Source organism: Haliotis cracherodii, unplaced genomic scaffold (assembly GCF_022045235.1).
Source record: "Haliotis cracherodii isolate W230 unplaced genomic scaffold, xgHalCrac1.p SCAF_12, whole genome shotgun sequence".
NCBI classification, from domain to species: Eukaryota; Metazoa; Mollusca; class Gastropoda; order Lepetellida; family Haliotidae; genus Haliotis; species Haliotis cracherodii.
The window spans coordinates 33,511,494-33,636,252 of NW_027266267.1; the positions used below are offsets into that span (position 1 = coordinate 33,511,494).

The following is a 124,759-nucleotide window of genomic DNA, read 5'->3' on the forward strand; positions in this document are numbered from 1 at the left end:
CATCAAAATGTAGATATGAAATATAGATAATACAATGAATTTAATGAAACTGCACAACACATTGTCAGTGGATGCCCAGCTTTGGCACAGACACAGTATCTTAAGCGACATGATGGAGTGGCTCGATCATGTTATTACCATCTTCGCAATGCTTGTGGTTTTGACACAGAGGTCCATCCACGGTTCGACTATGTAGAGAGCGTCATGGAAAATGATAAATACAAAATTCTTTGGAATAGGCCCGTATACAGCCTCAGACGTATCCAGGCCAACAAACCTGATCTTGTCCTTTTTTATAAATCCATTTATATCATTCATATTATTGAATTTTCTGTCTGATAGGATTCAGGAAAAACATGGCAAATATGCAGACCTCGCTTTCGAAATGTCATGCTTGCATCCCACGTACCAAGTTATCCGACTTACCATTGGTCTCGGTGCCTTAGGGTGGGTGCCTCCAAATCGGTTGACTGACATTGGGAGCCTATACAATACAGCCTTTCTGACAATCTGGGTAATGAAAAAAGGCTGCAGTGCTGGGGAGTCTTCACATTCTCCAAAAAGAGCTGGGTGGGTTTGGCAAGGCAGCGCTTCCTGGGAGAAGTCCTATTCGCTGTCTGGGCTGCGTGTAGAGGGGGAAAGGACCCTGAGCTGATGATGAGCCGAACCAGCCTATCTGTGCCTCTTTGCTGCATTTTTTTATTTTAATCTGTATGCAATAACTGACTATGCCAGGATCACACAAACCCTCTCTGCTGAATTCTTTATTTTAATCTGTAAATATAATAATAATAATAACAATAATACAAATAATAATAATGATCGTCCAAAAACAGAAGCATATGCTGCTGCTGCTACTACTACTACTACTACTACTACTACTACTACTACTACTACTACTACTACTACTGCTGCTGCTGCTGCTGCTGCTGCTACTACTACTACTACTACCATCCGTGGGTATTTCGGGTTCGAATTGGTCCCCAGCAACCTATGTTGGTTGTATCAGGCTACTACACGGGTGGTCAACGCGTAGAACGTTTAATATCATTCACTGGATTGTCTAGTCCAGACTTGATAATTTACAGGCCGTTGTCATATAGCTGGAATATTGCAGCGCAAAGCAACAATAATTACAACAATCAAACAATAGGGATTTCATGTGCCTTGTCGTCATGATCAGAGCCAACTGGAATCGAGAAGACAGACTGTGTAACCTTGATCCTGATGGTATGGTACATTGATCATGGTATCATGGTATCAATAGGGTCTGTGTTGAAAGTGCCTGTGACAGTAGATATGTTCAGTAAGGATATGTGGCAGTAGACATGTCTTGAAAGGGTCACTGACAGCAAAGTGTTGTGAGGATGAGAGACAGTATACATTGTGTTGTAGAGGTCTGGAAGGAAACATGATCTTTTAACGATATATATATTATTATATTGTGTTCCTGTGTTTTTAGGTGAACACTTGACGTGTCTTTGCGTGTGTTTGTGACGGGGCAGAACACTGTATCGCGAACTCATGGTATCATCACTATTTGATAGTGATTCATGAACACATGCTCATGGTACAGATGGAATCGTTCGATCGACTCTTCTCTAAGCAGAAATTCCTTGTGGCTATGGATGGGGTTTCTTGCTTTATATTTTTAGTCTTTGGCCTGGGTCAAAACCCCTACGTAATATAATGTCTCGCCATTATCTTCGCCGCAATGTATATAGGATACGTCGAAAAGATTGCCTATAAATTCCTTGAATAGGTTTAGTGATTTCATTTCATTTGCAGATGGCCTGTTTCGAGCTGTGGAGATCATCGACACATCCGGCGGAGATGACTTTCCTGCTATGAGATCTCTGCGAGTTATGCAGGGAACAATGTTCATCGTAGTGTACGCCCTAGACGACATGCATTCTTTCGGGGAGGCCTTCAAATACTGCAACATGATCAAGACATGCAGGAGTAAGTATCCACATACAGGGTTCGAGCAGGAGTAAACGTCATGGAAACATCATGGCATTTTATACATTATTTTCAAGCTTGGAAATGCTTTGGAAAATGATAAATAACCAAGAAGTCATGAAAATATCATGGAACCTTTCATGGCTAAACATTTGTTTATTAAAGTGTATCTTATGTTCTAATGCGTTCCTAATAGATCAATTTTTTCAAATTCAGTGCCATGACCGTCTTTAGCCAAAAATCCAATATGGCCGTTAAAATACATTTGCGTAGACATCACAAGGCGATTACATTTGATAACTTCACCTTCTCCCCTCCAAATTAGTGTTACTCAATGGTTTGTATTATATCATATATGGAATTTACTTCAATTTGTTGTTGGCATATAATACAAATGGCAGATAATTGCCTTCAATCTGCCTTACCTTTCGTCGTCCTCTCCTCATGGTAGTCTCTGCCAGTGTGGGGGGCACGGGTGGCCCAGTTGTCTAAGGCCCCGCGGTTCGCTGTGCAGAGTTGCGTTCCTTGGGCACGCCAGAAACCCATGATTTTGGGTTCGAATCCCGGTTCGTCCTCATTATGCTTCTAGGTTTGTCAGCACCACACCCGTGCTCATTGGTTTCACCGAAATGGTAAACATCTGAGACCTGCATCACTTCGGGTTTTCCTCCCACATTAAGCTGACACGCCGTGATATAACTGGAATACTGTTAAAAGCGGCGATAAACCCATCTCACTCACTCACTCTGCCAGTGTATTAGAAAAACAGCATGTTAATCATGTCAGTTTCGAAAAGTTTGGATTATATCTTTTTCCCCGCCTGTAACAAACTTTCAAATAATTTGAACGAATCATAGTCTGAACTACTTCTTCTCGAAATTGTCTTTAAAACCCTTTTCATCTCCAACCGTATGTTAAGGTAGTCATCGAACACTGATACCAAAAACTGTTTACTGCCAACACGATGTTTTCATTATCATGCTATCTTTGGGGTATCAACCTGCTTCGTCATCTCTTATTAACAGGTAAACAGTAGCAATTAGACAAGCCATGTATAGTCAGGGATGAATAGCTTTGCTGGTTAGACAGAGTAGGCATGTTGATCAACCCATTTTACTGTTAACAGAGGTGTACAGAATTTAAAAAAAAGACATTGATGTTTTATTGCATCATTTATTTATCTGTGGATACAGTATACCACAGAGAACACGTGTCCCTGGTTCTTCACATGAAGGGTGTATATCTGCCCGAAAAAACACTGTAACAGATAAAATGTTCCATCGACATATAAAATGTCTGCATCACAGAAGTGTTCCAAGTTAGATTTTGTGACGAAAATCAGTATTCGCTTGTCATTCCCTTGTTTGGGATTTGTATAAACTCCTCATATATTCAAAACAAGTGCTCTACACTTGCAGAACTCCACACTCCACTCCAAATCTTGGCTATGCTTTTCCATACTCCAACAATCATTTGCGCATTTAGTTACTTTTACAGTTCTTAATTGAAACAAATGCCATAATCTTATCCCATTACCAAGTGTCCGAAACTATCATTTGCTAATCTCCATTTTGTCGAACCTTTTTTAGTTCACTTACATTTCCTAATTGAAAAAAAACAACCTTTAATTAATCGTATCCTTTTAAAAGTGTTCCAATCTATTATCTGCTAATGTCCGTATTGCCTAACATTTTTTTAGTTCACGTACATTTCCTTATTGGAAAACAACAACCTTTAATTAACCTTATCCCATTACTAAGTATTTGAATAAATACAGAATAAATGCACTTAAATCTTAAGTTGTCCCGACCCAAACACCCGTATGCCCATTGATAGTCTCTCCCAAACATAGTATACGGGCCAGTGATTACACGGAGTACACCGAGCCATGGGTAAACCACTCATGCATGGTTAGAAAACACAGGCATAGTGAAGCTCGAAACATTAGACGACCAGGGTTGTAATCTTTGACGCACGACTATCTGTGCTTGTACAAAAACTGCTGGTGAAGAAAGGTTATTCCATCTTGACGTATTCATAGTCACGTGTAAGTTAAGGTCTTCCAGGCTTTTGGTGTCCCTCGATGGGTTCTTTTAATTGGCCTTTTCAAAGTATACATAATTTGTTGCAGAAACAGTCGGCATTCCTATTCTACTCGCTGCTAATAAATTGGACAACGCCGAAAAAAGAATCATCACATCGGAGATGGCACTAGAAATGGCAAGAAAGTTAAATTGCCCCTATATCGAGGTGAGCGCCAGATGGAACTTGAATGTCAAGGTGATGTTCGAAATGGTCCTGTCCATGAAGCTTGCTGAAGGAAACGAAAGCACAGTTCAGCCAAAGAATGAGGACAAAGTCACACGACTCCTCTTTGATTGCTTCCCAAGTGAGAAGGATTCTCCGGATCCGATTCGAGTGAAGTTTCCCATACGGAGAACAAATTCCTTCCATGGGTTTTCCCAACCAATCGTTGCAGGGGCAAAGGAGTATTGCAAGCGAAAACAAAGTTATGATGTTAGTCTGAAGTGTCAAATGGGTGTTTATATTCACACTATTAATAGTCAGGGAACATATCAAGCACAAGAAAAGTTTTAATGTGGGTTAGCCAGAAGTGTCAAATGGGTGTTTATATTCACACTATCAATAGTCAGGGAACATATCAAGCACAAGAAAAGTTTTAATGTGGGTTAGCCAGAAGTGTGAAATGGATGTTTACATTTAACACTATCAATAGTCAGGGAACATATCAAGCAAGAGAAAAGGTGAAATATTTTGTACCCAGAGATGTTTTATAGGCAGTTAGTTGTTCACGCATGACAGGGGCACGGGCAGGTGTAGAATAGTAACACTCTCATTCTAAGTAGGGGGCGGTCGGGTAGCCTAGTGGTTAAAGCGTTCGCTCGTCACGCCGAAGACCCGGGTTCGATTCCCGACATGGGTACAATGGGTGAAGCCCATTTCTGGTGTCCCAGTTTCTGAAAGTATAAAACACTATTGAGTTTTCTCATTTGTCTTTTTCTGTTACCTAAATTTACTCAATGGCTATGAAATTCAAATAGGATGCATTTTGCAATTGTGAGGAAATATTTTCATTTCAACTTTCACCGGACAATAACGACTTTTTCTATCCACTCTACGTTGCCTATAACAAATATGTAGGCCACGGGGGAAAGATGTTGCCAATGCTATCAACTGTTTATTTATACCATCTATTTTAATGTAACAATGCCGAACATTCATCCACTGATATGGGCTTCCCACTAATAGCGACTACCTTCAAGATAACACGTGTGTGTCATGCCAATAAGTATAATGTGTATCGCTGATGACCCTCAAGTATGTTACTCTTTCACAAATCTGTATAAACGACAACGTATTTTACGTCCAATAGACTTGCTGTGCTGAGTTGCGTTCCTTCTGAACCAAAGATCGCTGGTCGTGATATATATAACATATCCCAATATATTCTATGCAGCGCGGCCTGTGAGGATACGGGGTAAAATAGGTCTTCAACAACCCATGCTTGCCGTAAAAGGCGACTATGGTTGTCGTCAGAGGCGACTAACGGGATCGGGTAGTCAGGTTCGCTGACTTGGTTGATGCATGTCATCATTCCCAATTGCGTGGATCGATGCTCATGATATCAATCACTGGATTATCTAGTCCAGAGAAACAAACAAACAAACAAAGGAAAGTAACGCTGGTTACGCCTCTTGGATCGTCTATCCGTGTTGAGTGCATAAGTATAGTCTTACGCCGCCTTCAGCAACATTTCAGCTACTTCAAGACGGGGACACCAAAAATGGCTTCACACATTGTGGCCATGTGGTGAATCGAAGACTGTCCTTTGGTCACTAGGCTACCCCGCCGCGCCAAAATTGATGAACTGATGAATATTAGAAACTATATCTTGCAATTATTACAATGTATTAAAAATGAACTTACTGTCATATCACATACTGTACATGTTTCAGATATTTACCATGTTATTTGATTGCTCTTATGAAACGATGACTCTGTACCCTCTGGCGGTAGGGTAGCCTAGTGATTAAGATTATAATATAAATGCTAAATGGATAGCTACAGTAAAACAATACTAAATGATGTCGGACTGTCAGAAGTATTCATAAACTTATCTTCATGGCGACTAACGAGATCGGGTGGTCAGGCTCGCTGACTTAATTGATGCATGTCATCGTATTCCAATTGCATGGAACGATGCTCATGATGTCAATCACTGGATAGTCTGGACCCGACTCGATTATTTACAGACCGCCGTCATATAGCTGGAATATTGCTGAGTGCGGCGTAAAACAACCAACCAACCAACCAAATCATGGTTGGTTTTAAAGGTCGAGAGAATTCTTAAAGACCAATTTATTCAACAGTGGCGAGAATGCATCTTATCAAGTTCAAAAGGTTTATATTACCAACAGTTTAAGGAATTACCAAAATTCATTTTTTTTTCAATTACTTCCGAAAACTATTTACTATTAAGTGTTACGTAACTGACCGTTTATCCTTATAGTCAAGTAAGGAGAAAAGAGGTACCTCCGACACAACGTAATGAGAGAAGTATCTCCGTGGCAGTGGTATGAACACAGCCGTGACAGCCAAGTAACACAGACACCCTCAACTCCGTGGGGAAACCATCGCCTGGGTGTGAAGATCACCTATCCAATAAAAAGAGGAAGTGTCTTCTTGTGAACTGGCCTCATCATAAACTCTGAAAATTATGTATAAAGCTAATATGAAAGAGACAGTGGAGCAGCGTTGTTGTTGTTTTGTATATACGTACATCCGTGCCATTATCAATTCATTGTGTGTATTAGTTTTGTTATTATCTGGACATTAGTATTATTATTATGTTAGTATGGTTAGAAATAGATTATTAGTAATAGTATAGTATCATATAGATCGTCGTATTGTTAGTAGTAAGATATTAGTATTAGTAGTAGCTGTTAGTATTGTTAGTAGGACTTACGTATTAGTAGAAATAGGCTAGGATAGGTAAAGCTAGTTTCAGTTAATTTGGAATTAATTTGCATTTAAGTGTTGTTATTAGGGAGGACGTGACTTAAGGGAGGGAATAAAATCTTTAAAAACTTATTTGTGTTGCTTCAGTATGTGACAACGTGCTCAGAAAAAGCACACTTTTATACAACCGTACAAAACGTTCACGCAATGTTACGGGTAAGTGGAAATCAACATAAACGCACCTTGGGTAGGCTGCAATCAGGAATGGCGCAAAACGATGTTATCAGAAATTTTAGTGTTCATCGAAACACAGTAATAAGCACCACACGTCACTTGCCACGGGCCGATCGTCCACGTGTAAAGTCACGTCAACAAGACAACCGTATTCTGTTGTTGCACCTACTGAATCGACACCAAACTGCCACATTAATAGCTCGAACAATTCCTGGGATGAGACTAATTAGTAGCAGAACCGTGAAGGGAAATACAACATCCGACCCGACGGCCAGCGTTACGCCCCGTTTTGCTTCCACGTCACCGCCACGCACGCCTTGCTTTGTGTAGACATCATCTGAGGTTCAGAAGACAAGACTGGGGGCCGCCTCCGTGGTCAAGTGGTAGAGCGTCCGCCCGGAGAGTGGAAAGTCATGCACCCCAAAAGACGTTAAAAGATGGTACTTGTTGTTACCCTGTCTAGCGCCCGGCATTGAGGGGCTAAGAAAAGGACTGGTCGGCTCGGAATCAGTATACTGTGTCTGAGCTGGGCGTTCATGTTAAGCTGCGGCATGGTATCTCAGTGGGCTAGCACTATAAAAATTCGGCATCAGTCCGGTCTAGTACAAGCAGCCACACACACACACACACACACACACACACACACACACACACGTGCATGCACGTCGCTATATAAGTGCAATTATCTTGGAAGCGACGTTAAACCCCATTTCACCTCACCTCGCCTGAAGCAAAGTGCTACGGGTTTTTATATCGCATCGAAAGGCAACATATACTGGCAACTTGTCCTTGCATGATATTGATTCCATATACAACACCTGGTGTCCTACATTTCAGTTCATTCAACAATACTGTTATTGTCATGTGAACTGTGCTTACACAATTAATGGAGACCTCGTTAGGTCGAGAAATGGACTGTAATTCAGTCATGACGGTGGAATATTCTTGATTCTGATTGGTCAATCAGTGGAATCAAACCTTTTCAGCAAACATGTACTTAAACAATTTGACCGATCGAGTCTTGACCAGACAAGCCGGTGATTAATATAATGAGCATCGATACACGCAATTGGGATATGATGACATGCATCAACCAAGTCAGCGAGCCTGACCAACCGATCCTGTTATTCGCCTTTTAGGACAAGCATAGTCACCTTTTACGGCAAGCATGGGTTGCTGAAGACCTAGTCCTACCCGGATCTTCACGGGTCTCCTCGATTAGATGAATGACAAAAGCCGGGGGCACGAGTGGCCCAGTCGTCTAAGGCTCCGCGATTCGCTGTGCAGAGTTGCGTCCCTTGGGCACGCCAGAAACCTATGATTGTGGGTTCGAATCCCGGTTCGCCCCGATTATGTTTCTAGGTTTGTCAGCACCATACCCGTGCTCGTGGGTTTCACCGAAGTGGTAAACGTCTGAGACCTGCATCACTTCGGGCTTTCCTCCCACATTAAGCTGACATGCCGCGATATAACTGGAATACTGTTAAAAGCGGCGTTAAACCCAACTCACTCACTCACAAAGGCGGATCTCTTTTAAGTATCCGGTTCCCGCAGAGCTCAAATGAAGCAGCGCCTGTTTGTTTTGGCGCCTTGAAAAGCGCGTGAAAGACATGAATTTAACACACCTCAGTCAATTAACTGTAGTCTCGTGTGATGTTATGACGACGACCAAGTGAAAGTGTGCTCAGGTCATATGCAGGCCAGTATGAATCGTGTGATGTAACATGCAAGACTCGGAGATGAAGCTTAAGGTGATACATAACTGTGACTGACGTCTGAGTGACTTCATCACTGTGTCTCAGCAACACTTGTCTTTATGTGAAAAACACATCAATACAGGGACACACCAGTGAACAGCGGCGACGTCGCCAGCGTTTTAGTCCGTGAGCTGTAGGGTCTGTCAGTTGGTTTATCAACGGTCTAACAAGACTCTCCAGCGTTTTAGTCTGTGAGCTGAAGGGTCCGTCAGTTGGTTGATCAACGGTCTAACAAGACTCTCCAGTGTTTTAGTCTGTGAGCTGTAGGGTCTGTCAGTTGGTTGATCAACGGTCAAACAAAACTCTCCAGTGTTTTAGTCTGTGAGCTGAAGGGTCTGTCAGTTGGTTGATCAATGGTCTAACAAGACTCTCTAGCGTTTTAGTCTGTGAGCTGTAGGGTCTGTCAGTTGGCTGATCAGCGGTCTAACAAGACTCGCCAGCGTTGTAGTCCGTGAGCTGAAGGGTCTGTCAGTTGGTTGATCAACGGTCAAACAAGACTCTCCAGCGTTGTAGTCCGTGAGCTGTAGGGTCTGTCAGTTGGTTGATCAACGGTCAAGCAAAACTCTCCAGCGTTTTAGTCCGTGAGCTGAAGGGTCTGTCAGTTGGTTGATCAACGGTCAAACAAAACTCGCCAGCGTGTTCAGCAAGGTAAGTGATTGAAATAGGTTTCTTGCGAATCCAAGGGACGCTGCACAGCGCATTGCGGCGCCTTAGACGACTGGGCCACCAATGACCCGCATGACAAAAATAATTGTATCAACAAACAAACGAACAAGTTAGTCATACGTTGGTATTTACGCCACAATCGACACTTTTTCAGTTATATCACGGCCTGTAAGCCCTAAATTAGGTAGTTAAGTTGTTTGACATTAATGGGACCCAGGAGCGCAGTGCTGACAGGCAAAGGATCATAATAAAGACAGATGTGGGTAAGAAACCCACGATCAGCAGATCACGACGGGGCAAAGTGGAACACTTCATCTGAGCGAATTGTTGCGCCTGAGAACACTGTACCACCATACACTAATAGAAACATGTTGTGTGATATTGGTGAGGCCTCCAGGTTAAAGTGTTCGCTCGTCAGGTCGAAGGCACAGGTTCTAATCCTCGCATTGGTTTGCGTCCCTTAGGCACGCCAGAAATCTATGATAATGGGTTCGAATCCCGGTTCGCCCCAATTATGTTTCCAGGTTTGTCAGCACCATACCCGTGCTCGTGGGTTTCACCGAAGTGGTAAATGTCTAAGACCTGCATCACTTCGGGCTTTCCTCCCACATTAAGCTGACACGCCGTGATATAACTGGAATACTGTTAAAAGCGGCGTTAAACCCAACTCACTCACTCCTCACATTGGTGCAATCTGCGATGTCCATTCCTGTATCCTCCACCGTAATATTGCTTGACTGCTTCCCCTTCACTCGCTGACTGTTGTTTGATGGGGAAATTTGTAAGTACTATAATATACATTTGACCTCTTTTCGACACTGGAAAAGAATCGTGTCATAAAACGTCAACGAAATCAAATAAAGATAAGGCTGAAGTGATACACTTCCCATGACGCGTTTACGAGGGAGGGAATCCATTGATTTCTCACGACATTGTCTAAAACGGGCGCGTCCAGCATCTAGGCCATGCATTGTACACTGCTGGGCAAAAGAAAGTATCAATTTGAAAATTGGATTTGACCAAAATCTTGCAAACCTTATCAAAACGTTACTTGGCTGAACTAATGTGACGGTGAGGTCCGAAACACAACGCTGATACCCATATCAAATACATCACCATCGAATAACCTTATCTTGTTTGTAACCTTTTAGGCCACCATCAAACACAGCTGTAAATTTCCGTCAGTTTGTTTAACTAGCAACAGGCACAGTGAGTGAGGGAGTTACTGTTTCTGAACATCGCAGTCTGCAAGATTTCAGCAAATCACAACGGTTTGTAAATAATCAATTGTGAAACATTACAAACCCTTTGCAAGTGACGTGATGTATTAGATGATGTCACAGGGGGAGTCGACTAAAACACCTAATGGTGACAATGCGGGCATGTGGGAAAGATGAAAGTGTTCTTGTAGATCTGCTGATGAAGACGCCATTATTTGCCCAAGGGACGGAACTCTGCACAGCGAATCGCGGCGCCTTAGACGACTAGGCCACCCGTCCCCCCCTGGTTCGCCCCGATTATGTTTCCAGGTTTGTCAGCACCATACCCGTGCTCGTGGGTTTCACCGAAGTGGTAAACGTCTGAGACCTACATTACTTCGGGATTACCTCCCACATTAAGCTGACACGCCGTGATATATCTGTAATACTGTTAAAAACTCACTCTGTCGTGTCGGTACATTGAGACGCGTGGTAAGAATCGGTATCTGGAATTATATTGCTTGTAACAAGCGACATAGTTGGATGACGTCGTTGATTGTGCGACACCAATGACGCAGGATACTGCTCATGATATCAGCCACTGGCTTGTCTGGCCAAGATTTAGTCATTTACAAACGAATATGGCATGACCCTTTAATACAATCTTTATGACAAGTGGCAGATTTATTGGTAGCCTTAGAACTAGCTGTTAAGGTGTCGGTTATAAAATAGAAAGGTACTCGTAAGTGCTGAGGGTGGCTTCAGGGAAGTCTCATGATGCTGGTACCGTGGCTTGTAGTCCTCCTCGGTGGGATATGTGGAATACAGGCTGTGAGTCTGGACAGAACGGGACAGGAATCCTTCCTAAAGTAATGTATTCCGCTGTTATATTCTTTTTTAATGTGAGTTAATGATATGGATTTCCATGGGTGATTCTATTTGTGAGTCTCTGTGACTCTCAGGAATGATTTGTTGGGATTCCTGACATGATACTGGGGTCCTTAGGCGACAGTCCTTGACATGACACTGCGTCCCAAAGTGACAGTCCCTGACCTGATACTGGAGTCTTAAGGTAAAAGTCCCTGGCATGACATTGGGGGTCCTAAGGTGAAACTACCCGCTATAACACTGGGGTCCTAAGGTGAAAGTACCTGGTATGACACCGGGGTCCTAAGGTGAAAGTCCCTGAGATGACACTAGGGTCCTAAGGTGAAAGTCCCTGAGATGGCACTGGGGTCCTAAGGTGACAGTCTCTGCAATGGCATTGGGGGTCCTAAGGTGACAGTCCCTGGCATGACACTGGAGTCCTAAGGTGACAGTCTCTGCCATGACATTTGGGGTCCTATGTTGACAGTCTCTGCCATGACATTGGGGGTCCTATGTTGACAGTCTCTGCCATGACATTGGGGGTCCTAAGGTGACAGTCCCTGGCATGACACTGGAGTCCTAAGGTGACAGTCTCTGCCATGACATTTGGGGTCCTATGTTGACAGTCTCTGCCATGACATTGGGGGTCCTATGTTGACAGTCTCTGCCATGACATTGGGGGTCCTAAGGTGACAGTCCTTGGCATGACACTGGGGTCCTAAGGGGACCGTCCCTGGCATGACACTGACGGTCCTGATGTGACCGTCCCAAAAACACATTAAGTGAGAAGTATTTATGAAATTTTTCGCTCGCTATAGATGGGGCTTTCCATGTTTGAAATGAACGAAACGTATTAATCTTGTGAAGAAAATCTGACAGTAATTGTTTCATACATGCTACTTTGCACATCAATAATTGAATTGGCTTTAATGTATTCTTTGCACCATACGAGACTCTAACCTCAGTATTTAACCGATGATGTTCAGGATAGTGTGTGACAGTGGTGGTTAGAATAGGTCCCCATTACACTTTGTGACAGTGGTGGTAAGAATAGGTCCCCAGGAAACTTTGTGACAGTGGTGGTTGGAATAGATCCCCAGTACACTTTGTGACAGTGGTGGTTAGAATAGGTCCCCAGTACACAATGTGACAGTGGTGGTTAGAATAGGTTCCCCAGTACACTTTTGTGACAGTTGTGGTTAGAATAGGTCCCCAGTACACAATGTGACAGTGGTGGTCAGAATAGGTCCCCAGTACACAATGTGACAGTGGTGGTTAGATTAGGTCCCCAGTACACTTTGTGACAGTGGTGGTTAGATTAGGTCCCCAGTACACTTTGTGACAGTGGTGGTTAGAATAGATCCCCAGTACACAATGTGACAGTGGTGATCAGAATTGGTCCCCAGGACACTTTGTGACAGTGTTGGTTAGAACCCCGGACACAATGTAACATTGGTGGTTAAAATAGGTTCCCAGGACACAATGTGACAGTTGTGGTTAGAATAGGTCCCCAGTACACTTTTGTGACAGTGGTGGTTAGAATAGGTCCCCAGTACACTTTGTGACAGTGGTGGTCAGAATAGGTTCCTTAGTACACTTTGTAACAGTGGTGGTTAGATTAGGTCCCCATTACACTTTGTGACAGTGGTGGTTAGAATAGGTCCCCAGTACACTTTGTGACGGTGGTGGTTAGAATAGGTCCCCAGTACACTTTGTGACAGTGGTGGTTTGAATAGGTCCCCAGTACACTTTGTTATAGTGGTGGTTAGAATAGGTCCCCAGTACACTTTGTGATAGTGGTGGTTAGAATAGGTCCCCAGTACACTTTGTGATAGTGGTGGTTAGAATAGGTCCCCAGTACACTTTGTGACAGTGGTGGTTAGAATAGGCCCCCAGTACACTTTGTGATAGTGGTGGTTAGAATAGGTCCCCAGTACACTTTGTGATAGTGGTGGTTAGAATAGGTCCCCAGTACACTTTGTGATAGTGGTGGTTAGAATAGGTCCCCAGTACACAACGTAACATTGGTGGTCAGAATAGGTTCCTTAGTACACTTTGTAACAGTGGTGGTTAGATTAGGTCCCCAGTACACAATGTGACAGTGGTGGTTAGAATAGGTCCCCAGTACACTTTGTGACAGTGGTGGTTAGAATAGGTCCCCAGTACACTTTGTGACAGCGGTAGTTAGAATAGGTCCCCAGTACACTTTGTGATAGTGGTGGTTAGAATAGGCCCCCAGTACACTTTGTGATAGTGGTGGTTAGAATAGGCCCCCAGTACACTTTGTGATAGTGGTGGTTAGAATAGGTCCCCAGGACACAATATAGCAGTGGTGGTTAGAATAGGTCTCAAGTACATTTTGTGACAGTGGTGGTTAGAATAGGTCCCCAGTACACTTTGTGATAGTGGTGGTTAGAATAGGTCCCCAGTACACTTTGTGATAGTGGTGGTTAGAATAGGTCCCCAGTACACTTTGTGACAGTGGTGGTTAGAATAGGCCCCCAGTACACTTTGTGACAGTGGTGGTTAGAATAGGTCTCCCGTACACTTTGTGATAGTGGTGGTTAGAATAGGTCCCCAGTACACAATGTAACATTGGTGGTCAGAATGGGTTCCTTAGTACACTTTGTAACAGTGGTGGTTAGAATAGGTCCCCAGTACACTTTGTGACAGTGGTGGTTAGAATAGGTCCCCAGTACACTTTGTGACAGTGGTGGTTAGAATACGTCCCCAGTACACTTTGTGACAGTGGTGGTTAGAATAGGTCCCCAGTACACTTTGTGATAGTGGTGGTTAGAATAGGTCCCCAGTACACTTTGTGACAGTGGTGGTTAGAATAGGCCCCCAGTACACTTTGTGACAGTGGTGGTTAGAATAGGTCTCCCGTACACTTTTTGATAGTGGTGGTTAGAATAGGTCCCCAGTACACATTGTAACATTGGTGGTCAGAATAGGTTCCTTAGTACACTTTGTAACAGTGGTGGTTAGATTAGGTCCCCAGTACACTTTGTGACAGTGGTGGTTAGAATAGGTCCCCATTACACTTTGTGACAGTGGTGGTTAAAATAGGTCCCCAGTACACTTTGTGACAGTGGTGGTTAGAATAGGTCCCCAGTACACTTTGTGATAGTGGTGGTTAGAATAGGTCCCCAGTACACTTTGTGACAGTGGTGGTTAGAATAGGTCCCCAGTACACTTTGTGATAGTGGTGGTTAGAATAGGTCCCCAGTACACTTTGTGACAGTGGTGGTTAGAATAGGTCCCCAGTACACTTTGTGATAGTGGTGGTTAGAATAGGTCCCCAGGACACAATATAGCAGTGGTGGTTAGAATAGGTCTCCAGTACATTTTGTGACAGTGGTGGTTAGAATAGGTCTCCCGTACACTTTGTGATAGTGGTGGTTAGAATAGGTCCCCAGTACACAATGTGACAGTGGTGGTCAGAATAGGTCCCCATTGCACTTTGTGACAGTGGTGGTTAGAATAGGTCTCCAGTACACTCTGTGACAGTCGTGGTTAGAATAGCTCACCAGGACACTTTTTGACAGTGGTGGTTGGAATAGATCCCCAGGACACAATGTGACAGTGGTGGTTAGAATAGGTCCCCAGTACACTTTGTGACAGTGGTGGTTAGAATAGGTCCCCAGGACACAATGTGACAGTGTTGGTTAGACTACCAATGATTTGAGCCGTAGAACCCCACTGTCCAGAGTAACCTCCCTTAGTTACCAGGAGTCACTGAAGGGTCGAATCCGCGATAGTTATTCTTGATGTGTTTGTCAGCACCAAGTGAAAAACATCGACGAATGGATGTTGGGTCAATTTAATCTATTCACACATGTGATGTAAATAGCACATTGTTAAAAGGGTGTTGAATTCTCCCACATTCCCAGCCATCGGCTCGTTGACGTCAACATCACAACAGAAGAACAACAGCAATATGTCATCGATATGGCCGACGTCGGAAACATGGGGGTGAGTTCATTCTTACGCCTGTCATTTCTTTTACATGCTTCCATTATCACAATCAGTAAGTATAACCTGTCACAACCAAGTAAACGCGCTATCATGTCACTGGATTGTCTGATCCATACTCACTTTCACTGGATTGTCTGGTCCAGATTCGATTGTTTGCATCCCGCCTTTGTATGGCTGAGTTATTTCTTGGTGCGAGACTGGACAACAGACACATGCTTATTTTATTAAGCAAATTGGGTGAGTGGCGGGTGCTACCGGTAGAGCAGGACATGCTTGCCCTTTTTTCTCGAACACCTGGTGTCATCATTGATTTTAAGTGGTCCATTCGTATTACTTTCATCGCTATTTTGTCTTTTACGCCAAATGGTGTCAATTTTGACAGATAATCAAGGATGTCATTGACGTTTTATATTTATATAGCTAGAATATATTGCTGATTGTGGATGTTTGAGAGACACATATTAATAAGTCAGTTCACTCTGTTCCTGTTGTCACTCTGGGTATACCCGCTGGGTATGAATGTGATCTTATCGCTAATATTAAGTTTTCTTTTTTTTCTTTTATGCGGTGGTAGCATTCACTTCATTGATGGGGACGTTACAGTAAAACCTTTTGAATAAATTGACGTTAAATTCAACTCACTCATTCCGTATTTGTGCAAACGTTTTCAGCTTGACATGTGGCTGGTCCCCACCTTGGCGCGAACAGGGCGCCTGCGGGTTCCGCCTGAAAGTATCGACCTCTTCATGACACTGATGAACACTGCCGGCATCAGCAGCAAGATAAGGCACCACAACATCAAGCAGTCAGTGTCTCCTTTAATAATTCTTCCATCATATGTGAGGCGAGGTGAAAGGGGGTTTCACATCGCGTCAAAGATCATTGCACTTATATAGCGACTTGCATGCACGTGTGCGTGCGTGCGTGCATTGGTGCGTGCGTGCGTGCGTGCGTGCACCTGTACTGGTCCGGACTAATGCAGGTGTTATAGTGCTAGCTCACTGAGATACCATGCTGTTTAACATGAATACCCCACGCAGGCGCAGTATACTGACACCAAGCCGACCAGTCTTTGTTTTAGCCCCTTAATGCAATACACAATCTTTTAACATCTTTTATGTGGTGTGACGCGGTCGGGGATCCATCCCAAGACCTTCGGCTCTCTGGTCAGACGCTCTATCCATTAAACCAGGAAGGAGGCCCTTTCCATCATACATCATCCATCATACATAGCGAGACAATACTACACACCAATGTTTATTGGTGGCTAAAAACTGAAACAAACAAGAGTGAGTGAGTGAGTGAGTTAACGCCGCTTTTGACAGTATTCCAGTTATATCACGTCGTGTCAGCTTAATGTGAGAGTAAAGCCCGAAGTGATGCAGGTCTCAGACGTTTACCACTTCGGTGAAACCCGGGTATGGTGCTGACCAACCTAGAAACATAAACGGGGCGAGCCGGGATTCAAACCCACAATCATAGGTATTCGGCGCGCCCAAGGGACGCAACTCTGCACAGCGAATCGCAGCGCCTTAGACGACTGGACCCCCGGTGCCCCCGAAACAATCAAGAAATGGTTATTCGATGGTCAAGTATGGTTATGTATTTGATACAGGCACTACTGTTGGCAGTGTTCCGGGGAGAGATTCAATTTGGTACCGTGTCGATAACGTTTTTATTGTTTTGGTCAAATCCAATCCTCAAGTGTATATTTTCATATGTTTATGTTGTGTGACCGTTGGGTAGCAAAGTGGTTAAGCGTTAGCACACCACTCCGAAGGCCCGGGTTCGTTCCGCGTCTCTATGCAAAGTGTTCATATACCAGGATTTGTGCACTAAAAGAAGCTTTTTCAATCTCATAAAAAAAATACAAACATAAGAACGCATGATGGTCAAACCGAACCTGAATCTAAACAATACACCTATACACTTTAGATATTTAAACATAGAGAGGAGTTAATGAGGTATGTGTTCCCACAAAATTCTAATACTATAACTGAAAACATGATCACAATTTCATTTGACGTCAATCGAAGATGACTGCATCTTTAAGTGTGATTATTGGGACGACCTCGTAAGGATTCCGGGACAGAATTTGACCCCAGTAACCTTTGCTGCTAGTTTGATACGATTGAATGGATCGCGTGGTCAGGTGACGGTGACCTCTTTGATAGCGTGTCATGATACCCCGACGGCTTGGGTCGTTGCTCAAAATATCAATTCCCTCGTGAAGATCCGGGTTAGAATAGGTCTTCAGCAACCCATGCTTGTTGTAAGAGGCGACTAACTGGATAGGGTGCAGCGTGGTCAGGCTTACTGACTTGGTTGATGAATGTCATCGTATCCCAATTGCCAAGATCGATGCTCATGATGTCACTCACTGGATTGTCTGGTGCAGACTCGATTTGTTTCAATGACGTATGGTATGTTTAAGCTAGGTGCACGGCTTGGTCTGAAAACGAAGCATCAACTCTTATTATCCAATTAGGCGGAGGTGTAGCGATTACTTGTACGCCAACGAACAGGATTCCCCACTCGAGTGCAACATACAAAGCCCTTTCTTAACAACCCCTGTCGTTATTTGCTTAAAGCTCATGTACACTTCCGTGTGTTTACTTAAAGATGCGTGTTCATAATTTATTAACGATTCTCCTGTTTTAGGTTGAATGATGACACTTATTCAATGCCCAGCGAGGATCCGGCATTGTATAAAGATTTCATTGAAGGTGTCGTACGTCACAATGCTTATTACAGACTGGCTAACGTAAGTGTGTCTGGAGTGTGTCGGTGAGTCAGTGTCTTGGGTTTATGGCCGCTGTGACCAATATTTCAGTTATATTACGGCATGTCAGGTTAATGTGGCAGGAAAGCCCGAAGTGTGTGTTTGTGTGTGTGTGTGTGTGTGTGTGTGTGTGTGTGAGAGAGAGAGACAGACAGACAGACAGACAGACAGACAGAGACAGAGACAGAGTCAGAGAGTGTGTGTGTGTGTTGAGTGATAAATATAAAGTACAAACAGAGATGTAGTACAAACAGAGATGGACCATTATGTTACTATGCATTTCAGGGAGAGAGAGAGAGAGGGAGAGAGAGAGACACAGAGAGAGAGAGAGACAGAGAGAGAGAGAGAGCGAGAGAGAGAGAGAGAGAGAGAGAGAGAGAGAGAGAGACAGACAGAGACAGAAAGAGTTTATTGTAATTTCTTTGTACTTTAGCTTGATGCCTACATGAGTAACTTCGCCACCTTCACTGGCGTCACTAAAGGATACCTCGCACGAAGCACCTATGAAGGGAGAGACACGCCCTATATCGAGGTAACTGCACTTATACTAGTATTAGTGTTGCGGTCTGTCCGTGTCATTCTGTAATTGCTGGTTGTATCGAAATCCCATTCCATACGAATTAAGTAAGTCACACTGGTTCATCATTGGTTCAGGAAGCATGGGGGGCGAGTTTCGACCTGAATATGGATATTTGTTTTGTTAATGGACCGACAGACAAACAAATGTATTTCATTAGAAGTTAATGATTTCAACTCGTAACCTTCTATAATTGTATCGATAATGGCATGGTCTTCAACAACCCTGGAATGTGCTATTCAATGTTAGCTCACTGGAACATCAAGTTATTATTCGGCCGTAAGCTGCCATAAAAGTTTACTTCTTAGATATATTTTATCTGCGGTGCATCCTTGCGTATACAGTGTATTATGTTATCAGTTATATTAGGATAAATACACTGGACCCAGTGATATGACATGACGCTAAACTAGACGCATAATGAAAGTACACTGTTCATTCTCGATTGAAACAAGCAGCGATATATCCCCAATATTCGACCCTGACCTTTGCAGGCCGTCTTGAATACAGCCGTAACGTCTTGGAAATGTCTGCCTACTCTTCCTCTGTATTAAAACTAAAAGTTCATTCAGCAACTTTTTACAATTACGTATTTGTTTAAACTGATGAGGATAAACTTTCTGAATGTACCTCGTGCGACAAAACGTTCATTGCAGAGCATCGCTTATGTGTAGACCTCACACCCGAGAGGGAGTCTTAAATGATTAAAATGATGGGTTTTGTATATATACCCCTATCGACTTTCTGATTGGTCAATAATGTTATTTGATTGACAGAAGGCGAAAGGTTAACCATAAGAAACAAATTTGAAATAGATGCATCACAAAGAATTTGGATTGTAGGATAGATTGTGAATGTATATAATACCATGTGTGATTTATTTTCAGTGGTCTAGAAATGCTGAACAATTTCTACGTAATTGATTTTATTTTGAGCTGTTTTGATTTTAAATTACGCAAGCGAAACTGGTCTGCATCGTAAGTTTTGAATGTATTTACGAATTACATGTTTTCTGTCGTTTTCTAGATATGTTTCAGTCTGTATGAGTTGTTGGATTTGAATGTTTTACTGTACATGCAATTAATGAATCTAGTACCTGCTCTCGTCACTATATCTTTCAGACATTGTCGTAAAACTTACTGACTCTCTCCAGATTACAGGTGGATCCAGTAGCAACAAGAAGCGGATCTTCATAGAAGCTGGGATACACGCCCGGGAGTGGGTCTCCCCTGCTTCGGCCATGTATTTCATCGACAGGGTAGGTGCTGCCATGCACAGTGAGTAAGTTGGGGCTTACGCAGCTTTTAGCAATATTCCTGCAATAGCATGGCGGGGGACACCAGAAATGGGCTTCACACATTGCACCCATGTTGGGAATCGAATCCGGGCCTTCGGCGTGACGAGATTCAACCGCCAGGCTATTCCATCGCCCCAATGCACAATGCAATGTGTTGCTTGGCACCGTAACCTTAACATGCTTGTGTAACTTCTTAAGATATTCTACTCCAAATAAAAAAGTGATTGGGTGAAAAACGGGTTTAACGTCGCTTTCAAGATTACCGAAATTATATAGCGGCTGTATGTACTTGTCCGGACTAATGCCGATTTGATAGTGCTAGCCCATTGAGATACCATGCCACAGTTTAACACGAATACCCGACTCAGACACAGTAAACTGACACCGAGCTGACCAGTGTTTCTTTTAGCCCGCAGGGTAACAACACGTGTCATCTTATAACGTCTTTTCGTCGAACACCCGACCTTCCGGTGTCCGAGCAGATGCTTTTAATTATCATTAGACCAAGGAGGCGGTCGATCATAATGAGTGATAAGTTCATACAATGGTCACAAACATAGCCTGCAATGAATGATTTACCCACAATGAATATTTGATCACGAGAAATGAATCGAATAGAAACGTGTCAAACGTGGCAAAATACTGGAGACTTGCTCTGTAACAGGGGTTATTATGACAATAGCGCACAAATGGCAAGCAATAAATAGAGGATTAACCACTGTGTTCGGTTGTTACCGAAAAATCTACACACGAGTGATTAATCTGTCACGATTAGAACGAGGCTTTGCCGAGTTCTAATTGTGACAGATTAATCACGAGTATGTAGATTTTTCAGTAACAACCGAACACAGTGGTTAATCCTTTTTCTCCCATAACAATATGCCATAAAAAGTCGAGCTCGTAGTTGAAGATTTCCCGTGTTTAGTAACCACTCGGGATTCCCCCCAGCCTCGTTTTCGAATATGCTCAGTAAGACAACTGTAACATAAACAGGTAAAAAGGTTCTAGCGAAGACAACTCACACGAAGTTTCCGTGACAGGCAAGCCACTTGTTAGTATTCGTGTTGTTTTTTGTTAACTATTAAAAGCTAATGGGGGTAACGTTTTGAGAATTAGTAATGTGATTTGATATTTGTTAATGGTTTTGGATTTCTCGGCCCATAACTTTATTTGCATTCGTCTCGCCGTGACTATCATTCTCAATGCGCAACACTAAATAGGCCCACCTTTTTAGTGTATGTAAATACGTTATTCGTTTATTTGTTCGCTTGAAACAAATGTTATAAACCCAATTAAGAGGAAATTAAATATTGTCTTATATATTGTGAACTATTGTTAACGAAAAACAAGTGCCCAAAGGAACTGTCAGCAGGATTGATCAGGCAAGATTTTATAATATTACCAACTCAGGCAACTGATCAGCTGATTACATCTTCTCAAATCCTTCAATGGGATGTAAATTTTTTTGGACGAATGTACCTCTTTAAAACTAGTTTTACAGTGAATAATTTAATGTGTAAAATGATGAATATTTCATGTCATCTTTTTTACAATTTGTTTTGTTCCTGAACATTGTGAGCCCATGTGTTTTTATGATATAAAAAAAACCCTTTTCAGTTGACAGTTTTTCTTTTGAACATAATATTTAACATCATGACACCAAATGTTACTAAATGAGTCATCTAATTTCCCCATATTTGTGAATGACAAGAAACGATGTGAATTTGACAAGCACAATAATTTTTTGTGTGTGAACCATAAATACGTATGATAGTATGTAAACAATAAATTATCATTTCAGTAGTTCTACAAATATTTGCATTTTAATACCCTTGTAATTTAACATTGTAATTTTACTGCAACAGTTACCTCCAAACTTTATTCTTTTGTTATTTTATCAGATTAGATTTAAGACTTACTGATAAGGTAGTTTAAAATTAACATGTTCTTAAACATTCTTTTTATCTTCATGAAAACAAGACATAATAATAAATATGTATTTGAGTGACCTGTTCATATATGATTTTTTGGGGGCAAAAAGTATTTAAATTAAAATTAGACATTCCTAATGCATTTCTAAAGAAGTGGTTTTTTTCAGTAATCATGGTAAATAATAAATCTTTGGTTTAAAGAATATACTTGAGACAAACCTAATTCTACATGTCTTAATACTCTGTATTGTCTGTAAATTCTGAAAATAATTGACTGTGATATTGAGTTTCTACCTAAAACTTATAATAAGAAATTAATTTTGCGATTATTTCATCCTATCTAAAATACACAATATATTTTAAGATGCATAAATGTACATCATTGTTGAAAAAAAAAAGAATATTGCTTTTGAAAAAAATACCTAAAAAAGGTTGATTGGTGCCCACCATCTTTATCTTCATCATTTTGTCTGCTCCCTATAATAAATCAAAATAGTTAAGAAAAAATATAAATACATATATTACTTTCTGGAGTTTATTTAGATTTAGGTATGACTTAATATATAATGTTGTTTTTTTCATAATGAGTTTCTTAATTGTCCTGAGATAGTATGTTTAAATAATTGAAGTCTTAATGTTTAAAAAATACCAAATAATTATAGGCCAAAATACATTAATTATATTGATCTTGGTAAACTCCACCTGTTGAAAGGGGAAACAACTGCTGTGGTTGCAAAACATCTTGGTCGTGAGATGTACGGTCCGTCCAGCAAAGATTGATCGTTTCCTGCATTAAAATTGAGTATTGCTCTAGATCCAAATTATCTGAGTGTTTATTTTCTTAAAATATGAAATTTAAGTCTCGATTAATTTAATAGATCTATGAAATATGTTTTTGATCGATCGGCTCTAGATCAAAACTTTGTTGGAACGTGACATTTCTTATGTGGTTGACAGTTGTTGTTTTTTAAAAATACCAAACAATATGGTTTGTTTCACTATTTCATCGGTATTTTTACATGAATTAATTAACTGTTTCATGAGCTTTGTTATTAGCCTTGAAAACGCCCAGTAAAGAATGTACCGGAGTTGCTCCCCTGGTCCCGTAATATCGATGCGGTATCTCGCTTCGGTTACCGTCTTCTCATTCCGCAACTGAATCTGGTACATTGGGAAGCCGAAATTCTGTGATCTCCATATATCATACCCCTTCTTCCCCCACAAACTTTCCTTCGGTCATCAACTTTCGGCAATGGAAACATTGTCACTACGTTAATGTTTTGCCTGCTGGGGATTTCCTGTACTAGACGACCTCGGGTATCCCCGATCCGAAAATAGTGCCGTCAATTATTTTTAGCCAGCCAATCAAAACACGATGACACAACTCTTCACTCTCAGGCAGCCAATCAGATTAGGTGACAAAAAATAAACCACTGCGAATAAACCACTGCTGGCGATGGAAGATCAAGCCCTGTTATGGGAGAATATCAGGGTAACGCTATTTTTCAGGGCATTATCATTTGCAGAAGCCTCTTTCTTCGTCGGGCAGTTAATGGAAGACTTCGGGCTTCTGCAAATGATAATGTCCTGACAGATAGGCTTACCATTATTATAGCTAAAATGTGTTATCAAATAATAAAAAAAACCCATCGGTTTTGAAACATTCACTGCAATCAACACGAATCTCCCAGACCCACCTTCACAAATATGATACGTCATACAACAAACCAGATGACGTCACTATGAACGTGACGTCACCTATCCCTATCCCAATGACGTCTCCTAACAACGGGCGTGATAAGGGCCCGACGTCAAGCAATATGAGGACATTATCAAGTTACAGGCAATCTATCCACAACGGATTGCTAATTACAATTAGGAGATAAACATACTGTGTTTTCAATGTAGAGCTAGGTTACCTGTAGATTTAACCCCGCTAAATTGAATTTGGAACCGAACGCGCTCTACATTGAAAACACAGTATGTTTATCTCCATTCTACCATGACTAAATAAAACGCGAACTCTTTGGTGTTAGAAAATATACTGAGTGAAGCGGCATGGGTTGAGTTCAATGTTTTGAGTGGGTTATCGATCTAAAATTACGGAATCACCGAACAAAATATGGTTCTGTATATACTCAAGCAGTTTGTTTACTCCGTAATACTTCACTCGAACATATGACAGGCATATAAGCACGGCAACTTGGTAAGCTAACATGAGGTGGCCATCCCAAGGCTTTTGTCACCATTATGACGTCATATCGCTCATTGTGACGCAAAATATATGACGTCACAGTCGTATATAGAAAAGCGCCAAAATTTCAAGCCCTCTGTTGTCTCCAAAACGTAAATACATTCCCTTTGTTGATTTCTGTCGTGTTTTTCTGCACGAAATGTATTGCCACACATCCTTTGAATATTGTAGTAACGGCATCTGTGCATTTTGTAACCTGTAATTGTAGATATAGTTATTTAAATATGCCTACCGACAATGACTGAAAATAGTACTATTCTATGAATATTAGCTTCCGCGGTGATGCGGCCGTCAAACCAGCTGTTTCAATCAGAGGGGGTTTATTGTGATTTAATAGCCTCTGATTGACCAATCAGAATCGAGTAAATTCCAAATTCATTGTAGAATGCCTAATGATATAAGGGTAACGCTATTTTTCAGGGCATTATCATTTGTAGAAGCCCGAGGTTTTCCATTAACTGCCCGACGAAAAAGAGCGTTACCGTTATTATAGCTAAAATGGATGGAATTTGTTATCAAATAAAAAGAAACAACAACATCGGTTTTGAAACATTTACTGCAATCAACACAAATGTCACTGACCACATTTTACAAATATGGAAACGTCATAGAACAAACTAGATGACGTCACTATAATACGTGACGTCATTTTCTCTTCCCTATGACGTCACCTAACAACGGGCTTGATAATGGCCCATCGTCAAGCAATATGAGGGCATTATCAACTTACAGTGGCCCGCTCACTTCTGATAACGTGCGGGCGGTTTAATGATAATTTTATCCATTTTAGCTATAATACAGGATATTTACCATCCCAAAACACACACGCGTGATAACCTTTATACATGTGTTCAACTGAAGATGCTGCACAGGCGAGACGTGGATGCAGACGCAAGCTTCCTGTACAACAACTTCGAATGGTACATTGTTCCCGTGACTAACCCAGATGGCTATGAATACAGTCACACGTCCGTGAGTACATAAGAGGGGGTCATTGATGATCGTGTGTGTATCACTTCTAATGACAGGTTTAGTCGCAGACAGTTTATTGCTCATGCAAGGAATTCTTTGTCTACATTATACTATCGAATACCGTTGTCTTGAACTCAGGGAATAGTTCGACTTATCCGGAGATCGACACATCCAACTCGTTATAATACCTGTCTGACCTGACCATCAGACAACAGAAAACACAAAAATGTTGTGTATTTAATGTAAAATAACATAACATAGGAAGTATAAACATTTATACATTTATGTATATACACCTGTGAATCGAGTTCGACTTAATAGGGTAAGTGTTTTTTAACATATTTCTAACTCACTGAGTTGGCGACAGCCGGGGATTCGACACAACCGATATGACATAGTGATAGATATAGTAAGAGCTTGCAGGAACCGGACTGTGAGTTCGAAGTCAGAAGGAATGTGTGAATAGTCGGAAAGAAATGCGAACATTTGTCACTTAGAGTGTAACCTTAGAGTTCTCGATAATTTTGTGCCATTAAACAATATAATCGCGGATCGTGCATGCCCAAGGGAGGAAACTGTGCATGAGGAAATGCAGCGCCTCAGACGACTTGCGAGCCATGCCCCAAGGACAACTATGGGGTATAACAGCCATCTTGGATTGTTCACAGATATATTCTCTTAACGTTGAAACAATTGTCCTTTTTCGTTCATTTGATCATGAGCGAGTCTTGCCAGAAGAAAAGCACGTGCAAATGTGAGAAAGAAAGGCTTGTTGTCAACCATGTGAGCATGTCTGATAATTACCATACCGTTGTTATATAGTTTTACAAATTGACATTTCCAGTGCGTCAGAAACGTATACACCACCATCGTCCTTTAGAGTTATGTAGAGGCACTGAATGAGGAATATTTAAAATATATAAAAAAAGTTTGGGCTTTCAGAAGACAGCTACTGAAAGTCGAAAATCTGAAGTACTTATGGCAAAATGTACTGATGTTACTAAAATTGGAATGGAAGCTGATACTCCAGATAAACTTTCACACGAATAAGTTAAGTTATTCCTGTCGACAGTACCGCTACTGGAGAAAGAACCGGAGCATCATATCCGGGTGTGACAGTAGCCGTGGGGTTGATCTGAACCGGAACTTTGACTCCATGTGGGGAGGTAAGGTTGACATTGATGTGCTCTTTTCACTTGTTGTTTCACTCCGATCCTGATCATGTAATGCAAGTCAAGATTTAAAAAAATAGCCGGTTTGTTACGGCGTAAACTGTAATACTGCGGTAAAATATAATAACACTGCGGTAAAATATAATAACACTGCGTAATATATAATAACACTGCGGTAAAATATAATAACAATGCGGTAAAATGTAATAACACTGCGGTAAAATGTAATAACACTGCAGTGAAATATAATAACTCTGCGGTAAAATGTAATACGTAACTTCATTTATGTTTCCTTGTATAGTAGCAAATAAATCATATTTTATTACAATTTACCGTAGTGTTTATTCAAATTTACCGCAGTTTATGTTATTACAATTTGCTGCAGTTTTTGTTCCAGTTTACCGCAGTGCACTTATTACAATTTACCGCAATATAAATTTTACCGCAGTCTGTTACATTGTACCGCGTTATTACAATTTACGTCGTACCAGGGGTAAATATCCGACACAACTTTAATGACAACTCTCAAAACAGGCGCAATTACCTTATAATTATCGCCAATACGTCACCGTGTCCAGTCACCATGATCCTCCTTCATCCTGTGAATACTGTTAAGACAAAGAGGATTAACTCAGCCTTGCTTCAATCCTGTTTCAGGGTCAGGGTCGAGCGGGTCGTGCTCGTCAGATAGCTTCAGGGGGCCGTCAGTGTTCTCGGAGATAGAGACACAGAATATTCGGGACAAGGTCAAGGACATTCAGAATGAGCGTGGACCAATCAACGCCTACCTCTCCATTCACTCCTTCTCGCAGCTCATCCTCACGCCATACGGATTCGCCAAGAACACGTACCCACCTAATAACGACCACATAGTGAGAACGGCATTGCTTTTCTTCTTCTTTATTATTTATAGACCTAAACCAGGTAAAGGCAATCAACCCTAACATGTCAGATCTACATACAGGAACAACATTCACGTGTAGACTAAAGCGACAAAACCATTTGCATAATTATAAGAAACCTCTGCCTGCTGAGTCCATTGTACGATTCCGATTACAGCATAAGCTTGTGTTATGAAACTCAAATAGTGATTATACCAAATTTCTTAAAATGGGAGCGTATCCCGCCCCATGAGTGGGATTCGTCACACACACATGCAATGGAAAGTCAATTGTTCATCTGAGAAAACACAGGTGCGTCACATTTTCAAGTGTCCTAAAGATATCTACAATAACATTGTTTGACAGATTTACAAGGGCCCTGGATGTAACAACCTTGATCAAACAACCATTTAGCAAGAGTAGCTTGATGCTCTTTGAGATCATCGTTGAAAGTGCATGCTCAATTGTAGATTTAGAGTAGATACGAAGGCAGGGGCTGCAAGAAATGAAAGCTTCTTGAGCGGATAGCATGTTGCCATCAACATGTTTATGCATAATAGATCTTAACACTCAACAGAGACGGTATCACTGGTCTATTCTATTTCTGGCTCAGTTGGGTAAATCAGTGGAAGGGAATTGGCTAGTTGACCGCTGTTGTTTCTTTTCATTTTGCTTATGCGAGCAGAACGTTTACGCATGCAGTGTATGATGATTCGGAGCTTATTTGACATGACTGAAGATTGACTCATTGACATCAAAACGAAACCGTATCACAGATACTTGTGATTATTGTGAGATATCTTATCTGCAGTAGCTACTTGACAGGCAGATAACGTTGATGACGTTGTTAGGTATGCCTTTTTGCGAGTGCTTGCTTGACAGAAAGAACACATGTACAGCAAGTAGCCTAGGGTGCAAACGTCAACAAACAACGTCGCATTTCTATCTTCTATCATTTACTTCCATAGACCGTCCCGACAAAACTGTTATGCACAACGTTCTGTTAAAAGCGGCGTTAAACCCAACTCACTCACACGCACTCACTCACTACTTCCTACTGTTCATGTTTGCTTTCTACATCAGGTAGAGACATCAAATTTGGCCAAGGATGCTATATTTGCTTCTGATGGAAGAACCTATCGGGTTGGATCCTCGGCTGATATTTTAAGTGAGTAAAAATGGTTATTTATTCAAACTCTGAACGACAGTATCTATTGTGCTTTTGTCATAAAAAATGGAACTCTGTGATATGCCAGTACATTCCCCATACACCCCTTGTGTATATGCGTCAATCAATTTTCCGTTACCCTTGATATGCTCACCTTATTTCATACTGTCATTTGCCTCCCTTGGGCACGCCAGTAACTAGTGATTGTGGATTCGAATACCGGTTCGCAGCGAATATGCTTCTAGGTTTGTAGACACCATTGGTTTCACCGAAGTGGTAAACGCGTCACTTCGGGCTTTCCTATCACGCCATAATATAACTAGAATAATTTAAAAAAGCGGCATTAAACAACTCACTCACTCTCACACATACTGTAGGGATTAAAGCGTTCGCTCGTCACGCCGAAGACTCGGGTTCGATTCCCGACATGGGTACAATGTGTGAAGCCCATTTCTGGTGGCCCCCGCCGTGATATTGCTGGAATATTGCTAACAGCGGCGTAAAACCATACTCACTCACATACCGTAGACATGCCCCCTGTGGTAGTGTTAAGAGCGTCTCTTCTGGTTACGGAAGGTTGGTGGTTCGATCCCCGGCCGAATCATATCAAAATATGTTAAACGATGGTACATGTTGTTACCCTGTCTGGTGTTCGGCATTAAGGGGATAAAACAAGGACTGGTCGGCTCGGAGTCAGTACAGTGAGTGGAGTAGACTTGTTAAACTGCGGCATGGCATCTCGGTGGGCTACAACTATATAACCGGCTTTAGAACAAACACCCACACCCACACGTGCATCCACGTCGCTGTATCCATGTAAGTGAAATGATGTTGTAGACGGCGTTAAACCCAATTTGAACCACACCTGCATTCTGGTAAAATTGTCCATAGTATTCCAATAATACACTGATACCCTTCTACCTAATATATATCTTAAACACAAATGCTTTTTTCGTAATACTTGTTTCCAAAATTGCTTTCTTACAGTACCATAATTTGTTTGTTTGTTTGTTGTTTAACGCCGCACTCGGCAATATTCCAGCTATATGACGGCGGTTTGTAAATAATCGAGTCTGGACCAGACAATCCAGTGATTGACAACATGAACATCAATCCAAGCAATTGGGATCGATGACATGCATGGGTTGTTGAAGAACTATTCTACCCCGGATCTTCACGGGCCACACGGTACAATAGAACCCCGTTAATCCGGACAGTAGATCCTCGTGTAAATTACTCAGTCATGTAACGTATATTTGTAAGCGTTCTAAGCAGACCGGATAAACGGGTCTGTACTCACTACCCAGGTCTCACAGTATACTGCATGTTATTATCTCCTTCAGGCGTCATACATGGTGGGTCACGTGACTGGGCACGACAGACAGAGGATATCCCCTACGCTATCACCTTTGAACTCCGACCTAGCAGTGGTGGCCTTGAGGGGTTCGTCCTCCCCGCAGCTCAGATCGCACCTTGCAGTAAAGAAATCTGGGACGCCATCTACGCCATTGCTGGCAATCTTTAGACGCTGGTGGCTTCACGGATCACAGACTTATCTCATTCAAATCAAATCTTAGTGCTCACAACCGCCAAACAAAAATCAGGGGGCGTCCCATGACAGGTCACTCAGAACCACCTTTCGCGAACTTTCACCGACCAATGACCATCTCGAAGTCGACATTAGCCAATCAGAAAGCAGCTTTCTCGAGCTTAACGGCTCTAGTTTAAAACTGGCGACTTCAATTCCATTACGCTTTGAAAATTAGTTCTCGATTCAAAATTTGCAAACTGAACAAACTAAGATTCTGTAATCTCTGAGAAGTGGCTAAGATTGTGTGGCAATACGGGCTTTCCGTTTGAAATGTTTATCCATTGAAGCGAGAGATAGACTTGTATTCGGAGTCAGTCGCTCAGCTCCATTCTTGACCAACTCGTGTCGTTCCGTGACAAGCCGAATAGCGACTCGTGCCCCTCTCACGGCGATTTTTGCGACTGGGTTCCGTCTTAGCGCAAACGGGCTAACCATAAACAATTGCCTACTCGTTGCGTAATGGTTCAAATATATTTCCCCATATATTATAATATATATTTCAGATTCAATTCAAAGCACATCGAGACATGCGAAATTATACAGAACACATTTAGCTGTGTCTTAGGTATATTTCTTGATGCAAGACATATGTTAAATCAAAAATTATTTCTGAGGGATTGTTGAATTTGAAATCATACGCGCATTATGATTGGTTTGTTGTATTTTCGCACATAACATTCATCGACAGGGGGAGCGAGTCTTCCTGCAGGTTAAGGAAAGGGGCGAGTGGTGACGAATGATTCAGGCCGTACCTGTCCTTCGGAATGCTCCATGTTTACCTTTCAAGGTAGCATGAAAGGACATTGGACTTGTGATGGGATGTCCTTATTTAAATAAGATTAATCAGAGACTGAGATCTTTCAAATGTAAATAAACATCTATTGATGACTTAGCCTGTTTATTGTAGAAATGCAGGCCTGTTTGATCAATGTTAATATGAGTCGTCGAGGATGAAATAAATGAGTTGGAAAATACAATTGTGGTTTGCCAGTACATACACACTATCTGGAACAGATCTACATGTATGTGCCAGTATACAATGGTGACGGGGCGGTAGCATAGCTTACTGGTTAAAGTGTGCACTCGTCACGCCGAAGGCCTGAGTTAGACTCCCCATATGGGTACAATGTGTGAAGCTCATTTCTACTGTCCCCCGCCATGACAATGACAGTATCAAGATACGTAAGAATTGACTTCAAAATCTTTTGGGGTTTATATCTCCATAAAATAATAATGTCAAATATTACTAAATGTGACAACACAGAAACCATGTTAACATCCATACGGAATAAGGGGCGGTCGGGTAGCCTGGTGGTTAAAGCGTTCGCTCGTCACGCCGAAGACCCGGGTTCGATTCCCGACATGGGTACAATGTGTGAAGCCCATTTCTGGTGTCCCCCGCCGTGATATTGCTGGAATATTGCTAAAAGCGGCGTAAAACCATACTCACTCACTCACCCATACGGAATAAGAGGGTGAGTCCTACATGTTTTAGGTTTATGGCAGCCAATCAAATTCCATGTAATCACTTACAATATATTTATTAAGAATTGGTTATTAAACCTTGGAATTAGCGATGAACCACTTGCTAGCCTCCATTTACGCCCAGCAAATGCTGGTGGGGACCATTTCTACCCCGAACTTCCCACGGGGACAACACCACAGTAACCATAATGCTATTTTAGTAGGGATGCAGACTGGTTCATGAAAACAATGAATGAAAATGAGAACAGCTGCATCGACGCCACATGGATGACACGAATCTGGCATAAACAAATTTCAAGATGTCATCCCAGATTCTGATAAGCTCTGTCTGCAGATCCAGAAGCGTTGCAGGCGGATTTGGTTGGCGTCCAAGTCGACGGTCCATTTCGTCCCAGACTTGCTCATGTCCGGTGAATTATTTTTCCCGACCAGGGAAGATCGACCTGTTGGAGGAACTGCTGAACAATGCGTGCTGTGTCTTGTCCTGACGATGGATAATGCCTGGGACGACGATTATGGATGAGTAACAGTATTACAGTTATATCGCAGCGTGTCAGCTTAATGTGGGAGGAAAGCCCGAAGTGAAGCAGGTCTCAGATATTTACCACTTCGGTGATCGCCACGAGCACGGGTATGGTGCAAACCTAGAAACATAATCGGGGCGAACCGGGATTCGAACCCACCATCATAGGTTTCTGGCGTGCCAAAGGGACGCAACTCTGCACAGCGACTTCCATGAGTGACTCTTCGTGACAGTACATCCGTATCAGTTACAGTGTATGCATGATTTTTTATTTTTAAATTTAAGCTCCACGCCAAAATGACTAAGAATCCTATTGTAATTGTTCAATATCTCCTTATTATTATCATTTTCCTTATATTTATTCCGCAATTATTTGTGTAAATTGTAAGCCAAGAGTTTTTCTTCATTCTGTCCAAAATGCACTTGTTTGTAAACATAGGAGGACAAGTGCATATAACAAAATCCAGACTCATAGGTCGCGGGACGAAGGGCAGATAATTCATAATAATTTCTACTTTGAAGTTTACACTGTTTCTTTCATGCTGATTGGCTGAAGGGGTAGTCACGTGATCTGATATTTGGAGTTCACACACCTGTGAACGGACAAAAAAAGTTCACACGATGTGAACAATTTTTTGTGAAATTGATCGTGTGAACTTTTGCCGGAACTACTTTCCGGTGTTTCCCCGTATTCTCGATCGCTGTTTACGATCAACTCGTTTTTCTATTTTCTTTTTTAATACCTGCATTTATCAGCAATATAATTAATTTAGTATTTTAGCCTGGTCTTGTAACATTTCATATGACATATAAATAAATAAATGCTTTGGTTCTGGTGATTGATGTCGTCTGTATATGGCTGCTACATGAAACAAAATGGATTGTCCTTACGGTGATTTGGATATGGAATGGCTATCTTTCAATACTAATAACGCAAGTGAAGAAAATTAATTCTGTAAAATTACTGAGGTGAACGAAATTGATTTATTGAGTGATACTGACTTTGATGCCTTGTTTTCGGAAACGACAGGAATCTAGCACCAATGAAAACAATGTCGTATACCCTGCTCAGATGGGGCCGCTGACACAGAGCAAACGCGACAGCTCCTGATCAATCCCAAACTAAAACCCGATTTACCATCGTATCGGGGAAATAATCTAAGATTTTTGAGAAACCATAAAACATAAAAGGTAAGGAAAGAAACTTAAATTACAAAAAGAACAACTCAAGACTTGCCTACCTGTTTTATCGATTGGTCATCGGAGACGAGAAAATATCCGTAGACGGAATTAGAAATCTGCTATTCCGGTTTCTGAGTTGGCCGACCTTCTCCGTGCATACTACGCCGAGAAGCGGCGGCACATGAGGAGTGACGGGGCACAGAAATGAAGCTGGCCTCAGGTCATACAGTGGGTCCATCTCAGGTGACAAGAAACACCAGCTAAGCAAAGTAGTACAGCACACGCGACAAACCACACAACTCCAAATATAACACACCCTGACGCTGAAAATTAACACAAAACACACAAGTTTCAGAGCACTCGGTTCAATCCCCACCAGTCCATTCCGCATCGTCCGAATTGGTTTGCTATTATCCAAACACATGCAACACAATCATAGATCGGTGATATTCCGAATTTGCTAGTGCCATGGGAGTGTTCACGCGTCGGGGTGTTTTACCATAACTGCTCCATAAACGTCATTTTCAACAGCAGTAATTTTTAAGTATAAATTTCATCCTCATGCTCCCGTTCGACTCGAAATGCACCTCTTTACAAACTTACGTGACGTCATATATAAATCCGCGCGTGAAGGTTGACCTCGCCTCGGTGCATCGAGGTCATGTTTATATTTTTGTTCACCTCCCTGTAACCTATTTTTAAGATTTGATTTATCCCAAATATTGTTTGTAAATTTGTCCAGAGAATGAAATTATGGTGACATATTTCTAGATTATGTTGTATTTATTCAAAGAACTATTTCTCTTTGCGTAACTGAGTATGAGTGGGGAAACGTATGTGACCGAGAGCCGGCAAATACCGACAAAATAACATTGTTGCAATGTTTCTTCGGCGAAACCAGAGGACTTCAAAGGCAAAAATTGTTACGATATTATTCGGCGAGACCAGTTAACTACAAAGTATGAAATTATAAGAATTGAACGTCAGTTTGGATGGGTTCATTGAAGTGTGAAAGATTGAAAATCGCTGGTTAAACTTTCGTGTGAACCACACAGTTTAACCATCGCTTTTCAATCGTTCACACTTCAATGAACCCATCCAAACTGACGTTCAAATCTTAAATAAATTTTGAACCAAACAGTTAACCCTATTGTTCTTCCACAGCTCATCCAATATTTGTCAAACTTGTAGTAATCAAGTTCGGACATAGATCGAGTCGCTTTGCTTTGGAAACGAATTGTTACTAAATACAGCTGAAGAACGATGAAGCTGACCTTGAAGATGAAGGAGTCTTTTTTATCAGATGTGGGAATACATATTCACAGCAGCGAGGAAAATTAAAATAAGAAAACATTTGATATATCGTCGGAACGAAATCAGAGTGGGATCCTGGAAACAAAGAAATATACGGACAGCCTAATTGATGTAACTGTTAATCCTTCAGCTAGCGTATATATATATATATATATATATATATATATATATATATATATATATATATATATATATATATAATTCTCAGTATTCAGTCTTGCTTGGCAACGGTATGTCGTTCTATATATATACTTGTACATGTGTAACCATGTTCACTATTCTCACTATCTAGTCTTGGTTGGCAACGGTATGTCGTTCTATACCGATACGTAGATATTACGGTATAACAAAGAAGTTTTTGACAACTTCTAATAAATTCTATCACACAAATTATATTCCTTGTGTACGTGATCATATACAAGTTGATAGTTTCTACTTGGAATACATCGCTAAACTAATAAACCGCCGTGCATGTCAGCCCTACAATGCTATATTCAACACGTCACCACCGTCTGAAGTAAAGTGTAAGTACGTCGAACTTTATTTCTTTATTTATTTCAATATTTTAACAAGAAATAATAACTGACTATCTTCTTCTATCTGTTAAATGCCACAAACGACACAGACGTTGTAAACACTCAACCGACCCAATCACAACACCTGTGAGGAAACTGCCTCGCATCGCAGTGTATTGTTTACGCCTTACGTAGAGATTTTGTAATACGTCATTCAGGGCTGGTATCAGACGTCGCTCGGCCCCTACTGGGTTTAACAAAACCGGACAGGTCGATTGACAAACAGTACACAACACTCGAGCTACGATGGAGTCAACAGCCTCGCTGGCGGTTGTGTTGCTGTGCGTGTTTGTCGGAGGCAGTGCCAGCGCAAGTCAACCTAATATCATTCTCATAGTTGCTGATGACTTAGGTAAGCACACGTTCTGAGGAAATGTACATTAACTTATGACATACAGGCGCTAAAGCAAACAAAGCCATCGCTTTAGAGATCTGAGGGGCGGTCCAGTCACGTGAATATAAATACGTATTCTCGTTCCGGGCCAGTTAAGAAACGTTGACGGCCAGATTGAGTATTTTCAATGATTGTGTCTTTTGACGGATGCGTGACGCTGATTGAGAGCGCAAGGGAAATATGTTTGAGAATTATTAATATCATAGATGTGTGACGCTAATGCCACATGTGGACGATTTTGTACATACCCGCGTCCACTGTGATGACCAATAATATGTCAATGCTTTAGAGAATGAATTCTTACTTTTACCAGTAGCGATTTAGTCACATATACGCTGTCCTCCCATGGCTATCCTATAGTGGGAGCAGGCATAGCGTGAAGCACAACGTACCTTTACATGGCCGAGTGTATGACCTGTATTGTGGGACCAGCTGTTATCTCAGTTTATTAATAAGTGGCGACATGTTCTTCACAATACGGCGATATCACATCGCTTCCTCATCCTCATCTTCATTAGATAAGGAAAATGCTTAACTTAACAGAAAAAGCCTATTAATGCGACAGACAAACTATAGTAATAAAATGAACGATGGATTTCCTTGGGACTGCATCATAAGCTGTTATCATTTGGGGGTTTGTTATCTTGCTTTTGAATAGGAAGTCTGCGTCTTGTGATTCACAGTATCATTATTGGGTATGCTATCGAGCTGTTAGAGAAGTCTGCTTCTTATGATTCACAGTATCATTATTGAGTATGCTCTCGAGCTGTTAGAAAAGTCTGCTTCTTGTGAATGACGGTATCATTCCCCGTCGAACAACAGCCTAAACAAACTGTAGAAGTCGCCATGTATGTACTGGTGTTTCCCTGCAGGATGGAACGACGTGGGCTTCCACAACCCCAGCATGATCACTCCCAACATCGACGCCCTGGCAGACAGCGGGGTCATCTTCAACCACTCCTATGTCCAGCCTGTGTGCAGCCCGTGAGTATCGGCACGCCCTATTGTGTCCATTATATTCTGTCTATATCCACTTGTATAGAAAAATCATTAACTGTTTCTTGTAAGGATGTTTGACATTCGCGGGGACTACGTAGACTTGAGCACGTGGTTCGACGCATCCGCGAAGATGCGGGTAAGAGACCATGTAAGAGGCGACTACTAGGATCGGGTGGTCAGGCTCGCTGACTTGGTGTATGCATGTCATCGAATCTCAGTTACGTAGATCGATGCTCATGATATCAATCACTGGATTATGTACAGACCGCCGTCATATAGCTGGAATATTGCTGAGTGCGGCGTTAAACAACAAACAAACAAACAAAACGTAGGTCGATAGTTACCACATGTTAGTCTCGTGTTTCTCGTGTTTCTCGTGTGACAATGGGCAACAGATACTACGGCCATCTGACTGCCTGATCTACATACTCGATTATTTACAGACCACCGTCATATAGCTGGAATATTGCTGAGTGCGGCGTTAAACAACAAACAAAGACACAAACAAACAAATACTACCACAATGTCTGTCAAGGGTAGGGTTCACTCAAGTTTCAAGCACGGAGCAGGGATCATTTGACCTCCATGAGTTATATATAGCCTCATTTCATAAGCTTACTCAAAATAGACACACATCGCTATAATAAAGCAGAGCGGCTGTATGTATTCACGGAGACAGGGGACGCACGTGGTGTATGCAAACCCGTAAAGTACTGAGATGTTAAGCCTGAAGATGTTACTACCTTCTGTTTCATTCGTCTAATTATCTTTTTTATGCAGCTCGAGAACCGCTTTTATGACAGGAATTTACCCTTTCAAGGCCGGAACACAGGTAAGGACCACTAATTACAGATAAAGATTGGTGATTACAGGTAGGTACTGATATGAGGTAAATACTCGGATTAAAGGTAGGTGCTGATGGTTTTCAAAAGTTACTGCTGAAATCATAAATCATAAGCACTGCTAAGTGCAGGTAAATGAGTGACAGTAACAGCTGATTACAGGTAAGAACTGTTCGTAATTAGGTAAAATGTCGGGGCCGAATTTTTTCTCCGCGATAACAATAAGCAAGACGACTGAAACGACTTAGAAATGTATTGTGTTACTAATCGTGGGCATAAGAGTTGCCTAGTGTTGAAAGCGTTGACTCGTTACGTCGGGGACCCGTGTCCGCATCCCTTACTCATGGGTACAATGTATGAAGCCAAAATATAGTGCCCCCAAACCCCTCCCCTCACCCCACCCACCCTCCATCCCCAATAACCCTATGAATGGAATATTGCCAACAGCAGCATTTAATTCGCTCCATCACTCTTTGGGGACGTGTTGTTATTAAAATATATAAACGACACATTTGATTTATTTCAGCATTATGTGATTGAGGGATCTCAGCCAGTGTGCGTCCCCCTCAACTTCACCTTCCTGCCCCAGTACCTGAAGCACCTTGGATATTCCACCCACGCTATTGGGAAGTACGTAACGATTGGTCTAGTTTGCAATGTCCGGTATTTCATTGGAAACTCCGCAGTCAGGCTCATGGACATGTAACCATAGAAACGGATGTTTTCAAGCATAGACTCATCACCAACATTATAGTTCTCTAATTCCGCTGCCGGCCAAACGCAAAGCTGTAACACCAAAAACCTTCGAAGAGCTGCGACTATCTTTAATCTATACTTTAACAATTATACGAATGTCGAAGACCTACAACTATTGTAACTCTATACTTTAACAGGCATACAAATATCGAAGACCTACAACTATTGTAACTCTATACTCTAACAGTCATACAAATATCGAAGACCTACAACTATTGTAACTCTATACTTTAACAGTCATACGAATGTCGAAGACCTACAACTATTGTAACTCTATACTCTAACAGTCATACAAATATCGAAGACCTACAACTATTGTAACTCTATACTTTAACAGTCATACGAATGTCGAAGACCTACAACTATTGTAACTCTATACTCTAACAGTCATACGAATGTGGAAGACCTACACTATTGTAACTCCATACTTTCACAGTCATACGAATGTCGAAGACCTGCAGCTATTGTAACTCTATAATCTAACAGTCAACATGAATGTCGAAGATTGTTGAAGACTAACAAGTATAGATACTCTAAACTTTACAGACATACAAATATCGTAACTCTATACTTTAACAGATGTACGACTGTGAAATACCTACGAACACTTTGATCGGGACCATCGAAATATGCATTACAGTTAAATATAGTCAACACTGGAAATTAATTGTGTCAATGATAATGCATCAGCTGTTAACCACATCACTTTGACAGCTGCCTGGATATATATAATATGCTGTTTATCAAACATTGCTGTTTTTGCCTGCATGTAGGTGGCACCTTGGTTTCTGCAACTGGAACTGCACGCCGACATACCGAGGGTTCGACTCCTACTTTGGCTACTACCAGGGTTCTGAGGACTACTACACACACAAAACCGGTAGGCGGGTCACCAGACTGCCAAGTCGGTTTGAGAATTTAATAAACCAAGTCCTTAATTGTAAACATGTTGAAAATACGGAGTGACGGATTTATGAAACGTGAGTGCCACTCATGCTTGGGACAATCCCGTGAAGAGAATTGGTCGTCAGGAACCCATGCTTGTCGCAAGAGGCGACTAACATGATCGGGTGGTCAGGCTGCTGACATGGCTGATGCATGTCATTGCATCACAATTGCGTAGAGCCATGCTCATGATATCAATCACTGGAGTGTCTGGTCCAAACATTATTTACAGACCGCCGTCATATAGCTTGAACATTTGCTGAGTGCGGCGATTAACAACAAACAAACAAACAAACAAACAAACAAACAAACAAACAACAAACGAACGAACAGGCAGACAAACAAACAACCTTGGGATTTATCCCAATATTTGCGCTGGGTAAACTGACAATAGTCAGAGAAAGTATAGCGAGCAGTTTATCAAAATGATAAAAAGGCAGGCCACATGTTGATGCAAATGTTGTATTACGAAATTGTATTCATTTGGCGAGGTATAACCTCCGATAAACACACTCTTGACCACCAAGTTTCAATACACTGATCCCACACAGCACTAGGGGTAAAATGGTCGATTTCGCAGATTACACCCAGGACGATATGTGAGTTCACATGATAACTACTGTCAAGGACGGTAACAATGCGGGACGTTAGACGACGTCAAAGTAACGCGGGGATTTCCGTCAATGACAACCAGTTCTATTCTCTGTCGCCAAACGGTACAGTCTCCTGACTTTAACAAGGAGCCGTTCTTTCTCCTGCACGTCGGTTGATTCGTGTTCTCCCGTTGGCGCCGAGCCTCGAAGATGAGACCAGAAAGACCTTCAGCTGCCACCACTAAGGAAACTTATGATAAAATATGCAATACTAAAAAAGTAGGGGATATAAGGTTTTGGGGTGAAACTACAGGGAAGTACATCAGTGCCTGGCATTGGAAGAAACTGATTAATGTAGCGAGAAATATTTCGAAGAGCACCCAAACACAACAGTGAGTCAGATATGAAGCACGTGACCTCGGGCAGCACGTGTAAGCGGTGTTGTACGCTATTTGAATTAGATGACAATGGTGTAGTGAACATCAACCCCTCGGATAATCGACTGTCATTATATCATTATGTTTTCTGACGAATAGAGGTTCACTCTAGACTTCCCAAACCATACATATCAGAAGATATGTCTTAAATGATTCCCTCTATATTCCCTCTACCTGTTTTTTTGGGATAGTGTGCATGATAGATCATGGGTGATGGAAGACTAAACACACATCACACAGCCAATACAGTAGGCATCACTCATGAGAGAGCTGTGAACATTCTGCAAATGATGATGTCGATATGTCTGCTGTGGGGGACGTTTTACATCGCCAGGGGGAAACCATCTACACCAGTGGGGTCCAGGCACACTAACGTCGTTGGCAGAAGTGTTTGGACATAGCCAATACAGTAGGACATAGCCAATACAGTAGGACATAGCCTATGCAGTAGGACATAGCCAATACAATAGACATCTCTCACGAGAGAGGTGAAAACCCTCTGAGGAATGAAGTGGGCATGAAAAAGTTTTCAGCCCGCTGGGATCAAAGGTATCCGAGTCCTGATCAGAAACGCTCCAGGTTCATCATCTCTCTGAAGAATTCAGGTTGTTTGGAATCAGACCCAGCTGATTATGTTGAACGATTTTTTGACAATGGATGATGGGTCTTGGGTTCACAACTATCAGCCAGAGGCTAAGCAACAGTCAAAATAGAAAAAGGCAAAGTCTGTTCAATCAGAAGGCAAGGTGATGGCTCCTATTTTCTGGTGGACTACCGCACTAAAGGTGGACAAATTATGCTAATCTGCTTTGGCAACTGTGTGTACAAGCGCCGTCTCATTGAAGGTATGTTGTTCCACTACGACAATGCACCTGGGCACAGCTCAGTTTACTGTTGCTTTAAACCCATTGAACTTCGTATTCATCAGATCTGGCACTGTCAGACGTCCACCTCTTCCCAAACTTGGAGAAAGAACTGTCTGGCAAGCATTAAACACAATTAATGATGATGACGCCATTTCTGCAGTAGAGGACATAACACACATGCAGCTCGATCCAGGCACTCCAGCATCTTTGGCAGAAGGGTATGGACCTCGGAGGGGATTATATTGATAAACAACGACATCCAAATCAATCAACGAGGTCCATCAGAGTGAGGCTAAGAACCGTTAAGCCAACCCTCGTACGTGATGTGATGTAGAGGATGAGTCTACCCGGAGAGTGGGTGGTTCGAACCCCTGATCGCGTCAAACTAAAAGGCGTTTTAAGATGGTCCTTCCTCTCGCCCTGCCTGACGATAAAAACAAGGGGATTGAATTGTCCGAGTTACAGGTAGTATACTGTGTCTGAGTGGGGTATTCTCATTGTATCTCAGTGGGCTAGTATTATAAAACCGGCCTCAGACCGGACTTGTACAAGCAGCCACACACACGTGCATGCTTGTCGCTTTGCGAGTGAAATATACCTGAACTCGACGTTAAGCCACGTTTCACCTCACCTCACCACATAACAGTGGACAGGACCGAATTGGGCGACTCTAATGTGTTACGTACAGTGTACAATACACTGAGGAGTGTCGAGACAGTCTGGTGGTAAAGCGAATGCCATGTTTCGATTATCCACATGGCTACAATGTTTGAAGTCCATATCTGGTGTCCCCGGCCATGATATTGCTTGAATATTGCTGCAAGCATCACTCGGTCCATTGATTCACGAAGGTGTCAGCAGTCGCTGGCTGGTTGTAATAGCAAATACATTGTCTTTATTCACATGAGGGTTATTATACGGTCTGATATCCAGATTCAGTAAATAGGGTCCCGCGTGTGGCCTAGTGGTACACGGCGCCGTAGGCGCAGGTTCGAATCCCAGATTAATCTTGATCACGATTCTTGATTTTGCAGACAAAAAAAACTGTATCAATCAGGCGGTCAACATAATGCAAACACGAAGCTGAAACGACGTAATCGATACAAACTTCACTCACTCACTCACTCACTCACTCACTCACTCACTCACTTACTCACTCACTCACTCACTCACTCGCGCACTCACTGGCAACATATCATGTATGTTCTACACTGTTCTAAGTTAAGTTAATAATTACGCACAGAACAATAACATGTCACTTTTCCGTACCTGTTTTAAGTATCATGGCTTCCTGTATCGTTATAACACAATTCGTTCCAAATGTTCCAAGGAAGTCTTTTGTAAGATACCTTTACTTGACCACTACAGGTGGATACTTGGACTACCGAGATAATACCGACGTCGTGCGCAACGCAACAGGGGAGTACTCAGCCGTACGTATAGAATACATTAATTCAGGACTCACATATAGTCTCATGTTAACACTTCTGGACTCACATATAGTCTCACATTAACCCTCTTCTAGATTCACATATAGTCTCATGTAAACACTTCTAGACTCACATATAGTCTCATGTTAACACTTCTAGACTCACATATAATCTATGTTAACACTTCTAGACTCACATATAGTCTATGTTAACTCTCTTCCAGACTCACATATAGTCTAATGTTAACATTCTGCATTATCGCGTAGTATAAGGTATTCTGGTGTATTATCATGTAGTATAATGCAGTATGGTGTGGTATGAGGTAGTGTTAGGTAGTATAATGCAAGAAGGGTGTATTAGAATGCAATATGATGTGGAATAATACGATATGCTGTGGTATAATGCAGCATGATGTGGTATAATGCAGTATTAATAATTATGTCGAACAATGCAGTTTGGTATGGATGTGGTATAATGCAGCATGGTGTGGTACAATGCAGTATGGTGTGGTATAATGCAATATTATGCAGTATCAAATATAATGTAGCACAATACGTTATGATGTGGTATAATATAATGCAGAATGTTGTGGTATATTACAGTATTAAGTATCATGTAGTATAATACGTTATGATGTGGTATAATATAATGCAGCATGATGTAGTATAATGCAGTATTATGTATCATATAGTATAATACGTTATGATGTGGTATAATATAATGCAGCATGATGTGGTATAATGCAGTATTATGTATCATGTAGTATAATACGTTATGATGTGGCATAATATAATGCAGCATGATTTGGTATAATGCAGTATTAAGTATCATGTAGTATAAAACATTATGATTTGGTATTATATAATGCAGCATGATGTGGTATAATGCAGTATTAAGTATCATGTAGTATAATACGTTATGATGTGGTATAATATAATGCAGCATGATGTGGTATAATGCAGTATTATGTATAATGTAGTATAATGCAGCATGGTCTGTTACAATGCAGTATGGTGTGGTATGATGCAATATGATGTAGTACATTGCAGTATGATGTACCGTGATATGGCATAATGCAGTATTGTGAAGTACGATGAAGTATGAAGTGGTATGATGCAATATGGTGTGGTTTAATGCAGTATGATGCAATATATCGCAGTTGTATGTGGTATAATGAAATATGATGTAGTATAATTGTGTATGATATAAAGTAAGACAAGTTCTATGGATGAACAACTTCTTTCTATGGATAGAAAACGTCGCACTTATTGTAATAAAGAAGTTGTTCATCCATAGAACTTGTCTTACATCATCACACCAACTTCTAAATGCCACTGAAAAATGTTATGTATGATATAGTATCATGTTGCATCTTTCCGACAGGGTACTGATTTCTGTTTGTGTTTCAGTTCCGGTTTGCCAAGGAGGCTGTAGATATCATAAACAACCATGACAAGTCCAAGCCATTCTTTATATACCTGCCCTTCCAGTCCGTTCACGCCCCTATAGAGGTAGGTGTAGCAGTATCCCACATAGTACATGAAGGTAAAGTATAGAGGTAGGTGTAGCAGCACCCCACATAGTACATGCAGGTAAAGTATAGAGGTAGGTGTAGCAACACCCTACATATTAGGTATAGTATAGATTTTGGTGTAGCAGATCAAATAAGCACCTCTCTACAATCAACGACTCTTGCATGCTGATGTAGTTATCAAAGCAAAATGAAAACCAACACCTTTAAGAGAATCCAGTATTTGATATATTAATATGTTTAGATTTGAAGATATCAGCAATATAAGGTTGCACAGCAAAAATCTGAGGTCATCCCATTACAGGCTACGTCATTGTATAAGTGTAATAACCATAAGAAGATCCAATTTTGTTTGTGGCATCACTATTTGCACTCACCATCGTTGTCCTAAGTGATGGTGCAAAACTACTTTTCTTTCTTTTTTACATAATCATTTGCACCATTTTTCCTTTACTCACTATTATAAGGGCAACGCTATTTTTCAGGGCATTATCAGTTCTTCCATTAACTGCCCGATGAAGGAGGGCAGCTGAAAAGACAGAGGACTTCTGCAAATGATATTGGCCTGACAAAAAGCGTTGTTATAGATAAAATGGATAGAAATCATCAAATAAAAATAAACAAAAATATCGCTTTTAAAACATTTAGTGTAATCAACACACAACGAATATCACTGACCCGCTTTTACAAATGTAAAAACTTCATGGAACAAACCAGATGACGTCACTATTTAACATCAACATGACGTCACCTAACAACGGGCGGGATAATGGGCCCTCGTCAAGCAATATGATGTATCATTATGCCTCAAAGTGAGATTGACCAATCAGACTAACCCTTTATGAGGCCGTATATCATCAGTAAAAATCCAAGATGGATGTGACGGACCTAATATGAGTCCGTATATAGTCAATAACAGACATTTTGGATTTTCCAACACCAACCTCACATATTTCACGTGATAATTCTGATACAGAAATTCGCCATTCGACACTGTTTTGTGTTTTAATACAAAATTAATTGTGATGAACAAAGACATTAATTTTCAAAGAAACCACGTTCGTGACTTTATTAATACAATATGTAAAGAGAAAAGGCTTACAACGGAGGTAACTGATTTACAAATGGCAACGTCATAGAACATAATATAGGATGACGTCAAATAATTCTCTGCTAACCTAATGACACCGTATAGGGCAACGAAAGACACCATAACAAAAATTTGGGCGGTTCAATGACAGTTCTATCCATTGTACCAAAATAAGGTTGAAGTGTTATCAAATTATTACTTCATAATTCAGGTCAGCTACAGAGCCTTGGCTCTCTTTTCAAAAATATATTTATTTTGTGTACTATTTTAATTAAAAAGCACAATCTCATGAACGAATTTGCAGCGTTCATACACGCTTACCTAGTGCACAGTGGTAACACGTAGTCAACATTAAACGAGAACGTTACCTGATCTACTGTGTAGCAGTCGTGATTGTTAGATTATATGTGCACAGCTGGTCAAGGAGGAGGATCTGTTTTAAAAACAAATCAAAAGGACTTTCTAGAAACGCAAAATGTATGGATCTAGGATCTGTATGTTTGCAAATTGATATTGATATTTCAGAGAGGCCTATTTCAAAGTGGAACAGTTAGTAGATGGTGTTATATAGACAGTGGTATAATCATGGCTTTTGATGTTTGAAATTATGGAATACTATTGCAGTATGTTGGAGAATATGGAATGGTATTGTAATATGTTGGAGAATATGGAATGGTACTGTAATATGTTGGAAAATATGGAATGGTACTGTAATATGTTGGAGAATATGGAATGGTACTGCAATATGTTGGAGAATATGGATATCAAACACTGGTTTGCCTAGTCCGCTCTAGTAATTATAGCACGCAGTGACAGATGTAATTCTTACACCAGCTCCCTAACAACACATGTACGTCTACAGCTGGTTGATATGATGTGTATTATTTCCAGGTACCAAAGCAGTATGAAGACATGTATCCAAACGTTGTAAACATCGGTCGTCGGAAATTTTGTGGTAAGGATACCCAAATCACGCGTCAGTCACCCAGAGTTGTGTCCCCTAGCAACAAAGAGGTCAGAGGTTATGTTCAACTGTGATCCTGAGAATGTCAGTAAATTTCTTCTTCTCCCACATGAAGCTGATACGCCATGATGTATCTGAAATACTGTTCGAACCGGCGTAACATTCCTAAATTTCGTTCAGCAAGTACACTAATTATTGCATGTACGTTTTAGTCAAGTCCCTCGTGACCAGGTGAGGTGAGATGAAATGGGGTTCAAGGTCGTGTGTGTACTTGGAGACAGACGATCTTGACTAGACTAACATTTAGTCTCTGAAATCTTATATTACACAATATCCTTCTTGACTCTAAAAATAAAAAAATTCCCTATGCTGATTAATAGAGCTAGCTTGAGCTGGCTAGACTTGCTTTTGTATGCATTTCTAGATTATTATTTTTTCATAAAATAAATATATTCCACGGTCATGGTGCAGGACTAGATCTTGACCTTCGCCAATCAAATATGGCCGACATCGCAGTCACTTCAGTTACCTCCCTTCGAAGCTCTGTATTTTAGGAGACCTGTGTAAGACCCTTGTTACGCTGTATTTCAGGAATGGTGACAGCCCTTGACGATGCTATCGGTAGCGTCACGCGGGCTCTACAGGAACAGAAAGTGTTTGATAACACACTCATCTTTTTTACTGCTGATGTATGTACATTTTCCCCATTCAGATGTATCCACTAACGCTTATTAAACCAAACAGTTCCATTGATTTGAAATTACCTATGCAAACAAAAAATAGTTCGATATTCTTTCAAACGATATCTAAATGAATATTTAGAGTATTCTCCTTCCATAATTATATAGTTTTCTTATTTATTCTGCTTTTCCCCATGATTGTCACAGAATGGTGGCGAACTGGTTGCCTATGGTAACAACTGGCCTCTCCGTGGCGGCAAACACACGGTGTGGGAGGGGGGCACGAGGGTGACGTCATTTGCCCATGGGGTTGGTATAAGACGCACCGGATACACGTACGATGGGTAAGCGTTTATCACTGATGTCATGAGATTCGTTCCCTTAGTCGTGCCGGGATCTGATGACCGTGGGTTCGAACTGCCTGAATATGATTCTTTATTAGTCGAAAATGGTACACGTCAGAGACCAGCATCAATTCGGGCTGACACGCCGTGACTGTATACAGTTTATAACTGAAATACTGTTGAAAGCCTCAGGCCAGTGTTTTCACGTGGAGGCTCATTGGGATATAGTTACCCCCGTAAATACCTAAAGATCCGGGGTAGAACTGGTATGCAACAACCCATACTTGTCGTAAGAGGCGACTAAGGGGATCTTTACTCTATACTTCAACGACCCGTAGAATAGGTCTTCAGCAACCCATGCTTGCCGTAAAAGGTGACTATGCTTGTCGTAAAAGGCGACTAACGGGATCGGGTGGTCAGGTTCGCTGACTTGGTTGAGGCATGTCATTGTATCCAAATTGCGTATATCGATGCTCATGATGTCAATCACTGGATTGCCTGGTCCAGACTCGATTATATACAGACCACTGTATTATGGTTGGAATATTGATGATTGCGGCGTTAAACAAGAAACAAACAAATATAGTTATTTAGGAAATACGCTCACTGTGTTTTGAATATAGAGATATGCTATCTTCAGATTTGATAACCCTTTCAATTATGCGTATATTATATGTAAACTGACGGCCAATATAAACTTTACCACTTTAAAAATGAAATTGCAAAAAATTAAAAACACAAGTGCACCTCATCCTCGATTATCCAGGGTATTATGTTTTCCATTTTATTATGATAAATACCCTGGCCGATTCGCAAACAAAGCTTCCTTCCTTATCATTAACTAAGGATTTCTGCGTCATAAGGATATGGTTCAAACGGACTGTACGGTAGCGAATGGGTCCAGTATATTTAAAATAATCATGGAGTTACACTACCCTGGAGCACCGAGGATGATGCTCAGTTTTGTATAACCATTGTTCCAGGTTCTTCCACGCTGTCGACTATGTTCCAACTATCTTAGCTGCAGCGGGAGGGAAGCCAGGTCTGTATAACATGTTTGTATGTAAATATATGCTAGTGTTATATTCATACCAAAAGACGTTGAAAGATGGTACTTGTTGTTACCCTGTCTGGCGCTCGGAGTTAAGAGGCTAAAACAAGGACTGGTGCGGCATGGTATCTCAGTGGGCTAGCACTATAAATCGGCAGCAGTCCGGACTAGTACACAAAAAACACTAACACACACTCACACACGTACGTGCACGTCGCTATATAAGTGCAATAATCTTGGACGCGACGTTAAACCCAATTTCACCTCACCTCACAATTACGTTACGAACTGACGAGCAGAATATTTTTACAATATTGTGGAACAGTCTGCACACATGGAGATTTTTATGGAAGTAAGTTGACGTCAAACGTCTTTCATATGACGTCAAATCACAACTGTATCCTGGCACCCATGGGGTCCCTTTTCTCCAGGTGGGTCACAATTATAGCCAATAAGAAAATATTACTGGATGCCAAGTTTGGGTGCCGGAATAAACCATCAGAGATGACAGATACAAGTTATATGTATTTGCTCCCTCATGACGATGTCTCAAGGTCACACTGAGTTGAGGTGCAATAGGCTGTAACGACGCGTCCCAGTGTGTTGCACGTATACAGCGAATTGACATGTGTGGTGTGAAACCGGTGAGTCCGTCTGAACAGGTGGTTTACACTGTCCTGCTGATTGGGCGTTGTTTGGTGGAACTCTTCTTTCACTACGGGGCAGAAACCCGCCCCACCCTCACCCAATGCTTGTCGTACCCGCGGATTATTGAGGATGGGGTGGTGGCAATGTGTGACCATGTGTGACCATGTGTGACCATGATTGTCTGTCATTGTGCCCTAACGACATGTGCCGTTGCTCGACAGTGAAATACGGGCTTGGCTGGTTCAGACCCATCACAGCCGCTGTGATGTCGTTGGAATAGATCACACTTTCACACTGCAGCGTTAATCAGTACTCACGCACACTCACCAAGTTTACAGTACAGTTTACTGTTATTGCAGATGCACTTATAGATGGAGTTAGCCAGTGATAGCAGCTACTGTACCAATTACTGTTATTGCAGCCACAGGCGCAACCTACTGTACATCCACTGTTATTGCAGATGCATCTATAGATGGAGTAAGTCACTGAAAGAAGCTACAGCGCCATTTGCTGTTATTGCAGCCACAGGCGCAACCTACTGTATATTCACTGTTATTTCAGATGCATCTATAGATGGAGTAAGTCAGTGGGAATCTATACGTATGGGTCTTCCTTCTCAGAGGACTGAGTTTATATACAACCTAGACGACTTCTTCTACCCCGTCACGGGACGTGCAGCCATCAGGTACATGGGATCAAGCACACCCGTGGGGGTTATAATATGTAACAGTATTCCAATCCTATCACAGGACGTTCAGCCATCAGGTACATGGGATCAATCACAGCCGTTGGGGTTATAATATGTAACAGTATTCCAATTATATCACAGGACGTTCAGCCATCGGGTACATGGGGTCTAGCACATCCGTGTGGGTTATAATATGTTAAAGTATTCCAAATATATCACAGGACGTTCAGCCATCGGGTACGTGGGTTCAAACACACGCATTGGAATTCTGGTTCAAATTAGGTACCCAGCAACCTATGGTCATAAGAGGAGTCTTAACGGACCTGGTGGTCGAACGAGGTAACTTGGATGTCGTCGTACCTTGACGCAGTGGATCTATGTTCATGCTATTGACCATTGGTTTGCCTGGTTCCGATTCCAGTTTACAGACCATCGTCATATAGCTGGAATATGACGTTCGGCGTCAACCATTAAACAACAGAACATGTCAGTTTCTCGTTCGGATCAGTCCGGAAACTTAAGGCCTCTGATATCATGCACGTCAGTACCTTGCCAGGAACCTCGATGGTCCAGACCCTACTAGTCCCGAAACCTGTATATCAGGACACGTTATGATAGTGTTGGGAACGTGCATGTGCATACTGGATGCAAGTGTCACGACTGTGTACCCATGAGTTGGTGCAATAATAAAACGCAACAAAACCATTTCCATACTCATAAGAAATCTCTGCTGAAAGAGTCCGTTTTACGATTCCGACTATATCATGAGTATGTTTTTATGGATTACCATCAATAAGTGATGATAAGAGGCGTTCGCCTAGAGGTGAGCATTTCCTGCCCCACCCATCACAAACACATGCAAAGGCAAGACAAATCTTCACCTGGAAGAACACTGCACCAATATTTTGGTCACAGGTTGCGTCAAATTTTGACTCTTGGAGTCGTATGACGTTCCTTAGAGTCTTGTAGAAAGGGCGTGCTCTATTGTACGTCATACAATATGGACGGGGTCTCGCTGTCCATAATGACGCAAAGCCATTATTTAAATCCACATGTGTTTCAGGGTCGGAGACATGAAGTTGGTCGACGGATACCCAGGGCTGTACGACAACTGGTACCTTCCTATGAATGAAACGCAGGACACGCCTCTAGAAGACTTCATATATAATGCTGAACACGAACTGGTGTGGCTGTTTAACTTGACAGGTATATTGCAAAGGTTGTCACACAAGATGTATCCTGGATGTTTCCTTTGTTGTTTAATGCCGCGCTCAGCAATAGTCAGCTATATGACGTCGGCCTTTTAATAGCCAATTCGGGACTAGATAAAGGTTTCAAGATGGTTTTTAATATGTGTGACTGTGTGTGCGTGTGTGCAAGCGTGCGACAGTCCGTCGCGTACCAGTATGGTGCTGATTAACCAAGAAACACATCAAAGCAACAGACGCATTCCGACATTTGTGAGAGTGAGTGAGTTAGTTGCGCCACTTTTAGCAATGTTCAAGCAATATCACGGCGGGAGACACCAGGTTTCACACACTGTACCCATGTTGGGAATCGAATCCGTGTCTTCGGCGTGACGCGATAACGCTTTAACCACTAGGCTACCGCACCGCCACCAATGTTCATAAGAGAAAATACTACTACTACTACTACTACTACTACTACTACTACTACTACTACTACGTTCATTATTTGCACTCTCCTTTCAGCTGATCCTCTCGAAAAGCAAAATCTAGCCAATCAAATGCCAGATGTCGTGAAAACGTTACGTGCCCGGATGTTGGAGTATAAAAAACAAATGGTCCCCGCCAACTTCCCCCCTGAAGATCCGAAGGGGAATCCCAGCCATTTTGGGGGAGTGTGGACCCCGGGATGGTGTTAGAGATGAAGACGGGATGATGTGTACTTTATGTATTTATGCATAGGGCTGTATGTGTATTCAATCAAAATATTGCAACTTTCAAATTCAGAAGCTTGATGACGTACTCTTCCATGATTTGGAAAATTTTAGATTTGTCAGTCAGAAGTATCAAATCACAATAACCACTTCTGACTGAAACAGCCGATTTGACGGCTGTTAACATTTATAGAAAAGTCATTGCAGATAGACCTTTATAACTAATAATATGCGCAGTTGTAAGTTGCAAGATGCAGGTTTGCGGTTTCTACACTAATAGTATTCAAAGTATACTGGCAAGTATTTTACTAATGTGGGTATAGCTGTTGATCCATATCTGGACTTCTGGGTGAGATCAGATTCCCAGCAACCTAGGCATGTCTAAGAGGGGGTGGATGACATGTATCGAGTTGGCTTCAGCTTAAGGCTTGGCAAGCTGGTTTGTTGTATTTTTTTTGCATTTACAGTCGTGACAAACGTTGTCGGGGTGCAATGACACATCAGCTAACAAGTCTCCAAGCTTGACCACCCGTGACCTCTTACGACCAGCAGAGGTTGTTACGGGCTAATTCTAACCCGGAATCAACCAGGGGTTTCCAATTTACGTTACGTGCCCGGATGTTGGAGTATAAAAAAACATATGGTCCCCGCCAACTTCCCCCCTGAAGATCCGAAGGGGGATCCCAACCAATTTGGGGGAGTGTGAACCCCGGGATGGCGTTAGAGATGAAGACGGGAAGCTGTGTACTTACTATATTTGTGGATATGGCTAGATTCATATAGCCAATCAAACCATTTGCTTCATAGGGATATTTTGCAACTTTCAATTTCAGAGGCTTGATGAAATATTCTACCATGATTGGTCAATCAGAAGTTTCAAATCACAAGATCCACCTCTGATTGAAACAACTGATTCGACCTTACCGAGAAAATAAATGTTTATAGAAGAGTCATTGTTTGGAGGTCTTTTGAAATAATAATATGTGGAGTTGCAATTGTAAAATGCAGATTTGCGGTTACTACAATATTCCAAGTATGCGTGGCAAGTAATTTCATAGTGAGTGTGTGTAGCTGTTGATCCATTCATAGACCTCTGGGTGAGCACAAGTCCCCAGCAAATCATCCGTGTCTAAGAAGGAACTCGGTTAGTCAGGCTGGGTGAATTGGAGGCAGCTGATTGCGTGGCTAAGTGGTGTGTTTGGGTGGAGATAATTATCTACTCACAGTATTCCCACTATATGGCGACTGTTTGTAAAAATATCGAGCACACAAACCAGTGATTGATATCAAGCAACGATCCACGTCGTCGGGGTACGGCGACACGCCATCAAACAAGTGACCGAGCCATCAAGTCGCCTCTCACGACCAACTTAGGTTGTTACGGACCAGGGGCGGTATTCATGAACATTCTTAGAATTTTTTAACTCGCTAAGAAAATTCTTAGCTAAGTGTTACAGGAGTGTAATCATAATGACTCGGAGCCTAACTTTTAGCTGAGCGTTAAGTGAAACTGTGAGAGGAACTCTTAGGTAGGACATTGGTCGTAACCAGGGAAGCCAACAATTGCCATGAACGCTGCTTGATTACGTTGGATGTCTGTTCGTAGTACAGGTAATTTGACACATTGTCGGACAATAGCCGGTGTTGACAATGCATCAATTGTTTCACTGACAATACGGCTTATGGATGGCTCACTTATTCCAAGATCATCGGCGTTACACAGTTGCATTTTCCCATTTGCAAGATAACCAGCATGACAGCTATTTTCATCTCCAGGTTGATAGCATTGTTTCTTTGTGTAGGGGAGGTAAGCCTATCCTGATTAAATTCCTGACAAATAATATACCCGCACTGTCAAGACGAAACCGCTGGATAAGTTCCGTGTCTGAATACACACTGAAAATGTTTTTCCTTGGCCTGAAAGTTCTCAGCTAATGCGGCTGGGGAGCCCCAGCTGCCGCCACTTAAGAAAATTCTTAGGTAATTAAAAGCCCTCTTGAGTACTCTTAACTTTAGGGGTACTCTTAGCGCTAAAAGTTTTTATGGATATGACTTAAGAAAATTCTTAGATTTAAGAGTAACTTTTGGTATTTCAAAGAATTTTATCAGACTTAAGACCTCCTTAGCACTCCAAGAATGTTTATGAATACCGCCCCTGGACTCCTTGCAGTTGCATCACAAGTCACTATTGGCAAAGTGTTCGGAAATGATTTGTTTTTGATAGATTTGCGACAATCTTGTGGCATATGAATTTGACGCCAGTAAGTCGGCTAACGATAATTATTAAAAAGACTCACGTGTCTGTGTCGATAAAGGGTACTGGGGAATGCTCAGAGGATGGGGTGTAGTGGGGCTGGGGGACTGGGGTGTCGGGATCGCATGGTATGTGTGATGGGATCTTCAGTAGCAAATGCTTGTCGTAAGAGGCGACTAACGGGATCTGGGGATCAGGCTCGCTGACTTGCTTGATGCGTGTCATCGTATCCCAAACGCGTAGATCATGCTTATGATGTCAATCACTGAATTATCTGGTCCAGTTTCGATTATTTACAGACCGCCGTCCTATAGCTGGAATATTGCTGAGTGCGGCGTTAAACAACAAACAAACAAACATCATACCGAGTTCCTCGTCTATCAAACAGCTTTCAACGAATAACTCGTTCAATCCAGTACCTAGATGAGTGAGTGACTACTGTTTAACGCCACAGTCAAAACTAGTCCCGTTATATAACCGAGCCTTCTCAATCATGAATGACGTGAGTGCATGCAACTACAATCAATCAGATTCTCGAAAATGGGGAATGGTTTGATAACACGAACTGATATGAGGGTAAATATTTGTCATAAAATATCTACTTATATGGGTGAAGAACTAGTGTGATCTAAATGCAGTATGAACAACCGTTTCGGAACCCTTTCGAGGCAGTCGGAATCATGCCATAATATTAGGTTGTCATTAAAAGCTTTAAAAAAATACAATTCCAGATATCTGTTTGGCCGAGATAGAGGTGTCAAAAAGTGTCTCCTATCTGTGGGCGCATTTACCCTCCGCGTTTGTCCTTGACATTGTTTATGTTTACATGCTTCTGTAGCTAAATGCTAATTTGAGAAAAAACCAAACAATGTTCCGTCCCTTTACACGAGCCCCTACCGGCGCCACTCCTGGCCTGTGGTCTCCATGGTGACACGTGCTGTGAACGACGTTGACTCACAGGGACAGATAACCGTTCATGTGTAAACTGGAAGGTGTGATAGGGTGTGATAATAATATATATATACAACTAAGAACATTGGCAAACAAATTGTTTGCCACCTTAAATATATAATTATTATTAACTGATCTGCGATACAGCCGAGATAGAAGTGTCAAAAACTCCTCTCCTGGCCTGTGGTCTCCATGGTGACACGTGCTGTGAAGGACGCTGATTCGCAGGGATAGATTACCTTTAATGTGATAGGGTTTGATAATCATATTGTTTGCCAATGTCCAACATTCTTTATGTTTACATGATTCTCTAGTGAAATGCTAATTTGAGAATAAAAACAATGCTCTCTCACCTTCGATATGGTTTCCATGGTGACACGTACTGTTAACACTAGCTGTGAACAACGTTAATACACGTGGAAATGTCACCTTCCAAAAATAAGAACAAATATATTTTGCAAACAGAAATAATGTATCGCTTTGTGTTTGATTGACATATTTGTCAACAATTAAAGTTGGAAAACATATACCTATCGCAACCTGTTAGAATGAACCTGTAGGATTATGCGGTCGCTTCAAACGCCGCATATTCAACTACATTTATGGTAGTGACGGTAAATATGAGACTTTTTGTCTTTTGTCAGATTTGTTGTTCACTGTGACAGTAAAGATGATTTGTCACTGGATGGAATGTGTACTATTGCACGTGGTGTGTTGCCATCACTCGTGTGGTTTAACATCATACACAGAAATAAAGATAGAAGGCATAAGACTTTATATACCATTTGTTTTTATGAGGGTGTTAAAGTTTGAAATATCTGATTACTTCTATTTCCAGTGTAGGCCTTTAGTCCAGCCAGTAAAGAACCCAGCAGGCGTTCAGTTATTATATATCCATTAAAAAGCAAACTTATTGCCATATGTCAACACAGCAGAATTGCGGACTAGTTGTTAAAACATCTTAGTCTATGCTAGACCAGCTATATCACCGCGGTTTGTAAATAGTCGAGTCTGGACCATACAAATCAGTGGTTAAAACAAGGAAGAAAGACCCAGGGCCGTAGGGGTACCATTAGTGCAATCACTCGGGCCTGACTGACCAAGCCGTTTAGTCACCACTTATGCAAACGTATTCAGTCATGTAGCCATAAAGGCCCACAGTACAATGCAGATTGGATTTGAACATTTGTCACGTGTGAACATGATTAGATTTTAAAACCAAGTTACACATTTCTCATCACAAAGACATGTATTTAAAATACAGAAACAAATGGATCATATCAGGATTTTCAGAGTTCAGTAGAATTATCATTAACTGACTGTCTTGAAGTTAATGATAAAAATCCTTGCAACATAATTTTGGTTTGGTTTGGTTAGTTGTTTTACGCCGCACTCAGCAATAATCCAGCTATATGACGGCGGTCTGTAAGTAATCGAGTATGGACAAGACAATCCAGTGATTGAAATCATGAGCATCGATCCACACAATTGGGATCGATGATATGCTTCAACCAAGTCAGCGAGCCTGACCACCCGATCCCGTTAGTCGCCTCTTACGAGAAGCATAGTCGCCTTTTTCAGCAAGCCCGGCCTTTACTGAAGACCTATTCTACCTCGGATCTTCACGGGTCCCAACAATTCCCAATTTAGTCGCCCCTCACGACTTGCAATGGGAAACAGGAGATACATTCTACACCGGTGGTAAACTTGTAGCTGGAATGTTGCTGAATGTGGCATGAAGCAATATTCAGTCAACCGATCAATTCTTTGGGTGGAGAAAAAGCACAACAACCGTTATACGCAGACATCTTTATATATTTATACATCTGCATTTTTGATAGAGTTTTACGATCCATGGACGAATGGACTTTTTGTTTTACAGACAAATATGTTGAAATTTGACGTTTAAATTTAAAAAAGTGTGTCGCATCTGTGGCCTTACCTTATGCTTCGGTAGGTCCGGCCAAATCATTTGCCAACATGCCGCCTTTATTTTATATGAGTACATTTGACGTTCAACTTAAAAAAATATTTTGTCTTTCACAGTTGTCAGTAACATTAGTCACGTTTTCGTCTACGTCTATGAACTGAGAGATCTAAGTGTGTGACAGCCGTCGCCGTCAGTCAGACATACCGTCTGTTTAGGAACACTGTCGCGTAGGCTGTGGGGTTGTGTAGCTTTTATATAACTCGAATATAACTGTATCATGATTATCGGTTCAAGATATAAGGCGACCAACCTTTTTTAGCTGTTGTGCATTTATAAAAAGTGGAACATTTAGCGAAATATTGATTTTCTGATATTTCCGAACTGTAACCAAGTGGGGAGGCAAATCTCTCCACTCACATTACATAATAACAACCCAAGACCAAGTCCAATTTTTTAAGTATTTGGTGACTCCATCTCTCTCTCGCTCTCTCTGTGTCTCTCTCTCTATCTCTCTCTCTATCTCGCTCGCTTTCTGTCTGTCTCTCTCTCGCTTTATCTCTCTCTATCTCTCTCTCGCTCTATCTCTCTGTGTCTCCCTCGCTTTCTCTTTCTCTCTCGCTCTATCTCTTTCTCGCTCGCTCTTTCTGTCGCTCTCTCTCTCGCTGTTTCTCTCTCTCGCTTTCACTATCTCTCTGTGTCTCTCTCTCTCGCTTTCTCTCTCTCTCTTTATCTCTCACTCACTCTCTCACTCTCGCTTTCTCTATCTCTCTCTCGCTCGCTCTTTCTGTCGCTCTCTCTCTCGCTTTCTCTATCTCTCTCTCTGTCTGCCTGTCTGTCTCTCTCTCTCTCCCCCCCTCTCTCTCTCGCTCTTGTCTGTCCCTGTCTGTCTTCACGGGTTGCTCAGTCGTCTAACGTCTGAGATCTGCATCACTTCGGGCGTTCATCCCACATTAAGCTGTCACGCCGCGATATAACTGGACTACTGTTAAAAGCGGCGTTAAACCCAACTCACTCACTGTCTACTTTAGTGCATTACTCAACTCTTGAATGGCAACTCTCATAAGATTGACTCAGTTCTTCTTGGAGTATTAGAAACGTGATCAGCGGAATTGACTTCCTGATTATGTGTGTTTGACAGATTGTGAAGGTTGGAGTGCTCTCCCTTATTCGTCCTGGCAGACCTCCTCACGGCGTCAGGCCAATCGATTTTATTACGCATAGGACATATGTATAACACGTGAAAAGATGGTACATGTTGTTACCTGCTTGGCGCTAAAACAAGGACAGGTCGGCCCAGTTAGTAATGTCGTAAGTGTGTTATGGCGACTGGGAGGGGGGAAGAAGATGAAGGATCGCAGCGACAACAGAAAATAGGATATTGGCATCATCTTAAACTTGTTGTTTTTGAAAGAAACGCAGTCTCCACCATGTCGAGGCTGTGTTTTGGTGTGTCAAGTGATAGCAGTGACCTGAGCCTATTGCCGTTCCGTGTCGCCATGGTCCTTCTAAGACAATTTTCTGCAACTCGCAGGGTGCTGAGGTTTCACCAAGTCCAGGAGAGATGGGTCCTTATTACCTACATAGATATTCATGTTCCGTCGCACACCCATACAAGAATGAACACAGCATGAGCATTGATGCTCACATCAACTTTGCTCATTTTCAGTCAATCTCTGAATGTCTCTGACAACTGACCGAACAGGACAGGCTCGTCACGAAATGAGCAACTTCAACTAAAACTCGCACTGCTCGCTGTAAACTATTTAACTATTTTAAAGTCTGTCACGTGTCCTGATTAATGGGTTGTAAGTTCTTTGTTCCTTTTAGTTTGTTTAACGCCGCATTCAGGAATATTCCAGCTATATATGACAGCGGTCTGTAAATAATCGAGTCTGGACCAGACAATCCAGTGATTGATGTCATGTTCGTCTCCACCGTACGACAAGCATGGGTTGCTGAAGGATCGTCACTCGTGGTGCGTTATAAACCATATGGGACAATGAACACATGCTTGTGTCTTGATCGTGAGAACAACATACCGGTTAGTCATCCTCTATTGGTTTCCTTCATGATATGTGTATTCTCTATCTCACCATTTACGCATTCTGTCTCTCATGATTTGACAAAATGCAACCACAGCATCGAAGCTACAGGGACAGTAGTAGTTTGAATGTTAAACACACACGCATGTGTATTGTGTATGCACGTCCCTATGCAAGTGCGTCAATCTTGGACGCGACGTTAAATCCTATTTCTCCTCACTTTATAGCTCAGCTAACTTTGATTAAGAGAGCAGGGCAAATGAAAACCGGCTTTTTCCTTTTGCAGTTCAAAACGCTAATATCTGGGGAAAATAAGTCTCGATTAACTGCCGCAACAGATTTCATTGAGCTTTAAAGACAAAGCAGGGATGGAAATCATGACTGAAAATCAGTGATCAGTGTTCGCGAAAAGGGTAAGACCGGCAATCAGACATGGATGTATTTGTGTCTATTACGCCTGTCCCAACATGTAGGATACAGACATCTGAAGAAACGACTGCTTAGAATAGCAATCAGAAGACGATACGGTACAGATATTCACCGCAAAGAGTAATACGCATAATACCGACGGTTTCGTTTGACTTTTATTGAATCATAACCTGAATGTAACTCTTTCACAATGTAACACGGTACTTGTCCCGTGACACGATAGACTTCACTGATTGACGAATGTTTCCCCAAGGCTTAAATTAGCATACGCGTTGACAGTCCGTTTTTTTATAGGCAGGTCTGTTGTATTAAAGGCAGTGAAGGTTTGCCTTCTGTCACTTGTGATACCAATGTCATGAACCAATGAAATGCTCCATTTTAAAGACAAGTATCATGAACAACATTCGTGAAGTCTGTCATGTAAACACGTATTATACGTTTAATTCACGTAAAGTGTCATATACTTCTTCATGAAAAGTGTCATGCAAATCCTCAAGTAAAGGGTCATGCTAATCTGTATCAAGCTGATCATGATCCCTGCCAGCCGGACACTGCCAACACACACGCACAGGCACACGCACACGCGCACACGCACACGCACACACGCACACACACACACACACACACACACACACACACACACACACCAGTGTCAGAGGCATATGTCTCCCGTGTTACAGACACATGTCTCCAGTGTTGCAGACACATGTTACCAGTGTTATAGACACATGTTTCCAGTGTTATATACACATGTCTCTAGTGTTACAGATACATATCTCTAGTGTTACATACACATGTTCCAAGTGTTACAGACACATTCTCCACTGTTACAGACACATGTTCCAATTGTTAGAGGCACATGTTCCAAGTGTTACAGACACATGTTTCCAGTGTTACAGTCATGTCTCCAGTGTTACAGACACATGTATTCGGTGTTACAGACACATGTCTCCAGTGTTACAGACACATGTCTCCAGTGTTAAAGACATGTCTCAAGTGTTACAGACACATGTCTCCAGTGTTACAGACCCATGTCTCCAGTGTTACAGACACATGTCTCCAGTGTTACAGACACATGTCTCCAGTGTTACAGACACATGTCTCAAGTGTTACAGACACGTGTCTCCAGTGTTACAGACACATGTCTCCAGTGTTACCAACACATGTTTCCAGTGTTACAGACACATGTCTCCAGTGTTACAGACACATGTTTCCAGTGTTACAGTCATGTCTCCAGTGTTACAGACACATGTCTCCAGTGTTACAGACCCATGTCTCCAGTGTTACAGACACATGTCTCCAGTGTTACAGACACATGTCTCCAGTGTTACAGACACATGTCTCCAGTGTTACAGACACATGTCTCAAGTGTTACAGACACATGTCTCCAGTGTTAGAGATACATTTCTTCAGTGTTACAGACACATGTCTTCAGTGTTACAGACACATGTCTCTAGTGTTACAGACACATAACTCCAGTGTTACAGACACATGTCTCCAGTGTTACAGACACATGTCTCCAGTGTTACAGACAGATGTATCCAGTGTTACAGACACATGTCTCCAGTGTTACAGACACATGTCTCCAGTGTTACAGACACATGTATTCGGTGTTACAGACACATGTCTCCTGTGTTACATGTAGGTATGGCCTATATAACTTACCATAACATAGAAACGTTGTATGAATAACTATAAAATTAACATGTCAAGGGAGACAAGACAACGTCTCTCTCGTCACTCAAACATGAACTTAAAGCATATCGTCGCTGACTTACGACAGGAGGTTTTGAAAATGTTCCCATCGTTTTCGCCAAGGGTTCTCTGTGCTGGTACTGTAGCCGTATTCTGCGGAGGACTGAGTTGTTTGATGCTGGAGGCGGTCCTACCTGTGTCCAGAATTCACAATGGAGCAGGTAAATGTTCATCATTATCCTAACATCAATACATTCAATATTCCAAACTCGACAAAGCCAAGTTGAGTTTATATTTATGTTATGGGTCTTCGTTAGTCAGTCCCTCTGTCATGTAGTACTGACTTGAAATCTCTACATCGACTGAATATATATATCTATGTTCTGTACGTGGCTTGCCTCAAGGAAGTAAACTTTGAATGTTAGTAAAAAAAATACATCATTCGTGCCAATATATTCTTCCAACAAACCACTGGATATGGTGATTACAAATTCACTTACTAAGTTCGCAATAACCTCCCTTCCAACACAGTAACTACTCCTTGGAAAATACAACATGCTGTGAGGGCATTAGCTAGAAACGGGGTGTTTGTAATCAGTTCAATAATCCAATTTTGACTTTCTAATTTGTCCTACTCTTCTTGTGAGTATTTAACACACACGTACGTTTATGCAACAATATGCATGTTATAGTGATTACTCTGACATACGCTTGGTTGCCCCCGAAGGCCAAGATCCTGCTTATGAACGTCGTATGCTTATAACTGCATTAAATTGTTTATTTGTTTTGTACGCCCTCGAACATAGATATGTAAGACAACGAAGGGGTAAATTCTACTGTTTATGCGTTAATGTTAATAAGGTATTTGATATGGTTGATAGAACAAAGTTGTTATAGCTAGGTTTAAAAACGTGTATCCATGGTAATGTATTTAAATATTTTCAAAGCATGTACAGTAAAGTTAAGGCTTCTGTGAAACATAGTCCAAGTCATTGTACATATTTATTTAATACATCATGTGGCGTTAGACAAGGTTGTATGTTTCACCTTTATTATTTCTTATCTACAATGATACGTTAGTAGATATTATAAAAAAAAATATATAAGTGGCATTTTATTGATTATGTTATTGATGAAATTAGTTGACGTTTGTTGATGATAATGTGAAAGAAACATATCAAGTTAAGAAACATATTGCATCAAATGGGATTTAACTATTAATATAGATACGAGAAAGGTAACAGTGTTAAAGACATGGTGGTATTCTATCACGATGAACGATGGTGCATAATTTGTCAAACGTTAGAAGTCATATCATAGTATCATTATCTTGGCATTGTATTTTCATGTAGAAATATATTCGCTCAAGCTTGTGTCACTTTAGCTGAACAGGCTAACAAGACACCTGTCCCCACCAAGAAAACGATGTTCGAATATCTAAATACGAATGTGAATGTTACTAGTATTTGAAAATACGCGGTTGTAAAATTTTGCCTATTCTGTTTTATGATGCTAAGATATGGTGTACAGAAATAAGAACGCAATACTATACGTACTGTGAATATGTATTGAAGATTTGGTGTAGATCTCCAAATGCTGCTAATAAAGTACTGGATTATATCATGAGTGAGTGAGTGTTTGAGTTTGGTTTTACGCCGCAATATCACGGCGGGGGACACCACAAATGGGCTTCACACATTGTACCCTGTCGAGAATCGAACCCGGGTCTTCGGCGTGACGAGCGAAAGCTTTAAGCACTAGGCTACCCGACCGCCCCGGATTATATCATGAAGTATGCTACTGGGAAAATACCCCAATCAATGTTATATGATGTTATGTAAGTACGGTGAATCAGGCTATAATAATTAGGTATCCTTTGATAGATTTATATTGTTTAGTTGTGGATTTGACAACAACGTGTATTCAGTAAGCCGTTTATGAAACTAATACATGCATTGACATTGCTCTATGAGTATTAGCGATAACATTATTACTATCGCCGCAGGCGACAACATTGCTATTCCTATCAGGGAGTATGTCTTTTATAAAAACTAACTAGTTCGGAACATCCTCAGACCATAAATTTTGTATCACTGAATAAAGGTGAGCTTCTGTACCTATGGTACTCTCGTTTAAGGAAAGTTACATGCCATTGCCGTATAGACCTGTGAATTTATCTTCAGCAACCCACGCTTGTCATAAGAGGCGACTAATGGGATCGGGGGGTCAGGCTCGCTGACTCGGTTGATGCAGATCATCGTATCCCAATTGTGTGGATCAATTCTCATGATATCAGTCACTGGATTGTTTGGTCCAGACTCGATGATTTACAGACATATAACTGGAATATTGCTGAGTGCGATATTGATTATCTGGCCCATACACGCATATGTTTTCCAGACCGTCGCCATGCAGCTGGAATACTGCTGATTGTGGCGTTAAACAGTAAACAAACACACAAACAAACAAACACTACCATATATCAAATGGCTGAAAGTACTTCGCCACAACGAAGTACTACAACTTTAAGTATTTTCCTATATGCAGGCAACTGATATTGTGCCCTGTTTGCACTGGCTTTAATTCTGACTTATTGATATTCACAAGCAGATAAACAGGGAAACATAAAAAAAGTGAACTCCATGCCTCGGCACTATCACATGTTTGGATGCGTGCATTTATTATAGTGATGCTTTATAATTAGATACAGCTAATGCGTGTTGTATAGTGTATGTTTGTAACCCTTTGATACATACTGACTTGAACGCTAAGTTGTTTCAGGTTCCGGACTCGGTGTTTTGCTTCTTCTATTAAGCGTTGTATTGATGGACGTCATAAGGTTAGACCCAAGCCCCCACCACACGTGGGGATCGCTCTGGAAGCAGTATATATGGTTGAAGAAAGGTTACATCAGAGCATGCTTGACACCCAGCTACCTCCCTATCCTAAGAGATGCTATACATCAACAAAGAACCGTTCTAAAAAGTATTCTCAAGAAGGGTTCTGGAACCGCATATGGACGTGATAACGCCTTTGATTCTGTAACATGTCTCGAAGGATTTCGGTGTCAGCAGGGTCTTACATCCCACGAGAACTATGACATGTACATCCAGCGTATGATGCACGGAGAGCCCGATGTCATGTTCCCCGGACAACCTGACTATTTCACTTTGACTTCTGGTACTTCTTCTGGGAAAAGTAAGCTCTATCCCAGACAAATGGCGTTCGATTTGCAGATGTTTACCATTTACAATATCCACACACGGAGGGAGCTGCTTAAGATTCCAAACGTAGGCAAGCTCAAGTTCTGGTTGGACGTGAGGACACCACCGAGTGTCACGAAGTCTCCGAGTGGAGTCCGACAAGGTCCTGCTAGTGGAGCTGGGTCATTCGTCTGTCACTTTAGACCATCACCTGATGCTGCTTACGAAATAAGACAGGAGCATGCGTCTTTATATGTCCATGCATTGTTTGGTCTGACATGTAAAGATGTCACCCTGCTAAGCACCCTCACAGCACCTACAGCTTTGAACTTCTTCAGGCTCATTGAGACACAATGGGAAGCCATGTGTGGAGACATTGAAAGGGGAAGCATCTCCGAGTGTCGTGGCCTGGGGGAAGACTTGAGACACAAGCTTCAGAAGCATCTGGCTGCTGATGCTAGGAGAGCTGGTGAACTAAGACGTATATTCAAGGAAGGTTTCCACAATATTGGGCCACGAGTCTGGCCATGTTTGTCAGTGTTGCATACGGCGTCGTCAGGAGCTTACATTCCAGCGGTGAGAAACTCAGATAGTCGTAATAATTAAATAATTCAGTATTGCAACTACAGTAAACTACGTTTATAACAAACATGCTTATAATGAACTGACGGATATAACGAATTTATTTTTAGTACCGGCCATTTGCTGAATATATGTTGTATATATGTTTATGTTTATATACTACTGTTATAACGAACTAAAATAAGTGGTCCCTTTGAGTTCGTTATAACCGTAGTTTACTGTATATAAAATATCATCTCGCTTAGGGGCTTGCAGTGAGTTGATGGAATAACGCATTATTTTCACGCTAAAATATAGATAGATAATCATTACTAAACAAGTAACGTTAGATACCGAGTTGTAATGAAAACAGTATCTATCGGGGACGAGTGTAGTAACTTATTTATTACTCCCTTAAACTTAGGACATTATCGAACGTCAACGTTGAAAAAAGACGTTGTTGGTATAAGAGTGGTGTATGAGTACAACATTCGTATCTCATGATTCGACCATAGACTGTTCTCTCAATTTTAAAGTGCAACATGGAAATGGAGTGTGCATGTTGCTCGATTACGAGAAATGATTCAACGTCGTCGTGTTCATGATAGTATTAATATACAAACATCACCAAGTTAGGAACGTTAGCATTTAACGGAAATCTATCTTCAAACTCAGTTCATATGATAAATGGGGAGCCGGCGAGAGAATCGATTCATTTCATGTCTAGTCAGTGTTATTTCACAGTTGACTCGCGAACAAATACGTTTGAAATAGAGAGAGTACATATGAAGGGACCCTCACGTGTTTATTGTAATACTGCAAGCATCGTTGCTTATTGAAGTTCAGAGCATCACCTATCATAAACAAAGTATTATGTCGAAAGATCATCACATCATTCGTCTCCTTACGACCTTGGTCTTTGTGTGGTAATTTGAGTGAGACTAGCGCCCCTTGGACCAAGTGGACAGTCGTTGGGAAATAGCCATTCTCCTGTCCACCGTTGCAATAATAATAGGAATTCTTTTAACGCGCTAATTTCCACGCAGCAAAACATGCTCAATGTTCTGACAACAGACATGCATATGTAAACAAGAGCGAAATGTCTGAGTTTTCAAACAAAAATGTTAAAAGTCTTGACTTGCAAATATCAAGTGATGGGTCTGTTTTGAGTGCAATTGGTAGAGTATTCCAATGTTTAGAAGCAGTTACTTGAAAGGTTTGAGCACCAAAGGATTTAACTTTTGGTTTGTCACCAAACCACACGTTTCTAGGTGTCTGGTACACATGGAAAAGGTCGTTGAGATAAGATGGAGCTATTCCATTTACATACTTGTACGTGAGAGTAAGCAACTAGAAGTCAACTCCATTTGCAATAGGTACAAGCCTATGAAGGGATCGTAACATTGAGGATATGTGTGTTTTTACACGTGACTTTGCCGCAGTGTTTTAGACCTTCTAGAGCCTGTTAATTTTATTCTTGGATATTCCTACCAGCACGCTGTTACAATAGCCTGGATAAGACTAGTGATCTTACTCACGCTGTTGTTGCTTTCTCAGTCCCCAATGGACGGCTGGTGCAGTTTAACGGTAATTACAGCCTATTCCATAGCAGATACTGTACAGCTACTGACTCGGATGAAATCACATACCCAACATGACATGACCCGATGAGTCGATCGTCTTGATCGGGGCCACCCGAGCCCACACTGAACCGAGTTTGAAACCGAGTGTCTGTTGACTGCAGATGTTTCTAACTTGGTGAGGGGGCACGGGTGGCCCAGTCGTCTAAGGCGCCCCGATTCGCTGTGCAGAGTTGTGTCCCTTGGGCACGCCAGAAACCTATGATTGTGGGTTCGAATCCCGGTTCGCCACAATTATGTTTCTAGGTTTGTCAGCACCATACCCGTGCTCGTGGGTTACACCGAAGTGGTAAACGTCTGATACCTGCATCACTTTGGGCTTTCCTCCCACATTAAGCTGACACGTCGCGTTATAACTGGAATACTGTTAAAAGCGGCGTTAAACCCAACTCACTCACTCTAACTTGGTGATATTGGTGAACATAAATACTATCATAAAACATGATTTTAAAACCGACATCTTATAGTTGTTTGCTATCAATTTTACTGTTCACTTTATTGTCATGTTGCTCCTTGAGAGAACAGTCTGTGGTCGAATCATCAACTACCAATGCTGTATTCATACCCCACCATTATACCACAACTGTCTTTTTCAACGTTGGAATTCCATAATGAGTAATGAGTAATATATATATACACTCGTCCCAGATTGTAATTGAACACGTTTCATTATCTAAAGAGCGAAAGTTGTAATAAAAAGGATATCTAACGGGAACATGTTTAGTACCATATGTATTTATATTCAAGATCGTTACGATATCTTAACATGGTATATTTAATAGCGGATGGAATAGCGCATCATTGTAACGCTAGTACAACATATATATTAGGCCCGTGAAGATTCGTGAAAGAATAGGTCAACCCATGCTTGTCGTAAGAGGCGACTAACGGGATCTGGTGGTCAGGCTTGCTGACTTGGTAAATGCATGTTATCGTATTCCAATTGCGTAGACCGATGTTCATGATGTCAATCACGGGATTGTCTGGTTCAGATTCTATCATTTTCACACCGCCGTCATATAGCTAGAATATTCCTGAGTGCGCCGCTAAACAACAGCACATGAACTACGTCTAGTCACATATATTGAAGTAGTTTCTCCCGAGAATTTCAAAATGCACATCTCATAGATTGAAACGTCATTTAGTCTCTTATATTTCAGGCGAATATTCTGAGACAAAAGTACATAATAGACGTCCCAATAACCTCCAGCAGACACGTGGCGTCCGAAGGATTGTATGGCATCAACATAGACATCAGAGACCAGACGAAGACGGAGTATACCATCCTTCCTGAACAAGTGTTTTACGAATTCATCCACGAACTGGATGTTGATCAAGTTAACCCACAGTCGTTGCTGGCTCATGAGGTAGCTACATTGTTTCTTGTTTTTTATTCAGAACAACTCTGTCTGATACTGTTAAACTTCTGTCGTTATGCGATGTGGAGGCCTTGTTGCCCAGGGTCAAGTTTATTTTAACGAGTATTATGAGTTAATGTTACTATCGCAATAGTCTTAGAGCTGCAAGTACTATGAGTCTATGTTTAAGTATAGGGGTTGCAATAGTCTTAGAGCTGCAAGTACTCTAAGTCTATGTTTATGTGTAAGAATTGCAATAGCTTTAGAACTCCAAGTACTATAAGTCTATGTTTAAGTATAGGCGTTGCAATAGTTTTAGAGCTGCAAGTACTATAAGTCTATGTTTAAGTATAGGAAATGCAATAGCCTTAGAGCGGTAAGTACTACAAGTCTATGTTTAAGTATAGGGGTTGCAACAGTTTTAGAGCTGCAAGTACTATAAGTCTATGTTTAAGTATAGGAAATGCAATAGTCTTAGAGCGGCAAGTACTACAAGTCTATGTTTAAGTATAGGGGTTGCAATAGTCTTAGAGCTGTAAGTGCTGTAAGTCTATGTTTAAGTATAGGAGATGCAATAGTCTTAGAGCTGCAAGTACTATGAGTCTATGTTTAAGTATAGGGGTTGTAATAGTCTTAGAGCTGTAAGTGCTGTAAGTCTATGTTCAAGTCGAGGAGATGCAATAGCCTTAGAGCTGCAAGTACTATACGTCTATGTTTAAGTATAGGAGATGCAACAGTTTTAGAGCTGCAAGTACTACAAGTCTATGTTTAAGTGTAGGGGTTAGGCCTACCTTTAGAATACAGTATCACGAAATTTTTAAACACGTGACAATACCCTATGACGTAATTTGTAGTATTTTGTTGCCAGTCACACCGGCGACACAATGCCCTGTGACGTCAGGGGTCATCGAGTGTGCATAAGCTCCTCCCAGTGATCTATCATCTCTACACGAAAAGTCATTGAATACGCCAAACGCTGTGGAGAGTTTTGAATATTTGAGAGTACTGAATATAGCCTGCGGCGGCGCATTTTATAGCAAGCGCTAGTTTACGAAAGCACTTTTATTTTTTATATATTTTTTATTTCCTTTTTCTCGTAATTCAAGTGGCTAAAAGGGTTGTAAATGGGAACTTATATACATATATTATTTTGTCGGTGCATTAATTTTCATTATTATGCACAAGAATGTAGTTTATTAGGGATATTATATTGGCGCTGAACACATCCAAATATCGCTAGTGTTAGGGTAGGTTACCCGAACTCTATCCTTAGCCCTTGGATCCCCTTTACGATCAATCACCCCTTTCGATCATTAGGGTTAGGTACCCGTTTAGTGGCTATTAGATTACCCGAATTCTGTCCTTAGCTCTTGGATCCCCTTTACGATCAATCATCCCTTCACGATCATTAGGTTAAGTAAATCTACCCGTTTAGTTTCTATTATAGACTCTATAGTGGCTCCTAATATTCTTCACACAAAAACATCGCGTTAAAAGAATGAAATGGTTTTGTGTCGAATACTTTGGCTACTGGAAACTGTCCTGGAACATTCACACAAGCCACTTTCACCGGCTACATTTTTTCAGTACTGATTTAAAAGCGAACTCACCGTTGTGTCGTCATTAGCCTTGCACATGCCTCCCTCGTTCCTTACTGTTATCCAAATCATCCTTACGGTGTTCCCTACCACACTTTTCTGTCACAAATCCACCCGACGAATTATTAAATAACACGTCATTCATGCGTACTCGCGAATTCGACGTCTGACGTTTGACGCCTTGAGCCGTTTTCAGTTCGCGCCATATCGGATCATTCCTCGCCACTCGGTATCTTGTAGATTACGGAATGGGACGAGTGTGCCAAATGGCATCGGGATCATTCGTAAGTGTCAAATTCCGACGGATTCTCACAAAAACTGGTTGCTTGTCTTTGAGACATGTGACCTACGGCAGAGACCGTCCTCACGAGAAGTTATGGTACTGTATTTTAAAGGTGCTCCAGGGGTTGCTATAGTTTTAGAGTCGCAAGTGCTGTAAGTCTATGTTTAAGTATAGGAGATGCAATAGCCTTAGAGCTGCAAGTGCTGTAAGTCTATGTTTAAGTATAGGAGATGCAATAGCCTTAGAGCTCCAAGTACTACAAGTCTATGTTTTAGTGCAGGAGTTTCAATAGTTTTAGAGCTGCAAGTACTATACGTCTATGTTAAAGTATAGAGGTTACGAGGGTTGAAGTTCTGAACCTCACATAGAAGGAAGTGCTCAAGGGGGAACTCTTTTGTTGTGGACATGACATGATGTCATAGAGGGATACCCACAAAATTTGGAGTCATTTGAGTAAATTGTTTCGCTGTGATGTGTCAGTAAAATAAACAGGGGTCTGAGGCAAACTTTGAGGAATGTGCAGTGTAGAATCATTGTGCCGTCACAACTGGTTGTGCTGTATGATGTCGCAATTGCCAGTGAAGCCAACGGTAGAATCATTGTGCACAGTCTACATCGTCTGGTGTAGAATAATTGTGACGTAACAATTGTCCGAGGCGACTCGTGCAGGAACCTCGTGGTTTAAATTTTGTATTGTGTGAACCCTAAATATAGATAATGGATGAATTTGTATGCAGTTTCAATTTGCTGAGTTAGATATGGAATGACTGGAACTGGAATATTGTCAACTGGCACCAGTCGTAGTTGGAGTATTGCTGGGTAACAAGCAAACACTATTTGGGGAAATTGCGTGAATGGCGGGTTCTGCCGGTAGAGCAGGATATGCTTTCCCTTTTCGCGAACACCTGGTGTCTTCACTGGTTTACAGTGGTCCATTCGTATGATTTTCACCACTATTTTGCCTTTTACCCTCAATGGAGTCTGCTTCGGCAGGTAATCGAGACTGACTATTCCTGGCTATAACGTTTTCTGTTTACAACTGTGTCTGTAGGTGGTTCCTGGGCAGAGTTATGAGATGGTTATTACCAACTGGTCTGGACTGTACAGGTATAGGACAGGAGACATCATCCGGGTTACCAGTTTCACTGGCCAGGCCCCCAACTATGTTCTGCAACAACGGTGAGTAGGCAGCTGTATGCTGCACCGTGCTGTTGTTGGACTCTCAGCTCTTCATGTGTTAATCATGACATAACTGTTGCTGTGAGCTGTATTTGTGAATAATTTGTTGACAGCGAAACGAAGTTAACCTGGGCGATAGCATTAACAGGGAAATTGTTAGGATTTTTGTAGATTAACGAATCGTGGGAACAGACAGTCATTTTGTTCCGGGCAGGTGATGTACCGGATTGTCTTTTGATATCCAATATATGAAAATGAGTCGAAAAGTTTGAAATTCCGAGACTTATTAAACATACCAACACGAGTGGTGCTTCGGAGTTTTAAACTTTCATCGACTCATGTTGATATAGTGAACACTCAGGTTAGATTCTGTTTAACGTCCAAAATTATTCATCCAACTTTTCCAGTTGGAAACAATAATAACCAGTGTATGTGCATGTGTTGAACGGAAAAAAAGACTAACCACATTCAGCGGCAGAGCGATGAGTGATTGAGAGAGAGTGATAGTGTAATTTGATTGTGGCGTCATGGTAACCGATGACTTTACAATGTTCTGCAAAGCTTTGTGATGGAATTTCATCGCAGCGATATCTCTTAAGATATCTCCCAGTTCATGGGCTTTAGTGTTATCAAAGCTACGCAAAACCAACACTTCAACTTTCAAAACCCGTTCATATTCATTTATGTCCCCGTATACGCAATGTCTTAAGCATGGCTCCTTCTTGACTCTGACTGTAAATGGGTCACCGACAATATCTGCAAGAAATCCGACGTTACCCAAACAGTCAATTTGTTTAAGAACATCCTCGATTATCTGGTGCATTATATATTCATTCTTAAGATTCACTTTGTATTTCCTTAGGTTGATTGAGGTATGAATCGAAAAATCGACGTGAAACAGTTTGAACATTGGTTTTTCGATTCATACCTCGAAGATCCGAAACAAATACACGGTCAGTCCTTAACTTTTAATTAAATTCGACAATGGAAACACGTGTTATCTGCAACAGTTTAATAAAAAAAACCAATTGTATAAATCAAAGTAAAAAAGACGAAATTGACAAACATTCTCGGTGCAGGAATACAACTGAATCAGCTGATTGGTTTAAAATTTATGCACATATCTTGACACGCCCACAAAGTCAGTGGCCAAACGACGGGGAGTGGCATCAAACAAAGTTCACAGGGCCTGCCAATCAAACCAAGTTGCGAGAAGAAGTGCAGCTGTAACGAACCGAATCAAATATGTCTGGGAGAAGGCGGCTGTTTCAAATGGCATGGTCAGTAACCGCGAGATTCAAACATTAGTTCCCTGAACACGGGATGACACAGTTGGAAAAATACGATTGTTTAAATGAAACACGAAGACGTGACATTTGAACCAGGTTAGCGAGCCTGCACGTTTGATGTTTTATTCCTTCTCTGCCTTCGTCCTCGAATGGTGTTTCAGACGATGAATATGCATGAATTCCGCTAAAACATCCTGTGCGGGATGATACACATGAGCGGAAAGGAGTTTATCTCGACTGTATGTCTCCCGACATTCCCTAGTGGTGGAACTAGTACGCTTCAGTGGGCTTGGCCTAATGTTTAAAATTCATTGGGAAATGAATGCAATGCTACGTGACCAATTCAGCTAATCGGAAAGCAGAAATTACGATGATTACGATTACAGTTGCCTGTCGTATTAAATACAACTGGGAACGTTAAGTAACGCCACTTTCTAAATACTCAGAAAAACGTGTTTATGAGCTAATACTCGACTAAGTGAGTCCAAACAGTTTATTTTAGATCTGCAGTACGCCAAACGTACGAACAGAAATCAAATTTGGCGCCACACACTACTTAAGCCGAACTGGGTCAGGTTCTGCAAGATAGAGGACAAAACCTTCTCAAATTGCCATGCATTCACCCTTACCCTTTCTGGATGTAATTCAGACCGCCTCCGTGGTTTAGTGGTAGAGCGTCCGCCCGGAGAGCGGAAGGTCCGGGGTTCGATCCCCGACCGCGTCAAACCAAAAGACGTTAAAAGATGGTACTTGTTGTTACCCTGTCTGGCGCTCGGCATTCAGGGGCTAAAACAAGGACTGGTCGGCTTGGAGTCAGTATACTGTGTCCGAGTGTGGTATTCATGTTAAACTGCGGCATGGTATCTCTGTGAGCTAGCACTATAAATCGGCATTAGTCCGGACAAGTACAAGCAGCCACACACACACACACGTACATGCACGTCGCTATATAAGTGCAATAATCTTCGACGCGTTGTTAAACCCCATTTCACCTCACCTCTGGATGCAATTCTACTTCCGTCGTTTTAAAGTGCCAGGTTTCACCTGTAATGCTATCACTGTTGTATCCCGCAGGAGGGGAGACGGGTATGACAAGTACCCAGAGTTCATGTTCACTGAGGCTGTTTTAAAAGCTTCCAGAGCTTGGACGTCAGGGGCGATGCTCAACTACATGGCTGCCGGCAACATCATCGTTGAGGAACTTACTGGTAAGAGAAAACAAAAGGTTGTTGTTGTAGGAGGAGGTGGGATATAAACCCTTTTTGGCCCAATTGAAATGTCAAATCTTAACGTTTAGGAAATTTGGAATAATATTACGAAATGTACCAGATATATTCAAATGGTAAACAAGTAGACTTTTTTCTTAGTTCTGTCGATGCTCATGTAAACAGGAACAGCTAAAAGAGACGAAAAGGAGACATTTTTTCCAACCTCAAGCCCTTGGCCTAGCATGAGTCTTTACCCTACGTATATCCTGCTTTTACCTTACGTATATTGTGCCTTTCCCCTACGTATATCCTGCATTTACCCTACGTATATCGTGCATTTACCCTACGTATATCCTGCTTTTACCCTACGTATATCCTGCATTTACCCTACGTATATTGTGCATTTACCCTACGTATATCCTGCATTTACCTTACGTATATCCTGCCTTTACCCTACGTATATCCTGCTTTTACCCTACGTATATCGTGCATTTACCCCACGTATATGCTGCTTTTACCCTACGTATATCCTGCATTTACCCTACGTATATCCTGCATTTACTGTAAGTATATCTGTATTTACCCTACGTTTATATCCTGCATTTACCCTACGTATATCCTGCATTTACCCTACGTATATCCTGCATTTACTCTAAGTATATCCTGCCTTTACCCTACGTTTATATCCTGCATTTACTCTAAGTATATCATGCATTTACCCTACGTTTATATCCTGCTTTTACCCTACGTATATCCTGCATTTACCCTACGTATATCCTGCATTTACCCTACGTATATCCTGCATTTACCCTATGTATATTCTGCATTTACCCTACGTATATCCTGCATTTACCCTACGTATATCCTGCTTTTACCCTACGTATATCCAGCATTTACCCTACGTATATCCTGCACTTTTTTACATTTAAGACTGAGCTGTACACGAGTGTAAAGTCCAAACCATTCTGATGTTGAAATGAATGACTCATGTGAACTCATCTGCCATAACCTTGTCTACAAAATATATTCTGATTTCTTAAATTATGCAGGTCATGTTCTCCCAAACAGGTCCGTAATCATAACATTGTCGTTTCACAGAAGAATCATTAATTTACATTTCTGACCACGTGAGTCAGTTTTACAGTAATGGGTGATTATCGGGCGCACGGATTTCATGATTCACTCATATATTGATGCATCGCCACCTTACACCTGAGCATGCAGAACACGATTCATCGATCCATGTACTGCGATTCTTTCTTAACCCTGTATCAATTGTCAAAATATGAGAGTGTGTGAGTATGGTTTTACGCCGCTTTTAGCAATATTCCAGCAATATCAAGGCGGGGGACACCAGAAATGGGCTTCACACTTTGTACCCATGTCGGGAATCGAACCCGGGTCTTCGGTGTGACGAGCAAACGCTTTAACCACTAGGCTACCCGACCGATCCCCAAACATGATAAGGTTTTAAGTATATCTAAGCCAGATAACAACTCGGAGTAGCGTCACTCAATGACGCTCTTTCCTTTCTGATAGTTCCTGAAGATCTTTTCTGCGCCTTGCTAAAATAACAGAGGGTTTGGAGGGCTTGCCCCCAACACAACGACTTGAAACAAATGCTATTGTAAGTGAATTTACTCACTGACGCGGTTGCCGTACGCCATGATGGAACCTCTAATTTCCAGTTATATTTTTATGATAAATTATAATATTCAATTTTTATGAATTGCATTGATATTTTGATAATTTTGAGGTTTATTCATTTAAGGCAATACCAATGTAAGTGGAGTAATTATTTTGAGGTTCAACGCCCTATTTTAAAAACAGTCACGCTGTTGCGACCTGGTTTATTACTCGCATCAAACATAGCGGATATGTATCCGTTATTCTGTATGCATCCCGCGATGTTCTTTAACTGTAGGTACATGGGGATGGCAAACTGATTTGAGGGCTGGTGTTTGGTAGCGAGATGGGAGGTCAGAGGTAGGATACTTCTAACGCAGAAGTGCCCCTCACGGTGCAATGGTGTAATTGGTATTACTACAATTTGCAGGTGAACTATCCACGACAGCGCACGTGTATGTCTTCATCGAACTGATTGGTGATGGAGCTTTGACTGATGGTGAGAAAGATACGGTATGTAGATACAGTTTCAGGGGTAAGTTAAGACGAAAACCCGAAGTGATGCACGCCTCAGACACCTACCACTTTGCTGGGCCTGGTGCTAACAAACATAGAAACATAATCGGAGAGAAATGGGCGTATTAAATGTCAACTTTGAACATCAAAAGATCCAATACCTATGGGTATATAAGTGAATTGAAGACAATAACCTTAAATTGTTCAGCAATACAGAGTGTTGTGTGTCAGGAGTCAACCTGTGACTATACACCTGCAACCTGTGACTATACACCTGCAACCTGTGACTATCGACCCGCAAAATGTGACTTTAGACACGCAACCTGTGACTATACACCTGCAACATGTATCTATACACCTGTATCCTGTGACCATACACCTGCAACCTGTGACTATACACCTGCAACGTGTGTCTATACACCTGCAACATGTGACTAATATACACCTGCAACATGTGTCTATACACCTGCATCATGTGAGTATACACCTGCAACATGTGTCTATACACCTGCAACCTGTGACTCTCGACTCGCAACCTGTGACCATACACCTGCAACCTGAAGCTATACACCTGTAACCTGTGACTATCGACCCGCAAAATGTGACTCTAGACACGCAACCTGTGACTATACACCTGCAACCTGAAGCTATACACCTGTAACCTGTGACTATCGACCCGCAAAATGTGACTTTAGACACGCAACCTGTGACTATACACCTGCAACATGTATCTATACACCTGTAACCTGTGACCATACACCTGCAACGTGTGTCTATACACCTGCAACATGTGACTATACACCTGCAACATGTTACTATACACCTGCAACATGTGACTTTACACCTGCAACATGTGTCTATACACCTGCAACATGTGACTATACGCCTGCAACGTGTGTCTATACACCTGCAACATGTGACTATACGCCTGCAACATGTGTCTATACACCTGCAACCTGTGACTATACACCTGCAACATGTGACTATACACCTGCAACATGTGACTATACACCTGCAACATGTGACGATACACCTGCAACCTGTGACTATACACCTGCAACATGTGACTATACACCTGCAACATGTGACTATACACCTGCAACGTGTGTCTATACACCTGCAACATGTGACTATACACCTGCAACGTGTGTGTATACACCTGCAACATGTGAGTATACACCTGCAACGTGTGTCTATACACCTGCAACATGTGACTATACACCTGCAACGTGTGTCTATACACCTGCAACATGTGACTATACACCTGCAACATGTGTCTATACACCTGCAACATGTGAGTATACACCTGCAACGTGTGTCTATACACCTGCAACATGTGACTATACACCTGCAACATGTGTCTATACACCTGCAACATGTGACTATACGCCTGCAACATGTGTCTATACACCTGCAACATGTGACTGTACACCTGCAACCTGTGACTGTACACCTGCAACCTGTAATCAAACACCTGCAACATGTGTCTATACACCTGCAACCTGTGATTATACACCTGCAACCTGTGACTATACACCTGCAACCTGTGATTATACACCTGCAACATGTGACTATACACCTGCAATCTGTGGCAATGTGGGTCGTGATTGTCTTTGCACCTCCAACATGTTAACGTTGGTTTACATTTTCTACACACCTGCAACATTTATCACTGTGGGTCTACATTATTGGCACACCAGAATTTATGTATTAATGTGTATCTCGTTGTCGATGCAACATGTAGTAAGGCGGGGCTACATTGTCTACACACCTGCAACCTCTATTTATGTGAGTCTTTATTATCTATACACCTGCAACATGTATGAACATGGGTCTGCATTGTCTATACATCTGCGGCCTGTACTAATGTAGGTCTACATTGTCTATCATTTGACACCTGTGTCAGTGGGGGCCAGCATGGTTTATCATTTGACACTTGTCAATGTGGTCCTACATTGTCTATCATTTGACACCTATGTCAATGTGGGCCTACATGGTTTATCATTTGACACTTGTCAGTGTGGTCCTACATTGTCTATTATTTGACATCTATGTCAATGTGGGTCTTACATGGTTTATCATTTGACACTTGTCAATGTGGTCCTACATTGTCTATTATTTGACATCTATGTCAATGTGGGTCTTACATGGCTTATCATTTGACACTTGTCAATGTTGTCATACATTGTCATACATTGTCTATGATTTGACACCTATGTCACTGTGGGCCTTATATGGTTTATCATTTGTCTCGCCGACTTTTTTTCTCTGTTGGTTTGTGGTCTATCTTTGTTTGCTGACAAGTGACATTGGTATCGTTTGCAGATCGATGCAAGTCTTCAAGACACCCAGGATAGATACAAACGGTTCCGATCCAGTGGAAACTATGCCCCTGCAGCAGTAATACAAGTGAAGCCTGGGACCTTTGAGGAAGTGAAGAAGATTCACATGAAGCTGAACCCTGACCTGTACGCCCAACAGTTCAAGTACCCGAAGTTCATTAAGCATAAGGACGTTGTTGCTTGTCTCCTGTCCCACAGAGTCCGGTCTCCCAGCTGACCTGCTGATCTTCTGACGTGCCTGTTGTGTGCTAAATCATGTCATCTGCTGATCTTCTGACGTGCCTGTTGTGTGCTAAATCATGTCATCTGCTGATCTTCTGACGTGCCTGTTGTGTGCTAAATCATGTCATCTGCTGATCTTCTGACGTGCCTGTTGTGTGCTAAATCATGTCATCTGCTGATCTTCTGACGTGCCTGTTGTGTGCAAAATCATGTCATCTGCTGTTCTTCTTATATGCCTGTTGTATGCTAAACCGAGTCCATCTGCTGAAATATTAATACAATTTGGTGTCAATCTCACTCAACTTCATTGGTGTGTGTGTTAACCGTGTTCAGTAGTTTTGTAGTTTTGGAATAAAGTAAGTGAGTATTTTATGTCGCTTTTATCAATATTCCAGCAATACGGCGGGGACACCTTAAATGGGCTTGACACATTGTACCCATGTCGGGAATCGATCCCAGGTCTTCGGCGTGACGAGCGAACGCTTTAACCACTAGGCTACCCGATCGCCCCTATAAATAAATAGAATGTATGAGATATGAAGTATGCAAGATATATGAAGTTTATAAGATAGAAGACACATACAATGTATTTAAGTGATTGAAAGAGGTTGGTTTAACGCCACTTTGAACTGTATTCCAGTTATATCATGGCGTGTCAGTTTAATGTGGTAGGAAAGCCCGATAACATATTGGAGATTCTCACGAACACGGGTATGGTGCTGGCAAACCGAGAAACACAATCGGGGCGAACCGGGATTCGAACCTGCGATCATTTGTTTCTGACGTTCACTCCGATTAACAGCGCCTTTGGCGACTGGGACACCCCTGCCCCCACGATGTATATGAATATATATATTGGTTGGTTTGTTGTTTAACGCCGCACTCAGCAATATTCCAGTTATATGTCTGTAAATAATTTAGTCTGGGCCCGACAATCCAGTGATTGATATCATGAGCATCGATCCACGCAATTGGGATCGATGACATGCATCAACCAAGTCAGCGAGCCTGACCACCCAATCCCGTTAGTCGCCTCCTACGACAAGCATAGTCGCCTTTTACGTCAAACATGGGTTGCTGAAGACCTATTCTACTCTATCTTATATAAGATGTACACAGTGTTTTAAGTATATGGCGTTTACGATGCACATGGTGCATGCATAGGTATAAAAGGAGTGTAAGGTTTGAGGCGTACAGAAGGACGATAACACACTTTTTCACTATGTTACATTCAATAGATAGGATGAGCCGACTTTCAAGCCATATTTCTGCCCTTCAGAAATTTCCCCTCTTGAGTGATATTTTCATACACTCATGTTTAGTTTCCTGCTGAGCGTGTTGTTAGCATGAATTGTATAGATTGAGGTTGAAACATTACTCATTAAATTTTATCACTTTAAATCATATCATATAACGGAAACTTGATGTTGGTTTCACAATTGAAACAGAGCTGAAACATTGGCACATGTGTAATGATTTCCTGTACGATGTCGATACCCTCTCGAAAACTAACAGATACTCTATTGGTGAATATTACTTCCTGTTACGGAAAGCAACATATATAATACATAGTCCACCTCTTTTTGGTTATACGGGAAATGCATCCTTCCCTAGTGCTATACTCCCATCATAATGCATGGCTTTTGGTGTTATTAAACAAATCCCACTCATCGTTTATTTCTTAATATTACCATAAATGTCCACAAGATGCACACAAAATGCAATAAAACTGTTCTAGGTTGTTACTTAAGCATTTGTTAAAGTTGACATGTAAGTTGTCGAGTATTCTTCTCGGAATCCAGATTGAGCTTAAGACATTTTGTAAGAAGTTTTGTAATTCGAACCACAGTTTTAACCTCGTGTTGTTTATACTCGTCAATATTCTTCCAACAATGTTAATCCCCGATAATTGTTTGGATCGTTAACCATTAGTCTAACATGGTCATAGACATCTGAGGTAAATCATAAGTTAATCCGTGCAATTTTGAAACGTGGGGGATGACAAAAGACATGGCTCCACATTCAACTACAATCCTAACACAAAATGAAGTATCTGTTAATCTGAAACATGGAGACTCAATTGAATTAAGTCATATTTACATGTGAAATCTTGTCTTTGTGTCCTGAATGACCAGCTCACTTCACAAATGTAGGCTGGGAAACAGCTTAAGTCTGTCACAACTAGATTGAAGAAACTTGTGTTGAACGTTAACGTTCAATAACTCATTCTGGATAACTCATTCTGAATAACCCATTCTGAATACAGCATATTTTAACTATGTTAGTTGGCTCAATTTTGAATAAATGTTTGTTAACAATAGCATAAAGGAAAAAGGTTGATTGACGCATAAAGCAGTATATGAGGTGGATAATGTATCAAATGTGTTAATGTTAATATGAGGGATTGAGTGAGTGAGTTTGGTTTAACGCCGCTTTTAACATTTATATCAAGGCGTGTCGGCTTAATGTGGGAGGAAAGCCCGAAGTGATACAAGTCTCAGACGTTTACTACTTCGGTGAAAACCACGAGCACGGGTATGGTGCTGACAAACCTAGAAACATAATCGAGGCGAACCGGGATTCGAACCCACAATCATAGTTTTCTGGCGTGCCTGAGGTACGCAACTCTGTACAGCGAATCGCGGCAAGTTAGACGACTGGACCAGCAGTGCCTCCCAAATGACCATGAAGGGATGATTAGTTTCCTGCTGTGCATGTCATCATGACAGCAAAAATTAAGGTAACCGTTACAATTCTCTACAGTTCATTCAAATGATTTATTTCAGAGCTTTGGTACTGAAAAGTTGCACATGCTTTCCTGCATGATTTGGATCGTGATGTTTGCACCAACATATGCATTAGACTAAATTTCAGATAATACTCTCTTGACTATTACTCCCTGTTTTGAAAAGCAAAACAACTATATGTTTTCGTTTGTTTCGTTATAAGTGAAAGGAAATACATGACATTGTATTAATGTAGACTAAATTGCGTTTATTGACCTGAGGGTGTAAAAATAATATCTAAAGCGAACCGTGGTAATTCCTCGGTGCACGTGGGTAGGGCGTCATTCTTGATTTTGACATTTCAGTGAAAAGACGTCAAATCTGACCTAGTACTATTGTTCAGTTTCATTATACATAGCAATAGGTAAGCTCTTTATGCGTGCTTCAGTGTAGTATTATCGATGAGAGTGGAATCGCGTCGTCTGCAGCATGGTGAATGTCTAAGGGTCATGGTCGTGCTTCAAACTATCAGAACTCAGCGAGAGGTGGTCATGATGTTCAACGTGTCTCAGTCTGTGATTTGTAGACTTTGGGACAGGTTTCTGCAGATACCAAAAATCTAATGTACATGCTCCTCGACCACGTGTTGTACCACCGTTAACAAATCTGCATATGCTTGCCCGACACAAATGCTGTACGAGGATTACAACGTGGGGAGTCGCCGATGGTCTCGTGTAATGTTTTCAGATGAGTCCAGATTCAATCTGTATTTGCTGGATAGTCGTGGGCGTTTCTGGAGTCGTCCTTATGAACGTCAAGCGAACGTCAACGTAAGGCGACGTGACAGATTTTGGGGTTGGTCTGAAATGATATGGGGCGGGATCACCCTGACCTCCAGAACGCCACAGCATTTTGTCATTGGAAGAGTCACTGGAAGTACAACCGAAACAACAAAAGTACTGGCGCGAGTAGTTGTGCCGTTTGCGGGCTATGCTTGTCCAAGTTTTGTCGGGAACGCTCGTTCCCACCGTGAATAACTGAATATAGCAGCAAAGCATCACAATAGAGGCCAGTCATGCGTCCTGACCATTCCCCCACAGAGGACATCTGGGACATGATCTGACCTTACGCTGACGTCGAAGGCCACCTGGAACGTCGCCGGAACTGGGCCATGCGCTGTAGGAGCAGAGGACCAGACGCCCTTAAAGTGTCATTGGGAGATTGATTCGGACTATTCGGGGTTCTCTCAAACGTTCATGTTTTGACCGCACACACCTGTCACCTTACAATACACCGCCAACATGTTCTGTTGATTGTCTTGTGCCATCTAGTCCTGTCTTGTTCTTATAGCCATCCATTAGCATCCCAGATGCCTGTCTGTGTTTCTGTAATCAACTGTTATTTTCGAAAATGCAATAATTCTTTGGCAAGTATATTTAAGCCAAGTTAACAAGGTGACAAATCCTCATTGTGAACTACTTAACCGGCGAGGTATTGATGGACGTAAAGCGTTGTGTGTACATGTTGCAGAGGATTTTCATTCTGTTAAAATCCATAAAAAAGGGGGGCGCTCATCTTGCCACATTCTGTATTATCGTTGAAATAACTAGCCTAGGTTAATATGTTAACGTGAATGGAAAAAAATATTTTAACAATTATAAAAAAATTGTTTTTATTGATTAACCAGTAGATAAAGAAGTTATTAATTAGAGATGAGGAATATACGGATATTTTCATATGCGCTATGCTCAAAATAAATTTAAGCTTTTTGTAGTTAATTAACGCCGGCATTATTCCAACTATAAGACGGCGGCCTGTCAATAATCATGATTGACCAGGCACTCCGTAAGCACTGACATGCTACATGGCATGCATGCTACATGCACATGCCACCCAACACCCTCTGTCCACGCACCTTACTCCCTGTCATCAGTATTTACTGGTGCCACATTTCCTTTTGAGCATGCTTGTAAAATATATGTTTTCACGCATGATTTGGACTTATGATGTCCACAGTAACAAGTGATTTGTTCAACAATGAAGATAATACTGTATTGAAGAGTATAACTTCCTGTTTTATGAAGCCAAAAATTGTATTTTGTATAGGTTGCGTGGAGAGATAACGCGTGGCGAAATTTAGCAAGCACACTCGCAAGGATACCTCGCCAGATTGAATCCCATGTCAAACGTTGATTCCCATGGCTCTACATTCAGTCAAGTTTCTACTAATTTGATATAGTTCATGAATATGTGTTTTCGATTCATGTAATGACACACTGAAGATTACATGGCAGAATATTGTTCACACAACCCGGTACTTGGTACTGGGACCTTGCCGGCGTACAGATGTGCCCTGAGAAATTCCGTGAATAGATAATTCAGAACCAAATGTACACAATAAAATGTTGATGTTTGAATGAGAGATTTAGTTAGTTTCCTACAGTTTCGCTTTGAATAGTATTTATATCACTTTTTATACATCAACGCGTTTCATTGTGGGAGAAAATCGGGTTTTAGAATTTATCAGTAGAATTTTAACAATAATGAAAGCCGGTATGATGCTTATACATTTATGAACAAAATCAGAACTAAAACTGGATCTAAACCCACGATCATAGATTCCTGGTATCGCCCAAGGGGCGCAACGCTGCAAAGCGATAAACGTCGACTTAGTTGACTGGGGCATCGATGTTTTGACTTTCCATTCATCAAGCAGCGTAGGCCATAGGCCAGTTCTACAGTGTGTACGGTGTGAGCGGGTGTAATGTACAATGTACAATATAGATGTAATTTACACAAGTCGCAAGTTGTAAGTAAAATGGTTAAATTCTGGACAGTGGGTAAATCGGTTGACGTCATCAAAATATTAAACATATCTAATTTCTGATTCAAATAGAATTTACGTGGTGCACACTTAGACCTTAAATGGTGGGGATATGTAAATGTTGATCATGCATTTATTTCCCAAATTAATAATATTATTAGGCGTCATTGTTTTGTTTAAAAAAATATAACATTCCCGAAACAACAATCACCTGTAAATAATCGAGGAAGCAAGGCTCTGGACAAGGCTTGTTTGTTTTTTTGTTTTTGTTTGTTTTGTTTTTGTTTGATGCCGCAGAATTCAAGCAATATGTCAGCGGTTTGTACTGGTTGTTACCCTGTCTTACCATCGGTTTGTAAATGATGGTGTCTGGACCAGACCATACTGTGATTGACATCATGAGCTTCGACCTACGCACTTGTACGATGTACAGGTGTACAATGAAATGCATCAACCAGGTCAGCAGCCTGACCACCCGATCCCGTTAGTCGCCTCATACGACAAGCACGGGTTGCTGAAAATCAGTTCTAACCCGGATCTTCACGGATCAGACAGGGGTGTTAACTGCAACAGTTTCAGCAAATTTTAGACGAGAATAAAGGAAAACAGTCCTCAGTAAAATGCGATGTAGCGAAGTGTTGTGTTATGTAAACTGACTACGAGGAAAACTATCCGGCAGTTTACGATAAGTTATCATTGACTATCTTACATTGATGAACAACATGCCTGTTTATCATAATACACAAGTGTGTGTGTGTGTGTGTGTGTGTGTGTGTGTGTGTGTGTGTGTGTGTGTGTGTGTGTGTGTGTGTGTGTGTGTGTGTGTGTGTGTGTGTGTGTGTGTGTGTGTGTCTGATTGTACTAGTCTGGACTGATGCCGCAGTTTAACATGAATACCCCACTCAGACACAGTATACTGACTCCGAGCCGACCAGTCCTTGTTTTAGCACCTTATGCCGAGCGCCAGACAGGGTAACAACCAGTACCATCTTTTAACGGGGATCGAACCCCGACCTTCCGCTCTTGTACGTTTCGCCATAGAAAATATTAAAGGTTTGCTTGAAGTTGCGTTTGTGGGTGCGACCGCGTGTTTGCGCGTGATTTTATGTGTGCGTTTGTGCGTAATTTGGATTATCATTATTTCTTTCTCTACTTGTCAGGCAAGTTTCACTAACACATTAGTTCCTGGTTGTAAGATCCTGTTATCGAGAATATCCACTTTACTCTGCAAAGTGCTCTATGAATAGAGTCATGTTTCCGGGAGTTACGTTATCTAACAAAAGAAAAAGGATCCCGATTCTAGTTCCTGCTGTGAACGAGTGTGTGAATCCAGATGCGGACTGCACCCACTGAACGAGAGTGTTGAAATGCACAAACCCCCATCTGAGAAATATGACGACTTATTGAGAGAGTCAATATCAAAAGCCTGTGATATGTGTTGTGAACAGACCATGGGAGCATGACTGTGAAGTAGACGGCTTTTGACGAACTGATGATTCAAAGGGAGTTAAGTGTGACAACAAAATCTAGCAGTGTTTATGTTTTCCTTTCAGATTTGTTTCTCCCTGGAATTATTACTGGAAACAATATTTTGACTGACCTCACAATTTTCGGTGTTGGAATGCGAGACGTACTGGGTGTTGGGAGGATACCTGGCAACGGCAATAAGTGTGTAACTACCTCAGTCGGTTCAAACTGATCCTATAACTTTAATGTGTTACGACAATGTCTCGAATTGGTGCCTTCAAAAAGCGAACGTTTGAGAAGATGGAAAACCTGCTGATTATTATACTGCTATGTAATTTCACTGCTCTTTGCAAAGGAGGTGAGTGTCACTACAGTTCCTTTCCTTTGTTTATTTACATCATAATCCCACCACAGTTATTGTGTTAGGTTTAAGATAACTTTTCCGGACTGTTTACATTTCATTAGTAAACAATGAACTTATCAAGAGAAGAAGGAAAGCTAGTTATTCTGCCAATATTTTGTCTGATTTTGTTTCTCGTGTCTAAAAAGTAAATAATTTGTCTAATTTTAATCGAAACAAGAAAAGCGGTGCATTAGCTACTTCTATGTATTTGGCCATCCCAAAACAGAAACTATACGATTGTGTATGTATAGCTCTCTCCCATAAACCCCACCCCACACCACACCCTCATTCCTCAAACAGGCTATATACCCGTCAAAAAAGTAAGGAATCATGAAATATATATGTTATGTTTGATACCACGTATCAGAACAAATTGTTGGCGAGAAACATCCTGTGCAAGAACGTTTTTGGCTGTACAATTTAACACGAAAGCACATCCGATAGTTTGCACGTGTTGTGTCGCACCTTTCAAATCGCCATATTCCCAACAGACGTCAATGGTGTCCACAACGTCGAAACTTGTGTAATAGTCGCTGGTTTCGAGTCATGTTGTCAGATGAGTCCCGATTCACTTTGCACTTCTTGGATAGGTGTGGTCGTGTTCGTGTTCGTGGTCGTGTTCGTGTTCGTGGTCGAATCAAGCCATTGTCTACCTAGGACCTCATCACAGATTTGGTGGTACATCGGTTTTGGCGAGGAGTGGCGTCACGATGACTAAAACCCACTCCATATTGTGCAAGGAAGGGTCACAGGACAGTACTATTGGGTACAACATACTGACACTATGTTGTCCCGTTTGCAGGCCTGTGGGTCGAAGTTTCGTCTTTCAGGGCGACAAGGCCTGTGCTCACCGTGCACAAACAGTCAATGCTCGCCACCACCAGCACAACGTCGACAGAATGCCATGTCCAGCAAGGAATACCAAGCGTTCCCCCATTGAATACGCCTGGGACATGACAGGGAGACGTGTCGTAGGCCGCCGACCACCATAGCTGAACTTGGCGGCCAGGCACTGCAAGAAGAGTGAGACATACTCCCTCAAATCGCTGTTGGGAGACTCGTACGCGGCATGACGTTTTGAGTGAATGAGTAAGTGAGGAAGTGACGTTTAACGCCGCTTTTAGCAATATTCCAGCAATTTGACTGCGGGGGACACCAGAAAAGGGCTTCACACATTGTACCCATGTCGGGAATCGAGCCCGGGTCTTCGGCGTGACGAACGAACGCTTTAACCACAAGTCTACCCACCCGCCCACTGAGTGAATGAATGTTTGACAAATCATTCTCATCATACAGCTATTACTTGAAGCTAATATCTCATACAATTTGGAAATTTTAAGTTGTAAGACATATTAGTTTGAGAAGAGTATCATAAACCTTATCTAACATGATAGGCACACTTGACCATTGAGTACGTTCCCGTAGTAAACTAGTATTATTCACTTATTGTTGTTTCATGTTCCCCTTTGTCATCATCGTCAGGTGTTTGAGGACGGTTTGTATTGCAGGTTCCTTGCATCTCTTCAGTTCTCCACCCACCGCAACAGATGGCGGCCTCTTCACCCTGGTATGCACCAATAGAAGTCGTGGTATCAGTGGTATGAAGTGGTATCTGAATGACAATCAAGCTTTCACTACCAATGCCGAGGGAGCAAAAGAAATGTGCTCATTGGGGAAAATAAGCTCGTCTCCAATCAAGTACAAAGGTCGTTTCACTTTTAGCTGTGACGACCTTCAACACAATATAACTCTCACAATAAACTCTACGCTAGACAATGGATCTGTGTGGTATTGTGAGGATAACGCTGTGACTGGCACTACACAGGTTACAAGACTAAAAAGTAACAAATGTATTATCAGTAAGTGTTCATTGTCTCTTTTCACATCCTGTCACCTTGTTTATCAATAATGGTGAGTGACATCATATTACATTCTTTATTTTGTTTCTCATTTGTCAGGCTTGGAGTTCTTCCTTCACCATTATTTATATTATCGATTGTAATAAAATATATTGCTATGTTAACCACTATTTACTTTGAGTTATCCAACACACCAGAGCATAACAAACTTGTCTTGTTTTCAAGATGTAACGACTGTAGGTCGTGCAAGTACCTGGACATATGGATCGTCAACGTCGTCAACAGCGTTCGGGCCCTTTGATTTGGACAACAGCAGTACAGATACACAAAACAGTAACATGATCTGCCATGTCCCGAACTTTGTTAACCAAATTTCAAAGTTGCTTTCATATGCTGACACATAACACATTTTGAGTGTACTAGCACTGCACAATACTATTCATTGATTCTGGTAAAACGAAAATGACTATTCGAACACCTGTAGGATTCTAAAAACAAAGGCAAAAAATGATACAAGCGAACATAAACACGGTCTTCTATAGTTAATTATTTTAAACGTAAAGTTATGTAATGTTCTGTTTTTATTATCAAGTTGTCTATACATAGTACAGTGTGATATTAGGGTGATCATGAAAGATACTTTACGAAAATCAAATCAACATCATGTATGTAAATTTAAGATTTAAAAAATATAATTTGGATATTAGTATTAGGGAAACGATAAATACATTGAGATAACGATTCTACAGTTGATCAACAAACACTTCATGCTTGAATAATGTAGATACATCACACGGTTTTGGCGTTTTTCATTGAAATGTGTTTGGCACATTCACTGTACTAAAAGTTGATAGATTTCACAATTTACGTATGTTGAAAATGTTGTTTTGTTTTATTATTGTCAAGTTGTTTACGCTGCGGCTGGAGGAGGAGGGGGAGTTGTCTTCATCATGATCTTCATCCTTGGAGTCGTGTGTGTCAGGAGAAGGAGGCATCGCACCTGTAACGGTATCGTCTATCAAGTCTATCCATGAAACAGATTATGCAAAATTCTTGAAATTAAGCAATTCAGATTCGTCAGTCGAAGGTATCACAAAAAACGCCTCTGATTGAAACAGATAATTTGACCGCCGTTTCACCGCGAAAGCTAATATTTATAGAAAAGTTCTCAGTGATTGTCGTTAAATTTTACATTATAATATATAATTATGAAATCAGAGGTCACAAAACGTCATGTTGCGGTCACTGTAATCTCCAAACTACTTGTGGCAATACAGTTTGGGCAGAAAAGACAATAAAAATCGACGAAGATAGTGTATTTATTGGGATAACAGAGAGTTTGAGATTTGGGGCTTTTCTATTCCAGACTGTGACAAATGTTATCCATCCTAATGAGCGACAACGTTCCATCTAAACCCGCGATGTAACAAAAACTTGCGAAGCTTGTTTAATTTACCAACGTTATGTTTGATTACGAATTTGCTGTGCTACGTACTTTCCATACCAACAATTGGTCCTTCTCTTTAATCTCTACTTGTATATTGTCACCTAGAGTGCCAAGCGACCAGCACAGTACCTCTGCCTCGGGCCAGCGTCATGTAACGATTCGTCACACCTTTCACAGTCTTTAAGATATTGCATATGCTTTCCATCTGTCTCATTTTTGACAAGTTTACATATCTAGATAAACATATAACATAGAATTGTTGACTTTCATTGAGAAACTATCCTCAATTGTGAAATACTTTTTCAATGTGTAGTTATTCCATGTTTCCATTGGTTGTATGACTTCACGTGCTGTCATCGAAGCCCTTCGGAGAGCTAGCGATACAGTCACTTTGATGTGTAAATATGCATTGTCATGCAACTCAATATCGCAGTTGTAGTAGCATATTTCTATAATTATGCAAAATAGTATGTAAAGCTACCCAAAATACTTTCATTAGTCCGTTCTATTCGGATTTTTGAAAAAGCGCGTTTGTTTACAAACAAGAGAAAAGTTCGGTCACGTGATATACAAATTAGCCTGAGGCAGTGGTGTTTTGCTGGATCATCACTGCGCCGGAGTGTGGTACATGTATATAGTAACAACAGACTGTTCCTAACGCTAAACAGCTATACACACTGAGTATCAGACGAAGGTGAATCATGTACGTTTTTTAACTGAATTCAACAATAAAACAAGGATAATGTTTGTCTTCGTACATTTCTTAAGCACACATCGTGAAGGAGAATCGGCATCCATCAACCACTGAGAACGGACTCAGGTGAGTGTTTTACCATTATTGCGAATTCCAGACTCGGCGTTATTGTCAACACCCTATCCACTTTCACCCAAGTTTAAACTACTACTGGTCAGCTAGGATAAGTTGAGTTGTGATCTGACAATTAAACCTATACGACTATGTATGAGGTCAGCCCACTGGGGCGCACCATTGTGAAGAAAGGGGTAGAGGGTGGTCCGCGACAAGTAGTACGATGGCTATGTGCATGTCCTGTCTCGGATAAAAACTAGTTCTAGTGGCGAGTTCGATAGCACATAATAGTAGGTGCTGATGTTAGGTATCCGATTACTGTGAAAACGGAACACCAAATATGCCTAGATAACAACAATTGAAGCTCTGTGAAAATGGAATAGTTTCATCAATAAATAAAGACGATTGGCCGGTTCTCATCTCGGTATTTTTGTATTACTCGTAAGTACTGTATGCGCTTTGCAACAATATCTTTCCGTTCCATTGACACCCTGCAATTTGACTGCGTTTTACACCATCGAAATCCCATATGTTTTATTGATAACCGTAAGCTTCCTATAAAACCCTCATAATTAAAATCAGTTTTCATCATGTCATATATACTATCTAGAGTTGGCAGTTGCTTCGCACTACATACCAATCATATACAAATTAGCGAACAGCACACTTGTCGAAATCGTCAAGTTGGGATTTGAACACTGGACGACTTCGCGATCTACTTGGGTTGATGAAACTACTCTCGCGTTTGTCAAGAGCGATACCTTCTTCTCTGATGCGCTAGCTAGCTAGATACAGACAGACCAGTGGTAATGCAAGCTTGTGACAATGCTTGAGATGTATTTGTACATTCTCAAGACCCACAAGGCGCTGTAAGCTGGAACTATAATTGTGTGTGAATAATAATTACAGTTTTTAAAAAAAAATTGTTTAAGAAACCATGACTGACACTCAACCATCGGCAATGTTGCAGAAATAAGTTTTTCCTATGTAATCATTATAAAATTGAAGAGATATAAAAAGTATGTGTCCATAATTCGGGTAAGCTACAGAGCCACGTGGCTCTATCTATATTTGTATAATAACGAATTCTCCCTGATTTCGTCTGCATGGTGTGCTACCCAACTATTATAATTGTCAAGATTACCCACGGAGTAATCATCGATCCCAGATAAGAGAGTAAACATATTTGTCCTTTAAGATTTGATTTGACAGTTAAGGTGTTAATTTTAACTTTCATCTCAAAGTTTTCATTTAATCAAGTGAACTCTAAACATTCAATGGAATGTTCTTTTGTAGTAGGTGTCAAATCTGCACATTGTGTTAGCATCTTTGTAATCCATGAACTGACAAAATTAAAAAGCTACTTGAATGTTATTGTTGAGAATAGATATTTACACATTTCTTCAGTAGATACATATTAATGTTGCATATTTCTCTCAGAAATTCAGCTTTCCAAAACGACTCAAGTAACGAAGATATAATGGGTGTGTACATTTTGTATTACTTTTTTTGACAAAATGATTTATAATCTCGCATATACATTCGAAAACTGGATAAATGAATAAATAAATAAATAAACCAATAAATATTGATGCATGTACGAAAATGGTTTGGCAAACATAAAAAAAAAATATTGCTGAGTTTATATTGAAACTAATCTCGGTTGTTTGCAGTGGAGAATGACCTTTATCAGAGATCATCAGTTGTCAGTCCGGCCAGCGACAATCTCGGAAATACAGATGGGGTCACAGGTTCGGAGACTTTAGCTGCTCTGTGCGGAAATTACATAATCATAGAAACGACAAAATTTCGTTTTCATAACCTTTTGCGGAGCACGCACCTATCCAGGTATATCACGTTAAATACATGAGTTGGCCTACAGTGGACATGGGGCCAGTGTATGTGACGTAACTTGTATCTACTCTACATAAGACCCGTCAAGATCAGGGTTAGAACAGGTCTTCAGCATCCCATGTTTGCCCTAAGAGGTGACTTACGGGATCGGTTGGTCAGGCTCGCTGACCTGCATAGATCGATGATCCCAATTGCAAAGATCGATGCTCATGCTGTCAGTCAATTGATTGGCTAGTCAAGACTCGATTATTTACTTAACGCCGTCATATGTTTGTAATATAACTGAGTGCGACCGTAAACAACAAACAAACAAATAATTACTCTTACATAATACCCTCAATCTCTGTTCAGATATCCACGCCAAGGTGAAGCTAATGTTTATAGAAAAGTACTCAGTGAATGTCGTGAAATTTTACATTATAATACGTAACTATGAAATCACAGGTCACAAACCGCCATTTTGTGGTCACTGTAATCATCAAACTAATTGTGGCATTACATTTTGGGTAGAAAAGTCAATACAAATCGACGAAATAGTGTATTTATTGGGATATTAGAGAGTTGGAAATTTGCCGCTTTTCTAGTCAAGACTGTGAGAATTGTTATGCATCGTAATGAGCGACAACGTTCAACCTTAACCCTTGATGATACCAACAAATGGTCCGTCTGTTTGATCTCTACATGTATATTGTCACCTTAAGTTCCATGCGACCAGCACAGTACCTCTGCCACAGGCCAGCGTCATTTGACGATTCGTCACATCTTTCACAGTCCATTTAAGATATTGCATATGCTTTCCATCTGTCTCATTTTTGACAAGTCTACATATCTAGATAAACATATGTCATAGAATTGTTGACTTTCATTGAGAAGATATCCTAAATCGTGAAAAACTATTTCCATTTGTAGTTATTCCATGTTTACATTGGTTATACGCCTCTACATGCTGTCATCGAAGCCCAACGGAGAGCTAGCGATACAGTCACTTTTGATGTGTGAATATGTATTGTCACTGTCGCAGTTGTAGTAGCATATTTATATAATTATGCAAAATAATATGTAAAGCGCCCCTAAATACTTGCATTAGTCAGTTCTATTCTGATTTCTGAAAAGCGCGTTTGTATACAAACAAGAGAAAAGTCCGGTCACGTGATATGCAAATTAGCCTGTGGCAGTGCATCTTCCCGAGGCAAGAGAGTTAATTGACTTTAGAAGTCCAGTTTCCACCCTTGCCGAACTTGGCTGTAATTACTGGGCTCGATCGTAGCGCCACCAGTGGCTATTACCAGTTATGTCCCTTCTAAACCTCTCATATGGACCAATCAGATTTCACCTTTTGCACTTGCATTTGCTTCACACAAAATGGTGGCGCCCAGTCAGGACGATCTGATCGATAATCAATATCTACATTGTGATAAAACAGGTCTTACATCGCGAAATGCATCAAATCACATGAGCACCTTGATTAAAAACATAATAGGATTTGGAAAATATCTGCTGACAACGAGTTGGTGGTGCACATGCTTTGCAAATCCTGCAATCGACCGAAAACTGCACGACGTTTTACGAACCAGATTTCGATTTCGGTTCGCGATTTTGATTGGACTATGCATAGACTCGTTAGACCAGCCAAAATGTAACCCTATAATACCAGCCTAGTTTGGCAAGGGTGGAAACCGGACTTTTATAGTCAGTTAACTCTCTTGCCTCGGGAAGATGGTGGCAGTGGTGTTATGCTAAGTCACCATTGCGCCGGAGTGTGGTATATTGTAAAAACAGTTTCAACAGCTTAACAGCTTTTCACACTGAGTATCAGACGAAGGTGAATCATGTACGTTTTTAAACTGTATATCAATAATAATTCAAGGGTAATGTTTGTCTTCATACATTTCTTAAGCACACATCGTGAAGGAGAATCGGCATCCACCAACCACTGAGAACGGACTCAGGTGAGTGTTTTACCATTATTGCGAATTCCAGACTCGGCGTTATTGTCAACACCCTATCCACTTTCACCCAAGTTTAAACTACTACTGGTCAGCTAGGATAAGTTGAGTTGTGATCTGACAATTAACCCTATATGACTATGTATGAGGTCAGCCCACTGGGGCGCACCATTGTGAAGAAAGGGGTAGAGGGTGGTCCGCGACAAGTAGTACGATGGCTATGTGCATGTCCTGTCTCGGATAAAAACTAGTTCTAGTGGCGAGTTCGATAGCACATAATAGTAGGTGCTGATGTTAGGTATCCGATTACTGTGAAAACGGAACACCAAATATGCCTAGATAACAACAATTGAAGCTCTGTGAAAATGGAATAGTTTCATCAATAAATAAAGACGATTGGCCGGTTCTCATCTCGGTATTTTTGTATTACTCGTAAGTACTGTATGCGCTTTGCAACAATATCTTTCCGTTCCATTAACACCCTGCAATTTGACTGCGTTTTACACCATCGAAATCCCATATGTTTTATTGATAACCGTAAGCTTCCTATAAAACCCTCATAATTAAAATCAGTTTTTATCATGTCATATATACTATCTAGAGTTGGCAGTTGCTTCGCACTACATACCAACCATATACAATTTGGCGAACATTACACTGGTCGAAATCGTCAAGTTGGGATTTGAACACTGGACGACTTCGCGATCTACTTGGGTTGATGAAACTACTCTCGCGTTTGTCAAGAGCGATACCTTCTTCTCTGATGCGCTAGCTAGCTAGATACAGACAGACCAGTGGTAATGCAAGCTTGTGACAATGCTTGAGATGTATTTGTACATTCTCAAGATCCACAAGGCGCTGTAAGCTGGAACTATAATATGTGTGAATAATAATAACAAAAGAAATTTTAAATTTGTTTAAGAAACCATGACTGACACTCAACCATCGGCAATGTTGCAGAAATAAGTTTTTCCTATGTAATCATTATAAAATTGAAGAGATATAAAAAGTATGTGTCCATAATTCGGGTAAGCTACAGAGCCACGTGGCTCTATTTATATTTGTATAATAACGAATTCTCCCTGATTTCGTCTGCATGGTGTGCTACCCAACTATTATAATTGTCAAGATTACCCACGGAGTAATCATCGATCCCAGATAAGAGAGTAAACATATTTGTCCTTTAAGATTGGATTTGACAGTTAAGGTGTGAATTTGAACTTTCATTTCAAAGTTTTCATTTAATCAAGTGAACTCTAAACATTCAATAGAATGTTCTTTTGTATTACGTGTCAAATCTGCACATTGTGTTAGCATCTTTGTAATCCATGAACTGACAAAATTAAACCTGGCATTGAAAGCTGCTTGAATGTTATTGTTGAGAATAGATATTTACACATTTCTTCAGCAGATACATATTAATGCTGCATATTTCTTTCAGAAATTCAGCTTTCCAAAACGACTCAAGTAACGAAGATATAATGGGTGTGTACATTTTTGTGTTACTTTTTTGACAAACTGATTTATAATCTCGCATATACATTCGTAAACTGGATAAATAAACCAATAAATATAGATGCATGTACGAAATGGTTTTGGCAAACATAAAAAAAAAAAATATTGGTGAGTTTATATTGAAACTAATCTCGGTTGTTTGCAGTGGAGAATGACCTTTATCAGAGATCATCAGTTGTCAGTCCGGCCAGCGACAATCTCGGAAATACAGATGGGGTCACAGGTTCGGAGACTTTAGCTGCTCTGTGCGGAAATTACTTAATCATAGAAACGACAACATTTCGTTATCATAACCTTTTGCGGAGCACGCACCTATCCCGGTATATGAGATTGTTAAATACATGAGTTGACTTCGAGTGGACATGGGCCCAGTGTGATTGACGTAACTTGTATCTACCCTACATAACACCCGTCAAGATCCGGTCTTCAGCATCCCATGCTTGCCCTAAGAGGTGACTAACGGGATCGGTTGGTCAGGCTCGTTGACCTGCATAGATCGATGATCCCAATGATAGATCGATGCTCATGATGTCAGTCACTTGATTGGCTACTCCAGACTCGATTATTTACTTAACGCCGTCATATGTTTGTAATATTACTGAGTGCGACCGTAAACAACAAACGAACAAATAATTACTCTAACATAATACCCTCACATCTCTGTTCAGATATCCACGCTACGGTGAACAAAGTTGAGAAAGATATACCAGAACCGCCCACTGTTCCTGTTATCGTCAGTCCTATCCCTGGAAATGATCTGGCTGAAGAATTATAAATATGTACATTAGTTTTAATTTTAGTTGAACATAAGCAAAGGTGTTCCAAGTTTCACAATTTAAGCAACAGCGTGCAGTTATTCATTCATGTACATCATTTTAACATGACGGTTTGAACCGTAACGATTATAAACCTATTGTAGTTGGAACTGTGGAACTGTGTATGTATAATACATCTTGTGGGGTACAGTGGATAAGCCGTCGCTTGTCATGTTGAAGGTCCGGGTTCGATTCCAAACATGTCTGCAATATGTGACGCCCATTCCTTGTGACCCATGCCGTGATATTGTTGGAATATTGCTACAAACACACCATCCTCTTCTGTCACACCCCTAACATACGCTAAACATCCGTTTCCGCCCCCTGTCACACCCCTCACCAACAAAGACACCCCCTCCCATCCCCTGTCACAGCCGAAACCACAGCTTCACCCCAAGCCACACCTTCCGCACCCTGTTGCATCCCAAGCCACACCTTACTCACTATGTCACACCCCAAACCATACCTTCCCCATTCTGTCACATGCCAAGCCACACCTTCCCCACCCTGTCACATCCCAAACCTCACCTTCCTCACCCTGTCACACCCCAAACAACAAGTTCCCAATACAAAGCAGGTCTTGACATTGACCTATCCCAATTCAGTTGTGAATATAATATTAACATAGACAAGAACCTTTCAAGCAACACGTCCATGCATCACAGATATGACAAACCAGTGCCTGCCAGGTAGTGTCACGGTGTCACCCCAGCCACGATAACTCTGCTACTTGCTAACGTATGAATGTACCATATTGCATTGTAAATTGAAAGCTTGTTATCTTTTGTGCCGATTGTAAAACGATTCGACATGTAAACAATTGTACCTGCACTGTGAAAAAATAAATACAAGTTCAAATAATATTCAGTAATTGTCATCAGCTGAGCACTCTCTTGTGGTGAGATTACTCCTCATACCTTTTGTTTTACAAAGGGAAATATCCCTTTCCATGATATTACCTTTTAAACAAGGCAAATAAGATGCCTAAGAGGGCTGGTCAAAAAGTTATAATCGTAACAAACGAAACCATAATTGTGAAATTGTTTTTAATTATATTTTTCAACATAATCTCGCTGCTTTACAATACACTTCTCATATCGATAGTGGAGCTTTCCAATTCCAGTCAGGAAGAAGTTTTCTGAAGCCACCTGAAAAAAACATTCACTGCAGCCTCGATGTCATCGTTGTCGTCATAGCGCTTTCGACGAAGGTGTTCTCTCAGTTTAGAAAACAGGTGAAAATCACTTGGTGTCATGTCTGGCGAGGATGGAGGATGAGGAAGTGAAAATCACTTGGTGTCATGTCTGGCGAGGATGGAGGATGAGGAAGCCCTGCGAACCCACATTGTCACACGGAGCCTTTGCCAGTCGAGAGGTGTGAGAAGAGGCATTGTCATGAAGTAGTAGAACTCACCGCATTTCTTTGATAAAATCTCCAGTAATGAATGAACAAGGATCACACGTTTTGTATCCCAAAATACAGTGGCCTTAACTTTCCTCACTGATCTTGAAAACTTGAATGTCTTTGATGCCGGAGAAGTGGAATGGTGCCATTCCATGGAATGACGTTTTGACTCGGGATCAGACGGAGTCGGTGGTCTAGGTCGATCTCTTGTACATGTGTCTACAACTTCGAACTACAACTTATTCTGAGATACCATACACCTTTAGCTACCGATGTTTTTCACAAACTTGCAATTGATATACAGCGTCCTTACGTGCGCCTTCGCTCGTTCATGATGATTTTGATTTTCTTTCAGCTATTTGAAAAAACAGTTTGTGATAACTGAGTGATAAAATATTGCACAGTGAAGCTCAAACACTATGTGCATGTCCAACAAAAATAACTGTGCGAAGTAAGACAAACATGACATACATGTACTTGTATGTTCTACATCGTTATCGTTGTTTGTCTTGTGTTTTACTTGCAGTAAGACATACTAATTCGGACCATGACAGTGTAGTATATGTCGCACATATTTATATACTAGTATATCTTACCTTTGGGTAATTTTTTGCTGATAGTTCTTGTGCATTTTGCTACTTCAAATCACAGGATTACATTTGTGAACGTGCAGAGCCCTTGAGAGATGATGTGATACAAGAAAACCGATTTAATATTAAATAATAGATAATCTTTATTTTTGTGTACAGTTCTATTCCTGGTAAATAGATCCGCTAAACCAAACTACAATTTTCTGGTCACATTCATAAATAAGTGCTATGTTAGTAGGCAAGTATTATTTAACCTTACCAACTCTTATGAATTTATTAAATCAAACATCTTTGATTAAATTATCAACACATATCCCTTTGACCAGAAGTGGCATACAATGTTTTTGTGTAGTTTTTGTTTAACACCACACTCAGCAATATTCCAGCTATATCACAGAGGTCCGTAAATATTCAAATCTGGACCAAACAATCTTGTGATTGACATTATGAGCTACTATCCACGCCTTCAGCCACGATGACATGCAATCATACATGTCACCGAGCCCAATAACCTGATCCATTTGGTCGCCTCTTACGACTAGCACACATGGAACAATTCTAATCCAGAACACCAATTGCCTTGTATTCCTGTTGAAGCACAAGACAACGTTTTTAAGAGTTAACTTTGTTGACTGTTGACTATATAAGTAGTGGATGTACATATGTATGACATAGAATGACATTAAATCGTGTACATATGGCTTAACAGAAGAAATGTGGTAGCATTTGAGAAAAAGAAAGGGTCATGGATAATGTAGCGTGTCTGTGATATAGATATCAGACACGTGGTTTGATTTTCTGTCACATTCTTGTTCTGTTCTGAGGTGAAAGTCTGTCTGAAGGTCTGGTATGTCGTGTTGTGTGAATTCCTCTGGTACACGACTGCGAGTGTTACTTCACTAGTCTTCTGTGCTTGGCCTGCTGACACGCTGCACATATGCAGGCTGTGCTAACAAGGATGAACATACTTCCACACGTCGATCCAAACATAACGTAATTGTATAAATTTCTGTCAGTAAAGCCTGAAACAAAATAAAATGATCCTGAAAACTATTGAAAAAATAGTTTGGTATACTGATAACTGGTAACAATGTTTCGAAACAAATCTCAGAAGTAATTATAGTACCATCTTCTCTGTTGGTTTGTGTTTCCGCTGCATGGGTGAACCAGTCGTCTCGGGCACCGCAGTTCTCAATGTCTGGACGGATCGGGTAGTTAGGCTCGCTGACTTGGCTGATGCATGTCATCGTATCGAAACTGCGTGGATCGATGCTCATGATATCAATCACTGGATTGTCTGGTCCAGATTCGATTATTTAAAGATCGCCGTCATAAAGCTGGAATAGTGCTGAGTGCGGCTTTAAACAGGAAACAAAAACAAACACAACTAACCCAGCACAGTGTAGGGAGGGTCCTCTGGGTGTGTGGCTGCTGTAGCTGTTGCAGCTGCAGCTGAGGACGTTGTGACTTTACTGTAATCATTCACTGAGATGAAATAAAACAAATATATACACATATGTTTGAAGAGGACTTGGTCTTCATTCACTAAGAAAACCCTTGTACCACTATTAAGTAGCGAAACACCAGTAGCTGTGATTAACAATGCAAATCTCCAAGTTAAAGCTGTGGCCAATAGATAGTGTCAAGGTTGCATGTAGCAGCGTGGAATGTGTGAGTGAGTGGGTGTGTGTTTGTCGAAGGTAGCATTCATCCAGATACATCACAGCACACCGATACTATCTGTATCAGACCATGCAGGTCAGTTGTCAATGTCTTACCTATAAGGTCACAAATCACACGATCAGCCAGGTCACACATTGTTACCACACAGTCCTCATTAGCCGGCTTGTGAATGGGGTTCCAGCTGCTGTGACCTGTACTAACCCGGAATTCGGGATACGCTAGCATCCTAACCATATGATTGCCTAGGCAAGTTAACAGTCACCGCAGACAACTGAATTTTGTTTATAACTGAAACACGAACACGTTACACGATAGGAACTTGATTTTGGATACTGGAAACGTGGGAAAAAAATATAACATGATCTCTCCTTTATGCACAGCCACGGTTTCTGGAGTCTTCCTTGTTCGCCCAGATAACACGGAAGGTGTATCCATTACAGTACGTGTAGTATGCATGTATTGTCACGTAGAAAGAATTACCTTGGCCATTGCTGTCTGTTAGTTGGCTATTGGTCATCGTTGTGGCCGACTCGCTGGTGAGAGTGACCTCTGTTGCATCGCTGTTGACAACCCCTGTACAATTATGTGAATTTATATTTATCTATTTTATGACATTTATATATGTAGCTAATTATGCAGTAAATTGTCTATAGTAAATAATTATATAAGTGTACTGATTGAAGGTTCGGAAGGGGGCACGGGTGGCCAAGTCGTCTAAGGCGCCGCGATTCGCTTTGCAGAGTTGCGTCACTTGGGCACGCCAGAAACCTATGATTGTTGGTTCGAATACCGGTTAACCCCGAATATGTTTCTAGATTTGTCAGCACCATACCCGTGCTCGTGGGTTTCACCGAAGTGGTAAATGTCTGAGACCTGCATCACTTCGGGCTTTCCTTCCACATTAAGCTGACACGCCGCGATATTACTGTAATACTGTTAAAAGCGGCATTAAACCCAACTCACTCAATCACTCAAGGTTCGGACAGGGTATACAAAACTTCTAGGATGCTCATGTTATGCTTATTGTGAGAGTTGTATGTGAGCGTTCATATATTACAGAGGATATTCCTTCAGCGTGAGTTGAGTTTTTAACGCCGCTTTGAACAGTATTCCAATTATATCGCGGCGTGTCGGCTTAATGTGGGAGGAAAGCCCGAAGTGATGCAGGTCTCAGACGTTTACCACTTCGGTGAAACCCACGAGCACGGGTATGGTGTTAACAAAACCATAATCGAGGCGAACCGGGATTCGAACCCACTATCACAAGTGTCTCGCGTGCCTATCGCCTTAGACGACTGGGCCTTCCGTGCCCCATTTGATACGCAGGCTTTTCTGGCAATGTATACGAAAATGATGCATTGTCATGTGTGGCAAGTGACTGTACTAGTATTTGCTGTTTTCTGTTTGATCTGAATCACAACCTCCATACGTTCCTGCTAAAGGTTCATGTAGAAGGCGGACATTTGAAGTGTAATGTTTACTCACCAGTTGTGGATGTTGATGTGGCAGCCTGGAGAGTCAAGCATGACATCAGTACCAGAAGTGTGTTCATGCTATATGCGAGATGGACCACGTCACGATTTCAGGAACCCGACAAGCTCTATGTTATAGATGGGCTCCGGTCCCTGCAGCTGTGTACCAGGGTTAAGTTGTGACCGGGAACACAGCATAAGTACAATGTCCTTCTTTGTCAGGGATGTCTATCTGCCTCGTGGCACTGGACGCCACGAAACAAGAGAGTTATCTTGTTTTTGTTAGTCCACCGGTCACCTCAAAATATTTATCGAGATACAGACTTATTATGTGTTGGAGTTTGCAAAACACACATTACTCATGTGCCACTTTGAAATACAGTGAAAATATCAAACAAAAATTATGTTCAAATGTTGAAATGAGAAAAAGAGCTTCCGTGTAGATATGATTGAACTTCGAAATGTACAATGGCGATCGTTATGTTTGTCCACATTTGACATGTCATTGTCTGTCCCTATCGTGTTACTGTTGAATACATAAGGATAACATTCACAATTATCAGATAGATTTGTATCCGTCTATCTATAGGGGAGTAAACATGTGCCATTGTACCTGGTATTTATGTGAGTAGTGTAACATATCAGTGTCAACGTTGAGCCATATTGCTTTGTTTGTTTGTTTGTTTGTTGTTTAAGGCCGCACTCAGAAATATTCCAGCTATATGGTGTTGGTCTGTACATAATCGAGTCTGGACCAGACAATCCAGTGATTGACATCATGAGCATCGATTCGCGCAATTGGGATACGATGACATGCATCAACGCGCCTTACCACTCGATCCTGTAACCTCTTACGACAAGCATGGTCGCCTGTTACGGCACGCATGGGTTGCTGAAGACCTATTCTACCCCGGATCTTCACGGGTCGAGCCATGTTGACTCGGTTGACTGTTGGGTTGACGCTATTGATTGTGATGAAGAGGAATATCTTTAAGGGACATTTTAGAAGCTGTAGTATCAAGGAAGATATAATTTAGTTATTCATTTGAATCATTTCAACCTCTTTATTCTTGCGACGTGTCGGTACATATGCTATTTATTTTATCCAGCAAGCGATCAATAACTTTTTGGACATGGATGTATATCTAAGATTACATATGCACAGGGATTAACTAAACTCAAACAAACAAGGGTTACTCTAAATGATGGGATGAAGACAAAGTACGAAGACTGTAACAACATTTGCAGAGTGTAGATACAGTGACAACGTCAGATATTGGATAAAAAAACTGACAGCGTCAGGTTTAGGATCAAAATACACTGACAGCGTCAGGTTTAGGATCGGAGCACACTGACAGCATCCGATTTAGGATCGGAACACACTGACAGCGTCCGGTGTAGGATCGGAGCACACTGACAGCGTCAGATTTAGGATCGGAGCACACTGACAGCGTCAGATTTAGGATCGGAACACACTGACAGCGTCCGGTGTAGGATCGGAGCACACTGACAGCGTCAGATATAGGATCGGAGCACACTGACAGCGTCAGATTTAGGATCGGAACACACTGACAGAGTCAGGTGTAGGGTCGGAACACACTGACAGCGTCAGATTTAGGGTCGGAACACACTGACAGCGTCAGATTTAGGGTCGGAACACACTGACAGCGTCAGATTTAGGGTCGGAACACACTGACAGAGTCAGGTGTAGGATCGGAACACACTGACAGCGTCAGGTTTAGGGTCGGAACACACTGACAGCGTCAGATTTAGGGTCGGAACACACTGACAGCGTCAGATTTAGGGTCGGAGCACACTGACAGCGTCAGATTTAGGATCGGAGCACACTGACAGCGTCAGATTTAGGATCGGAACACACTGACAGAGTCAGGTGTAGGATCGGAGCACACTGACAGCGTCAGATTTAGGATCGGAACACACTGACAGAGTCAGGTGTAGGATCGGAACACACTGACAGCGTCAGGTTTAGGGTCGGAACACACTGACAGAGTCAGGTTTAGGATCGGAACACACTGACAGAGTCAGGTTTAGGGTCGGAACACACTGACAGCGTCAGGTGTAGGATCGGAACACACTGACAGAGTCAGGTGTAGGATCGGAACACACTGACAGAGTCAGGTTTAGGGTCGGAACACACTGACAGCGTCAGATTTAGGATCGGAACACACTGACAGAGTCAGGTTTAGGGTCGGAACACACTGACAGAGTCAGGTTTAGGGTCGGAACACACTGACAGCGTCAGATTTAGGGTCGGAACACACTGACATCGTCCGGTGTAGGATCGGAGCACACTGACAGCGTCAGATTTAGGATCGGAACACACTGACAGCGTCAGGTGTAGGATCGGAACACACTGACAGAGTCAGGTGTAGGATCGGAACACACTGACAGAGTCAGGTTTAGGGTCGGAGCACACTGACAGCGTCAGATTTAGGATCGGAGCACACTGACAGCGTCAGATTTAGGATCGGAACACACTGACAGAGTCAGGTGTAGGATCGGAACACACTGACAGCGTCAGGTTTAGGGTCGGAACACACTGACAGCGTCAGGTTTAGGGTCGGAACACACTGACAGCGTCAGGTGTAGGATCGGAACACACTGACAGAGTCAGGTTTAGGGTCGGAACACACTGACAGAGTCAGGTGTAGGATCGGAACACACTGACAGCGTCAGATTTAGGATCGGAGCACACTGACAGCGTCAGATTTAGGATCGGAACACACTGACAGAGTCAGGTGTAGGATCGGAACACACTGACAGCGTCAGGTTTAGGGTCGGAACACACTGACAGCGTCAGGTTTAGGATCGGAACACACTGACAGCGTCAGGTTTAGGGTCGGAACACACTGACAGCGTCAGGTGTAGGATCGGAACACACTGACAGAGTCAGGTGTAGGATCGGAACACACTGACAGAGTCAGGTTTAGGGTCGGAACACACTGACAGCGTCAGATTTAGGATCGGAACACACTGACAGAGTCAGGTTTAGGGTCGGAACACACTGACAGAGTCAGGTTTAGGGTCGGAACACACTGACAGAGTCAGGTGTAGGATCGGAACACACTGACAGAGTCAGGTTTAGGGTCAGAACACACTGACAGCGTCAGATTTAGGATCGGAGCACACTGACAGCGTCAGGTTTAGGGTCGGAACACACTGACAGAGTCAGGTTTAGGGTCGGAACACACTGACAGAGTCAGATTTAGGATCGGAGCACACTGACAGCGTCAGATTTAGGATCGGAACACACTGACAGAGTCAGGTTTAGGGTCGGAACACACTGACAGCGTCAGGTGTAGGATCGGAACACACTGACAGAGTCAGGTTTAGGGTCGGAGCACACTGACAGCGTCAGATTTAGGATCGGAGCACACTGACAGCGTCAGATTTAGGATCGGAACACACTGACAGCGTCAGGTGTAGGATCGGAACACACTGACAGCGTCAGGTTTAGGGTCGGAACACACTGACAGCGTCAGGTTTAGGGTCGGAACACACTGACAGCGTCAGGTGTAGGATCGGAACACACTGACAGAGTCAGGTTTAGGGTCGGAACACACTGACAGAGTCAGGTGTAGGATCGGAACACACTGACAGCGTCAGATTTAGGATCGGAGCACACTGACAGCGTCAGATTTAGGATCGGAACACACTGACAGAGTCAGGTGTAGGATCGGAGCACACTGACAGCGTCAGATTTAGGATCGGAACACACTGACAGAGTCAGGTGTAGGATCGGAGCACACTGACAGCGTCAGATTTAGGATCGGAACACACTGACAGAGTCAGGTGTAGGATCGGAACACACTGACAGCGTCAGGTTTAGGGTCGGAACACACTGACAGAGTCAGGTTTAGGGTCGGAACACACTGACAGCGTCAGGTGTAGGATCGGAACACACTGACAGAGTCAGGTTTAGGGTCGGAACACACTGACAGAGTCAGGTGTAGGATCGGAACACACTGACAGAGTCAGGTGTAGGATCGGAACACACTGACAGAGTCAGGTGTAGGATCGGAACACACTGACAGAGTCAGGTTTAGGGTTGGAACACACTGACAGCGTCAGATTTAGGATCGGAACACACTGACAGAGTCAGGTTTAGGGTCGGAACACACTGACAGAGTCAGGTTTAGGGTCGGAACACACTGACAGAGTCAGGTGTAGGATCGGAACACACTGACAGCGTCAGATTTAGGGTCGGAACACACTGACAGAGTCAGGTGTAGGATCGGAACACACTGACAGAGTCAGGTTTAGGGTCGGAACACACTGACAGAGTCAGGTTTAGGGTCGGAACACACTGACAGAGTCAGGTTTAGGGTCGGAACACACTGACAGAGTCAGGTGTAGGATCGGAACACACTGACAGCGTCAGATTTAGGGTCGGAACACACTGACAGAGTCAGGTGTAGGATCGGAACACACTGACAGAGTCAGGTTTAGGGTCGGAACACACTGACAGAGTCAGGTTTAGGGTCGGAACACACTGACAGAGTCAGATTTAGGGTCGGAACACACTGACAGAGTCAGGTGTAGGATCGGAACACACTGACAGAGTCAGGTTTAGGGTCGGAACACACTGACAGAGTCAGGTGTAGGATCGGAACACACTGACAGCGTCAGGTGTAGGATCGGAACACACTGACAGAGTCAGATTTAGGGTCGGAACACACTGACAGAGTCAGGTGTAGGATCGGAACACACTGAATTCGTTAGATCGAGAATCAATACATGCTGATTTTGTCAAACCTAGGGTTGAGAATGGTGTGTTGACAGGTTGTCGAACTCACGAACAGTCCATGTGATCTTCCTCTCCTTATCACCTGACAGGACGATACAGAACAGATTCACACACCCACTGGTGGATCCATCAGCGGTGATGATATAGATCCTACTTTCCAACACAACTTTATCACAAAAGAGACATGTTTTACATGTAGACAGGAGGGGCGGTCGGGTAGCCTAGTGGTTAGGCGTTCGTTCATCACGCCGAAGACACGGGTTCGTTTCTCGATATGGGTACAATGTGTGAAGCCCATTTCTGGTGTCCCCCGCCGTGATATTGCTGGAATATTGATAAAAGTGGCGTTAAACCATACTCACTCACTCACTGTTATAGACAGGACACACAACTGAACTTTGACTAATTATAAAAAACAGCTTCTGTCTATAAGAGCCAGTTACATTCATAATTCATATAATAATAACAAAAAAATAAAATAATACTGTTGTGGTGATAACACGGGTGATTCACATGTACTGTCGTATACCACTATTAAATGGACAGTCCCTGATTTGTTTGTTTGTTTGTTTGTTTGTTTCTGTATGGTCGAGCTTGTATCTGTTACTAATGGTGTCCAGACTTTATCCTCGATAATCTTAACAAGGATAATTCTAGGGTGGGGCCTTGTGCTATAGCCCCTAAATTTGAAAAAAGGCCCACATTTTCAAATACAAGGGGTATTTTAATATCGTGTTGTATAGGCGTACCTCTGCGATATTTGAAATGTTCACATAAAGGGCCCATGTCACAACTCTCCCAGAGTGAACCCTGACTTTGTTGCTGTGGAGTGTAATATCAGTAGCTGATGAAAGACACGCCATAATTAATCGAATGGTGTCTTCAGATAAATTGTTGTTGGTCAATGATGATGGGGTAGCCTAGTGATTAAATGTCGCCAATCCCACTTCAAATAGAGGACTGATAAACAGAAGGTTATCCATGAACGGTGATAACTCCCATTTAATAGCACAAGTCGACACACGCTCACATTTGTATTATACTGTCTATATAAAAACCACCCAACCATGTTATCACAAGAAAAATACGCAAAGACAGTTTCTCATTGATGGATGCCATTTGTAGACCCCAACCATTTAAACATATCATCTTTCCTTGGGGATGTACATTATAACTGTACACTCTTCTCCCATCACAAACCTGTCGATCATATCTTGTATTTCACTTCCTGCATCATAGAGTTCAGTTTGATCACATTGAAACGAGGATGTAAATCCGTGAGTTTTGTCGTTTTGCGACGTATACTCTAGTATTTCGATATAGATACCAGATTGGTGTATTGTGATTATATTACTGTAACGTAACACATGGATTGCCGTAATGGTGGATGTTGTGAAGGTACGTTTGCCCTGTAGGTTGCACGTAGGTGGACAGATTAATGGATATTATTTTTACATGTTGAACAAAAAACAACTTGTCTTTGCAACTTGTTCAACAAACGCGAAACTGCTTATGTCGATTACATTATTTATATTAAAATGTTTAAAATGGATTTTACAGTTAACAGAAGTAGAAAATAAATCGGTACCAATCGATGTAATCAATAACGGACATTTCGCCGATTCCTAGCTCCAGTGTATGAGTGTCAGCACCATACCCGTGCTCGTGGGTTTCACCGAAGTGTTAAACGTCTGAGACCTGCATCGCTTCGGGTTTTCCTCCCACATTAAGCTGCAAGCCGTTATTTAACTGGAATAATGTTAAAAGCGGCTCTCAACCCAACTCACTCACTCACGTGTAAGAGGGAAACGGCCTAATTCACGACTGACGGAACGGTTGTGACATAACCGCACGCTGGCCGACAGAAACGGATGAAATGGTTTCATCATATCACTGAATGTACTTCCGATTTATCGCACATCTTTGTACTCAAATTCTGCCTGGTGCTCACACTCCAGTTCAAAAGAACTGCATTATTCGGGGTCGCTTTTAGATCTTGGTTGGATCGTCCCAGCCGTTCAGTCGTTATATCCGGGGTGGACTGTGCATGTATCGGACGAGTAGCATTGAAGGCTTCACACGGGACATAATTCAAATGGGCCATGCCCAGAATTTTTACAATATTCTGAAATCGAGATGCGGAAGCTTGTTCATTACAATGCAAGTGTAACCAGTCGCTGCATCCTGTTTTTCTAGAACACATCACTCTTTGACAGTTAATCAGATTTTTTATGAAGAGAACAGCATTTAATTTCAGGAGCAATCACAATCATTTCACAACTTTGAATTCGAATTCCTGGCTTCAGTGTTCTAAATTCTCCCACATTTGCCTATCTATATGAGATACACGTCCACTCGTCTGAACAACACCTCGTTTCATTTCTAAATACAAATCTATGTTTGTTTATGTCATTGTAACAAAACAACTTTACATGGATAATTTGTAGTGAGTGAGGTAATATTTAAAGTTACATCGGCACTATTTCAGCCATATAGTGACTATGGATAATTTATAAGTTAACATTTTGTCACAACTTAGATCTATCTTGTGATTGACTTTGGACTCTCGGTATGGATAGTCAAAGAGCTATCAGGATCGATAATAATTATATGACAAGTGACGTCACATTCACTCATGACCAGCTTGTAGGGATATGTAAGGCATGTGATTGGTTTGACAAGTGTTTTTGTTCTTAGCTTTATATGTACCAATACAAAATAGCGTCCATGAGGATTGCTCTTCTCGATATTCAATATATCAGGTATTAAAATAAACTGTATCATCCAGGCACTACATGTGTTTCAGAAGCAACTGTGATTGACGTATATATGCATTATGTAAATATAACCCTAAACTACAGAGGCGACTAACGGGATCGGTGGTCAGGCTCGCTGACTTGGTTGAATCATGTAATCGCTCCCAATCGGGTGGATAGATGCTCATGATGTCAATCACTTGATTGTCCGGTCCAGACTCGATTATTTACAGACCGCCGTCATATAGCTGGAATATTGCTGAGTGCGGCGTAAAACAACAACCCAAGCAACCAACGAAACTACAGTACACAGGATGTCAAACAATGTTTCCTTGTTCCGCCATGTACTCCAAATAGTATGCTCTTCTAGGTCATCCTGATAGGAAATAGGCCATGTTACTCACTTCCCGATTCAATTGATCATATATTGATAATTATTCACTGTGTGTGTGTCCTTTCCTCTGAAAAACGTACCACGAAAGTTCTTTAAAATAGTGTATATATAGTAGTAAATACAACCTGGAAACTCAAAGTTGATTGTGGTGTATCCGATATATAGGTTTGGCTGTTTACTGACAGCGTTGATTAAAGGATCACGTGGTCACTTTCTCTTATTCATCAGCCTCCCTGGTCCAGTGGATACAGCGTCTGTGGTCGATTCGCGTCCCTGAAGGCGTTAAACGATGGTATGTGTTGTTACCCTTTCAGGCGCCCGGCAGTAAGGGGATAAAACATGGACTTGTCCATCGGCTCAGTGGGGTATCCATGTTAAAATTCGGCATGTGGTGTCTCAATGGGCAAAGACAGCGAAACTGACATTAGTCTGGACTAATTAATACGCGTATGTAGAGCAAATATCTTGAACGCGACGTAAAACAGCATTTCCTTTCACCTCATCTGTTAATTAGAATTTTCAGGAAATTTTGATAACAACGTGTAATATCTTGTAGTAGCATAAGGACTTAAATCATTTTATAAGGATATATGTGGAGAACGTGGCACATCTAGTTTACTTGTTTTTATAGATTCTGACCTCGAGCAACTGATTGGTAATAAAGACACTTATCAGTAGCATCACAAATACCCGGCTCAGGTATTGGTCGATATTTACCTGCATCCATAATGCGTTTTATATAACTTACCAATGTAACCATAATGCAATATATCTATATGTATCTCAAGATACATTTTAATAGGCAGATAGCTATTGAAGTTGAGAAGTTGTCGGATGACGAAGTGGACACAATCTTTAGATAACAACTTCTGTACAAATGACTTTATGTATAATGGCTTCCTCGTTACCTGTCCTCCATGTTGTTAACTTATTATGCTTCTGTTGGCATTTAACCTGCTCATGTTAATCTCTCTCGTTTATGCACATTGTCGTTACTGTTAAACCTTCACCTACTATATATAATGCCGTAGCATGTTTATTATTCAGTTTTGCTTGACAAAGGTACAATTACTAGCTACAGTAAACTACGGTTACAACGAACTCAAAGGGACCACTAAGCTTAGTTTGGTATAGCCGTATTTCGTTATACGCATATATGAAGCAAATGGCAGGGACCATAAAACAGTTCGTGATATCTCTCAGTTTGTTATAAACGTAGTTTACTGTGCATCGAAACGTTGCTTTTATGGTATAAGAAGATAATTATTGCTTAACATTTCCTGCATATTCTTTCCAGAACAAAGAGCCTATGATGTAATCGGTGCAACTGTTTGTATCTACAGTCTCAGCTTCAGTCACATCTCCCCATCATCAACTCTATTGAACAAGCATACAAGTATTGCCCACAATTTCCGAAGATTTATAGGACTTATAATAAGAAAATTTGTTTTGATACTATTTTACAAGCATGTTATAAAGAAATGAAAAAAACCCGTATTAGCTATATTGACGGTCATGCATACACATTTCTTTATTAATAGTGGACCGTTCCACTCCTGGTGTTCAAGAACGAGATGACAGGTTAATGACGCCCTCGAATGTCGTGTCTCTGTGACCTTAAGGTGAAGACGTGGGGATGTATCTATATGACTGTTTGAAGGAAGACACATACCAGTGTGCGCGTCTAACTTTCACCTGCATTATTCATTCATGATAATCAATATAAGTGTCATACCTTTATCGGAACGTTTTTTGCATATAATCTTCGCAAATACTGTGAAGGATTACCAGTTTCATTCAAAGTTAGAAAATATATTTTGTCTTGTGTTTTTTTTTCTACTAGGGGGGAGTAAAAGATGAAAAAGATCCCCTCAGTGACATATGTTCTTGTGATTGTTCTTGCTGTACAAGTGAAAGTTAGGGTGTTCACCTTCTATCGTTCCCACAGTTTGAAACATTTCTAGTAATGAATGCACATTAAATGCACCACACAACAGATTTAAATCTGCTCCTGTTATCAATAGAAAACAGGAAGGCGAATTTCAACATCTTCCGTTAAAAACCGGCCATATGCAGCCCGCCTGGAAGCAATGTGTCCTGTGGTATCATGCACGACCGGTAAACTGATTTGGTTATTGGGAATGGAGATTTGACTGGATAGGATATGTTGACAAAAGCTTGCGTCCTATCGTTTTTTCTATTTGCTCGATTTATCAGCAGAAACTGCATCCTGACTATACTAGATCGTGTTCAGGACGTTACCGATTACATCCGATGAGAAGGCATACAGACTGTGGTCTGGGCCGCTTAGTCCCCAGACTTGTCCCAGTAGGCATCTGTGGGATGTTCTCGGGCGCAGTGTGTACGACAGAGACCCAGCATCCCCCAAACGTGGTCCTGTTTGGACCAATATGGCGGGCAATATCCATGGGCAACCATATGCAAGTAATAATCAACAGCATTCCATCAGATATTGATCTACTGACGCGAAATTAATTCTGATAACATTTATCGTCATAACACGTTCACTGTCATTTCATCGATTCTTATATTTTTTGTTGTTCGTGAACATACGTATTTTATTTGTAATAAAACATACTGACGCTCAGGATTTTTAGTGATGCTTCCATACCCGAGAAACAGTGCCCTTTCTGTAAGAGACAGATTTTGGTATTATATGTTCCTCTTTTTTCAAAATCCTTTGTCCGCCTCTGATTTAAGTGCTAGTATTCGTTTGTTACATGGCTACACCAATAATTTATTATCAAACTTAATATCACATGTTATAAATTGACCTTTTAATTCACGGTGTGTGTGCGCGCGCGCCCCCTACCACACACACACACACACACACACACACACACACACACACACACACACACACACACACACACACACACACACACACACACACACACACACACACACACACACACACACACACACACACACACACACACAAACCGTCCGATGCATGAGTATTTCAACGTGTGTACATGTACACAAAGTCCGAAACATTTGCATTCACCGGAAAGTCTAGCTTCAAACTTAGTTCAGTGTGGGGGAGCCTGATCGACTCATCAAGTATTGTCCTGTTGGCAATGTGGTTTTATCTTTTGTGGAATTTGTTGTAATCACCGTTAAGCTACACCATCTGTTCAATTTCGGACCAAGAAAGACCACGTGCAAGAGTTTTACATTTCTTTCTGACGACTGTCTAAGGGGCGCGGCTCTCATTTACAACACGAAGTTTAAGATCGAAAGCAGACACAACGGTGAATGTCGTGATGATCTATCTACACAATTCTTTGTTAGTGATGCTCTGAACCTTTGTAAAGACCACAGTGCCTGCTCTACTTCAATATAGAACTGAAAGTCCGTTAATTCTCTCTGTTTCAATCGTACAAAAAGTAATTGTAAGCCCTATACCTTAACATTGACTTACGACAATCGTAGCGCTAAGGTTGTTTGAAACAACGGAATCCTGGGACAGATCATAGCAACTTGATACAAACTACGGACATGGCACATGCAAGTGAAATATCGAAATAATATAATACAGCTTTGAAATGCACACGTACATGTAGTGTGTCTGTGGTGTGTTGTGCACGTTGCAGAGTACATCTGCACTGTGTACATTCGAATGACCAGCTGATTTCAAACAGTCCAAGCCGCACGTGATGTTATTGTCGCCGTATCGTAAATCTACCATTGTCACGATTGCACCTCGGCAAAATCCAGCGGTCGTTGTCTGTTATCTCCTACATCTTCACTACCTTATTCATGGGTTGAAAATGTTTTTGTATCTTTGATTTTCAAAGGTACACCCAGGTACACTCAGATATTTCTCATGGATTTATGATTATTTTTGCCTCCTCAATAATTATACATAGCTTGTTGTATATTGTTAATCATACCGTAGGGGAGCCTATGTTCAGCGCTTTATTTTTATACTTATATAGTTCGTATGAATAAAGTAGTCAGTTAGTTTGATATTCATGTTTCCCCATGTTTAGAAACACACATTGGATAAGCACACCAGTCTATTAAATTCCCCATCTGCCAAGGAGAGAGTGTCATCACGTTCTCTACCCCCAGGCTTCAAAGTGAGTTTGACCAATCAGAGAGCAGAACTACTAAACCCACATGAGCCCGTATACCGTCAGTAAAAATCCAAGATGGTTGTCACTGACCTAATATGAGACCGTAAACAGTTAGTAACCGCCAACTTGGATTTTCCAAACACCGCCCTCACATATTTCAGATGAAAATTCTGGTACCGAAATTCTATATTTGAAACTGTTGTGTGTTTTACTATCATTAATTGTGATGTGCAAGGACATTAATCTGTGTTTTTGATCACGTTTGTGACTTTGTTGAGAAAGATCATAGCTAAAATTGTCAACATGGTTTGGTCTCCAAGCTCTGAGGAGTAGTCTCCCTTTGACCCTTAGCGTCAACGAACAGCTGTAAGAGTCAAGCATGTCAAGTTTATATGGATACCAGAGAGTGTAAACGTTTCGGCATAAAACGGTTATGGTGTCTTTAGTTGACGTATGCGGTGTCATATTAGGTTTGAGTTGACGTATGCGGTGTCATATTAGGTTTGAGTTGACGTATGCGGTGTCATATCACGTTTAAGTTGACGTGTGCGGTGTCATATTAGGTTTAAGTTGACGTATGCGGTGTCATATTAGGTTTTAGTTGACGCATACGATGTCATATTAGGTTTTAGTTGACGTATGCGGTGTCATATTAGGTTTAAGTTGACGTATGCGGTGTCATATTAGGTTTTAGTTGACGTATACGGTGTCATATTAGGTTTTAGTTTACGTATACGGTGTCATATTAGGTTTTAGTTGACGAATACAGTGTCATATTAGGTTTAAGTTGACGTAGACGGTGTCATATTAGGTTTTAGTTGACGTATACAGTGTCATATTAGGTTTTAGTTGACGTATACAGTGTCATATTAGGTTTTAGTTGACGTATACGATGTCATATTAGGTTTTAGTTGACGTATGCGGTGTCATATTAGGTTTAAGTTGACGTATGCAGTGTCATATTAGGTTTTAGTTGACGTATACAGTGTCATATTAGGTTTTAGTTGACGTATACAGTGTCATATTAGGTTTTAGTTGACGTATGCGGTGTCATATTAGGTTTTAGTTGACGTATGCGGTGTCATATTAGGTTTTAGTTGACGTATACAGTGTCATATTAGGTTTTAGTTGACGTATGCGGTGTCATATTAGGTTTTAGTTGACGTATGCGGTGTCATATTATGTTTTAGTTGACGTATACAGTGTCATATTAGGTTTTAGTTGACGTAAGCGGTGTCATATTAGGTTTTAGTTGACGTATGCGGTGTCATATTAGGTTTTAGTTGACGTATGCGGTGTCATATTAGGTTTTAGTTGACGTATACAGTGTCATATTAGGTTTTAGTTGACGTATGCGGTGTCATATTAGGTTTTAGTTGACGTATACAGTGTCATATTAGGTTTTAGTTGACGTATGCGGTGTCATATTAGGTTTTAGTTGACGTATACGGTGTCATATTAGGTTTTAGTTGACGTATACAGTGTCATATTAGGTTTTAGTTGACGTATACAGTGTCATATTAGGTTTTAGTTGACGAATACAGTGTCATATTAGGTTTTAGTTGACGTAGACGGTGTCATATTAGGTTTTAGTTGACGTATACAGTGTCATATTAGGTTTTAGTTGACGTATACAGTGTCATATTAGGTTTTAGTTGACGTATGCGGTGTCATATTAGGTTTTAGTTGACGTATACGGTGTCATATTAGGTTTTAGTTGACGTATACAGTGTCATATTAGGTTTTAGTTGACGTATACAGTGTCATATTAGGTTTTAGTTGACGAATACAGTGTCATATTAGGTTTTAGTTGACGTAGACGGTGTCATATTAGGTTTTAGTTGACGTATACAGTGTCATATTAGGTTTTAGTTGACGTATACAGTGTCATATTAGGTTTTAGTTGACGTATGCGGTGTCATATTAGGTTTTAGTTGACGTATGCGGTGTCATATTAGGTTTTAGTTGACGTATACAGTGTCATATTAGGTTTTAGTTGACGTATGCGGTGTCATATTAGGTTTTAGTTGACGTATGCGGTGTCATATTATGTTTTAGTTGACGTTTACAGTGTCATATTAGGTTTTAGTTGACGTAAGCGGTGTCATATTAGGTTTTAGTTGACGTATGCGGTGTCATATTAGGTTTTAGTTGACGTATGCGGTGTCATATTAGGTTTTAGTTGACGTATACAGTGTCATATTAGGTTTTAGTTGACGTATGCGGTGTCATATTAGGTTTTAGTTGACGTATACAGTGTCATATTAGGTTTTAGTTGACGTATGCGGTGTCATATTAGGTTTTAGTTGACGTATACGGTGTCATATTAGGTTTTAGTTGACGTATACAGTGTCATATTAGGTTTTAGTTGACGTAAGCGGTGTCATATTAGGTTTTAGTTGACGTAAGCGGTGTCATATTAGGTTTTAGTTGACGTATACAGTGTCATATTAGGTTTTAGTTGACGTATACAGTGTCATATTAGGTTTTAGTTGACGTATACGGTGTCATATTAGGTTTTAGTTGACGTATACAGTGTCATATTAGGTTTTAGTTGACGTATACGGTGTCATATTAGGTTTTAGTTGACGTATACAGTGTCATATTAGGTTATAGTTGACGTATACAGTGTCATATTAGGTTTTAGTTGACGTATACGGTGTCATATTAGGTTTTAGTTGACGTATACAGTGTCATATTAGGTTTTAGTTGACGTATACAGTGTCATATTAGGTTTTAGTTGACGTATATTAGGTTAGGGCGTGGAGTGGTCATGGCTGTTGGTCTGATGCTGGCAGCTAAGAGTCCTGTCAATTAGTGTGGCATACCTCTTGAAGATCAGATGACTTGATTAACAAATAAATAGTTGAATTTGTCTCCTCAATAATAACCTAAAGATCCTTGAATATATATGAGGATTATTGTTTAATTAAGTCTTGACTACCTTAGACGATTTAGTGAGTGATACAGTTATGTCATCGCGTGGCAGCTGAACATGGAATAAAGGCCTGGCTTGATGCCAGTCACAAACGTTATCGCTTTGGCGGAACCCATTAGTACGAATGTGCTGCTGACAAAGAAAAACATAATCGGGGCAATAAAGGGCGATCATGATAGTCCCTGGCACCTAAGAAACAGGCTAAGGGTTCTACTTCAACATGGCGTCTGGCCATCGACTACAGAGTTGTGAATTCATGCTCGTTGCCAATAGTTTTCCCAATGCCGAGATTAGAAGATGATCTTGATGTCTTGGGCACAGCACATGCAAAATATTATACAACTATAGATCTGGCAGCGGGATAGTGACAATTAGCACTGAATGAAATCAGTAAACCCAAATTGCATTTGTGACAGCTAGTGGTACCTATCACTTCAATCGTATGGCCTTTGAACTGGCCTCTGCCCCAGCAACATTTCAAAGACTGATCAATGACGTTTTCCCTAATCTAAATTGGTGCAAAACAATGTGCTATTTAGATGATGTTTTGCGCTTCTCCTCGGATTTTGAGACACATTTAACATAGAAGAAGTAGTTTTGTACCTACGCAGCGCAGATTTGAAAACGAAGCAATCAAAATGCCAATTTGCTAAACTGTCAGTCGCTTACTTGGGACAGTATTTTTTCAAATATTGGAGTACAAGTAGACCCTGAAAAACTAGCGTGATAGCTTCGTTTCCGACGCCAACAACGTCCAAAGACGTCTTGGGAATGGTAGGATTTTACCGTCGCTTCATTCAACTTTCACCAAAGTAGCAGCTCATTTACATTCATTGTTTCAAAAGGATAAACAAAATGCTTGGACGGAAGCACAGGAACAGGCATTTCAAACCATCAAATCTGCTTTGCTTACACCAACCTTTTTGGCATTCCCAGATATTAAAAAACCATTCATTCTATACTCAGATGCTAGTCATAAGGCTCTAGGGTATTTGCTTGGTCAAAAGGATGTCAGTAACAGATGAACTAATTGCCTACAGTGATCGTGCTCTGTCACAAACAGAGTAAAAACTATGGAATTACAGTATCAGGTATAAAACATTTCAAGGTATATTTGATACATGCCCCATTTACTGTAGTGACAGATCACAGAGCTTTACAGTATTTGAAAGACAATAAGGACCGCTCAGCCAGACTGAGCCGCTGGTCACTCTTATTGAGTGATTACACTTTTACAGTTCAGTATCGACCAGGCAAAAACTTGGGTAACACAGATTTCTTGTCCAGATTGCCTTACCCAGAATGCCCAACAGGGTTAGATGACCCACGTTCAGATGTTCCCTATTTGTTTGCTACTGATACGAACGGTGACAATGATCTTGCCAAGTCCGATTACCACGGCGACAAGATATCGATTGTGACTGCAGATGTAGATCAGAGTTGTATGATGCCTCCACAATTAACGATCCTCTTAGTGTAAAGTCCGATCCTCTAGGAAATTACTCCATAGCACAGAGGCAATATGACGACCCTAAACTACGGGCGTTGATTGATTGCATTAAATCTAAAACCTTTTCTACTGATGACAAAGCCACACGTACATTTTTCTTACAAAGCCAGGATTTTATCCTTGACAATGACATATTGTACCACTTGTATCCGCTGCCCGGCCGGGGCCATAGGAAAGACAGAATCATTCGTCAACTGGTGATACGTCAGTCGTTGGTAAAACATGTTTTACAATCATACCATGACAGCTTGTTGGGTGGACATGTTGGTATTGACAGAACGTTCAATGCTGTTAGACAGAAATTCTATCGGCATCACATGTTGGAGGACATAAAGAAATTTATTTTGTCATGTACTGCCTGTCAAACAAATAAACGTGACTTTCACAAGAGACCTGTTCCTTTATAACCATTACCAGTCCCTGGTAAATTGTTTGATCGTGTTCAAGCTGACTTCCTAGGGCCGTTACCACCCACAAAAGCAGGTCATATTTTTTGTTGTTGTTAACTTGCGCATTTTCCCGATGGAGCGTGGCTATTCCGATTTCCTCGTTGGAAGCTGTGGAAGTAGCCAAGACATTCTACTCGAAATACATTTGTGCTTATGGAATCCCCAAAGTGTTATTGACTGATAATGGCACTTCCTTTACCAGCAAACTTTTTACAGCGGTGTGTTCAATATTGGGGATCAAACCATTGAAGACTAGTAGTTACCACCAACAAACCAATGGAGCGTGTGAAAGACTCAATTCGTTTATTGTGCAAACGCTCCACATGTTTATCAATGATAACCAGGATAATTGGGATGAACTTCTCCCAAGTGTGATGTTTGCCTATAACACTAACCCGGCAACGCAGAGTACTGGATTCTCCCCTACTTTCTCCTGTTTGGCCAAGAATGCTCAGTACCTGTTGATATTCGTTGATTCCCTACCACAAACAATTAAGCAACGGCTTGATGTAATTTTACATCATATAGACGTTACTAGAAAATTGGCGCGTAACAATTTACAAGAGGCCTACAACAAAGCGAAATATGACAGGAAGACCTATGATCCCATCTTCCAGCTCGGACATAAAGTATGGCTCCATTCCACAGCGCGTGCTGTCGGGAAATGTAAAAAGCTAGGCCAGATATTCCAAGAACTTTTTTACATTGCATGAACTGACACATTTTACCTATAAGGTGCGCGGTTGTAATGATCACTAAGTCCTGAAAGTTCCTGTCCACGCTAACAGGCTTTAACGGTTTGTCAACCCGAAACAACAACTAACCCACTCCCAGTTGTTGCTACGGACAACCAAACGATTCCGTCTCAATCTGACAACAGGCATACAGGGATGATCACCCCGACGCCTCAGACATTAACCACCAAGCTGGCAAAGAATCGCAACTTTGATTTACAGGAGTACGACGTTTTCATAGTAAAACGAGCGCATAAAATAGTCAATGGGGACAAATACTACAAGATTCACTGTGAAAATTTCACTTTACAGGAGGCTACATGGGAACCGAATCTAATATCACTCAAGGATTGATTCGTGACTACATGACACAGAAGTCATTAAAATAGAAGCGCAAGCGGAAGAAATCTCAATACATAGGTCAACTATTCAGATTTATGGTTATATTTCGTTTCTTATTCAGTTACAGCACTGCAGATTTTGTATTGGAGAGGCGCACTCTCATATTGATTTATGCATATGTTTTATTTCAGGTTTAGAATTACATGATGCTATATGCATGGAGCACGGCTCATATCGATACATGTTATAGATCATTTACTACGGTGTTAAGATGATTCAATTGTCACAAGGTTATAGGAAAATACGATCGGGCATATATGTTGAGAATGTGTATTGTTAATGTTAAATATTGTAATACTCCGAATAGTCGGATTTTTTTCAGTTATGTGTTGGTTGACATTGAAGAATACAAATCATGTTCATGGGTTATCGCAGCACATGTATTTCGCGGGCCACTATAAAGCAAATTCGCTTTGTGTGTATGTATACGTGAATACAAATGAGTTACAATATACGAGAAATGACGACTACGGGTCGCATGGTTATATACTACTTCTACGAGAAGTTTCTGGCTGCACATGTATTTTGCAGGCCACTATAAAGCAAGTTCGCTTTGTGTGTATATACAAGAATACCAATGAGTTCCAATAAACGAGAAATGACGACTACAGGTCGCATGGTTATACAATACGGTTACAAATACAGTGAAGTAAAATACAATGACGAGACAATGAATGATGTTGTGATGATATATGTTGTTACTGTAACAGAGGTTCACTATTGTTGGATGTTGCTTACTCGCACAGTTCCTGGTGTGAGATTATATATCACCTACTTGTGACAATTGTTATCATACTTCTAAGATGCAGTCAGTTATTATTAGTGGGTGAAGATTCGAGATGAATACAGTAAGACAGTTCTTGGTTTTATAATACATGGAAACCTTTCTTATGAAACATGAGCGATATATGATACTTTATTTGAAGTTAATATTTATGTTTATATATCTATGTCTTTGAATTTCAGAATACAGAGGCCTCCTCCGACCAGTATGGGTCTTATTCATTCTCATCACGCTTGTCAGCATCCAGAATCGGGTTAATTACGTGCATACGGAACGCCGACTTTAGATTCAATTTTAATTTCGCTTATTGTTCCTATCCAGACTCATTCTACTCTCCTTGATGTATATGGAATACCTCCTCTTGGCTTACCACTTAATCAATCAAGTACAAATGTCACTCAGGTTATGAATGTACCGGATTATCTGGCTTTTTCGGAGGCGAAAGATGAGTATATTGAATTTTCGGCCAGGGATTTTCAAACATGTTATGGTGGCCACGAAAAACACTGTCCAATTTTTCATCGTCCGAAACCAAAAACATCGCTCACATGCGCACTTGTTTTGTTTACTCAAGACGCAAAAGAAATTAAATCCTTGTGTGAGACGAAATTCCGATTAAATGGGCTACGTTCAATGGCTCTCGAAATAAAACCAGGCAATTCTTTTAACGGGCATAAAAACCACAATACTAACGTGCAAGGGTCGCACTGAGAAGCGTCTAGCTTGTCAGATTTGTATATTAAAAATTCCTTGTCACTGCGCGTTAAAACTGGATTAATTCGACATATATTTAAGAATTCATAATTGTGGGAAAAAGATAACTGCTTCAAAATTATACCCACCCAATCTCTTACTCCTATCGTAATTTTTTAACGTATCCATCTTAAAAAAACATTGAAACTTTACAACCCCTTCTTGAGGATTCCGCTTTTAAGATCCCACATATATTAATTGATGACAAAGTTGTCGATCAAATTCAATTTCAAGTTGATTTACGCCTTTTTTCACAACGTATGAAAAAGGCAAAGGTCATTTCTGATAATTTAATTGATGGTAACTGCATGGATTCACGTCCACCCTACGCTTTAGATGGGTATTTAACCAACCCATTTCACTTAACGGCAAGCATAGCCGCGGGTTTATCCCTATTTCTCTTGATAACCGTTGTCTTTTTTAGGGCTTAAGGTTCGTTGCTTATTTTTTGCATTGACCTTACTTACAGCAGGCTCGCCAACTGACGGTTTGACGATTCGGAAAACACATCAAACTACAACGTCTCCAAATTATCCCCCTCCGTCATTTTTGTCGTTGATTAAATCCACTTTTACCATGGATGTTTTTTTCTGATCATATCGACAGTATTTCTAGTATATATTTTACTTTTAGAAGAATAAAAAAGTTCAACCGACCGATAACGTCATTGCTTTTACATTTGACAAAATCCTTTGCTTGTCATGAAATTATGGTCTCACAATTCTATCTTTGTCCCCGAGACCTTACGTTAACGGCTGGAAATCCTTTACCTACTCTTCGTATTCAGCGGGTATTCCGTACTTATTATTTACTGTTTGATTGTCACAATTTGCAAAGTCAAACTCCGACACAATCTATATATATTTCGGGAAAAAATTGTGTAAGTTGGCTAATGGCGTTTCGTTTAAAACGATTCCTTCCTTCCACGACAGGTGTTTTATGGTACTTCAACATTGTGGAGTCGCTCTTCCGTGATCTCTGACATGATGCATATGGTGGGCAGTCTCCTCTGCCCGTTTTAGTTAAAAGCTGTGTTGACCTCTCCATTTTTGCCAGCTGCCTTAAAATAATGATGATGGTTTTCTTTGCCCCAATTGGTTATTGTGACAAGTATAATTGAATGCCTGTGTTTCAAAAACCTTTCAACGACAGGCCACTTGTTATCCTCAGCATCATGGTCAGTAGGGTATAACATGTATTTAAGGCCCCTACAACCATACAACCGACACCACTCTCGTCGCTTCTTTCATTGGTATCGGTGAGACGTTGTTTTGTCTATCACATTGTACTGGGTGCCATTGTGCTATTTGGCTCATTCCCTTGTTATTCTTTTACTGTTGGGACACAGTAAGCTACTTCGTTGAGATGCTATTCATCGTATTGCTCATTTCTTTGTCATTTACAGTTTTGATTATGGATGTTCTTAACAATAATGCTTTGTTTCAATGGTTGGCCTTTGACAAGGTCCTGGTAGGCGACCCGACACTTGCGGACACCCTACGAGGCCATTCGGCTCGTACAGCCGAAAGCCCGAGCGCAAGCACGGTTATTTGTTGTCCGACATTTTTCCGCGCACTACCATTTTGGAGAGTCGTTCTGTACATGGCAGGTTTATTGCCCTGCCTGATCATGATCGAACTCAGTAGGCTGGATGAAACGGCGTTAGAGCAAGTGACGATATTGGCGGAGTATTTCCGAGCACAATACCTGTTCGTTGCCTGTGCGCGAATGGCATTATCCAAACCGACCCCATTTCGCACAATGGAAGCATGGATAACCCGGGCCAGCCATACATTTCCGATAGATCTTGCAGCGTCTGTCCACTTATTTGACTTTCTGGAAGGAGTGTGTGGGCTGCCGTCGCGTGAAATTGTGCGCCATATTGCTATTTCCTCCACCATTGATGCCCCATTAGTGGCCCGTGTGGTATCTCAGACACGGCACAGATACCAAAGGTGGTTCCGACAGCCGCTTTGTGTCCATTGCAAGACTCCGGTTACTTTGGAACGCGGGTTGGCTGTAAGGATCGTCCAGCTGCCATGTTGCTTTGCATCCATCCATAGAGAGTGCTCTGTCCGTTTTAGAACATTACCTAGTTTAACGCTAAACATCCCTGTGGTATTGTGTCCGGGGTGCAGTGCCCCTAACGTGTTTTGGCGACTTTTCCTTCAGGAGAACGATTCCTCTGCTAAAAGAATGTTTTGGACGCCATCCAATTTCACGACGGTCCTCTAGTGCCCCGTTACTGCGTCTACCAGAAGAGAGGCGTTCCTCTCCTCCGCTGGTTTCCCTAAGCCTGTATCACCAAGCCACATCAACTCGCCAAGCAGTTGGTCCTCATCGTTCGATCCCGACATGCCTCAGTTGGAAATAGCGTGGTCGGATGTCGAGTAAGGTAAATATAACGTTACTTTTCCCTCACTCTTTAAAACTATACGTCTCTCTGCTTCTGTCCGTCTCACCTTTTCACCTTCCTCTTCTAAGTATACGACGAGAGTGTTTATAAGGACCACAGCGACAGTGTTTTAATGTTATCAAGTAGGATTGTTATTGATTAATGTGACTCGGATAATGTTGGTAACGGCTAAGAGTAATGACGACATATTGTCTCCCATTATCCTGCTAGTGCAAGCATATATTTTTTCATGGTTATCTAATAATTTCTTAGTGTAGACGTAATGCTGGGTCTATGATCGTCTATTATCTGTGTTTCAATGTGTGCTCTCAGTTCATCCTATAATAACTATATATGTCGTTCGTTCTGGTGTTATAAACTACAAAGCATTTACGGATTGTTGTAAGTAAAAATTTAATAACTCATAACGACTGTACTGTTGAAGCAGTCCATGGGATTTTGCGATTTGTTCATGCTTATCAATGTAATTTTAATATTATATTGGTCTACGCACGTAAACCTGTAATGAGTAGTCCAGAAATTCGACTCATGCCGTTATGATATTTATATGCATATTCCAAAAGACTATTCTTGTTTATATAGTCTTATTTTTACAGGTAGAAGTCTGAGCTCCAGATGTCACATTTTTATATGTATTAATATATCTATAGTTGGTATGTTACTCTTCCGTTGTTGATCGTGAATTAGCAGTATTTTTAAGTGTTGTAGATGATGGCCGTACCCCATTCTATAGGGCGGAGAGTCAAGCACTTCTCCCGCTGTCGTCTGGTCCACGCCAAATCATTAATCTGGCTTCTGGCTACACGGTTGCTCACTGACGCGGGTGTACGCTGTCCTATCACCTCTGTCGCTGAACACATACCGCAAGCCACCGGGGGTTATCCATATCTGTCAGCACCCCCGACGTCAACATCTACAGGTGCTCTCAGTCCCTTCATCCAAGCTGTGACTCTATCATACAACATCTGTACATCTTTAGACAGCGACCAGTCAACACTCACGCAGTGTCAAGAAAAGTCTACCTCTCGCTTTGTCACCTGAGCCGAGGCCCGGACTGTGTGAACAGGCCGTGTGTTCAGACATTAACTTTTTGGTTAAGGCCTCAAAAAACGCTGGACAGCGTTCCGCCAGTTGACTTTTCGAAACAAGAAAGGAGCCAGTGAATTCTGTTGGGACCAACGACACATGAACTTTCGTGAATGGGGATGCCATTTTTGACCATGTGCAGTGACATTTGATATTTATGAATCACTCTTAATTCATTATATATTGTACTTGAATACTCTATCGTGATATTTATGCTTTGTGGTTATGAGAAGTAACATAGGATCATTTCTCTTATTCTGTAGCATGGAAATACATTTTTACTGTTAGCGGATGCGTTACGCCTATTCATAAAAATGGTGAAATTGGATACAATTTCCTATATGTAATCACTGATCCTGTTTTGCTTCTATCGTGTCCATTGTGATTGTGTTTTACATCTCAGACTTATGCTCATGTCAACAGAGCTGTGGGCAGCTCTTGTCCAGAGATGGAGGATGTTATAATTATAAGGTTACGACAAACATGAGTTCATGGTCGGATCTAACTTTTATCGAATCAAATTGAGGTATTGTGACATGTGACAAAGACAGGCCAGCCCCGAACAATATAAGGTGATACCGTCAACATTAGGAGAGGAGAGCGCGGTTTGCAGTCGATCGAGTCGAATCCCGATGGTTCTCCCCATTTAGTGACGAGCCTGGTCGGTCTGATCCTGACGTGTATTGATAGATGGACTGAGAGTAAGTAAAACTAATACGATTATGAAGCTGGTGTTGCGTTTCTTTATTATGCGAGTATAAATGTTGATGGAGACAATTCGGAGTAAGCGTCGTTAGACAAATCACTCCTTGACGGAGCTGAGCCGATGCTGACAAGGCGAGTTGCAAAGTCATGGCTTAACTGACCACGATGACCACTTGACACCCGAAAACAGTTACGACATTACCTCGACTTTGTATCTTATAAACTATGTAATGTATCTCCGTTGTGTTTAGACCTGTAGCCTTGAATGGATTTGACGAGGGGCATGACTTCAGCTTTTGAATAGTCAGCTTTCCTTT

General features: G+C 41.3%; 5 protein-coding genes across 6 annotated transcripts; 4 read left to right on the forward strand and 1 right to left on the reverse strand.

Annotated features, from left to right (window-relative positions):
* Window positions 1-11,572: 11,572 nt before the first annotated feature.
* Window positions 11,573-30,202, forward strand: LOC139457797 (zinc carboxypeptidase-like). The gene is made up of 11 exons (XM_071239143.1): window positions 11,573-11,667; window positions 15,559-15,640; window positions 16,315-16,448; window positions 18,305-18,407; window positions 18,859-18,957; window positions 20,156-20,260; window positions 25,346-25,456; window positions 26,529-26,622; window positions 27,286-27,500; window positions 28,593-28,677; window positions 30,021-30,202. The coding sequence occupies exons 1-11, from the start codon at window positions 11,573-11,575 to the stop codon at window positions 30,200-30,202; spliced, it is 1,305 nt and encodes a 434-aa protein (XP_071095244.1).
* Window positions 30,203-35,562: 5,360 nt separating this feature from the next.
* LOC139457798 (arylsulfatase B-like) lies at window positions 35,563-52,449 on the forward strand. Its single transcript, XM_071239144.1, has 14 exons — window positions 35,563-35,699; window positions 36,614-36,725; window positions 37,521-37,572; window positions 38,109-38,212; window positions 39,112-39,218; window positions 42,548-42,612; window positions 44,019-44,120; window positions 46,122-46,185; window positions 46,786-46,883; window positions 47,082-47,218; window positions 48,202-48,260; window positions 49,479-49,602; window positions 50,669-50,811; window positions 51,318-52,449. The coding sequence occupies exons 1-14, from the start codon at window positions 35,594-35,596 to the stop codon at window positions 51,488-51,490; spliced, it is 1,446 nt and encodes a 481-aa protein (XP_071095245.1). The 5' UTR covers window positions 35,563-35,593; the 3' UTR covers window positions 51,491-52,449.
* An 8,457-nt stretch (window positions 52,450-60,906) lies between these two features.
* On the forward strand, window positions 60,907-77,826 carry LOC139457837 (uncharacterized). The gene is made up of 7 exons (XM_071239185.1): window positions 60,907-61,027; window positions 63,588-64,585; window positions 67,371-67,577; window positions 70,501-70,628; window positions 72,992-73,125; window positions 75,182-75,264; window positions 77,593-77,826. Exons 1-7 carry the CDS (start codon window positions 60,907-60,909, stop codon window positions 77,824-77,826), a joined length of 1,905 nt encoding a protein of 634 aa, XP_071095286.1.
* Window positions 77,827-84,715: 6,889 nt separating this feature from the next.
* LOC139457799 (uncharacterized) lies at window positions 84,716-96,319 on the forward strand. 2 transcript variants are annotated; one of them, XM_071239145.1, is made up of 11 exons: window positions 84,716-85,206; window positions 86,760-87,110; window positions 87,336-87,443; window positions 88,017-88,118; window positions 89,326-89,377; window positions 90,806-90,849; window positions 91,039-91,116; window positions 93,117-93,168; window positions 94,607-94,650; window positions 94,826-94,903; window positions 95,349-96,319. In XM_071239145.1, the coding sequence occupies exons 1-11, from the start codon at window positions 85,107-85,109 to the stop codon at window positions 95,453-95,455; spliced, it is 1,116 nt and encodes a 371-aa protein (XP_071095246.1). In that variant the 5' UTR covers window positions 84,716-85,106; the 3' UTR covers window positions 95,456-96,319. The 2 variants fall into 2 exon arrangements, with proteins under 2 accessions (XP_071095246.1, XP_071095247.1); XM_071239146.1 differs by lacking the exon at window positions 87,336-87,443.
* A 1,201-nt stretch (window positions 96,320-97,520) lies between these two features.
* LOC139457800 (uncharacterized) lies at window positions 97,521-100,997 on the reverse strand. The gene is made up of 4 exons (XM_071239147.1): window positions 100,658-100,997; window positions 99,653-99,745; window positions 98,882-98,974; window positions 97,521-98,511 (listed from the first exon to the last, which is right to left on the reverse strand). Exons 1-4 carry the CDS (start codon window positions 100,722-100,724, stop codon window positions 98,381-98,383), a joined length of 384 nt encoding a protein of 127 aa, XP_071095248.1. The 5' UTR covers window positions 100,725-100,997; the 3' UTR covers window positions 97,521-98,380.
* Window positions 100,998-124,759: the final 23,762 nt, after the last annotated feature.

What these genes read in the sequence shown, in the direction of transcription:
- LOC139457797 (XM_071239143.1), top strand. Translation starts at nt 11,573, where the DNA reads ATGATGCTGGTACCGTGGCTTGTAGTCCTCCTCGGTGGGATATGTGGA. An exon ending in ATGAATACAGTCACACGTCC is followed by an intron (nt 25,457 to 26,528) that starts GTGAGTACATAA and finishes TCCTGTCGACAG; the next exon opens with TACCGCTACTGGAGAAAGAA. An exon ending in CTTTGACTCCATGTGGGGAG is followed by an intron (nt 26,623 to 27,285) that starts GTAAGGTTGACA and finishes ATCCTGTTTCAG; the next exon opens with GGTCAGGGTCGAGCGGGTCG.
- LOC139457798 (XM_071239144.1), top strand. Translation starts at nt 35,594, where the DNA reads ATGGAGTCAACAGCCTCGCTGGCGGTTGTGTTGCTGTGCGTGTTTGTC. An exon ending in CGGTCGTCGGAAATTTTGTG is followed by an intron (nt 46,186 to 46,785) that starts GTAAGGATACCC and finishes GCTGTATTTCAG; the next exon opens with GAATGGTGACAGCCCTTGAC. An exon ending in GTGGCTGTTTAACTTGACAG is followed by an intron (nt 50,812 to 51,317) that starts GTATATTGCAAA and finishes CTCTCCTTTCAG; the next exon opens with CTGATCCTCTCGAAAAGCAA.
- LOC139457837 (XM_071239185.1), top strand. Translation starts at nt 60,907, where the DNA reads ATGTTCCCATCGTTTTCGCCAAGGGTTCTCTGTGCTGGTACTGTAGCC. An exon ending in CATCGTTGAGGAACTTACTG is followed by an intron (nt 73,126 to 75,181) that starts GTAAGAGAAAAC and finishes TACAATTTGCAG; the next exon opens with GTGAACTATCCACGACAGCG. An exon ending in CTGATGGTGAGAAAGATACG is followed by an intron (nt 75,265 to 77,592) that starts GTATGTAGATAC and finishes TATCGTTTGCAG; the next exon opens with ATCGATGCAAGTCTTCAAGA.
- LOC139457799 (XM_071239145.1), top strand. Translation starts at nt 85,107, where the DNA reads ATGTCTCGAATTGGTGCCTTCAAAAAGCGAACGTTTGAGAAGATGGAA. An exon ending in CAGTACAGATACACAAAACA is followed by an intron (nt 87,444 to 88,016) that starts GTAACATGATCT and finishes ATTATTGTCAAG; the next exon opens with TTGTTTACGCTGCGGCTGGA. An exon ending in GAGGCATCGCACCTGTAACG is followed by an intron (nt 88,119 to 89,325) that starts GTATCGTCTATC and finishes ACATTTCTTAAG; the next exon opens with CACACATCGTGAAGGAGAAT.
- LOC139457800 (XM_071239147.1), bottom strand. Translation starts at nt 100,724, where the DNA reads ATGAACACACTTCTGGTACTGATGTCATGCTTGACTCTCCAGGCTGCC. An exon ending in CACATCAACATCCACAACTG is followed by an intron (nt 99,746 to 100,657) that starts GTGAGTAAACAT and finishes ATAATTGTACAG; the next exon opens with GGGTTGTCAACAGCGATGCA. An exon ending in CCCTCCCTACACTGTGCTGG is followed by an intron (nt 98,512 to 98,881) that starts GTTAGTTGTGTT and finishes ATTTTGTTTCAG; the next exon opens with GCTTTACTGACAGAAATTTA.